We start from the raw sequence: 118,361 nt of genomic DNA on the forward strand, positions 1-118,361 counted from the left end.
AGTACTACTACGTACAGTAGTGAACGAATTTCGTCGTGATCAACCGATGTGAAGCTCTCTCATTCTCCCTTAGCTTGGAGCCTACTATACTTCCTACGAGCACTATATATTTTTTTTTGTAAACGATGCACTGGTGCACTAACTAGATGCATCCATATATGCTAATCCCGGCCCCTCTTTAAATATAAGAACTTAGGGTTAATTGGATCCATGCCACTGTAAATGTGGCAAATCAAAAAAAATGCCACACATATTCGTGTTATCGGCTGGATGCCACTGTAAATTTTTAAAATAAGAACCATGCCACTCCATCACGATTTCCGTCCTCCTCTCTCTCTCGCCGTCATCCTCCTCTCTCTCTCTCTCACGTCTGCTGCCGCCGGACACGTGTGAGCAGCTCGACCACCGGAGTCGAAGCCGATGAGGCGCACGCAACAAAACGCGTCGGCTTCACGCGGCAAAACGGAGAAGAGGATGGGGAGCTGGCGCGACGGCTGGCACGGGCGGAGGACAGCCCGGCGCGGTTGCGGCCGGGCCTGACGGGGTTCGGCGCGGAACGGAGCTCGGGCAGAAACACCCAACGAGCTCAGGGAGTAGCTAGCTAGCTGCTACAGATGCAGCGCGCGCGAGGCTAGCTAGCTAGCTAACTAAACCAATCAACATACAACCATCGATCTTTGCCGCCGCCGACGAGCACGGTCGCGGAGGGGCATGGCCGCCGCCGAGGAAGGTCACGGAGGCGGGCGCGGGCGTAGCCACCGCCGGCGAGGACGCTCGCAGGGAGGTCGGGGAGGGGGCATAGCTGCTGCCGAGGACGGCCGTGGAGGCGGACGCGAGCATAGCCGCTACCGGCGAGGACGGTCGCGAGCGAGGCCGCCGCCGCCGACGAGGACGCTTCGCGGGGAGGTCGCGGAGGGGGCGCAGCTGCTGCCGAGGATGGTCGTGTGGAGAGAGGAGATGGGCGTCGGCAGCATTAGTGACAAAGCTTGGGGCCAACGGCGGCGGAGTTCGAGGCTCGACGCCTCCTCCATCGGCAGCAACAACGAGCGGCCCTCCTCGGCAGATCCGGGCGGAGGCGGTGCGGCTCGTCGACGACCACGACGAGGACAGCAACGGCAGCGGCGGCTCCCGAGCTCTCCCGCGCAGATGAGGTCGACGGCGGCGGGTCCACCGCGGAGATGGTCAACGACGACGGCTGCAACGGTGGAGAGAGAGGAAGTCGGCGAGGAGGTCGCGGAGGGGCGCGGGGAGCGGACGCGGGCACGACCGTCGCCGGTGCCGTGCTGCCATCCACCACCGTGCTGCCGTGCCGCCGTGCGCCGTGCTGCCATCCGCGCCCGCCTTCGTACTGCCGTGCTGGTGCTGCCGTCGAGACGAGGACGACGAGAGGACGAAGACGGAGACGGCGGAAAATGTGACGGATTGGACGGAAATCGTGATGGAGTGGCATGGTTCTTATTTTAAAAATTTGCAGTGGCATGGATCCAATTAACCTAAGAACTTAAGTGTCGGATAGGATATTTTCTAGTATTACGAATATGAATCAATATTTCACACGAACTTCGGGATCGACGCATTTTCACTGCACACACCTATTATCGTCCTCCCTCCTTGTCCTGGATGACTACTACTACAAGGTCAAGGAGCAAGTACAATAGTGCTATAAGCTATAAGCCATTCAAAAATTAGTCTTCTAAGTGCTAAGTATGGAACTAATGTACAAGTAAGAGAAGATTAAAGTTAGTTATTTTAAAAAATAACCTCATAACTAATCTATTATACGATAACTAACCATAGTGCTATCTTTAGATGACGTGCATAGAACTTCTAGCCTACCGGCTGGTGGTAAGATGGACAACCCTCCGCCGCTGCCGAACAATGAGAACCCTGAGTTGAACAATGAGATTGCAGAGGAGGGGCAACCACCGCAGCCAGCCCCTGCGCCAGGTATTTCTTTTAATCTCTCCCCTGGGAACGAATGTCATGTAGGTATTCACATTCACTTTCTCGTTTGTACTACTTCTTTAATTTTTCATATATATAATGCTATAATTAACATGTGTCACCATGTTTTGATCATTCGGTTTATTAAAAACTTTTAAAAAACTAAAAAGAAATAAGTAATACTTAAAATTTCTTTGGGATAAATTAAACCACAACAAAAAATATCTATTACATACTAGAAGTCAATTTTAACATCATATAAACGCTTACAAACTGCTACATGACCTCCTATATATAAACGCTCGTAGACTACCATATTGCACTCTAATGAATTATAAAACATATCAAGTTTTTCTTAAAAAAATAACTATTGATATCCATTTAAATGATGGACTTGTTATTTTAGTACATTATATCTCATACTAGTCACCAACTAGATCTATTAAAAATCAAACTCTTCTCTCCCGTTCAAAGTGTCGACATACTACTTAGGAACACGTACGTTTACTTCTCCCTCTCTTGAACCTCTGCATTTCATGCCTCTTCCCTATTTCTCGTATATTAGTTAAGATTTTTCTTTAATTTCTTCGCTTCTACTAGTATCTCACATGAGGCTAAACGGCCGGGCGCAGCTCGGTGGCTGTGGACTTAATTTGTCTGCATTTCCCAAACATTATATAGGGCTGATTAATGTTTTGTTGTTTTATAAATTAAATGATCTATTTTAACTAACAATTTAATAGAAAAACAATCTATAGTTAAATAGCTAAATGATCATAATTACAATTCTAAAGTTATATCTAATTCTTAATTTTGTTTGAACTGGTGTTTTATAATTAGATAGCTAAATAAAGACCTATATTACCCATATTTTACTATAAAAAATACGTCATTTGAATAGACATTTCTCCTTTACATGGCAACCAAATAACATCTAATTTTCAATTTGTTGGGACTGTTTATTTATTTGGTTTTATTTATAACTAATAAGTAAATTAGGTTCAGTGTTACCCATTTCGCTATATAAAATTTGAAATACATAATTTAAACATAGACCAATAACAAACCAACAATGAAACATTACAAAATTTGGCAATATTTATTATGTCATCCTAAATTATTCTACATAACAGAAATTAGAAAAATCACAGCCACCATATGTCACAACTTAGAGCGCTATTAAGTCCCCACGTGTCATGTTTTAAAAATTAGAAAAGAAACTTCAAAATTAAATGGAAAAAAACATCTTTCCACTTAAATCGATGACCTATTATATTCAGCCATTAAATCTTCTTTTAGAAAAATCATAACATGCGACATGTCACACCTTAAAAATTACTAGAAAGAAATCATAGAAATATGTGAATAAAAAAAATCATTTGATCATTAAATTTCACCTAATCATTTAGAAAAATTGGAGAAAAAGAGTCCCCTCCATCTCCCCCCCACATGCGCAAAAGCACTACCCACCCTTCCCCTATGTGGTTTGAGCTCTGTGCTCTTCATTCCTCTCCCCTCCCTATCTTTTAGTCGCTATCAAACTGAAAAAAGCTATAAATAGTTATAAGCTATACGCCCGATTTCTAATATAGCTGTTGCAATCAAACCAACAATGTAAGATCCATACGCCTATATTTCACTATGTAAGAAATATAACATTTGGGAATGGTCGGCACATGCATTTCGCATGCAAACCAAATAGCAATAAAATATTATAAAAAAGTATCAATGAACATTATGTTTATTATAATCCAGCTTATAGTAATCTGACTCAATAATCTAAATTACAATAATCTTAACCTGAAACAAATATGGCCTTAGTTTAGAACATGTGTTTGGCTATTTTTTTCATAGGATGGTCCCGTATGAGAGATGGAATGGTTTCATTTTTTAGAAAGGGGAAAGTGTGGCCCATATATAATGAGAGAGGAAGTGAGTTGAAATGTTCCGTACAAGTTTTTAGGTATGAAATTAAACCTGATTGGGAAAGGTGATATGGGATAATATTTCTTTTCATGAATTATCTCATATCACCTTTCCCAATCCGAACGTAGTAAAAAATGAGTTCACCCTAACTTTATCCATCGCGTCTCTCCAGCCAAACATACACGGAGGATCAGTTAAACACATACGGAGGGATCAGTTCTAACTTCTAATCTATAACATTTCATTTTTCAAAAACGATTCATGCTCAGGGTTTATAGAATATAGTAAGATTTATGCTACTACAAATGGTTGACTTGTAGACTGTCAGAGATCTCCCGGGAGTGGCCATTTATATTAGCGTGAGTTCGTAACAAAAGAATCATGACCATAATGTTTATCAGTTAATTTGCAGAACATTCTACGTTTTACAATATTGTTGACATGCGCTAAAAATAAAACTGCAGGACATGTGGCAGTGCCCATCCCTGAACCGCGATGCCTCCTTTACAAGGTCCCCAAGAAAATTTGGAAGATAGACGAAGACATGCACAAGCCGACTTATATCTCTATCGGTCCTTATCGCTACGGTGAAAACGGGTTGGACAACAGATCGCAGGTATGGAAGGAATGGTGCGAAAATGAAGTGGTGAAGAAGCTCACACAGCAAGGTAGGGGTACGGCGCTACAACAGATCAACGATGTGGTAACTGATCAAGTGAAGAATTACTATGACAAAAGATCGTTCTCGTTAGGCGTGGACGACGAAGCTTTCAAAAAGATGATGATAACCGACGGATGCTTCCTACTACTGACGACCTTACATGATACCAGCAGTCAGTCGGAGCCTGAGCCACAGCGTCCTGCAGCATCTAATACTTGGCGAAGCTTTTGCTGTCTTTTCGAAAGTAATCCTGCAGAAGTTGAACAAACTGCAGCAGTTCCACCAACTGTTATTGATCCGAACAGTATTCCAAACCTGTGGGATAACTGCTTCCTGTGGAATGACATCTTGCTCTATGGGAACCAGCTCCCCTTCCTTGTTGTGCGAGAAATCTACAGTCTTCTTCACCCCGGCGAAGACCCCAATCAGAAAGTCGGCAAGGTCTTCGCCGATTCAATGCTGGCACGCTACACGAGGAGGAAGTTGACCCATCCGGGCAACGCCGACAGCGTCCTCCACCTGTGCCACAAACTGCTGGCGCCAACGCCGGACCCGAGCCGGAATGGAGGCGGCGACGGCGTCGTCAAGACGGGACAGTGGCGGCGGGCGACAGAATACAGGAATCTGCGGGTGAAATTCAAGAAGAGAGAGATCAGCAGCGATGGCAAGGCGCAGTGCATCTTGGACGTCAAGGTCGTCTGCTGCAATGTGGTAAAGATACCTTCGTTTGACCTGAACCCGGAGAGCTGGAGGCTGCTGCGAAACCTGATGCTGCTGGAGAATATGAACAAACACCTCGGCGGCCATGTCACCTCTTACTGCAACTTCATATCGCAGCTGGCGTGTACCGGCGCGGACGTCAGCCTCCTCAGGGAAAAGGGTATCATCGTGCACGGTGAGGCTAGCGACGAGAGGGCGGCCCAGAAGCTATGCAATCTCTGTGTTGAAACCATTTATGATCCCACACATGACTACCTCAAGTCAGCTTGGGACAAGCTGGAGAAGCACTGCCGGCACCCGGGGTGGCTTGTGTGGGCGAAAATGTTCGGCTACAAGGATTGGAAGAATCCGCTGGTTTGGATGGCTACCCTTGCCGCCCTCGCCCTACTTGTGTGTGCCATATTACAGACGATGTACACCATCAAGACATACCAGGATCAGGCGAAACACCGCGCGCGGACGTAGCTAATCAGGAGTATTTAGCAAACCTCACACCCTACGTAGTAGCTTTCCTTCCTGCCATGTGTTAGCTGGGATTTGGTTCTTACTGTACTTGTTAGCTTTCTGTTAGCCTGTTAGCTATTTTCCCTCCCTGTTTTTTTGCTATTTGAAAACTCTGTTTTGAGTCAGCGTGGCTGCGATTTGATCAGTCACGAAGTAGTGGAGCTTGACGTGCGCTAAGTTCGCACGCAGCGCGTCGCGTGGCATGGTCTCAGCGTCTGGGATGGCATTCGCTACATGGGTTTGTGACCAAGTTTAGGCCTTGTTCGGTTTAAAGGGGATTAAAGAGAATTGGAGGGGATTAAGGGGAAATAATTCACACCACAATAGGTGTGGAATAAATCCATTACAATCCTTCCCTCATAAGCATTAACCGAACAAGGTTTTACCGGGATGTTGTGCACGCCGTGCACGGTCCTGTATTGAGAACGACAATAATAGGAGATGAATGAAAACAGAAAAGCTGCATTGTTTGCACGCAACACCAAAAACCCCGTGTTCAAGTTCATCGTGTTTTTTTTCTCTCTTGCGTTTCTGCTCGAGTGATCTCAGGTTGCAGCTGACAAGTGGTATCAGACCTCAGACGACGCTCCAGGCTCGATGTCGCACTCGGTTGCCAGCGAGGATCGAGGACGTCGTCTGTTCGTCTGTCTGCCGCGAACCTGTCATCCAGCGCGTGATCGAGAGAAGCTCCGAGTCGATTGCCTACTGCTCGCTCACGCGCACGAACTACACTGAGAGGTCTATGGCGATGCAGGTGAACCTCCAGGAACATGGCTTGTGGGCAGGGTTGGAAATTTCGGACTGAAGTTTCTGAAAATCATTTCGGACCCCTATGATACGATATTATTTCGGCCGAAATTTTTAGTTTTTTAATTTTTCGTGAATTTTGGTAATATTTGTTCAAATTCAACTAAAATTTGTTCAAAATTTCGGTCTATCGGTGACCTCCGATACAATCGGTTAAACTGATAAGTTAAACTCTACTTGTGGGAGGCCGTCGACCCCGGAACCGATGATTTATGCTCCAACTGCACGGTTCTCACCACCATTCTATGCGTCGTCCCGCAAGACGTGCTAACGTCGCTTGCACAGAAGGAGACGACGCATGAGGTCTGGGAAGCGATCCGCGCAGTTTGTGTCGGCGTCGAGCAGGTGGAGGCGAATGTGCAAAAATTGCGCCAGGATTTCGCTGCCATCGCGTTCAAGCCAGAGAGCACATCGAGGACTTCTCGCTCCGCATCACCGGACAAGGAGGTCATCAAGAAGATGTTAGAGGTGGTCCCGGAGTACCACAAGCAGGTGGCCATCTCCATCGAGACCATCCTCGACCTAGGCACGGTGTCCATCGAGGAACTGACCAGAAAGCTTCGGGGGGTGGAGGAGTGGAAGAAGCCTGCAAGCAGTGAGGCCACGGACAGCAGCGGCCGACTACTCCTCTCGGCGGAAGATTGGCTCATCCATCAGAAGGCCCGCGAACAGGAGAAAAAAAAGGCAGCTGCTAGGGCGACAATGATGCCGGTGATCGCAATCGCTGTTGCAGAAAAAGGAAAGGTCGCGGGGGAGGCGAAGCCATTGCGCATGATTCCCGGTCCGATGCCTCGGGCTGGGAAATACGTGACGCAACAGTGGGAAAGCCAGACACTAGGCCCGTGACTGCAGATCAAAACCCAAGAAAGGAGGGGAGGCCCATTTGGCCCAAGATGAAGATGCCTCTCTTCCATTCGCTATCGCGACCATAGACATAGTGGAGTCAACGGCGGCGGCTCCCGGATCCCCTTCTCCACCACCAACACCCACCCACATCACCGCCCATCACGCCAACTCTGCCGCTTCTTGCCCTAGTCGTTCCTCAACCCCTGACCTAGGTGCTGACCTCGATACACGAGCAGGTGCACCTAATCGAGGAGAAGGTGCTTGCCCAGATCGGGGATGTGGCACAGAAGGAAGACAACCATTGGGTGGTCGACACTAATGACACCAACCATATGTCCGAGACCAGAGCCGCCTTCACCACCCTCGACGCCGGTGTCGGCAGCTCCATCAAATTTGGAGACGGGTCCATGGTGCAGATCGAGCGGCGCGGTACCGTCATCTTCAAGTGTTAGAATTGCAAACGCCAATCCTTCGCGACGTCTATTACATTCCCAAGCTCCGAACCAACATCATCAGTGTTTGAAAAATCGATGAGGTCGGCTTCGAGGCCCTCATCCGCAGCGGCATGATGCAGGTTCAGCAGCCGGAATGCCACTCGACGCGAGGGGTGGAAGATGCTTGGATGTGGCACTCACCTGGGCCATCTCAACTTTCAGGCGCTACTGAAGCTGCTCGAGACGGCCTAGTACGAGGCCTGTTGGACTTGGAGCAGCCATGCGGCCTCCTCGAGGGGTGCTTGGTGGGGAAACAACGAAGCATCCCGTTCCTGGAGCTCTCCGGAGCAGGTCAAGCAAACACTGGAGCTCCTCCACGGGCCACGGTAACCTCTGCGGCCCCATCTCGCTAGTGACTCCCGACGGTAAGAAGTGTTTTCTACAGCTTCATGTGGATGGAATTACTCCTATCCAAGGACTGTGCACCAGCTGTGATCAAGCGGATACTAGCTAGCTGTGGCCGAGGCTTAATCCGGGCACAAGATGAGCTCCCTCTGCACTGATCGGGGGAGGGGGTGGAGGGGAGGGAGTTCACCTCCGCTGATTTCACCAAGCACTACATCACCACCGGAGTCCACCGCCAGCTCACCACCTCCTATTCACCGCAGATAAATGGGGTGATCGAGCGGCGGAACCAAACCCTCGTGGCCGCTGCTCAAAGCATGCTGAAGGTGAAGGGCCTCCGGCAACTTATAGGGACAAGTGGTGACAACCGTTGTTTATCCCCTTAATCAGTCGCTCATAAAGAGTAGAGGGAATGACCTCATTCCAAGCCTGAGGGCAGTCCCAACCCTCTACCTAGGATGGTGTCTATGGCTTAACTACATTGCCATGTAGGACTTTTAGCTTATGTGATACTATATTAATTAAGAGAGAGAGTGAAGAGAGGAAGAAACTAGGTCTGATGCAAGACATAGCTTCAACACGAGAACCTATGCACTAGACACTATCAAGTTTTGCATTGGGAGAGAATAGTGTCTTCATAATAGATGAAGAATAAATCTGATTGGTAGAGAAGAGAGATGATGTATTTATTAATGGCCCACTTTAAGAAACCATGGGTTGTAGAGTGTAGTTTCTATTGTGATGTCTTATTGACATGGCACCATAGATACTACTTATGGACACCATGGATTGGGACTGCCCTGATACTGGAAGAAGCCTGCTGTCCATCACCTCCAGCACATTCGGCTACATCACCTACGTCAAGAAGAAGGTGCCTCACGTCAAGAAACTTGATGATAGGAGCATGAAGCTGATCTTCATTGGGCATGAGCCAGGCTCTAAGGGCTACAGTGCCTACAACCTAGCCATGGGACGCATCCACATCACGTGGGATGTGGTGTTTGATGAGTTTTCCTAGTAGGACTAGGGCAGAGCAAGAGAGGACATTGACGTCGACGATCAGTACCTGTTTGATGTAGAATTCATGACAATGTGTTGATGCGAAAAACACACACTGGCCTGGAAGATCTGCTTAGCTTCAGTGCAGGTCGAAAATCTTGCCTTTAGGTTCGTGAGCGTGCCAGTTGATTTGATCCTGCAATCAACAAGAAAGAAAGACAAAGAAACCGTGGTTTAATCCATAAACGATAGCCAATCGGCTCGTTGCCGTTGACATATCATTTATCTTCGAGCCGATGTCATATTGGAATCGACCGGCAATCATGAATAAATAAGATAAAACTAAATCTATTCGATCGGCTGTAGATGTTAGCAATATATAATCACCATGTCAATGTATATTTAAACTAAGTGATTGGGATAGATCGGTCGCCATGCCGAGACAGTATAAATCACTTAAGTCGAGATATGCGCTAACACAACAATTATATAGATGTTCACAGCATAGCCGATCAGATAGATCTAGCACGTATCAGCTAATATTCCGATACCACTCTATATTAAGATATTAAAATAAACAGAACACATCAAACAGAAAGTCTAACATATTCTAATATAGTAAGATCTTAACACAAAGGGCAAATTTAGCATAACAACTAAGCATATGAGACGTAAAATAGGTAAATCAGGTAAGGTCGGCTGAAACCCCGACACTATCTCTTTCAGTAACCATAAAACAAGCTAGATATTACGATTATAGGTATTACTTAATAGATCGAACTCAACCAATGCAGCATTAAGCATAAAGATAAGCATAAGATCTAAGCAAGATGATGAAAACATCTAAAAGATGGTAGATATGTTAAATAATCTAAATTAGCAGCAAGATCTAACCCTATCGACAATTTTCTTAACAGTAAGAGCCAGCCGATTGCAGATTAGATAAAACAATTAACAGAGATTATAGAACATATATGATAACTCGACGAATTACATAAACAGGATTAGAGTGTCATAAAGATGGAAGCACTAATCCCGAGAACGCAAGCCGCCATGACAAGTTTACCTCTAGTTGAAGATCGAAACCGATGCAGCTCAACTTGAAAGCAAGAACTCGTCGAAATAGAACGAAAGTAAAAAGGGTGGCGATGCGCCGAGATTGTATTGAACTGATGTTAACTAATTACATGGTCTTCGGGCTATATTTATACCCGAGATACATAATATGTCCTTGCCGGACATGACTCTTATCTCTAACAAACTCTAAGATACCATAAGTCTTTGCGGCTGACTTTTGCCTAAACATATCTCTAAGGAAATTATACAAAATACCCTAATTAATAGATACAGTTTCCTTTCTGAGATCTTTATCTCTATCGCGGCAATCCTTATGAAGTACATTGACTGATTCTACAAACAGCCTTGAAGCCATTACCATCGGAATCGGCTACACCATCTCCATCGGCTGCATCAACCATCTCCTATCCGATTCATCTCAACCGATGTATACTCCAGCCGATGCCCTCGCAACCGATGCATACTCTGTTCTTCGAATCCATCTCTTTGCCGAATCCGCTTCGATTCCAATGTCGAACCTGGTTCGTATCTTACCAAATTTGGTCATCAACACAATGCCTCTAGCAGGCGACCATGAACTGGTGCAAGATGAAGGCCCACGAGGATCGCCCCCTACTGTGCCAACTATGGAGTTCGCATCACCACCAAGCATGAACCCTGACCTCGACAATGTTCGCGACGATGCCCTTGTTCATTTCCGCAAGATGGAAAATGTTCTTGGTGATGCGTTGGTACCTAGGTTAGCACAATGAGAGCTCGTCTCTCACGAGGATCAGCCCCTACTGCTCCAATTATGGAGTTCGCATCACCACCAAGCATGAACCCTGACCTCGACAATTATCGCGATGATGCCCTTGTTCATTTCCGCGAAATGGAAAACGTTCTTGGTGATGCGTTGGTACCTAGGTTAGCACAACAAGAGCTCGGGGACGAGCTGCACACTGGTAGCGTTAAAGAACTCGCTACATTCGTAGTAGCTGAGCGGGAGCCATGTTGGCGTGCTTTCATGATGGTGGAACTGTGATCGATCGAGGACAACTCGATGTGAGAGGCTGTTGATCTCCCCACAGGCCACTGCCGCCATCAGGCTCTAGTGGAGCACAAGGCCCGCCTCGTCTCCAAGGGCTACGTCAGTAGCAAGGAGTAGACTTCGATGAGGTCTTTGCTTTGGTGGCATGGCTAGACTCGGTCAGAATGATCCTTGTTGTGGCAGCGCACGAGGGCTGGCATGTCCATCACATGGATGTCAAGTCAGCATTCCTGAATGGAGAGCTGCTGGAAGAGGTACATCCAACAACTTCCCGGTTTCATCTTAGGCAAGGCTGGCCAAGTCTTGAAGTTGAGCAAGGCACTTTGCAGATTCCACCAAGCATTGCAGGCGCGATATGCCAAACTAGACGCCTGCCTCAGCTCTCTCGGCTTCACCAGGAGTGACCACGGGCATGTTGTGTACACATGGAGGTCCTCAAGTAAGCCGCTAGTGGTGGGACTCTACATTGATGAATTCTAGATGTCAAAGGGGACAATGACAAGACTTCACATTAATTTTCCCTAGATTATGACAGCATTGTATCCTTGAATTATAAAAGGAGAAGTCATGCCAAATAGAAAGGGGTTGGACAAGAGAAATAGAGGAAAACCCTAAGTATACTTGTAAGTTTGAGATCCCGATAGTCAAGAATACAAGAGTAGAGTATTACGCTCCCAGCAGCCTGACCCTGTATACGCCCTTGCTTTTCTTTGTTTGAGCGTTCCTTGTAACCAAACTCGATCTCTACTCACCCCTGGCTGGATCTCTAGAGGGGTTCTCTCTTCCCAGTTGCAGGAGTTGTGATATCCAACATGTGTACTGTTAGGACTAGGGTTGGGACCTTCTATGAAACATTTGCTAGTTCCAGAAGCACAGACAGGATACGAATGATAATATCATAGCCAAATTTCAATTATATAAATAAGTAGCAAACAAATAGAAACAAAGTTGGGATCTGATTACTAGGTTTATTATTATTGGGCATACACAGCTAGCCAAACAACATAGGCAATAGAAATAATATTGTGGGGCTTCATCAACTTGCCACATGCGGTCAACTGGGGCATCTAATGCGTACTCAACTCGATCCTCCATCCGGATATTCCTTTCGAACTTCTGCTAGTGAAGCAATGACAGAAATGAGTACACAAAATAATTAGCAAAACAATTAACAAAATAATTGGTCATTTTCAACCCTACCAAAATTTGAATTTTGGCGTTACAAAATTTTGGCATGTTGAATGCGTTTAGTTTAAAGCCTTACAAAAATTTGGTAGAATTTTTTAGAATTACCAAAGTTTGGTAAGATGTCATTGGCAAGTATATGTTTAGCTTGTTGCAAGGTTGATAGTGGTGACAAAGTGAACAGCTCTATAGTATGCAAGGCTAATAAAGGAGTGATATAGGGGTTGTTTTGCGCCAAAACACTTATAGTAGAAATACAGTAAATAGATTAAAATGAAATTTAGACAACATTAATTTGTAATCAGGAGAGTTTAACGTCACATAGGATCAGAACTGTTCTTTTGTCATAGGACCACAAAACTATATTGATTATTTTATCCTGCCTACAGTACTCTCTCAGAAAAGGAAAACTTTTACGAATCTACCCTGATCATGTGAAATCACCGAATATATCTATAACGGTGACACTGCTATGTATTCAAATAGATTTAAGCTCTATAAAGGTCCACACAAATCCATCATTGCTCTAGTCTAAAATATTTTTCCACCCGTTGATAATTATATGATGCAACATATGCCACCAAAGAAATAGCACACATCAATATCGTTTGTATGAAAACTGTGATGAGTATATTATAGAGAGGCTAATTAATATTTCACTTGTAAAAAAGGATTGAGCAGGCTAAGCATATATACAGTTCCCTAAATTAAAAAATACAGCCAATTTAAATACAGAATAATTTAAAAACAAGAATCAGTATGTTACGTTCAAGGCTACACTTGCCTTACTCGATCTCCATGCGTTTTTCAAGAGGAAGTTCTCCTCCAGTAGTGACCTCCTCGGCAGGGATATCTACATGAGTATATAACAAAACAAACTAAATAGGCTAGAAAACCAACTCAAATAAATAAATAAATAACTAAGGAGGTAGAGCTCAATTTGAAAAGAATTAGGAAAAGAACGAGTTGAATCAGAGTTTGAGACCAATATATACAACCTTCTGTAGATTGAATTTAGAGAAAATCCAAAATGAAAGAAGTATGTTTTGTGAATACTTTCTAGAACACCGAAAAATATATTTTCTAGAATACCTAAAGTAAGGGAATGATCAGAGCATGAGCAAGAATGGAGTCATGAGCCCCTGCCACCGAACACCGGGTTCACCGGATCCTGTTGGTCTGAGGCCCGATGACAGTCGACAAGCACTATCTTAATTTTCTTAAGATCAATTGCAACTCCAGAAGCTGAGATGATATGTTGAAGGAATTCCACTTGCTTTATCCAAAACCCACACTTGCTTAATATTGGCATAGAGCTGATGCTCTCTCAAATGACCTTACATTAATCTAAAGTGCTGCTCATGCTCTTATCATTCTTGTAATTTGGGAGAGCATCATATCCATCAAAATGGCAAGTCCATTTGTTAATCCAAATGACATCGTTTTATACACATAGAGCCCCAACGAGTAGAGAAGGTGGTCTTCAGAATGTTCTCTGGCCAGATATAAAGTTGATGATATCCACAGACAAATAATTAATCCGAGGCAAGGCGTACTTAGAGCAGGTACAATAGCAGGCTATAAGCCAGCTGCAAACATATTTTAAGAAGATAAATCAGGAGAGAGAAGAGCAGCGGGCTACAGATTTGTAGCCAGCTGTAGCACGGACTCCAAGACGCAGTGTGTCTATGACAGGTGGGACTAGGTATTAATAGTGTAGGTTATAACTATTGTATGAATGAGCTATTAGATTGGCTATATATAAATTGGAGCCAGTAGTTGACTATACTATTGAACTTGCTCTTATTCTTCATAGCCACGTGGTCGTTCAAAGCTCTATAGTCTACATAGATTCTCTTTTTGTTCCATCTTTCTTTTCCGCAGGTATTGTGCTCCTTATGGTGATGAACTATGGTATAATCAGTTTTCAAAATTTCGGTTCTATCAGACCTCCTCCCCCCTCCCCAATACAAATAATTTAACTCGAAATTTTTGGATTTTCTCAAACTTTTGTGAATTTGACAAAAAAATATTCGAATTTGACCAAATTTTATTGAAAAAATTAAATTATTTCGGATCAAAATAACCGTAGGAAATTTCGGTTGTATTGGTGCATCCCGATAGAACTACCGAAATTGAAAAATTGAAGCCGAGTATAACACTACCTTTCCCTTGCAGTTAATTTGCTTCTTCATTTCAACAGGATCATTAGTCAGGCATACGGTACGTTCTATTGGAAATACGTTAAGCTTAGACAAAATGTACTTTTACACCAATAATTTGTCTCAGTTCAGCAATTTGTTATTGATATTAACTATTTCTATAATATAATAGTAAGTTTACCAATTGCTCTAAAATATGTTATTTGGCTAGGACTTTTTTCAAAATACCCAAAATATTCATAACATAAAGGTTAACGAAAGATTTATCCAATCAGAAGTTTCAGAAATGTATGATTTTTCCATAATGTGGAAGTCTACCAATAAGTTTCAAGATTTTTTATTCCTATTTTAAAAATAAACTTATCTGTTATCTGCTATGTACAATAACTTTTGTGTTGTTGTTTTTAGTGTAAATCATCTTTTATATCCTAAAAAAAATATTTTTATGCCATTATTTTTGCGTAAGCAATTTCTCTCTCAAATTCCACACAAAATATTCTTTTAGAAAGTAAAAATACCCCAAAAATTTGAAATTTCTATAAAAATTTTCTTGTTGTATAAAGACGCTACATAAAAATCATTTTTAAAAACTTTCAAGAGGATAAATTAATTGTTAACCTTGTATCTATTTAAGGGTATTTTGGGCACTTTTAGAAAAACATGTAGAACAATTGATAAACTTGTTGGTGTATCATTTAAAAAATAATATCAATGATAAATTGTTGAACTGGGAAAAAGTTGTATAGAATATGTTTCCTTCATAGTGTCCTGTTCAGGCGTCATTCTGCTAAAAGTCACGAAAGACACCTACTTCCTCCGTTTCACGATGTAAGTCATTCTAGTATTTCCCATATTTATTTTGATGTTAATAAATCTAGATAGATATATATGTCTAGATTCATTAACATCAATATGAATGTGGAAAATGCTAGAATGACTTATATCGTGAAACGGAGGGAGTAGATACTAACTGACGACAAGTCTCGCTTCCAATTAGCTAGCTTCCATGTGATGCAACTGAACACTACTCCCATCTGTGTGTATTGTTGATTTAAACTTCTCTATACACACACTTTCAATTTACTATCCCTAAAAAAAAAAAACTATCCCTTCAAATTTCAGGCTAAGAGTTATGGATCCATGACCGTAATTAAATTCAAAACTGCCCTGTTTTTGTGTGACCAATTAATCCATAGCAAAGACAACATCAAGCTAGGATTTATCTAGCATAACCAGATCAGGTAGAAACTCAACCCCTTCTATCAAAATCTTTACCCCACGACAACCGGTTTGGATGCTCAACTCGAAGCCCGGTGTCTAAACTAACAAGTGGTAAGTGTTTTTTTTTTTTTTTAAAAAAAAGAACGAACAAGAGGTACATCTGAAGTGCCTTATAGGCAGCCGATGCTAAGTAGCAAAACCAGAAAAATGATGCAGAATTAAAAAAAAAAAAGCATGGTATGTCTGAATTATGAAGAAACATACTCATTGTGTCATTGTTGGCTGCCTGAGCATCATTTCCCTGTTGTTGCTGGTTCAACTGCTGTATCATGAGCCTTATGAGCTCCATGAAGGTTGTCATAAACTTCCCAAGGTTGGCTGGCTGTTCTTTTGCCATGTCCTGATCGAACCATGCAAGGTTAGTTAGTTTCTCATCAGAACTAAGGACAAGGATAGGTTTACATATATATCCTAAGAAAAGAAACTTCGAAAATGTAGGAAATACTACTAATGGTATATGGAAAGGAACTATAACAAGACTTCACATATATTTTTTTAAAAAATAAATTGAGTTAAATGTTTTGAAATTTAAGTTGAAAGTTTCAAATTTTGAGTTAAAAGTTTTATTTTAAGTTAAAAGTTTTAATTTTTGAGTTGAAAGTTTTACTCAGTTTTTTAAAATTAAAATTAAACATTTTGTTAAAGAGTTTACTCAAATTTACCAATCAATGACAGTAAATTAATTGGTATAGTCCACATGGCCACCGACACGCACACGTGTACATGTGCACAGCCGAATGCCGATATTGCTGCGCCAAATAGCCTTTTCATAAAAAACAGCTTAAACACACCACACTAACCTTAGCCTCCAACTAATGAGGAGGAAAGAAACTAATCACACCTAAAATAACATATGAACAAACAAACTATCAAGTGGGTGGGGGAGGCTAAGGGGCTGTTTGGTTGAGTGACAACCTTTGCTAAAGTTGTGACAATCAAGTTTGATCAATTAAGTCTAGTGTTTGGTTTATGCCACAAGTGAGTTATGCTACAATTTTTTACAAGCTGGTCCACTTGTCATTAGTGATTCTTTTTTGCTATAACTTGCCACAATTGTAGCCAACAAATTCTTAGCTATACAATGTGTAGCATGCCACACTTTGCCAAATATTTTGTGGTAAACTATAGAAGTCATCCAAACAGCCCCTTAGGGTGGTCAGAATCCTTCTGAAAAAATTATGGTGGTAATTAAGGACTTCAAATTTAAAGCAAATTAAAATTCAGCGATAAGATAAGTCTAAATTAATCATGACATCATTGTTCTTTTTTTTTTTTTGCTTGGATAACAGTTTTGAATTGGTTGCACAAAGACAGAGCAACCTATCCTGGGTGCAAACAAGTGTGTTACCAGAGCCGTGTGCCCGTGTCTACGCTAGGACACAACCTAGTTAATCCATCGATCCAGCCCATAAAACATGAGGCCGAAAACTTATGGGTTAACCCACAAAGGAAAAAGGACACCGAAGATCCCTCAACTTGTCATCAAGTTACAAAATCGTCCCCCAACTACATGTTATAGTTTACAATATCAACTTGTCATAGTTTACCAGATATATAATATCCCTCAACTTATAAAACCATTTTAAGTCGTTCAGTGGTTTTGACCTTGGTTTTATCCGACATGGCGGCTGAGTCAGCGTAGGACCCACATAGGCCCCACATGTCAATATTCCACGTCATCACCCTCTCTCTTTCCCCTCCTTTCCCTTCCTCTCCTCTCTTTATCTCTCACTTTTCCCCTTTGTAGGCCGGTCGGCGGGGCGAGGAGGGATAGGAGAGGTCCGGTGGCTGGCGACAAGCAACGCAGGAGTATGCCACCGCCCGAGTGGGGAGGAGGCTGGCGTTTCTCCTCTACAGGCCGGCCGACGGGTCGGGAGGAGGTCGGCGGGGCGGGGAGGGAGAGGAGAAGGTCTAGTGGCTGGCGACAAGCGACACGGTGGCGGCAGCGACAACGCAGGAGCAGGGCACTGTGCCGGGTGGGGAGAAGGCCGGCGGGACGAGACGGGAGAGGAGGCCGGCGGGGCAGAGGCCACATGCGAGGAGGAGGGCATCGGCGGACGGCGACGGCGGTGGAGCGGGGGCGGCAGGGATAGGGCTAGCAGGGGGCGAGTCATCGTAGTGCGGCGGCGGCGGCGGGGATAGGGCTGGGTGGTGTGCGGAGTTGTCATCGCGGCAGTGCTCCCGGTCCTAGTCCCTCTACTCTACGAATCCCCCGTCGCTACCATGAAGCGCACGGACGGGGTGAGGACAGAGGGAGCATTGGCGGCGGGGACCTCAGTGGGCGGGGCTGGAGGAGACGCCATAGGGGACATACAGCGCCAAGGCGATGGGTAGGGTGGCGGCCGACTCGGGATGGTGGCCGAGGACCTCACCGAGGGAACGGGTAGTGGAGCCATCTTGGGCGCTGGGATGGGGGCCACTCCCCGGGGCATGCGCAGTAGCCATGATGGTCGTGGAAAGGCAGCAGCGGCGCTCATCGGCGGCTACCATGCGCAGGCCGGCTATCTCCCTCCGCTGCCCTCTCTCCCTGCCTAAGAGTGAGGAAGAAGAGAGAATAGGAAGAAGGGGCCTTACCAGTGGGTCCCACCCCTTTTTTATTTTTAAATTATTCTTTCCATATGAAACTGTCACTCAAGCGCCACGTGGGATAAAGACCTAGTAAAATGAGCCACATAGGCGTCATGTCATCGAAAGCCGGGGATAAAATACCACAGAGGGATCTCCTTTCCACTGGTTTTGAAAGTTGGAGGATGCATTGTATCTGATTTTTATGTTGAGGGATGGTTTTATAATTCGGTGACAAGATAAATTAAATGACCTTCGGTGTACATTTTCCACCCACAAAGATTGATGGATCAGAGCATGAGTGGGTCAAACAACCAGCCTACCTTGGCATTCCGCACAAGCTAGTTTTTAGATGTGGTAATCAATGATTTATCACATATATATATATATGTTCATATGTCATAGATATATAAGGGTTCATATGTTGTTGACACAAGGATGACAAATAATTAAACATAAAATTTAAGAGTGACAAGTAGTTAAATGTGGGAATGAAAACGTTGGTATTCGTGTTTGGGAGAAAATATTTGTATTCGTATCCATATCCAATCTATCCGAGAATTATCCCCTTTGAAAGATAAATGTATTCGTTTTTCTCTGTAGCGGATGGAAACTATCTGCTCCATTTTCATGCCTAGTTAAATTCCCCTTTTCGGAATATTTCTCCCAGCGCAGTTGCGCCGCCTTTGCTGGCTTCTCTTCCGTCTCTTCTCCTAAAGCATTTTTCGACTTGCGACGCCTTGTGATAATGTTATGCCCTACGTAATTTACTATCCTATCTTGTCGAACGTTTTTGAGTGATGGGTGCGTAAAACATTGACACTTTCATATGATGGTGAAGCTATACACACACTTCTGCCACACCCTTAATTAATTAGTTAAATAGGGGAGGAAAAACAGCCATCGACATTAATGTGGCTTCGTGAGAAAATGATATCCGGACATTACTGTGGTTTTGTGAAAAAAATGATAGCTGGGAAAAAAAATGAAATTAAGTATTCCTATGTAGCAACGGGACCAAAGGGGAAAAAAGTCAAAACAGTGGCATAAATAAAATTAGGTTAAAATACTGAAATTAAATTTACACGTCTGAGGAAGATTTCCCATTTCTGTTCGAGTTGTGAATCTCATACTACAATTAATTCCTATGACATCCATTTCAAATTCAATAGAATTCATGTTGTAAACTTGAAGTATTTATAAATGATACCGGCACGAGAATGTGCTTATTCATTAAAAAATAGCAGGAGAAAAATATAGCCCCTAAGAGAAAAACATATATAGAACATATACCTTGAACTCTTTCTTCAACTCATTAACTTCCCCCTGCAACATCTTAATTTCCCTGGGGCAAAATTCACCTGTCACATCACTACATCAGTCGAGTATATTATTTTAGTAAACAAAATTCCATACATATACACTGAAAATAGTGAATCCCTTTAATTTTACCCCCTCCAATATAATTTTACTTAATCGCTTCCCTTCTATTACATTTTTCTTTTTACTGGAACATGTAGCGCGCCTCCATTCTCTCTTGCTCCAACCCTATATCTATCCTCATGTGCAGTTCGGTGACTACGTACTGCAATGACAACAGGCAACAACTCGGTGTTGACAACCCAATGATCATGAGTTGGGGAAGACGTGCGACGATGCTGGTGGTGGGCTTAGCTAGCGAGTAACGGGGCAAGCTGCAGGTGCAGCAGATAGGCTAACAGGAATAGATGGCCATATGCATGGCCCGAGACCCGATGGCCCAGCCCAAGCTAGGCCTTGTGATTTGGCCCGGCCTAGGCACGGCACGGCCCGACTTGGGTTGTGCCCGTGCTGGCCCGGCCCAATAGCACTGCTGTGTTTAGGCTGCTACCTCGGCATGTTGGGCCGGCACGGCCCGGCACGAAGTTCAGGGATGCAAAACAGATTTAGCATGCTGGGCTGGCACGGCCCGGCACGAAGTTTTGAGATGTAAAACAGATTTATTTTCAACCATATGTAAGACATAGCACAAAGTATAGGAAAAAAAATAGACGTATTATATGGCATGGCCTAAAGAGTAGGGGCGTAAAGACTTATTTTAGCTATATATATATATATATATATATATATATATATATATATATATATATATATATATATATATATATATATATATATTTATTTATTTATTTATTTATATATATATATAAGGAAACGCTATCTCATCCCTATTGGTATCGGTTTGGGCCACTACTGCTAAAACAAACCCCAGTTTAAGTAAAGAACGGTGGGTTCTCAAAATCCAGTATCGCCAAGCCTCGTTATTCTCTTGCCCCAACTTATGCGGGGTGCAAATTTGTCGATTTGGATAAGTACTATAAGCCTAAGTATTTTATTGATCAGGCGGTACCCAGATTTGAACTGGGGATAAAGGATTTGCAGTCCCCTGCCTTACCGCTTGGCCATGCTGCCAAAAAATACGATCTAAAATCGAGAAAATAGCAAGTATTCATCCACGTTTCTTACTAAAACTAACTTTCTTTTATCTTAAATCTAATTCTACTTACTTTTTTCCAATCTTTTTCAAAAAATCTATTCATGCTTTTTTTGGATCCAGTTTCGATTATTCTCCTCAAAGGATTCTATCTTAAAACACACATTGCTAACACTAGAAAACTTCCCTTTTCTTTCTATTGAAATGAAAAAGGAGAAAAGTGGATTATATATATATATTTATATATATATATATATATATATATATATATATATATATATATATATATATATATATAACAACCAAAAGAGAGAGGGAAAATAGACTTATTTTAAAGAAGTCACGATAGGTCGCCCGTGCCTTCGGGTCATCACGCCACGGCCCGACTACTGGTGGGCTGTGCCTGAGCTTGAGGTGCAGCACGTGGGCTGGCACGGCACGTCCCGAAGTGCCGACCATACCGTGCCGGCCCGATGGCCTTAGGCCGTGCCTAGCCCATATCTGGGCCGGGCCATGCCGGACAGGCCTTATGGCCATCTATACTAACATGTGCCTGATTTTAATATATGGGTTTTTATTTTTGGACGTTGATTTTGAACGTCCCTACTTAATTATGTCCATTAAGGGTGTGTTTGAGGAGAAGGAGATTGAGGAGATTAGGAAGATACGCAAAATGAGCTGAGTATTAACTATTTTAAATTTCAAAAATGGATTAATATGATTTTTTAAAGCAACTTTCCTATAAAAATTTTTTGCAAAAAACACACTGTTTAGTAGTTTGGGAAACGTGCGCGCGGAAAACGAAACAAACGAACTCACTCTCTCACCCTCTCGAAAGCTGCCTAAGTCCATTTTGAGGAGTGTTTGAAGCGGTTTCAGTGTTCACTTTTATATACTTATACTGCAAATGTGTTTGAATGGAGGATGTGCTGATTTGCAAGTGTGTACGTATGGATCTATGTGTGTGGTTCTTCTTTTCTTTTCTTCTTTTTTTTGCTTGAAATGAGTATTACTGTCGGTCCAAGGCATTGACTCACTGTTGGTTCTGCAACCGGCTCACTGCCTACGGTCCATTACCGATTTAAAAACAAGCAGTGAGCGGTTAGTGTGTGATTAATTATTGAGTATTAATTAAAACTTACATGGTAAGTTACCAAAGTTCTACTTGATCAATATCATGACATATACATTACAAGACAACTCCTACAAGTATAAAGGGAACCTGTGGATATATAAGAGTAAAGTCCATCATCTGTGGATATATAAGAGTAAAGTACATCAGCGGTACAAGTTTAGGGACCGGTGATGGATTTTACTCCATCTAAAGGTGTGTTTAGTTCTTTGGGTGTAAAGTTTTTGAAGTATATGGACGCACATTTAAAGTAGAGAAAATCCCTTGTGTGCACATGAAATCTTACTGAATCCTTTCCATACCCTCGAATTTTGCTCGTTCTCTCTTGTACCTCCGAATTTTCACTTTGATCCCTTACATACCCCTCCCGTTAGGTTTCCATCATTTCACTGTTAGGTTTGGTTGAAAATGTCCATAATGCCCTTGAGGATGAAGGAGCGACAGCTAGCTTGAAAAACGATTCAAAAAATTGTTGAGTTCTAACATGTGTATTTTATGAAACTTAAACAATTAGTGCACATGTAAAGATAAATTTTGAAAAAAAAATAGATGTGGAGTAATGGATCATTTTGTGGTTCTGAGAAATACAATTGCATGACATCTAAAGCATCATTAAAAAAAAACACATCAGGACCATACATCAAGAACAGGAGCAGCCTGACCACAATTCTATACATAAGTACCATCCAGAACAGGAGCATATCCATACACCATAATTCCATATGTCAGGATCATCCATACAAGAGCATCAGGACCCTCCAGAACAGGAGCATAAATACACCATAATCTCATTTCCATACGCAACTGTGCAGAAGCAAGCCTAACGAAGAAGAGGAAGAGAAGATAAAAGCCTATCAGCAAGCAACAGGGCTCAGGGGATGGAAGATTGGGAACCGCCAGCCACCGCCGAGGAGAGGAACCTCGGGCTCCGACGGGAGCCACCATTGCCGCCACCACCGAGAGCTCGGTTCTGAGATGGGACATCTAGCTCCAACAGGAGCAGCAGTAGCAGCCTCTGATGGTGGCTCCTGCCGATGCTAGAGTTCGGTCGATGGGGATGGGACCTTGAGCTAGCGCCGTGAGGGAGCTCGTTGTAGCCGAGCAGTTGCGGAGCCGCAGGCCCGATGGGAAGGTGACTCGCAGCCGTGACGGGACAGCTATGGGATGGCGGCGCGCGCGAAGGGAGGATGGTAGCCAGCGACGCCCGCGACGGAGGGCCGTGGACGCGATGGGAGGGCGGTGGCCGGCGGCGCCCGCAACGGGAGGGGCGTGGTCGGCGGCGCGAGCGACAGGAGGGCGGTGGCCGGTGGCCGGTGGCGAGCGCGAAGGGAGGCGATGGGATGGCGGCGTGCGCGATTGGAGGCCGGCGGCGCGCTTCGTGTGGAGAGGATAGGGGAGAAGAGAAGGGATTCGATCTGGTTTGCTAAGGTTGCCAGGGGCATTTTAGTATTTTTTAAAAATACTGACAAGGCAACACACAGATTAAGTCACATATAAAACGGAAACCTAACGAGAGGGGCATGTAAAGGATAAAAGTGAAAATTCAGGGGTATAGAGGGGACCAAGTAAAATTCAGGGGTATGGAAGGGATTGGACGAGTTTTCATGTGTATACAAGGGATTTTCTCTTTAAAGTATTAAACGTAGACTAATAACAAAACGAATTACAGATTCCGCGTGTAAACTGCGAAGTGAATTTATTAAGCCTAATTAATCTATCATTAGCAAATGTTTACTGTAGCATCACATTGTCAAATCATGGCGTAATTAGGCTCAAAAGATTCTTCTCGCAATTTACATGCAAACTTTGCAATTGATTTTTTCCCACATTTAATGCACCATGGATGTATTCCCACATGTAATATGACATTTTTGGCCAAATTTTTTTATCTAAACAAGGCCTAACACAAGTTAATACAGGCCAAGCAACTCCCGATAAGCCAAGTCGACGACCACGGCAACCTCTTGCTAAGCTCTGTATAAAGGTATTTGTATTTTTTTTTCTTTGTTTGGCACATGAGAGGTTCTTTACAAATCCTTCCCTAGATAAAATCAGCCCTAGGTATATATTTTATATTACCAGATATTAATTACAACACTTTATTCTACTTAATTAAAAAATTCAAGCACATGCAGTGTAATTTGGACCTCCACTCTTGAGTAGAGTTGACGTTAATTTGTTTCTCATTTTAATTTACCGGTAAATGTTAAAATTACATTCATATTTGTTCAGGATGGAGACTAATATTTCTTGAAACCTTGTACTTATTTGAAAGAAAGAAAAAAATGGCTTTTCTATTTGATGTATATATATGCTGTTATTGTCCGATATTATACTTGTTGAATATTTTGGATCACCCTATGTGTGAGCGGAATTAATGTACCGTCCTTTTACCTCCACTGTTACACGTTTAAGTTAAAATTAGCTTCACAATGAGTTTACACCATTCTTCGCCTATCAGATTTAATTTGGGTTATTTGCAACAAACTATTTATGGTATCACGTTCAAGGATGGTGTTTTAGGGCTTATTTGGAACAAAGGAATTGTGGAGGAATTTCGAAGGATTGAAATTCTTTGGAAAAATTCCTACATGATCCTTTGGAATAAAAGGATTGAGGTTCACAAAATGCTTCAAAATTCCTATAGAATAGCTCATTTCATAGGAATTTTCAAGGAAAATTTTCAAGAGGCAAGACTTCATGTTTTCTCTTGTTGGCTTTCGATTTCCTATGTTTTTCTATAGTGCTACCAACAAAAATTATTTTTGCAAATTCTGGATTCACTTCCGGTGGGATTTAGTGAAGCGTGATATCCTAATTAATCTTGTGTTTTTCTGCATTTTCAAATTCTCACATTTTAAAGGAGCCCTAGTACGTATTAATTCTCATTAACCGAGTGTAATGGATGTCCTTAGATGCAGGGAAAATTTTGCCGGGATATTTGAAAATTTGACTTAGTGAGTTTTGTGTGTGGTGTGCTGTGGTGGACTGGTGGCACTTGTGGCAAGTAGCTAGATACATTTTTTTTATAATGGAATAAAATTCCGGCCTTTGCTCAAAGAGCGACAGCTAATCTATACTTCCTATAAAGTTACAACCCACTAACTCTAAAGCTTAACATGCAACCATGCCACGTCATGTCACCTAGTTATTACACAAACTAGCACACAAAAACAGGTAGTAAAAAACACACTAGCAAAGCTAAAGGAAACACAAGCTAATAAATGTCCATACAAAACAAAGACATAATGGCAAGTAGATACATGTGCCATTATTACACTATATTTAGAATTTAAACTTTAAATCATTGTTGTTTAGGAGCTCTCAAGAAGAGAAAAAGATCATTATAATTATCTCGTTTTTACTACTCTTTATGTATTACTAGCGAATGATCTGGATGTGAAATTTTACGTATAGGTGAGGAATATTAGAAGCATGCTGATTGTTTTTCAATTTTATCTCATATTTGTTACTTACCGTGCACTTTGAGTACACTCAAATTTTATGTTCGATCGGAAGATACTCCCTCAATTCTACTCCTTCCATTTCACAATGTAAGTCATTCTAGTATTTCCTACATTTATATTGATGTTAATGAATCTAGACATATATATATGTCTAGATTCATTAACATCAATATGAATATGGAAAGTGCTAAAATGACATATATTGTGAAACGGAGGAAGTATAATGTAAGGTTTGGTCAAACTTGCACAATTTCCAAAACTAAGCTGAATTTGTCTTATAATTTCTCATATACTATAAAGTATATAGCAACAAAATTATATCCATATGAAAGTATATTGAAATATCAATCCAATGATATTATTATTAGCAAATAAAATTTAATTTATATTATACTAATGGTTAGTCAAATGTTTTTGAAGTTGAATCTTGAAATGTGTGTATGTTGCATTCTTAAATTAGAATCAATCGTATATGTGAACTATTAATTAAGTAATCACCATACAGCACTTTGTTTTTTTTTTCCAATTGGTAATAGCTAGATGTGGAGAAATCGCACTGGTATGTCTTTGCTGATTGTGTTTGAGAGAAGGGAGAAAAAGAAATTGAGAAGGTACACAAAATAAGTTAAGGTATTAGATTATGATTAATTTAGTATTAATTATTTTAAACTTGAAAACTAGATTAATATGATTTTTTTAAGTAATTTTTACTTTTTTAAAAAACATTATACCTTGAAAAACATGTGCGTAGAAAACGTTAATTTTTTTTTCCTGTTAGTTCTCCCAACATGTGCGTAGAAAACATTATACCTCTTCTTCCACCACCGCTAATATTTCCAAACAGTGAGATAGGTTTATGTACTTTCAATCCCGTCAATCAAGAAAAAATGTATTTTAAAGTGAGGTACAAAATGAGGTACAAAAGTGAGGTACCAAATGAAAAAAAAAAAGTGAGGTACAAAATGAAAAATATACCCCAGAGATTATATATATATGAATAAATTGTTTTCATTTTTTGAGCTTTCAGGTGTACGGTGGTTTTATTTAATTTCTCTTGCAGCGCACGGATATTCAACTATTATTTAAAAGATAGACACTGTAATTACGTTCTCAAGAAAACTAATAATATTAGCAAAGGCGCTTATATAGAGGGATGTATGATGTATCTGTGCTTACAGTTACAGGGACACGTATTGGGTGCTCCTGTTGCATTGTTTCTGGTGAGAGGCCCTGCAGACCACGTACATAAAAGCTATAATCAGAAACAAATTGAGCAAATTACAGTTTGGATTATTTTTTATTATTTAAGATCCACTTTACAACACAGCTTGACCAATAATTTCACTTTGGTAATTTTATTTACATTATACTTTATTAGCTAAATGCCCATGCATTGCTATGGATAAATAAAAGGAAAAAAAATTATAATATACCCTAACATAAGTAAAAACATATTTTTCATGAAATACACATATTACCCATCTTATTGTTATAGATAATACTTACCTTAATTTAATTTTTATGTGAGTTTTTATATGTGACTATCTACTTAGATTTAGTTGTTATGTAATATTAAGAAATTCATGGGGGTAATATGTAAAAACAATAATGAGAAGCCAATGGATGACTTTAATTACTTTATATCCCTATTACTCCCTCTGTCTAGATTCATTAACATCAATATGAATGTGGAAAATGCTAGAATGACTTACATTGTGAAACGGAGGGAGTAGATTTTAATTAAAGTCAAGGCTGTGAAATGATGACTTTAATTAGTTTGGATCCCTAATAGATTTTAAATAAAGTCAAGGCTGTGAAATGGCAGAAGCCAATGGATGACTTTAATTAATTTATTAGGGATCGAAGTTCATCGTGGCAAAATTGTAAACAACTATACTTGAAAAAAAACCACATTAAATGGTTAAATCAGTACTGCCTCCATCTCATATAAATTGCACTTCTAATTAATTTAGAACAAAATAGTAGGATTGTAAAATAACCACAATCACCTTATTTAATGAACACAATATATGCACATATTCTATATATATAATTGATTAAAAGGAAGCTTAAGACAATTAAGGAAACATTTTTAGATTAAAGGAAGATTGTGGGATAGAAGGCTGGAAGACCATAAGAATATATTTAGATTAATCAATTTGCTAGGTCCAACGTGATTAGAATTATATTTTTTTAGATAAAGCTTAGAATAAAAATTGCAATTTATACGGACGGAGGTAGTATAAACAAATGCAGAAGCATAGAAGAGGACCTGTTTCAACTGTCTGAACAGCAGGGACACGTGATGCTTCTTCGGCTGCAACATTTGGAGTCTCCCCGGCTGGAGCCTGCGGTGTTTCTGCCGCTTGATACCCTGTGACCTGACTCCCTGGCCCAACTGGAAGCGTAGTCCAAGATAAATGAGAGAAAGATAAGAGATGCGGAAAAGATGAGCCAGATACATATAATTTAAAGAAAATTGAGTAAACTGCACCTACGGTACAACAACTTAGCAGGTGAGTGCAATATAGTGCAAGAACTTAAAAATTGAACGTTCGAGTTCAACAACTTGATAAGTGGGTGCGTTCTTGTACAGGAACTTGACAATTTAGTATTTTGTGCATCATCTTGGCTAAGCATATGCTAGGTTAGTTTTTTCATGATGTCAATATACCAATACACATTAATCCTACATATATTACCACTTATTATATTAAATTTAATCTTTAAGAATTATATTGCACATACAATTTACATCCAATTACCTTTAAGAATTTTTTGTTTTCTTCACCTTCTGAAATATCAACCGAAATAATGTCTACATCCAGTTAAATTAGGATAAAAATATAAATATGTTTATATAAATCCACGCTAGTATATTGTCAAAATAAGTACTTCAAAATTTGAATTTATATAAAAAATTGATCTAAATAATTAAGTTGTCACATAACATCTTCATTTATTATATCAAAATCGTACCTACCTTGCAAGTTGTTATATTTATACGATCACTTATAAAGTTCTTATATTAAATTGCACATTCCTGCCAAGTTGTTGCACTAGAACGCTTATTTTTTAAGTTATTGCACCAAGTTGTACCCACCTACCAAGTTGTTGCACTGTGGGTGCAATTTACTCAAGAAAATTTAAGAGAGAGAAGGGGAAATTCAAGTTTTGCATGCGGCCGGTGGAGAAGTAGAAATATTTCTACAGATTTTGTTTTTTATAAAAAAATGCCTCTTATGAATGGACCATTACAAAATTAAAGGTTCATTTCCTTGTAGTGAACTTAACTACCACTACCAGAGAATTAATTTTTCTGGACGAGAATATTTTCAAATTGTAGATGGAACATAACTGCTCCCATTTGCAAAAAATTGAATCCCCATGCACGGTTTAAGAACTGCATTCAAAAATTAATTTTCTCAGACGAGTCTGCTCCCCACATGCGAAAATAAGGCTACTTTTACATTCGGGCTTGTTAAGTGCCTCGCATGTGAAAATACCCTCTTCCCACTCTTTTTTCCCAACTCTCTCTCTCCCACTAAGTCCTCTCCCGTTCACTCTACTACTTCACTCTCCCCACTCCTCACACCCACTGCGATCTCCCCCACTCCTCCATTCCTCTCCCTTCTCTTCCCAACGTCGGGCTCCGTCTCGGGCGACGTTGGTGGCGGGATCTGGTGGCAGCGACAAGCGAGGGCGTGGGCGATTGTGGCTGCGCAAGAGGGTGATGGTAGCGGTGGGTGAGGTGAGAGCGGAAACGGTGGTGGGTTTGGGCAAGAGGGATCCTGCCGGCGGCGATGAAGGAAGGGGCGGATCTGGCACCCCCTCCCCCTCCCACGCGGATGCGGCCGCCGCTACGTACCCCACACGCATGGATCCACTGGTGGCGACGACGGGAGGGGAAGATATGTGTGCCCCCTCCCCCTCCTGCATGGATCATGCCGCCTCTCTGACCCCCATCAGCTGCAGCCATGGGATGGGCGGATCAAACAGTGGTGACGAGATGGGCAGATCCGGCACCCCCTCCACCTCTGCGCCCCGCCCTGCGCGAGGATCGGCTGGTGGCTTCGAACGATGAGGATGATGTCAACGATGATGACGATGGTGGTGAGCGGCGACGATGGAGCTCGAGGGTAGCGGATCCAGCGGCACCACCATCGGGAGGGGTGGATCCGCCACCCCTGGCCCGCAGCCCTCTTTAACGGCTAATGTGGTGATGACGGCAGTGACGGACTACGGCAAGGACGACGACGGCGCCTTGGGGAGCTAGGGTTTCGACCGAATTTTTGTTTAGGAGATTTTTTCGTCGATTTCTTTTCCATGCGGTCAATATAGGTGACCGTGTCATTTTCGCATGCAGACGCGCTAGCCCATGGGAATATCGTGCTAAGTTTATAGGAAATGATGTTGAGCATCTAGTCCACCCTAACTTAGATCTAAACGCGTACATTGTTGCGAACACACTAGACTTTTCATCATGAATATATTTTTTAATTATAATTTTCCACGAAATGTATGAGGTATATACACTACTACATAACCTTTATTGGTGCCGGTCAATAACCGGTCATAGATATCAGTTTCCTAACCGTTACCAATTTGACGGCACCAATACCTAGCAACATAGATACCGGTTTAAGAACCAGCATCTATAGAGATTATATGTGTTGGTTCTTACTATGTAACCAGCATCTATAGTATTCAACGAATTAAGAAAAAAAAAGGGCCCAATGGAGCCTAATCCGGCGGCCGGTGGACAGGCACTCGGCGAGGTCAGGGAGGAGCTCGGCAATGGGTGGAGAGCGACGACCTCCGCCTCGACCGTCTTCTAGATCGATTTTTTCAGGACGAGATGCCCTCTAGGTTGCTGGCCGACAATATATAACTTCCCTCGGATGAAAAATTCATTCCCCGAGGGCGATTTTAGGGCCGGCATACAAAAATAAATTATCACAGACAGGCCTCGCATGCGGCCCTTAAGAGACCCACATGAAAGTCCTATTCCATATACTCTTCGATTTAAAGTCAAAGCCTCATCCTCTCATCTACTCATATCTCTTCTCCCCCACACATCAACTCCCTCCCTTCCCCATCCCCTCTCCTCTCCTACTGTCTCCTCAACCTCCTCCTCCCTCCCACTTCCCCCTCCCCACTCTCCCTCCCTGCCACTCCTGTTTGGTGGGCTTGGGTGGTGGATCCAGAAGCGTCGCCCTCAGCCCCAGGAGGGGCGACGGCGGAGCTCTAGGGCAGTAGATCCGGCAGCGCCTCCATTGGCCTCGGGAGGAGCGATGAGCTCGAGGGTGGGCTGCGACGGTGACGGTGGCGGCGAGCTCAAGAGGGATGGGAATGGAAGCTAGGGTTTTGGCCAAATTTGGTTTTTGAAATTTTTTCGCTAAAATTATTTTCACAGACAGTCAGCATAGGTGACCACAGGCATGCAAAAATCCCGTTTTCGCTTGCAGTTGTACTGGCCGCATGAAAAAATGTTGATTTTCGCAAATACCTGGGTGTAGGCGACTGTTTCACCCACATGAAAAAGGATTTGGGCCGCTTGCAAAAATCGTTTTTACTTGGTGATAGTTGAGTAGTTTTCAAAATGATTACTAAATGAAATCGACTTCGGGCGCAATGTCCGCGATACAATCTACCCCCACCTCCTGCGATATTGCTTGGCTCCATCACTTAATTAACTTTGCCCCAAAAGTATCGTGCAATATTGCTGGTGACAGTGTGACACCGCTGTTAGCATAGCCCTCTCCTTCCCCCATCGTTCTTCTAGATGTGGTATTTTGTATTGATTTTTCCAGCAGAGCCTTGGCTTGTCGTATCCGTCTAAATTTCATAGTGAAAAAGTCATAGCAAAACCGGTAACAACTTGTATTAGAAAACAAGTAAGTGTAATTCTCCTTAAATAATAAAATATGTTGACAAGGTGGAACATATTTACTAGTAATATCATCTGCAATTGCCTGAATCTCAAGATGTTCGTCAAACTAATCATATATTTTATTGAGATATGTAACTAACCCGAACCTCTCTCCAAGAATTGTACATGAGAATTTCGTCTTGTAGTACGGCTCAAACAGAAACACACACAATTTTCAATGGATATCAGAGAAAAGGTTCGAAACTTCATCCAGCCACTAGGTTGGGTCATTTTTGCCTCGAAGATATGAACTAAGAAAAGTAATTATAATGCCAAAAAAAATCTCAAGTTGGCTCGTTTATCTTTCTTACATTTTTGGATGCAGAGGGCACTCCCTTAAAAATATGGTGTATGTAAGCATCTACAATGTGAACCAAAAGTAGTCCCTTATAAATCTATATGGGTACCTTTATCATTATGGAATGTAGCATTAGAAAGAGAAAATAGGATGAGCTACCTATAGCTATAAACAACACCCATATGGATTAAAATATATTATTTATCCATCTTTCTTCTCTCTTTTTTGAGAAAGCGTTGGCCCTTGGATTGATTCTTTTATCCTTGGGTCCCAGCTTAATGCCAATTGATATCTTTATATATTGTAGATTGAAACAAGAAAAGTTTATTTATATGAGTCTCATCATCTCTATATAGATTGGTGATGTCCTAGATAGAGAGAGTACTCAAGTACTACTTTTCAAATAGATAATGAAAATATAGTTTATTCCATCTAACCATGAAAGATCGTAGTTTTAGATAGTCAAAGATTATATATATATATATATATATATATATATATATATATATATATATATATATATATATATATATATATATATATATATATATATATATATATATATATATAGTAAAATTAACTGGGGCTCCATGGTGCCCAGGCTTCAAGATTCAAATTAAATATATACGCAATTCAAATGACTATGAAATATTTTAAAAATGTTTAAGTATGAACATTAACTTCTTTACAAACTAGTTCAAACAAGTTTAAACTAAATTTGAACATGTTTAGTTATATTTTGACTATAGGTATCTAACATCCATACATATAATTAGTTAGGTATGTAAAATATGGATTGTAAAATAAAGCTGAATTTGACTTGTTTTGTTGTTAGGTATAGGTATGAATCAAATTCTTATATCTAGGTATATACTCACGATTTGAAAATAGTTAATGAGTTATAATTAAAAAAAAGTAGTTCTAGGACAAACCCCGCAGGAGTCTGGATTTTTCACAATTTGATCATTTTGAAAAACTTATTTCGTAAATAGACCATAAAAAAACTTAACCCAGAAATAGTCCTTTTTGGGGCGCCAGAGTCGCTGGCGCCGTCGTCCAACGGGACTCTGGTGCCGTCCTCCTGCCACCATAGCGGGGCGGTGCTGAGGTGGCAGGGGGAATGCACCAGCCACTCTGGCACTGCCCCCTCCCCCCCCCCCCCCCACGGCCATTTTCTCCTCTCCTCTCCTCTCTAATGTAGAGGAAAGAGATGTGCATTTTTTTTATTTTTTTTGATATTTTTTCATACTTAGGAGCCCACAAGAACCAACCGTAGAAAAGTTAAACTCAAATGGATGAAATCTATGACCTGTAGAATTTTCCAAAGCTCTACTGAAAAACTTCTCGCCTTGAAAACACAATCTTGCAAGCGTAAGTTGGAGGTTCTAATTTCACCAAACCCGACAAAGCGGGGGAGAATCGGATGTAACTTTTTCTGTAGATGTCCATAGATATATTATTTGCCTGATTTCAGGTCCGTGTGAGAAAGTTACGCTTATTTTAAGAAATAACACCCGAATGAAAAAAAAATATACAAACCCGAACTTTTTTATAGGTAATAAAAGATGTAAAAAAAGACTAAGAGTGTTCGAAATATAATCTACTTTTTTTTTGGGGGGGGAGGGGGACTATAGAAAAACCCAAACAACGAAAAGCATGGAGAGAGCGCCCCGCTTTGGAAAATTCTACGAGTCACATATTTAGTCTATTTGAGTTTATTTTTTCTATAATTCGTTCTTGTGTACTCCTAAGTGTGAAAAAACTTAATTTTTTTTTCAAAAAAGTTGCACATCTCTCTCCTCTAATAATAGAGAGGAGTGGAAAAAATGGCGGGGGAGGGGGGCGGAGGGGCTGGCGCGCTCGCTCTGCCACCTCAGCGCCGCCCCACCACGGTGGCAGGAGGATAGCGCCAGCGACTCTGGCGCCCCAAAAAGGACTATTTCTGAGATAAGTTTTTCAGGAGCTTATTTACAAATTAAGTTTTACAAAAGGACTAAATTGTAAAAAATCCAGTATCTTTCTAAGGCCTCCTCCAATGGTGCCATGTAAGCTATCTCATAACATGTCCACATCATCATGTATCCTATGTGGAGGAAAGAGAAGACAAAAAATCAATCCATCTATCTCCTATTCCCACGCCTATCTCGCTCAGTTACCGATGCCGTATGAGCCTGCGCAAGAGACAGCAGTCGACTCTTCCACGCCAAAATCAGATCCCGTGCTCCCTTCCCCCAAATCGCCCCGCCGCACCTCCCGCCCACCCCCGCGCGCTGCACCCCGTTCCCGCCCGATCCCGCGCGCTGCAATTCGCTCCCCCACCCCCTGGCGCGCCAATTTGCTCTCCCCCGCGCAAATCCTCCAGCCACCCGCGCGCCAATCCTTCCCTTGCACCCTCCCTCCTCTTTTCTTCTCCAGTGTGTGAAATCTTCCTCGTCGGCGTCGACGTATCCGTTTCCACGAGCCCAACGATGAATCCACTCCTCTTGCCAACGACGACGAGCTGTAGAGCAGGATGAGCCGCCGGTCCAAACGACAAGTAGCTTCGCGGCCGCCGCGGCCGCCATCATCGCCGCCATCGGGATCTGCGACTGCCTCTGGGTGCTTCGACGCTGCCTCGTCTGCCTTCTTTCAGGCCAGTTTTGCAATGGCTCCTCCTCTAGGAGGCCAACCAGGTACTGTACCGTACATTCAAACCTGATGGTTATTGCAGTGGCTCTGCCTTGCTTGCTTCCTGGATGTTGGAGTAGAACAATAAGCTGATGATGCTCTCAACGATGTGCAGGGTGGTGGAACGGATCTTTGCCACACACCAACTCCTTTGGCCCTGTATCCTCAGATTGGTAAGAAACCAATTTGCTTGTGTGTTGTTTCTGCAGGAAACAAGCAAATTCCTTTTTGTTGAGACTATTTAGATTGTAGAATTAATAATGTTTTAGCACAGATAGGAAATGTGTTGTTTCTTCCTCGCTCATAGTCATGATTTTGGCTCCTGATATTTCAGTGGTATGGATATACATCCACCTGGTGGTTTCCTAAGCATGTTACAAACTGGTCAACAGCCATTAGTCCCACCTCATGTTTTGTTCCTAGCAACATGGCCACCTATGCCACCTATGGCACCAACAACTAATTCAGGCACTACGCATGCTAGATCAAGGTCAAAAGCCAAACCTGTCATCAACTTAGATGATGGTGACGATGTTAGGACTGCTAAGCGTCTTACATGGGCATCAGATGAGGACTTGCGGTTGGTGAGTAAAATTTTAGACAACTTGCAGGGATTTGTACCATCATTCTGAAACTTTACTAACACATAATGCTAAATGTAGGTGAGTGCATGGCTGTACCACTCTAATGATCCGATCAATGGAAATGGCAAGAAGAATGAGAGCTACTGGGGAGATGTAGTTGAATTATACAACAGCACTACACCTATTAACCGGAAAAGGGAAGTAAAGCATCTCAAAGATCGATGGCAAAGGATTAAGAGATGGGTGGGATTTTTCTGCGCCTCCTGGAAGAAGGCTGCATTAGTTTATACTAGTGGATATTCAGATGATCAGTTGAGAGACTTTGCTAATCAGTTTTATGTGGATGACTATCCTAACGAAGGTCCATTCACAGTTTTGCACTGTTGGAAGGTTCTTCGTGATGAACCCAAGTGGCATGCTGTTTTGGAGGAGCTTGAAAAGCCACACAAGCGGAGCTTGGATGATGGAAGTGACACACTATCACAAAAGGATATCGGAGAAAAGGAGCGTCCAATAGGGAGGAATGAAGCTAAGAAACAACGCAATGGCAAAGGCAAAGGCAAAGGCAAGGATGATGATGACAGTTTACGTGAAGATATGAAGAAGTACATGGATGTTCAAGCTGCAGCTAGCAAACGACATGAAGAGTTTTTAGGGACTCAACACCGTATTTCAGATGCAAAAGTTGAAGTAGCAAGGCTTAGGAGAGAGGCTGTCTTGACAGAATCATATCAAAAAATGATGAGCATGGACACTAGTCAAATGACTGATGAGATGAAAGCTGAGCACGTGATGGGTCTCAAGATGTTGAGGGAGAAACTGCTTGGTGATATAATCTAAGGTATTTTCTGTCAATCACCATGCACTTTATTTTTAGTCAATGTTCCACAAATGACCATATATTGTAATATGTATTCTTAGTCAATATATCACAAATAACCATGCATTGTAATCTGTATTATTAGTCAATGTACCACAAATAACCATGCATTGTAATCTGTATTCTTAGTTAATGTACCACAAACAACCATACATTGTAATCTGTATTCTTAGTTAATGTACCACAAATAACCATACAATATAATCTGTATTCTTAGTCAATGTACCACAAATTAATCTATACCATGTGACTATATATTGCTCTGTTATATTCAGTCTAGCAAAACAATCCAGCACTATCCTCCTCTGTTCCTTCTATCCAGTACTATTCTTCCTATTCTATTCTTCCTCATCTGTTCCTTCCATCCAGTCCAACACTGCCTCATCTGTTCCCTTCCATCCAGTAAAACATGTCGGATGAGTCTGACGATTCCATAGACCCAGCCGAGGTTTACACTACAGATATGTTCATGGCAGAGCATAGTGTCCTTAACTCTTTTGCCGGGCGGATCGACAAAAGGATTAAGGCCAGACTGGAAGGAGGTACATCTAGGCGTACAAGTGGTCCAAGGAAGTACATCAATAGGAACCATGAAGGAGCCCATGATCAACTATTTGCTGATTATTTTGCTAAAGATCCTCTCTACTCTGCTGCAACATTCCGTAGAAGGTTCCGGATGAGAAGGCATGTGTTCCTACACATTGTGGATGAACTAGGCAAGTGGTCTTCCTATTTTACACATAGAATAAATTGTACTGGACGCCTTGGGCACTCACCATTGCAGAAGTGCACTGCAGCGATCCGTATGCTTGCATATGGGACTGCTGCTGACACTCTTGATGAGTACTTGAAGGTTCCCCAGAGTACTGCTCTAGAGTGCTTAGAAAATTTTGTGGAAGGTGTCGTCGAGGTATTTAGTAGTAGGTACCTGCGTCGCCCCACGGCTGAGGATCTCGAGCGTTTGCTCCAAGTTGGAGAGTCTCGTGGATTCCCTCGGATGTTGGGAAGCATTGACTGCATGCACTGGCGATGGAAAAATTGCCCAACCGCATGGAAGGGACAATATACCCGAGGTGACCAAAAGTATCCAACTATTATCCTTGAGGCTGTAGCTTCATATGACCTTCATATTTGGCATGCATTCTTTGGTATTCCTGGGTCCAACAATGACATTAATGTGCTCAATCAGTCCCCTCTGTTTATTGAAGCAATAAAATGTGAAGCTCCCCAAATCCAATTTACTGTCAATGGGACACAATACAACACGGGATATTATCTTGCTGATGGAATTTATCCGGAATGGGCAGCCTTTGTAAAGTCTATAAGATCTCCTTAACTAGACAAGCACAAGCTATTTGCAAGGGAACAAGAAGGGAAACGGAAAGATATTGAGCGTGCTTTTGGGGTGTTGCAAGCTCGCTTCAACATCGTGCATCGTCCAGCACGATCATGGAGCCAAAAAGTTCTTCGAAAAATCATGCAAGCTTGTGTAATTCTCCACAACATGATAGTGGAAGATGAGGGAGAAATGGCAGAAGATCCTATTGACTTGAATGCTGCCCCAGGAACATCAATTGTTCTTCCACCAGAAGTTCATGCAGGGAGTAATGATCACCCAAGCTTCAGCGATGTGCGGCAAAGAAATGCTTCTATCCGAGCCAAACCAATCCATAGCCAGCTTAAAAATGACTTAATTGAGCATATTTGGCAACGGTTTCAAACTAGGCAAAATAATTAGTCACTGTTATTTCAGTATAATGTAAGCTCTAGTGTACAATTTCATTGTAATTTTATTTTAGACTGACTGTATTCATCACTTTCACTTACTGTACATGTTTTTCTCTCTACCAGGGGCGAACAGATTCGATGTCTTTCACTTGTTTTTGTGGCTGCGGTCCAGCTTTTGGTGATCTTGTTCAAGGAATGGGATAAGCACTTCTGGTTGCTGTCCAGCTTTTGGTGGTTGTCGAACTCTTCTATCACTTGTGTGACGTGATGCAGTCTTTTTTTTTCCCTTCAGTTTGCTCTTTTCCGCATTGTACTAAAGTGCCATGATATGGCTATGATGTTATCTGGTTGCTGTAGTGGACCGTGAGTTGGAAGAATTGCACTTAATGCTAAATATACTCTAAGTCGATGTTGTGCTATTTATCTATATTCACACTATGATGAGATGTTCATTTTTAATCGACAGATCTTTTGAATAGCATCACATGAAGGACCATAGAGATATTGTGTAGTTTATCACCATGTCATTTACTACCCATGCTGCCATAAAAGCAAGAAGAGATAACCTTAGAGACAGTTCATTAGAGAAACTATCTCTTGTTCTATCTCTTAGATGATGTGTACGATCTATGAGCTAACAGTTGTCTCAACCTTTGAAGGAGGCCTAACGAGTTGAACTCCTCTCGGCAAACCTCGCGGGCGAGGAGGTAAACATGCATACTGCATGGGACGAGATTCACCTTTTACAATGAAAAGGCACCCTGCTCCTTTTTTTTTTCTTTTAAGTAAGGAAAACGAGAAAATAATCCTAATAGACTAGCTAGCTCGATCTATACGTGATGATCATAGAAAGAGCTTCATATCGAAAAAAAGAAGTACCTTTCGGAGGAACAGGACTCGCCATGGCGGCAGTGTTGCACCCTTGAGAACGCACGCGACCCTGAGATTGCACTTTGTCCCATGCCGATCGGATGCTGCTCGGCTTATAAAGCGTTTGCTAGGGTTAGCAATTAATTCCACTGTAACCACAGCTTAGCTAGCTGAACGTGAAGTCAGTTGACCACCACGACTTCCGAGGATTTTTGTTTTTAGAGTCAACTGCTTGCTCGAATTTAAATTTGGGCTTGGGATTAATCAGCTTCTTCGAGGTCAATGGAATTACTACTTAGTTGGCGATCGAGATATATTTTCTTATTTTAATTTATACCAGATCAGGAAGTACATCTAACGCCAAAAAAACGGGAGTTCCGTGATGAAACGGGAGTTATCTGTACTCTAGCCTTAGCCTCTAGGCTGTACTACCTCCGTCCCAAAATAAGTGCAGCCATAGATATCCGCGTTTAGCGTTTTGACCGTCCGTCTTATTTGAAAATTTTATAAAAAATTTTAAAAAAATTAGTCACACATAAAATACTATTCATATTTTATCATGTAATAACAATAAAAATACTAATCATATTTTTTTTTAAATAAGACGAACGGTCAAACGTTAGACATGAACAGCGCTAAAACTACACTTTTTTAGAACGGAGGGAGTAGCAAGAACTGTTTCCTGGGCTGCCGTTATCAATGTTCCTGCAGGGAAAAAAAAAACAGAGTGGGCGAGTTACAGAGGTTCTTCTCTCCGTTCCTAATTAAGCACTGCCTCAGCTCCCAATTGATCATCGCATTAAAGCAGTGCATCAACTCTAACAAAAGCCAATACCTCTCCAATATTGTATATAATACTCACTCCATTTTAAATTGATCTACATATTTCATAGTATACCAAGATCAAGAAAAGCTAATAACTCTCTCATACTATATTTACTCTAACAACAAACTCGATGCATACACCATCCCCACTATTTACTAGCCAATAGCAAATCAAGATATTGCATGTGGGTTATAAATACTTGTATACATGATGCATGCATCAATGTGTCCATTTACTCCAATGCACAAATAACAAATAGACTTAATGAATGAACACAAATATGTAGATCATTTAGGAATATCTACTACGACTTTAAAATTCCGTAGTGGTGGCGGTGACTTCAACCCTGACAGACACGCGTGATATTATCCGTTGGATCGGGACATTGGACGGTGCTGAGATCCCATCGCACGCGATTCGCTTTTCTGGCTTTCCTCCCCCATGATTTTTCCTCCTCCGCATCGCGCGCGCGGCTCCATCGCGTCGCCGCCGTCTCAGCCGGCCCACGCACGGCTCCGCCGCCTCCATCGGCCCCGCGCCCCCGCGTGCCCCCGCCGGCGCACGCGCGGCTCCATCGCCGCCGATGGCCGCGCAAGCCTGCACCGCGTCCACCACCTCCGTCGGCCCCGCGCACCCGCGCGTCTCCGCCAACTCCCGTGGACCCGCGTGGCTCCGTCGCCTCCGCCGACTCGGTCGCGGCTTCGCCACCTCCGCGCGGGCAAGCCGGCCCCACGGTCGCCTTTGTCGCGAGTCGCCATCTCCGCGTCGATAGAGACCGAAGCGGTTTCCGCCCTCGTGTGGTTCGGTTGCATGCACATGCATTTGATTCCCATCCTGCGAGTGTAAGTGGCATGCACGGGGAAAGTGAAATCATCCCTCGAGGGGATATCCACTCGTTTCATGTATGTCACCTAAATAGGTCATAAAAAAATATGATAAAAATTGGCAACATAGATTAATATGAAATATATCACTTCACAAACATGTAAGTTTAAATTCAACCTGTACAAGTTGTGACAAAAATAACGAATATAGTTATGAATATGCCGTAACTATTTTCAGTTTAATTTGTTATTTTTGTTGCATCTTATATAAGTTGAATTTGGTTTTGCATGTTTGTGGAGTGATATATTTCGTATTAATCTATGTTGTCAATTTTTTTCAATTTTTTTGATAACTATTTATATAACATACAAACACATACAAACAACGGGGGATGTCCCTTCGAGGGATGAAAATCCACGTCCACATGCACGGCGCATGCTGCATGCATGTGCATGACACTGTTCATGATGAAAAAAAAGGGAAGAAGAAGAAGAAGAAGGAGAAAAGGAGACAAGAAAGACAGCACGACTCAATGGATGCGGAAGCGGTTTCGCGTCGTGCGTAATCGCTAAGCGGCCTACGCCGGCCTCGCTGCGTGAAGCCGCCCCCGCGCCTACGGCCAAGACTCCGCGGGCGACACCCTCCGCCGACTCACGCCCAGCGCCGGCCCCGTGTGGCGCGTTTTGCCTCCGGCTTGGCCCCTTCCGTCGAACCACGCCACGGCGCAGAGGCTCACGCCGGCGGACTCCACAGTCCTTCCGCTGGCCCCGCACAGCTCCGCCGGCCACACCGGCCTTAAAGCCAAGTTCCACCGGTCACACGCGGATTCGCGCGGCACCCCCTGCACTCGCCTTCGCGCACTCCGGACGGCGCTGCCTCCGTCGAGCACCGCGGCTTTCACCGCCAGAGGGGTTGGACTGACCTCCATTTCTCGCGGGCTCCGGACAGTGGTACCTCCGTCGAGCACCGCGGCTTTCACCGCTAGAGGGGGTGGACCGGACTCCACATCTCAAGAGCTCAAGACGGCGCCGCCTTTTCAGTGTGGCCTTTGCTGAGCGTGAGGTTATCCGATGCAAAATGCAGGCATAGATCAACACCCTAAGAAGCAGGGGCTGGAAATCATCTGCTCCCCCCGAACCTCGGAGCAGGCAGATGAGGGGGTACTGTTGGGGAATAACCCCATACTTAGAATGTTGTATAAACTAATGTATAAAAGGACTGAAATACCTCTAAAAGGATGTTGTATATATGTAGCTAATTAAGAGCAAAGATGTAATTTCCCGTTCATATGAATAAAAGGAGCCCTCCAAGGACAAGTGAGAGGGATCTTTCCCCCATTCCATCGATTCTCTTTCTTTCCCATTCACTCTTGTGATCCTCACAGGGCTAAGCTTGGGCTTCCTCCCATTGGAGGGATGCTCTAGCCATGCATGTTGGATTTTGTTCTAACACCTACATTGTTACATTGTTCAATATATATAAAGAATATCATTTCACCTTTTTATGCAATATATAAATGATATACTTTATTAAACCCGTTGCAACGCACGGGCACCTAACTAGTAACCTTAAAAAAACTATATGTAGATCAATTTGAAATAGAGGGAGTAAACTCGATTCATACGCACCATTCTTGCTGCTTCCTAGCTACTAGCAAACCAACTCATAAATGTCAGTTGTAGAAGGGTTGTATGTACATATATGCATGCACCAATACCCATTTGTTTCCATGCACAAGTAACTTAGAGAATCTAATCGGACACTTTCTAGAGCATTCACGCGTTAACAAAAAAAAAATATAACCATTAATTTAGGAGATTTATTCTGGTCCACCAAAAAATACCTCGAGGAACCGATACCTCACGGTACAAATAGTTTTCGATCATTGGATCTAATGCCCATCCTGCCCAGCGAGATCCAATGATCGAAAACGATTTAGTATCGTGAGGTACTGGTATCTCGAGGTACTTTTTGTTTGACCGGAGCAAATATCAAATTTTATGGTTCTTAAATAAGTACATAGAGGTGTCAAGATTTTACAATAAAAAGTTTGGTACCTCGAGTTACCTATTTACCGGAGGATGTACTAAATTTTACATAGAAGCTAACTATGGTACTCTCTCCTTCCAAAAATCTGACACATATTTCATTCTTTGGTTTTTCCAAAAATCTAAGTTCTATTTGTAGTCACTACTCCCTCCAGTTCCATATTAATTGACGTTTTGAATAAGGTTGAGGTCAAACTTTTATAACTTAGACTATCAATAACTTTAAAAATATTTAGTTTAAAAGAACTAGAACAGCATATAGATTTGTCTTTTAAAGTGCTATAATAAAAGTAAACATGCATTTATTTATTATATATATTATAATAGAAAAATAAGGTCAAAGATGTATCTTGTAGACCGTGTCATTGTCCAAAACGTCAATTAAAATGAAACCGGAGGGAGTATATGCTAAATTAAATTGCTGATCGAAAATAAAAAGTCATTCTAGTACTTATTGGTTACATGTTTATTGGTTTTGCCACATGGTAAGTGAGTTAATTGTTTCTTGATTTTGATGAAAAAGAAATACGTCTTAGATTTTTGGAATGAGGGAGTCTCATTTAGTACCTTTCAAGAATGGTAAAATCACTCTTAATTTAATATGCTAATATATTACTACCTCCATATTTAAATGTCCGACGCTGTTGACTTTTTTTCAACGTTTGACTATTCGTCTTATTCAAAAATTTTATGTATTTATCATTTATTTTATTGTGGCTTGATTCGTCATCAAATATTCTTTAAGCATGACATAAATATTTTGATATTTACACAAAAATTTTGAATAAAACGAATGGTCAAACGTTGGTCGAAAAGTCAACGGCGTTATACATTAAGATACGGAGGATGACCGTAGATTCTCGTGGGTTTCATAAAGCCCAGAGTGCCGCCCGATCAATCTTGCGTTGCCGTTGGGGCCACCATATAATGTACAGTAATATAATTATGTGCTGAACCAAAGCTTCTTGGGAATGAACGAGTGACACGTCGATCTCAAAGCCAGTACTCCGTCCACTCCCATTTCTACTGTCTGAATAATCTTACATTTGCACGTTTCGATCTCATCATCTCTACGACGACTTTGCACATGACGGTATTGATCAGCAGCCAGAGACCGTGCCCCTTCGCCATCTGAGCAGCGAGCGGCACACAGGCGAATTAGACAGGGGTGATCAGCTCCGATCGATCGCTATTTAATTTTCTGAATCAATATTTGATTCGAACTTATAATTTCTAATTTTATTTTCTTTCATATTGCTACTGATATGCAAGTATGCAATAAAGTCCACTAGGGACTTAACCTACAGCATCATCGATCTGACCATAAAAAATTGAGTGTATTAATTATGTGGATTTGCTTTGACTAATATTTCTCTTGCACTTATCCTGTAAAAAAACAAGTCAGCTCTCTTGCAATTAGGAAGAGTAGTAATATGCCCGTACTAAACGCTACGGTGCAACTCTATTTGTCTTTAATAATTTTTAAAATTTTCATGTTAGCAAAAAAATATTATTATATGAACTGTGCATTTGAACTTTAATTCAATTTATCTCATACATCAAATATATCTCACGTATAGCATAATAATATGATATACCAATTCATACAGATATATAATACATATAATTTGAGGGCTTCACGCCCTTCCCTGTCATAGCGATTTGTGTCCATGCTTTAATATGATTGAAAATCTCCATTTAGTCAGCAATAATGCTCAGGAGTAAAATTATTTACACGGTATGAACCATGTCAGCTATGTTCCAAAAACACCATAATCTACTATAAAATCCATACCATGCAGTAAAATACTATTATTATTTTTATTAGATACAAAATACATTCGATAAAAATTTGTAGAGCAGCAAGCAATAGAAAACGTGATCCTTAGCGCGCCAACAAGGGATGTAACTCCACGTCATATCGTAGTTCTGTTTGGCTATTCATTCATTGCTTACTAAACGTTAAACGTTATCCATGCCCATTTGGAGATCAACAAGCAGCATAAATTCTAACATAGTACTAAATAATTTTATTTACACACTGTCAATCATGCTATGTAAAAGCCAACAAGATGGTAAGATCACCCAAATCCACATCACATACTTCATAGGATCAAACACATATCGCATACAACTCTTTTAATGATGTTTATATAGTCATTTGGAATGAAACCTAGCGACGAAAGGGCTTTCGGCGGCGGGGATCGGTGGAGGGCGAGCCGACGGCGAGGAACAGATCGGCGCGGAAGGCGTCGATAGCGACATGAATCGTGGCGGAGGACGCGGATGCGGCGACGGCGGAGTGGTGGTGGTCGAGGGCAGCAGCGACGGCGATGGCGGTGGCGCCGATTTGGCCAAGGACGGATGCAACGATGACGGAGGGATCGGTGGTGGCACGTGGGAGGGAGAGAAGAGAGATTAGGTTAGATGCGGGAGGCGTGGGTCGGGGTTTAGGCATAGAGGGAAGTGGGGTGAATCTGGAGCGTTGGATTTCATAGAGTTAATCTAGACCGTTGCATGAGGAATGAAACAATGAGTGATGAGTTAAACCATTTGTTGAACTATAGGCTCGTAATATGCCCGTACTAACGCTACGACAAAATTTGGTAATGCATGTGCAAAGCATATCATAAAAAGATAAGTTAAATTAAGAGCGTAAAGCTTTACTGGTAGTGCCGCCAGAAAAGTTTACTTTGCATATGAAATTATTGTCACCAAGTAATAAATAAACATGTATTCAAACAACGTTGTATTAAAATACAAGTGTGTTTGAGGATACAATAATACACATCTCCATCATTGTACATGGTATAAAATAAATGTAAAAAAACCCTCAAAGTTGAAAGAGCACGTAGAAAATGGACAAAAAATCACTCTGATCATCCAATGCTACTGGCAATACAAAATTTATGCGTAAAATTTGTCATTTAAATTAACCTAATCATTACTCTGAGAAAACAAAGCTATTATGTCTAATCCATATCTTGAGTTAAACAAAGCTACGACAGTCCAGCTTGAGGTCAAACGCCACTCCTCCGCCCTTGTCTGCTGCTTCTCTCCCCCATATCCTTCTCTCCGTAACACGCCGGTGAGCAATCTCGAGGCAGAGGCAGCTGCCGTTCCTATGCAGCTGAGACACTAACACAAGCTCGAGATCCTCTTTCTCCTCCTAAGCTGCTAGCGCAGGAGCACCAAATAGCTGCCTCGTATATCTCAGAATCTTCATAATTGGGAAATTATTTTGGGCAAGACAAGAATATGGTAGGCACAACTAAGCAAAACAAGAATTAATTAGAAGGCACTACACAATGTACTTTAAATTTCTTACTGAAAAATATTGTCATAAATATGCTAGAAGCGCTCATTTAAAATTTCCCTACAATGACCATAGAATACCAGGTAATTTTGACAATTTGACCCTTTGCAAAAACTATTTTTACAAATGAACCGCTGCTAAAACTTATTTCAAATCTAACCCTTTTGTTCAACGCCAAATCATGTGGCGCTGAACTTAGACACCTCAGCGCTAAATAGCATGGCGCTGAATGTACGTTGGCACGCTGACTTAGTCTATCATCCGCTGTGGCATGGCATTCAGCGCCAGCTGACGTGGCACTGAGGTGTCTAAGTTCAGCGCCACATGATTTGGCGTTGAGCAAAAAGGTCATTTTTAAAATAAGTTTTGGCAGCGGTTCATTTGTAAAAATAGTTTTTGCAAAGGGTCAAATTGTCAAAATTAATGATAGAATACCTGTCCGAGTTGTATCTCTAGCTACATCAATTGAATCAGACATCAATTAGTGTGATCATACACCAGTCGCTATTCTGTCCTTGCGTTAGATCCTTGACTTCGTGTTATATCAGAAGTAGAGCAATCAAAACAAGCCGATTGAGACATGCAAACCATAATATCGATACTTGTCATACAGAAAATTGCATGCCTATACTTTTATCCTGTCATTCTGCAATGACAAAAAACACAATTGGCAACCAATCAAACTTTGGGACCACCCATCACTGCATAGAAATATATTGTGCATTTGGACTCCCTATCGAACTTTTTCTTAGTTCAGAGAACAGAATGATAATACGCATGCTACAATCTGATTCAAGTGCCCGAAAAAAAAATCTCAGCAAATTTAGTAGCAGAATTCAGTAAATCGATAATGGTCACCTAATTATGTTTGTGCTTGAACTGTCCAAGTGGAAATAAAACAGGGAAATTAACTCACCCATTTGTCAAAATGCCCAACTGAAAACGATAAACTTGAATAGCCAGCTATATCGAAAAGCCAAAAACAGATTATTCATGTTAGCTCAGCAACCAAACCTACGAGATACGAGATTTCAAACATTACTACTAATATTTACCACATTAGCTAGAAAGGCGATAATCTATCATATTTGGATTGATTATGGGAATATTGAACATCTGAATAGAAAATGCAGGATTATGCGATATTACAAATCTACCATATTTGGCTTTTGTTCAGACTGAGACAATATGTGTACGAAAAATACACCTGGCTGAATGTGTTGCTCCAGCCCTCAGGCCCTCGTGGGGCTCATCCTGCAGCAAACACACTTAAATTGTTTGCTACAAGTTTATTACTGACAGCAAAATACAGAGCAAGCAGAGACCAGTAGGTATTTCTTGCAGGGCTGTTTTCACACTCCATGAATCCTACATGTGAAGATAATAGAATAAACAAGCTATGAACCATCAAAGCATCAATTCTAATACCAAATTAAAATGTACATAAGTAAATTTCTTCTGTAGCTGCAGCTATTTGTCCTCAATGGATTAACAAGAACGTAAAGGTGATACTGACCAATTATGTGATAATGCAATGCATGCCTGTGGAGTGATATGTGCACCAATATTCAACTGTATCACTCAATGCTCAGTGTCAGGATTTTTCACGAGCACCTTATATTTATAAAACTACACACAACCTATATGGATGCTTGGTGCTGTTCACAGCAGCAAGCCCACAAGGCCAAGGTCTGAGTGGTCGATACGGCATCATTTAGCTTTTTCACATGCACAGCTGTTAGAGCATCAATCTGTAGCTTCAGGGAACAAATATATAAGATGTAGACATAGTGTAGAAAGCAGAAAATCGGGAACCGTAGGATAACCTTGAAGAGGAACCTGTCAGTCTTGGATGATCTATACTTTTGCTGTAGCACAAAATCTACCATTGCAAAAGATATAGAGAACAAAGATATCATTCTTCTCTCAGATCAATGTGCAAACTAAATTTATAAACACTTTATCATATGGTATCTCAGAGAAAATGTATTCTGCTCCATAAGTTGATTTCAAAATTCAAGCTGATGCTTATATTATCATACTCCGTCTTGAGTTGCACCTCCTTCCTCGGTGCCCACAGATTTACTGGTCCCAGGAACATCTTAAAAAAAGCACCTTCCAAGCCCAAAAACCACATCAAACTATTAGAATATCACAAATCCCACTAAAAATAACAGGTTAGACAGAAACCAAGAACAATCAGGTAATTTCCTACTCTGACAGGATGTATGTTGTACCTGTTTGGAATCGGCCTATGACACCTTGCGCGTGGGTGTTCCGGCAGGGGCACGGAGGAGATCGTCAAGGCGGACGTCGGTGACGATGCCGATGCGGACGGGAGAGATCGGCGCGGGCGGAGCTGATCGGTGAGCTGCCGTCGGTGGCGATGCGGGCAAGAGAGATCAACTCGGGCAGAGCAGATCGGTAAGGGAGTTCCGGCGGAGGCGCGGAGGAGATAGACGATGTGGCCGACATTGTTGACGCCGATGGGAGAGATCGGCGTGGCGGAGCAGACCAGTGAGGGAGGCGACGGAGTTATCGCGACACGGAGGAGATCGGAGGAGGCGAGGCGAGGGCGACGACCCCGGTGTAACGGCGGCGGCGGCAGCGAGTTGAGGCGTGAGAGAGGGAGCGGAGATTGCGGCGGCGGTGGCGAGTTGAGGCGTGTGAGAGGGAACGGAGATGATCGATCGGCGGCGGCTGCCACTCCCAACCACAGGCACGCCTGCACGTACTCCTACGGGTCAAGCGCCGCCTTCCCAGTTCAGGCTTCCCTATTCCGATCAGTGTTTCCACGGCATCAATGGTTGATGTTGTTCATTAAGTCCTATTAATCCGGTTGTAGCCTTTCTTTGATCTTCTTCTTCTCTCCATTGCGAGCCAGCAAAGTGCAAGGGCATAGGGCAGAATCATAGCATAGACAATGGAGGAATGATCTCCATCCAAGACCACAACAAAATAAAAAAAAAACCGGAGATTTCATTCTGCATTGTTCTAATCTCCTAACGATTTTTGTTCGTCGCTTCATCCTGATATAATGCCGCTTCACATAGGGACGCGAACCCTGCTGAGAAGCACCAAGGCAAAGCAGGATCGGACAAGATTATTTTAGTACTATGAACTCCACTTAAAACAATATGTTTTAGGCCTGAAACCAACCTACACTTGGATCAAACAACGGTGTTTATTTGAGTTTAATCTATTTTGATCTGATTTTTTTCTTTGTTTAACTTTAGCCCCAGGAGAGAGACAGGTAACGAGATATTAACATGAACAGCGAAAATAAAGGACAAGCAAAACTACAAGGGATTGGTACGTATGATTCTTAAGTTTCACCTAAATCGAAACAAACACCCCATGTCCATAATGTTTATATACTAATTACCTTACATCTATCCTATGCCATCCTATTATAAGTTTCTCCATATATTATAAAATATATAAGCCACGTTAAGATAACTAAGGTAACAGTACATACTTGGTTTAAAAGTTATATTTGTTAGTTAAATTTAAATTTTTGGACTCATGTTAACTAGGTTTTTCTATGATAAGAATATATTATAGAAGCGAGATATATGATATGTGTATCTTCTTTGTCTTTATTTATTCATAGTAAGTATGAAACAAATTGCGTCAATCTGAACCAATTAGAAGGAAGAGGCTATCCCCATGGTACAAACAAAAATACATTTATTAGCAATAATAGTTTTAAGAATTTATTAAAAATAGGGACTCTAAACATTCAATTAAAACTGGAAAACACCATATGTTTAATTTATTCTTAATTTATAAGACATATATTTTAAACAAACTAAGTCAAACTCCTCTCAAGAGAATAAAAAAAAATATAAATCTTATAGTAGTAAATTAAATATTATATAGTTTAAAGTTAATAAATAATTTGGAAAATTTCAAATAATGCGGATGAAGAAAAATTAAAGAGAAATAATACTTTTGAAGCGTAGAGACCGGGTTAGTCGGTTGATATTTCATCCTTATAAATTTCTCAAATACATTCTACAGTATATGTCCGGGTGAATGCGCGGGCTACTTTTCTAGTTTTGACAAAAAGTAATTAACCATTTGTAAATGCCGATGGAGCAAGCAAAATATTATTCGGCTGCTCTTTAGTCTACCTTCTCGTGCTGTAGACGAGTTCCTCCCAGCTCTACTGGGCCTAAAAGTTGGCCCATCGGTTTTCTGGGCCCTCTTCAGATCAACCATAGATTTCTCTAGAAATAGGAATAAGTTTACTTTGTCTCTCTAAAGCAGTGACAAAAATCGGATTTGTATCCATGAACCACAATACCGGATATCTTGTGCACTAGCCATTAAAACCAGTGCAATTTCACCGACGTGAGTCAAATTGCACTGGTCTTAATATAGTTTTGGGGTGGGTGAGGAGGGTCGAGATATTCGGTATTCTGGTTCAGGGATGCTATCATAATCGGCTACTAGTTAAGGGAATCAAAGTGGACTTATTTCTCTAGAAAAGTTGTGGGCAAGCCCACGCAGTTTGCTATGCCGGCCCGCATAGAGCTCTCTCCTCTCTTCAGTGGAGAAAGTACGGTATCACCCTCTCGCCATCGACCACTGTCAAAACCAGCACTTTTGGGCGCCGCCGCCTGCATCCTTGCATCGTTGACTCGTGGCCGCTCTGTGGTCTCCGTGTGTCAGTGTATGGTTGCTGCCTCTTGCAGGTTCGATTTTTTTGTTGGTACATTGCGGGTTTGATTGGATTGGAGGCAGGAGCAGGGTTCACAATTACAGTGAAATATTTCACGAAATTCAGACTTTCTGGGTAAAACACACGAACCCTCGATTTTTCGGTCAAGTTTTAAAAAAATAAGCTGAATTTTAAATTTTAATAAAAAAATTGGATTTTATAGGTTCATCAACGGATTCTGTGAAATCCAATGGTAATGCCTCATGAGCGGATTTCGATCTGGTCAGGATTGTGAATCCTAAGCAGGGTGCTTTCTCGCAGCAGTCAAAGTTGTCTTGTGCGCTAGTTCCAACTCGAATAGACTCATGATCATCATCTGCTTACTAAGTTTTTAGCCCTACGCTTACAACCAAAATTTAAACATCAAATTTACCTTTAAATTTGATTTTTGAATTATTTTATTGTACGGATTTTACCGTTAGATTATCTTTAGTTGTTTCACTCAGTTGTACTCTCTCTATCCAAATGTCTAAGGATAGTTTCAACCCTTTACCTCAGCTAGTTTCTAGGAGTATTAAATATACCTCCCCATAAGCACAAAGCTAAGATGTTAAGAGAGTTAATAAGGAGAGAGAAAAATATATAAAAAAACTATTTCTCATACAAGAAACTAGTCCTATGTAAGAAAAAAAATAAAAATAAGAGATAGGTGGATGAAAGGAGAGAAAAGATTGGATGATAGTTCATTTTAGGAAACCATACATCATGTATATAGTTTCTAATATATAGTGCCTATATAATATGATAAGTATAAACTATGGTTTCTGAGTTAGGATTGTCCTAGACCTATTTCTTTTGTCACTAAATTAAGGAGTAATTAACTCATCCACACCATGTGACAAAACTAATGAATTATACACATGCAAGCTACTAATAAGTATTAAGATATTTTATGTTTCTGGTCAACAATTTAATTTAGCACATAAAAATGATAAATAAGTCATAGACTTTTGGAAAAATAAAAAAATGGATAAAGGGAGTATTGCTTATTTACCCTGGCTAAAACAAGGGGCAATTGTGTTCTTGCCCTTACTTTGTGATCCAATTGTGATTTTGTCCCTACTTTTTAGGGTTTGTGATTTTGCCCCTGTGTTTTTGAAATGGAGCCGAGTGCCCCTGTCCCGTTAAAACTAGCTAACGGAGTTAGATCGGAGATACAACGACGAGTATACCCCTGTGCAAATATGTGTCCACTTGTGTATTTGCCCTTTTTTGAGTTCAGCTTTGAACTGAACTTTACAAATGTTTCGAACTGAACTTTGCTATACTTGAAATGTATAAAAAATTGACTAGATTTCAGCAATAGCTTGACAAATATCACAAAATTTCAACAGGATTGCAACATGATTTCAGCAATAATTAGACAAGATTTCATTTCACAAAATTTCAACATACTTTCATGGAGATATCACTGAATTTCAACACAATTTCAGCTATAGCAAACATTACAAAGTCCAGTAGCGCCAGCCAACCGCCCTTGCATCTCCTCTAGCACCGTTTGCCCTGCTGCATCTATGCCTCCTCCAGCACCGCCGGCCCCTAACAGCCCCTGCGCCAACCTTCCCCTTCACGCCTTCCCTTCCCCAGCCGTACTCACCCAGTCCTGAGCTCCCCGTCGCGCCGGACCGTGCAGGCCCGCAGTTGCCGACGGGCCTCCTGACCAAGGTCGCGCCTCTTCTTCGCGCTGCCGCTGCACCTCCCTGCGCACCGGCCAATGGTTGTCGCTGTCGCGCTGGCCCGCGGTAGAGCCGCGCGGACCCACGGCTGTTGCCGCGCCTCCTGCGTGCTGGCCAACGGTCGCCGCCGTCGTGCTGGCCCGTGGTTGAGCCGCATCGACCCGCGGTCGCCGCCGCACCTCCTGCATGCCGGCCAGAGGTCGCCGTTGCCGCGCCCACCCTGCTGTTGCGCCGCCACCGCCACTCGCTTGGCCGTGCTGGAGATGGGGAATACACGGCTTCAATCTGATTCACACAACTGCTTAGTGATTTACTCACAGGGGGTATAACAGTCATTCACAAATTACAAAATCATTTTTTTTATTTTGCTTTCCCTTTGCTTATCTAAAAATTCTGGCCCCACCTAACCACCGTCAAAATCAGGGGCAAACGGCTGCTTCACTTTTAAAAAGTAGGGACAAAATCACAAACCCTAAAAAGTAGGGGCAAAATCACAATTGGATTACAAAGCAAGGGCAAGAACACAATTGCCCCCTAAAACAACTATTGCGTGTTAGCGAATTTGCATTTACTGCATGTTAGCAACTTGACCATTTTAGATGCGTCTCGTGATGTACCGACTGTTTATTTGGATTCGTCCGGTATTATCATCTGCTGTTCTGATGACGCAAGGGAAATATTTATGCCGTGGACTGGGCCATCTTACGTCGTGAAAAGAAAATTTTTGGATGTCACATTGGATAAAAGAAAATTTTTGGATGTCAAATTGAATATTTGATCGGATATTGGAAAAGGTTTTTGGACATGAATAAAAAATTAATTTCATAACTCGTCTGAAACCTCGAGACAAATCTTCGAATATTTTTAGCCTAATTAAGCCATCGTTCGCACATGTGTGTTTCTATAGCACTTATAGATAATCATGAAATAATTAGGCTCAAAAAATTCGTCATACGATTTCCATGCAAACAATGCAATTAATTTTTATTTTTATCTATATTTAATATTTTATATATATATCTACGATTCGATATGATATTTTTAGAAAAAAAGTTTTGGAAACTAAACCAGTCCTACGCTCGAACGCTGTGCCGATGGACACAAGTCACAGACCCGTCTAGGATTTCGTGTGCGGCGCATGTGACCACAAAAATAATCCTGAAAACTACGGTGGGATGGTCCCAATATAATGAAAACTCAGAAGAATAAAAAGCAACGAAGAGGGGTACCAACACCCTTACCGTATTCCCTCCGTCTCAGAAAAAACTGAATTCGTGGGTTTTTTTTCTAACGTTTGACCGTCCGTCTTATATAAATTCTTTTATGATTAGTATTTTTATTATTGTTAGATGATAAAACATGAATAATACTTTATGCATGATTTGTCTTTTTAAATTTTTTCATATTTTTTTAAATAAGACGAACGGTCAAATATTAGACACGGAAAGACAGGAATTAAGTATTTTTTTTTTGACGGAGGGAGTACTCACGAAGTATTATTGTGTAAGTAACGTGTCAATTGGCACATGTGGTGGCCTGAACTGCACGAGGCCCTGTAAGATTCCCACCGCCGGAACGGAGTAGTGTTGATCAAGGGTGTGCCTGGTTTGTGGTGAAGATAGTATAGGATATGATCACTTATATTTACAGGATATGGTCATTTATAGAGATCTAGTTTTTTTTTGGCTGAATAGTTAAAAATGTATAGACTAAAAAATAATATATTAATTAATAATAAAATATATTAATTATCATTAATATAGCTATAATTTATACTAATTAATAGAAAAATAGATTAATTATATATAATCAACTCTAATTTTGTCAAGTTAATTACTAATTAATAACAAAATATATTAATTATTGCTAATCATTCACTAATTAATATAAGATTAGCAAAGGTAGATATCCTCATCCGGTTAATTTGGCCGGATAAACTCATCAAACATTTTCGTGAAATATTCTCTCTTGGCCGCCCTATATATCACCCCTTGCTCACCGATCAAACACACTCGAAAACTAGCCATCAGTAACCTTGCAATAAGTCAACGGTAGCCCCAGTCCAAATGACAAATAGCAGAAGCTGAGAGTGGGATGACTTTTACTAGTACCAAATGTTGGAATCATTTTTTTGTTGGAGTATCTTTAGGGTGGTGTTTATTGTGGTCTTTATTTGGTAGTATTTTATTCAATATACCCTATAAATGATTTTAACGACTATTTTTTATGATTTCCACTATTGATTCAGTAGTAGAAAAAATATTATACTCTTCGAATTGAATAGTTTAGGTGGTAGTATAATCAAATAGATATAGTATACATATTAGATTAGAGAAAATAATAAAGGGTCTAGCTGGATTGACTTGTATTATCAGTATGTAGACCATTGTAAAATACTCCCTCTATTCTTTTGTCGTTAGTTCACGATCAAACATTTGTGGAAAGAGGTTGTATGTGAGAAAAGAATAACACATGCAGTTTATTTATACTACCTCCGTATTTTAATGTATGACGCTGTTGACTTTTTAATCAACGTTTGACCATTCGTCTTATTCAAAAAAATTATGTTATTATCATTTATTTTATCGTGACTTGATTTATCATCAGAAGTTCTTTAACCATGATACAAAAATTTTTATATTTACACAAAAATTTTGAATAAGACGAATGGTCAAACATTAATTAAAAAGTCAACGGCGTCATACATACGCTCACATGACGTCCTGAATTTTTCCTTTTTCAAGACGGATCCTGATTGTTACGCATGGCTGTTACGCAAGTGGCAAGTTATTTAGCAACACATGATGTTTTGCTCTGTTCTCAAAATAATAAGCTGCCAGTAACATACAAATTTTTATCTTAAAAGACGGCAAAAGCTTTGCCATGTATGTATTATTAATGGAGAAAAAGTAATACATAGCCAAAGTATTTACAGGAAATGTCTAAAAGAACCACGCCTGCAAAATGAAAAAAGACGTGTTACTAAGGAACATATCCCAAACAAGAAAACTCTCGGAGCCTCGACACACCCACTTTTAACGAAGTCATAGTTTCCTTTTTGATTTTGGCTATAATGGTGGCTGGAGTTGTGGTGATATGGTGAAAAATCTTCGCATTGCGCTCACACCAAAGTTCCCATGAAATAAGAATGGTCATCGACTTAAGTGGCTTCTTTGGGGGCATGCGGATAGAGTTTTTGCTGCTACTAGTCTTCGAAGAACACACGGTCTCACCAATCTTATACGAAGATCTAGACCTGTCCATTGCTGGATTTCCACCCATATGCTCTATGATAGTCTGCACTTAACCATGAGGTTGAGAGCCGTTTCCTGCATTGCGCGCGCGGCACAACAGGTAGATTTGTTGGTTTGGTCAACCTTTTCTCTAAAGTCTATTTGCTGTCCAAACTTGGTTTTGTAGTACAAACCACATGAAGAATTTACATTTCGATGGTGCCCAACACTTCCAGATTATTTGGGTGCAAGTCAAGCCGATTGCGGCGCATAAATTATAGCCATGTATTCCCTGCTAGGCATGAGCTTCTAGGTAATGGTGTCATGCTGCGAGTTGAGCGTTTGAAGTTGCCATATTCAAATACAGAGATTGATAAATTATCGTAGACGTTCCGTATACCGTAAATTCAAGTGTTCTCTGAAAAGCCTGGACCGAATCCATTCTTTTCTTTAGAGGCTTGGGCCAAAAAGATTGCGAGGGCCACGAGCTAATTAGATCCACCGAAGTCGAAGAACTCTTAATCCACCGAGTTCTTTTGGTCTTTTTCACAATTTACCTTGCATTTCTGCCCGAAATATTGTCACCTTCTGCTCAAAGGAACTTGCGCCTGATCTTATATATCGATACATTTGATTGCAATTTGTGTATTTTAATATTATGCCATCCGGCCGCTTGAGCGCGGTTAGGTGGTAAGACCAAGTCGTCAACTCAGTCAAGTAAATATATGCATTTGTACTTTTGTCGAGAACTCAGATTAGAACTGTATAAGTTTAATTGCCACATTACAAAATATTAATCTTCCTGTAAGATGTTGCTAGGACGAGACAAATCATGTGATATCGATCTTACACTAGCTATCTCTTGCCCATATAAAAATTAATGAGGGATTGAGGGCAGAAGGCATCTGCCGTCTACTATAGTATTATCAACTTTTTTTTTTGACGGAATAGTATTATCAACTTCGTCAAAAACTAATCTCATACCCACAGGCACCTACATATCCTATATATTGACTAGTACTATTTCCTCTATGACCGAATCCATCTACCACTGAAGTCGTTATCAGATCTTTGAAAAAAAAAAGGGTGAAACTTCACTTCACTAGTTGATGCTGCTGCCTAGGTCCTCGGTAATATAATTTATAGTGTACTAAATCAAAGAAAGATGGTGACTTAAATATTTACATGGGATAAGATCAATCACCTTATCCTCTATCTCTTTCCTACACTGGTACAGAAATGCTTTTTAGTCCCGGTTCGTAACCCCCCTGTAGTCCCGGTTAGAAATCAATCTGGAACTAAATATCGCTATCTTTAGTCCCGATTTAAATAACCGGGACTAAAAATCAATCTTTAGTCCCGGTTGGTAACAGTTGGTGTTACCAACTGGGACTAAAGAGAGGGTTGTAGCAGTGAGATGATCCCCTTTTTCTTTTTTTTTTCTTTTTTATTTTCTCCCAAAACAAGTGGGATACATATTCCAAATCAAACCCCCAATACACAAATCAAAGTAACATCTCAAATCTACATCACAAATCAAAGTTACTTATACACACAAATAAATACATCACAAATCAAATACATCACAATATCCTAAGAAATTACTCAAATACATCACAGATCCAAATAATGAATCACAAATTTGTAACTTCTCAGTCAAATACATCTCAGTGAATCATCACAAATTAAAAAAAAAGAATGCCGCTGCCGCCGCTGGTCGCCACGAACTACGGGCGCGGCCCCACCGGCCGCCGGTCGCCGGGCGCGGCCCCGCCGCCCGCCGCAGTGCGCGGCCCCGCCGTCGGCCGGCCCGCCGGATGGGAAGGGGAGGCCGGCCGGGAAGGGGAGGAGGAAGGGGAGAGAAGGGGGAGGAGAGGAGGAAGGGGAGGAGTTAGAGAGGAGAAGAGGAAGGGGAGGAGTTGGAGAGTTAGAGAGGATAGATCTGAGGAGAGGGGGTGAGATTCGATCTGTTAAGTTGTAACTGTGGAGGAGAGGATAAGGGATAGGGATTATATACTACGTGTTTAATTTTAGTCACGGTTGGTACTACCAACCGGGACTAAAGATCAAGATGGTATTATCAACCGGGACTAAAGATCATCTTGATCTTTAGTCCCGGTTAGTAGTACCAACCGTGACTAAAGTGGTGATCTTTAGTCCCGGTTATTGACACCAACCGGGACTAAAGATCCTCGGCCCCCTGACATACATCTGACAGGGGATGAATCGGGACTAAAGATCAAAATTTTTATAACCGGGACTAAAAACAATCTTTACTCCCGGTTCTATTTGGATCCGGGACTATTGTGGATTTTGCCGGACTGACCAAAGATGGTTTCTCCACCAGTGCTAATTCACAAGTTAACCCGATGAGCCAAGCGCACTGAGCCCACCCCATGCTATACGATCTAAAGATCCTATACTCCAGCTGTATGTGCATTAGATCTATATCGGTGTGCGCATATCAACGTAAAAATAGCCAATGGCGCGTACGAAGGAATGATCAACCCCTATTAGGGTTTTCTGGTGCTCGTTATATAGGTGCAGAAACAACCGGTTGAATATGGGGTAAGGTAGATCTTATAATCTAAGTACCTATCATCTATTTACATGGGATGAGATCCATCACCTTATCCTCTACCTCTTTCTTAATTCACAAGTTAACTGGATGGGTCTAGGGCACTCAGCCCACCCCATACTATACGATCCAAAGACTATGTCGTGAGTATTTGGGGACTGTGTCCCCCACAGTCCTGTTGGGTAAGTATGCAGTAGAAACCACTAAGTGGAAACTATGAATGAATAGAAGTTCTAAAAGTTGTTTTTTTTAAAAAAAAGAAAATCTCACATACACGGAAGATATCGTACCATCATGCAACATTTTAAAATCGAACTCAACTTTGTGTTGATGAGATATCAATAAATAGGAGAAGAAAAGGCAAACTAAGATTACTGTTGTCTTTGTTTGTCAATTCCATTTCTCATAGATGATGTTGATTCTGATTTTATGACTAGCTATCTAAATTAAATTGCATTCCCTATATGTGTGAGGTTTTTTTTATTATTTCCTTTAAATTTTACATAGCGGCTTTATGATTTCCACTTAGACAGCGATGGCTGGTGAACTTATTCTAGCCTACAAAATAAGACATTGCCATTAGTGTATGATTAATTATGGATAAACTACTATGAATATTTAAAAAGATTTATTTAATTATTTTAAATAAACGTTTATACATAAAATTTTTTGCACGAAATGCTTCATTTAGTAGTTTGGAAATCGTGCGCTGGGCAATACTCCATGCTTCCTCTTCATCCACCTCCGACTACTATGGTGTGCTAGTGCAACAGGGCTATGGGCAACCTCCTTCCTACTCCACCGGCTAGCACCATCCCCCGTCTCCATGCGTCGCTTTCCATCCGTGTATTGTGCAGCTCATCGTGTAGTCTCACACACTACTATAGAAAACACCTTTGGTGTCGGTTGGGAACCGGCCATAGGTGCCTGATTTCCCAACCAGCAACTAGTAGGTGGCACCGATGACTTCGGTTACAGGTGTCGGTTGTAGAACCGATACATGTAATAATACATAGGTACTTGTTTTAGCCAAGAACCGGCACCCAGTAGGAAAACGAGGCAAAAAAAAAATGCTCGGCTCGGCTTGATTCCAGTCGAGCAGAGCAGAGGTTCTAATCAAACTCAAACAAAATAAACCAAATCAAATGAGCTCAAAATCAACCTTGAAGTTGGCGTGGATGCTGCCGACCTTGGCAGTGGCGAGGAGGTTGGCGGGGAAGAAGGTGATGAAGGATGGTGGAGCTGACGAGGCCATGCTGGCCGGCGACGAAGACCTTGGCCGTGGGGAGCCAACTGTCTTCCCTCCTGCTAGATCTAGCAGAGGTGAGGGAGCTACCACCACCACTGTCGGGTAGGGAGCTCGCCGCCTCCCCTCCTGCCGGATCTGGCGAAGGAGAGGGTGTCGCCGCCGTAGCCGTTGCCTGGATCCGGCATGGAAGAGAGTGCAAGATGGGAGAGAGATGGACTGAATAAGAAGAGGGTAAGATAATGACGACTCTTCTCCCCCGCTCCTCGTGCTCGGCTCGGCTCCATCGGAAAGTATCCCTTTTTTATTTTATAAAACCGGCACTTTTATTTCAAGTATAGATGCTGGTTCTCTGATAGGAGCCATAGATGCTGGTTCCTATTAAAAATCGGCACCTATCTCTTCGTTAAGGTGTCGGTTCTATCGGATAGTGTCCCGCGGGTGCGCATGTGGGTGGGAAAAGCACTATAGGTATTGATTTTAGCTATTTTGGTACGACTTTTTTTTTTGTGCATTTCTATATTAGTGTCAGGCCCACTGGATCTGCCACGCCGAACTCGAGACAATGGATCTGGGGCCACCGAGATTGTGAGGGGAGGAGGCTAGAGCAAGGGACTACCCAGGTGAAGCGTGGTCGAGGTTGCGACCTTGGGAACTGTTGTTCAACCTCTAAGGGGAGTGGTGTGCATGGATATTGACCTCGATGGACGATGACAGTTGCGACCTTGTTTTCTCAATGTTGCAGTTGGGGTTTCTTTTGATGTTTCACGTAATGACTTTTTAGGTTGTAACCAGTACTTGCTCAATGTTGCAACTGTTTAAATTGAACATTTTTCATCGAGCGATGAAACATCCATCCAAAATAATTTTTTGGAACATTTTTCACCGAATGAGATGAAAAATTGACAAGTATTGAAACACCGTATGATGTTTTGCATCCCATCGATCGGACCTCTGGGCCGAGTCATACTATGTACAATTATATATTATTGATACCTAAATAAGAAAATGACTCGGACATGTCCCCTGGTTTGTTGCTCTTGCTCCGCCTGCAATGCTTTGCGCAAAAACTAATCAGCGAGGGGAGAGGCCTCTCAATATTGTCTTATTGCGCGACACTGCTTAGATTCGTTCGATCACGCACGCCGCGTCATAGCATGCGTCATAGCGGTTTGATCGTCACACGCATGCCCTTTTTTTTCTATTAGACATGCATGTCTTTTTCCTCTTCTTATAAAGTTTTGTCTTAAATTACTTATCCGATCTACAATCCGATTAGACCATTATGTTCGTTACAATTAAATCATCACAACAAGATCTTCCATGATTATATTATGACGAAAAAATATTTATATTTGTAAATTACTTTATTATATACGTAAGTTACTTTTATCATATATTTCAATTACTTTTAGATTTGATTAAATTACTTCTTACACATTCATAATGATTTGAGTTGATTATTTTTATTATTGTTTTTAGTCAATTCTATAATTTATGAACTTCAAATTTAATTTTTAGATAGACCAAATTTTTCTCCCTACAACGAATTTAATTATAATGTTGCAACAATTTACTTCCATTTGTGCTAAGATACTTTTATGATTTGTGTAAATTACTTCTAGAATTTATTGAATTTACTTTCATAAATATATTTACTTGAAAATCTTCTCTAAACTTTGCTTGTGAATTTACTCCACATAGTTTCTTATTTCAACTAAGTCATAATGTAATTACTTTTCATGCTATAGAGAGTTACTTCTATTGCATAGCTAAGTTACTTCTATAATTTAAATAAATTACTTTTAAATTAATAAAATATTTTAAATATATTCAACATGGATCTTATTTTGTCACATATTTTGAGCAGAGAATAATGATGCAAATAGATATTAAAAATAATATGTTATTTAAAAGATATAAGTCATTAAAGAGGTTAAAAACGAAATATACCATTGTATTTTTTTAAGCTAAAGAGATATTTATACGTGTAAAAAGCGGTCGCTGATTTAATAAACCAGCGACCGGCCGCTCCCTAGTAGCGTCCAATGCTTTGTAGGATCAATGCGCTTGGCTCGAGTTGTCGATCCAACTTCGGATAGTAAGCCGATCGGACTTATATATGCTAGTTTCAGCATATGATGCTAATTAACAACATCGGGGGGATTCGAAGAAAAGGAAGCTTTGGACGGATACTCTAGATGAATTATAGGAAGATTGAGGGAACTGAGAGTTAACCTGCTGCCATAGTCTAGTTTCATTTTGCTTTATTTGATTAATTTCGTCGTAAATTCTCAGTTTGCTACTCTGTTTGGACCAAATTACAACTTCTAGTAGTGTTTAAATTTTGTTTCGAAATATAGCTTTTCTTAAATTGAAAGTGATGTTTATCTTTGGTGATTATAAGCTAGCTATTTCAAAATATTCCTCATCATCACAACCCTCACCCAGCTCCCACCAATCAGCCTCATCGGTTGGCCTGATAATTAAACCAAAACCATTAATTATTTGGTTAATTTTAAGATATTTTCAACGTAGTTTGTTTTTCAGCATTGGCTTTTAAGGTGTTAACAACCCATATATAAAAATTTTACATGTAAATTATTTTTTATTTTCTAATAAATCAAAATAACTGATCGGGAAATATGGTAGACCCCTTCATTACATGTACAAGTACAGCCTTATGCACGTGGCTTTGATATATAGTATGATCCGAACAAGTATATTCTCTGGCCACACTCTGCCACTAGGCATGTCTGTCGCGTTCTAATTTAAGCAGATTCGCATGCAACTCTCTGGCCATTAGTATATATACTTAATTATATGTATAGATATTAGTATTAGTCTTGTACATACATATGGGCGTATGGCCAGTACTTTGAATTGGCATTTGTTGGGGTAAGTCGATGATCGAACCACCTTATAAAAAGTGGATGTCTGGCTGCGCACAAGCATGTAATGTAATCACAGCTCAGCTGCATTGCGCTCGTGAAGCGAGCCTATACGTACGTAATTCCTTCCTTCTTCCCTTTGAATGGCGCAACGCAACGACCACCAAGCTGCTGCGGCTAGCTGCAGCCGACCGGCCGGCGGTGGATCGGCCAGGTCGTCGACGCCGCCGTCGTACGCCACGAATGGCGCCACACCGGCTGCAGGAGCGATGGACATCGAGGCGCCGAACAGCGAGGTGGCGGCCGGCGGGAGGCGGCCAGCTGCTGATCATTGGCGCTCCGCGATGGACGCGCTGATCTGCAATTGCCTGCGCCCACCGCCGCAACCCTCTCCGGCAGGTAATACTTCGATCTCAGCACCAAGGGATTTTAGAGCAAGTTTACATATAGCTAACTATTGTATATATATTAGCTCAGACTAAAACAACATATGAAATTGGAACGATATGACAAAAATGTTAGAAGTTTATGTGTGTAGAAAAGTTTTAATGTGATGGAAAAGTTGGAAGTTTGAAGAAAAAGTTTGGAACTAAACAATGGCATACTATATAATATAGATTAATTATAAGGTTGACTCTATTTTTTCTGAACTCTGTTTTTCTCTCACACTATGAATTTAATGTAATTGTTTTACATCAAGTGGATAACTAACTCTTGCGTGAGAGCCAACATTTCTTATCTTTCTCTCTCTTTCACATAATAAGTTTATAGTTGGCTTATAGTTTAGCTACCATATGTATGCACGCTCTTATGCACTGGCAAGGCCCAGAAGATGAGCCCGGACAAATTTAACTTATTATGTTAAGTATTCGCTAGGAAAAATTAGATTTTCAGTTCTTATATTAACATTAAATTGAATTCCAGGGATTGGCTATATTATGATTCCTTTATTTTTTTTATTGAAACCAATCACAATTTTTACATTACAAAAAAAATATATACATCCACACGGTAAATTTAATACCTACGCTTCAAATTTTCTTCTACACACTGCAAAGGAGAATTAAGATAAAAATAATTAATTACCTTTTAAGAAAAGAGATACAGATAGAAACATACTTACATATGAGAGAGAGATATAGAGGGTACCTGTCACATGGGAAAAAGACACTGAAATAAAAAAAAAAGAAAACAGCAATGGATGTAAAATCCCAACCCCCATATATACAACGGAAGAAGTACATAACATCCTATAGATATTACTAGGGAACATCATATAGGTGCCGGTTCAAGAACATGCACCTATAAGGTTCCAAGAATAAAAAAAAAGCCGGTCCGATGCATCCCTGCGTCACCCCCAAAATCAATCCCCAACCAAGAACAACAGACTCATAATAATTACATCTCACGTAATTAACATCCAAGAATAATGTCGCCGCCCTTGAGATCGATTAACAACAGAGAATCATCATCGTCCAAGAACATTTAAGAACAAAACTCATAAAAAACATACATAGATTAACAATAGACGGGTACATAGGAGAGAGGGCCGCTGTTGTAGTTGCTCATCATAGTCGTCTGCCCACCACCATCGAGGCCAGATCTAGCCACCCTCAAGCTCATGTTGGCCTTATCTGGTAGCCCTCAAGCTCATGGTGGTTAGATCTTGCCATCCTCAAGCTCATGGCGGACGACTGGCCCATGGAAAAGTTGAAGCTGGCTGACCAGCAGGGAACTCCATGCTATGAGGAGGGTGTTGGTGTTCAAATCTGGTGAAGGCAGATGGCGTCCGCCCATTCACCACAGTTGATGCCCAGTCGAGGTTGCTGCTTGCCAACTGGGGAGAGAGGAGGCGGTGGCCACGCGCTGCTCACTAGCTAGGTAGAGAGGAGGCGACAGTTGCAGGTGGTTGGCTAGGGAGAGAGGTGTCGGCAGCAAAGATGCTCACTGGGGAGAGAAGTGAGAAATGTCTTGCGGGAGAGAGGCGGAAGTGAAGAGAGTATAAGGAAGGAGACGAAGACATGAAGGACAAGATCGAGTAGTGAGAATATAAAACAATGGCGTGCTCGTTACAGTTCTCGGCTTCCCTCAGCTCCAAACTAAGCGGTGCTGGTTTATTAAAAAAACCGTTACAAATATTTATCTATACTGGTTTTCCAATAAAGCAACACCTATGAGAAGATATAAGTGTTGATTTTAAGCAAACCGACACATATGAAGTCAGTCCTTATATGGTGTTTTGTAGTGATAGGTTCCACACCCACGTCACAAATGGTATGAGGACTCTAATAGTTGCATTGAGTTCTTGCAAAACGAGTCATTAACATGCGATGTTTATGAGTACAAACTAGTTGATATCCCGCACTTTGTTGCAGGATATGTTAATAAATGTATGTTATACATTATGAAAACAATACATGTATATGTTTAAATAGTCTAAAAATAATGTAGAGATAATGATTTGATATTGCTTGCATATTGAGTTCTAAATGCAATAAAATTATAAATGGTATGTCATGTTTACATGATATTTAAAATACTCTAGTTAATAATTGCTAGTATATGATAATGTGGCAAATTTGCATGTGATTTAAAATACTGCAGATAATTGCTAGTGAGTGATAATATGACACATTTGTCAACTATATATATAGTATAGATTAAATTGCAGAATATTTTAAGTTGTTACAATCTTTGTTACATGCCCGAAAAATGCAACCGACATGCAGATACAAGTGACAACGAGATACAAGTGACGCCGGTAAAAGTGACCATTTGTTCTGAAGGAGGCGATAACTACAGATGCCGTCTTTTCGGTGTCCCCGAGCATATCAGCAGAACAGACAGAGCAGAGCACGAGCCGAGCTACATTTCCATCGGACCCTATCACTGTCGTAGAGAGGGGCTGCATGTCAGGTCGAACCAGTGGAAAAGGGATTGCAAGAAACATGTGATTGACCGCTTGGAATCTCCAAAAGGGGAGGCTAGCTTACTTGAAGCGATGAAGGAGATTGAAGGTGAAGTGAGGAAGTACTACGATGAAATAATCTCGTCCCATGTCCTCCACGAAAGCGGCATAACTTTCCGTGAAATGATGGTGAATGACGGATGCTTCCTACTAATCACCCTACAAGGTTTGCAAGTGCCAGGCACAGATGGGATCGTGTGGGATAACCAGTTGTGGTGGCATGACATCTTCCTCTACGGAAACCAGCTCCCCTTCGTTGTTTTGAGGAAAATCTACCAGCAGCTTAACCTCCCGGCCGATATTGAAAACGGCCAAGAAGACTGTCCCCTAGGGAGGATCAGCAAGGTCATCGAGTCTGGGCTGACAAGCTACACCAATAGGACGGTGAGCAACCCAGGCAACGCCGACCATATCCTGCACCTGTGCCACGAGCTGCTCAAGCCAACTAGCTCGGCGGAAATGCCGCCGCCGCCGGCCAGCGATAACCAGCAGGTGCGTGTGTGGCGCCGGGCAACGGAGTACAGCGAGCTGCTGGTGGAGTTCAAGAAGAGAGAATTCGGCAGCGAGCCCGGCGACGCGCAGTGCATCTCGGACGTTAGGATCGTCGGCCGTGTGGTGGAGATACCCAAGCTGGAGCTGCAGCCGGAGACGTGGAGGCTGCTCCGGAACCTGATGCTGCTGGAGGAGACGAACAAGCAGCTCGGCGGCCATGTCACCGCTTACTGCACCTTCATATCGCAGCTGGCCTCCACCCCCGCGGACGTCGGCCTGCTCACGAAGAAGGGCATCCTCGTGCACTTGGAGAATAGCGACGAGATGGCCGCCAAGAAGCTAAGCATGCTGTGCGAGCAGATCGATTATGCTACGGAGGACTACCTGATCAAGTCAGTGTGGTACAAGCTGGATAGCCACTGCAGCAGCAGGTGGTGGCTTTGGCGGGCGAAGCTGCGCCGCTACAGGGACTGGAATAACCCGCTCGTTTGGCTGGGCGTCCTTGCTGCCTTCGTCTTGTTCCTGTGCGCCATATTACAAGCAGCCTACAGCATGTTAGCCTATTACAAGCAGGGTTCACAATCTCGGAGTACTTAATTTTGCCAAAAATTTCTGGGTTTACGATTTAAATTAGTCAGTTTTCCAAAAAAGTTCAGGTTTTGAGCTTTTAGAGTTCACATTACCATATCCAATTATTTTATATCTTCAGTTCTGCTGTCGTGATTGGTCAATTGATTCCTTGGATTTGGATATGATACATTATGGTCTTGTTTGTTTGGTTCTCTCAAAGGTTGCCACGCCAACTTTTAGTTGTTTACGGGCGCTTGGACCCAGTTATTGTACGCTCAATTTCTTGCCAAACATTATCAGTCTTATCACTAACAAAATTGCTAGCTATATATACTTTGTGTTGTGGGCTTGTGGCATGTCACACTTTTCACAAAGTGCGCTGTTGCAAGTTTACTCACCAGCCAATTAAATTGCCCCCGTATGAATGGACGATCTCAATGTTATTATAGTAAGTCAAAATTAACTCACAACAATTACCGTGTTTGTTACTGTTTGGTAGTCCTTGCAAATCGCTTACATGCCGCGACGGTGTTTTGCACCATGGTTTGTTTAGGCACCGTCCTCAAGGGCGACTCGCGCGGCGACCAGCCTCGACAGCAGCCCGCCGCCCTTCCCCCTCCTCGTCCCTCAGCGTTGCCGTAGCCCGCGGAGTCAATGGCAGCAGAGCCGGCGGCGGCAGAGGTAGGGGGTCGAGTTGCTGGCGGCTTGATGGCCAGATCGTTCCGTTTTCTCCTGGCCGGATCTGGAGAGGCCGACGCCTTCGGCTGGGTTTTCAAGGCGAGCGCACTAGTACATATCCTCTCATCTGTGACAGGGGAACACTTCTTGGGCCGTCAGAACGAAGTCATCTTAACGGGGTCTAAAATTACATCGTTGTAGATGTACTCGTACAGATATAATCGAGGCCCCAGTACATGTAGCCCGTTACCGATGACACTCATCTGTGACGGGCTCACAGTTAGGCCCGATTGAGATGACCTCCACTATCTCAATCGGGCCCACCTACTGAGCCCGTCAGTGATGAAGCACATCAGTGACGGGCCCCAAAGAAGGCCTGATTGAGATGACTTTAACACCCGTCACCGATGACTCATCGGTGTCGGGCTTTTATTTATACTCGTTAGAGATAACTGTGCGTCCGTTAGAGATGTCGTTTCTTAGGTCCGATTGAGATATATTTTTGCACATTGTAAATACTCCACCCGACTGTTATCTGAAGTTATCCCACTGTTCACTATTTTGGTGGGAGGTTGAAGGGGGCGAATTTTTGCCTTTTTTTCCAAAGAAAATCAGGAAAAATCATAAAAGTATGTAAAAAGGTACTGATAATTTCTTATTAATTGAGTAGTATGTAAACTAATATTTTGTTCATTTTTTCGGCGATGAATCGAAGTTGAATGTATATGACTACTTCGAAGTGTCAGCGTAATGAGTATAGAGATGGCGTATTAAGTTTTATGAATGCCGCGGAGGAGAATAGGAGAAGAAGAAACAACAAATACATATGTTGTCCACGTATGGATTGCAAAAATGAGACTATGTTTGAAACATGAGTGGACGTACACGCTCACTTGATACGACGGGGATTAATGAAGGGATACATATGTTGGGTGAAGCATGGAGAGTAAGAATTGGGAAGTGATGGTGCAGTTACAGATGGAAGTGGTGCAGACAATCATGAAGAAGGAGATGAAGATGAGCATGACATGTTTGTACCATCTCCATTGGGCGGTGAAATGGTTGATGTAGATCCTGATCTACTGCAAGATATGTTACGTGACGTTGATGATCCAGCTCTGAACGAGAGAGATTCCATGAAAATCAGCAGGTTGGTCAGTGACTCGGAGACAACTTTGTTATAGATCTTAATGAGTTATACAATTTTGTTGTTGATGACTTTTTCAGTTGAAATCATTTCGTATTTGAAAATGTTGTTTGAAGTTGTCATATTTTTAAATTTAAATTCAAACTGTTAAAAAAACGTTATATAGAAAATGACCAAAAAAAAAAGTTATAAATCTTGGTAAGTTATACAACTTTGTTGTTGGTAATTTTTCCATTTGAAATTATTTAGTATTTAAAAATATTGTTTGAAGTTGTCATATTTTCAAATTAAATTCAAACCGTTAAAAGAAGTTATATGGAAAAATGACCAAAATAAAAGTTGTAAATCTTTATAAGTTATACAACTTTGTTGTTGACCATTTTTTCATTTAAAATCATTTACTACCCGAAAAAATATTTGAATTTCTTATATTTTAAAATACAAATTTTCTATAGTTCAATCAAACTCGGATGGAGAAATGACCAAAATAAAATTGGTAGATTTCAATGAGTTCTACAACTTTGTTTTTGACACCATTTTCATATGAGTTCATTTAGTATCATAAAATTCAATTCGAAAGTCATTTTTTCTCATTTACCTCCTTCTCATGATAATACTTGCTAAATATATATTTGATCCAATTAACTCGGTCTTGCTGGTGAAATATGTGATCAAAATGGATGTTATGTGAATGTTGTTGTGTTAAATATATTGATGGTTGTGTATGTGAATGAATCTATATGAATAGTGCTAAGGTGTGACATCTTGGCCCAGGGCTTAATAGGATTAATAGAATACTCGTACCAACAAATTACAATTTCTTTCTCGGAAGCCAATATCCAAAGAAAATTTCGGGATGGGTGACTGACCGGGAAATTCTTCACAATTTCGGGAGGGTACGCCCAATGGGCGATCGATCGCCGTGGGGATGGGGTAGCGATCTCTCCCCACCTCCCCCCTCCCTCCCTCCACCTGGTTTTCTTTTTTGGCACCGCATTACTTTCCTATTTTAGTAAATTTATACACCTAAAGTTTATACACCTCAAGTTTACATATCTAAAGTTTAGAGACCAAAAGTTTATAAGTCAAAAGTTTATATACCCGTTTCAAATTTGAATTTGAATTATATCCGATTCAAATTTGAATTTGAATTATATCTGATTCAAATTTTAATTTCAATTCAAATATTTTCTATATATAGTGTTTCTATAGATATAAAGTTTATACACCTAAAGTTTATAGATCCAAAGTTTATAAGTCAAAAGTTTACATACCCGATTCAAATTTGAATTTGAATTATATCTGATTCAAATTTGAATTTGAATTCAAATAATTCAAATATTTTATATATATAGTATTTCTATACATCTAAAGTTTATACACCTAAAGTTTATAGATCCAAAGTTTATAAGTCAAAAGTTTACATACCCGATTCAAATTTGAATTTGAATTCAAATATTTTATATATAGTATTTCTATACATAAATTTTTCTAACTTTTGTTTTTTAAAAAAATTTGTGTGGTGTACTGTAGTAGAAAGACAAAAAAGGGGAGGAGGAAAGGGGAGAAGAGGGAGGAGTACATCTAGTAGTATAGGGGAGAGGGTGGGCGGGTGATCGCTGGGCGGGCGGGGGAGCGATCACCCGCCCATTAGCATTTCCGATTTCGGGATGGGAGACCGACCGGAAAATTCTTTTCGGGTGCACACGAGTCCAGATGGGTGACTGACCGGGAAGGCACACGAGTGAGGGCAAAGGCTTGAGGCTAACAAAAAAAACAATTTTTTTTTAGATTATACTCATCCGTGACGGGCCTAGGGGCTATAATCTAGGTCCTTTAGAGATGCGAGTTATCCGTGACGGGATATAATCTAGGCCTGTTAGAGATGAGAGTCATCTGTGACGGGCTTTTGCGTTAGCCCGATTGAGATGTATCGTCTGTGACGGCCGGATGCCCGTTTGAGATATTTTCTCACATCACTGATCTTTGCTTAGTAATGATTGCCCTGTCTGAAAGAGATGATGCTTTAAGTTTGTTAGAGATAACCGATTCCGTTTTAGTAACAAATGTGGTCGTGGGAGGACGAGCTGCTCAATTGACGAATAGGAGCTGCAAGAGGGCGCCCTGACATGCGGAAAATGAGTAAGGCATGGACACGGTGGTGGTATTACCTAGCAGGGCTTCTAATAAAATTATGGCGATGAGAAGTACTAATTTCGCTAGGCGCTGACCATAACAAACAAGTGAGACAACACGGACTGATGACTTGATAGGTGACAACTGACAAATGAGCAGGGAGGCGGTGGTTTCACGAGTGAGCCGAGGGACAACGAAAACGTAAAGTAGCGACTACAAGCCTACATCGTCTATAAACTATAAAATGGAACACCAACGATGACAAAAATAATGATGAGAGTCAACGAATGTCACACCCTTTTTTTACCAGGGAATGAAAAAATATTTAATAATTTATTTCTATAATTTATAATGAATGTTTAGTCAAATAACTAGCAAAGTTAATGTGGGGTATAAAATTTTCCTTCAATAAATTATGGCTGAAAATATTTTATAGATTCAATAATATCTCATGCCGGCGTAGGTAAGGCCCATCAGGCTGACCTCCTCCTCAATCCAATAGTGGTGAGGTGCCCCTTCATCGTCGTCTACCCCATCGCCAACGGCTTCCTGGCGCCACATCCACCACCACCGGCTGTTGTCTTCTAAACACACACTCACTTTAACCCCACTGCCCATGACGGCCTATCACCTTCATCCAGGTAGCCCACCTATGTCCACTGTCCACCACCATGCTGCTGCCTCTCACATCCATCCCTCTAAGCTCGGTGGTGTCGCCCTTCGTCCCCTCCTTCCAATCCAACCCAGGACCCTAAACCCTAACTCCATTGCCATTCGTCAGGGTTTTCAGAACTGGAGGAGAAGGACCATGGGGTTGCCAGAGCAACAATCACAAACAAATCCTAAGGTTAGAAATATACGAGAAATTCCTCAAAAATTTCAGTCAGTTGTGATTTAGCAATTCCCTTTATTGTATAACTACCAAGTCATAGAGTACTATTAAACAACCTAAATGAACCATTAGGCTGCAGATTCAGAACCACGACAATCTCATGTCTCTAACACATGTTTCTATTATAGACTTGATGACATTTCCCCATATGTAAGATCATGAAAACATGAAACATCATCATTGGCACATATCTGTTTTGATAATTTGATCATATTCTTCTGACATAATATACAATCATAAATCATGTTGAGATAAAATCATATCAAATAAAGCGTAAAAGAATGAAATAACACATATTTTTTCAAAAAAGCATAAGCATAGTTCCTGATACAACATCGGCAATATTACCAAAAGGGAATCACCATTATTACATCACTACATAGGTTTACACCACATAGGGCTGAGAAACCAAATAGTTCAACAAAAGTGCAAGTGCGGAGGAAGAAGAAATAAACCATAGTGGCTCAGTGTCATGAACAAACTAATCCCACAAACAATTGACCAGGTTGAGTCCGAGCAAGCTTAAGAATCACCATCAAATTCTCCATGTCCGGGTGTAACACTTGTCGTCAGCATAATTAGCGTTGAACATTACTTCTGAAAAGAACACTAAGCAAGGTAAATATAAATATAAATATAAATATATAAATATATATAGGACATGTCTATTCTACACATCCCCCTTAGAACAACTATTCTACACCCCCCCTCCCACCTCCCAGGCCCAGCTCATCCCGTCGCTCCCAGGCGCGCCCTCCTCCTCCCCCTCCCAGCGCTCCCTCCCTCCTGATCTCTCTCTCCTCCTCCCCTTCCCAGCGATCCTCCCCCTCCTCCCCCTCCCCCACCCGATCGGGAGGGATCCTCCCTCCTCCCGATCTCTTTTTCTTTGTTTTGAAATCAAGACTTGAACCCATGATTTCATGGTCCACGGCAAACTCTCCTAACCAATTCACCGCATGATGTTATGTGAATAGAAAACATTGTTCGCATGCTTTGTATGTCCGTTCAAATTGTGTGAGAACCGGTTATGTTAATGTGATAATCAAACCTAGTTACTATAATTCGGCAGTAACATTATATTAGAAGGGTAGTAACATGATACGTTACAGCAAAATTTATAGGTTGTTACTACACTGTTGGCAGTAACAACATGACAAAATTTACAGTAACGGAGAACATGCATAGTAATAGTGACACTATGGTAGTAATGTTTTTGTAGAGCTAAAGTATTTTAAATCTCAATCTTTAGATAGCAGTAACATACACGTCATGTCTTATTTTTCTAATCCGTTTGCATCATGGCATTCGTAGAAATTGTGCTTGACGAAACTAGAACCATCATAACTATTTTTAACATCGTTACTGCGGAAAGCAGTCGTGTTACTACACATTAGCCGTCGCATTACTGCGCCGTTCCAGTGAAACGAGGACTTAAAAATAAGTAAATCTTAATCTTTAGAGAGCAATCTCTCTCATATCATATCTTGTTTTTCTAATCCGTTTGCACCATGACATTCATTAAAAAACGATTAACGAAACTAGATCTATCATGACTACTTTTTGGCGTTGTTACTGCGAGAATGTTATCTTGTTACTACACGATGATCGTGCTATTGCTACACGATTTCTGCAATACGAGAACAACAAAGTGGTGGGCGGGGAAAGGAGTATTGAGTGGGTTTGACCGGTGGAAGGACGCTTTGATCGAGGTGGGAAGGGGGTTTTGGGCCCAAGGAAGGGTAGGGGGAGGTGGGTTTGACCCATGGAAGAGGGGGGTGTAGAATAGATTTGCTATATATATATATACACACACGCATACACAGTGGCTAATTTTTCCGAGCCCAGGCTGGGCTAATGAATGGTAATGCGCAAGAATCTTTCACTATAGTATCATCATGGTTCCTTGCATCAACTAAACGCCGTGACATTCTGAAGTTTGGATCCTAATCCAGTACAAATCTGATTGATTAATCAAATATACTCCCTCCGTTACATAAAAAACCAACACCTGGCTTATGTCCAGATTCAAAGCAAGAAATTGGTTTTTACGAGATGGAGGGAGTAGATCACAATAAACTAATGACCAATAGAAATAAATTCTTATTAGCACTTCAGTGCTCCTGCTGATCGGCCAAACGCTGTGCTTGCTACTGCTCTTGCTGCCCAAAAAAAGTGCAGATTTTCATGCAGCTTCGCCAGCAAAACAGAGCAACCGTTGTACTGATGCAGATCGAGGAGCCAGGGCAGCTGCCCAGGCTGGCCGGGCCCTAAATCCGCCCTGGTTTGAGTAGTCTCTTTTGTGAATTTTTTTATTATCTTTCTATAAAGTTAATATCTAGTGATTTAGGGATTAAGATTCAAGTTTCATTTAAATCGACTATATCTAGTTTTATTTTTTATTCAGAATTAATATCATTCAACTTCTCAGGCACTTATGTTTTGATATTTTTTAATCATAACTTTGGATATCTATAAATTATATTTTTATATTGAATCTTAACAGCATTTGTTTTTGTGTGGGCACATCTTTAGATAGTACTCCAGCAATTTTTATATTTATATGGAGTACTAGTTACTATAAATATTTTATTCTAAATTCCAGCAATTTAGAGATTTTATGTTATTTTTAGTCCAAATCTCAATTAACCTTGTATTGTGTATTATGTGGATTCTTCTTTATATTATTAATGTAGTTTTTCTTGAATCTTACCGATTTATAGCAGTTTTGGTTTAGAATGTCTTTTTTGTTTTTTTGTTCCGAATGTGAATTAATCACGCATTGCCTTATTCATTGGATATTAAATTTACTTCTATTTTATTTTTCTGAATTTTAGTAACTTAGGATTAATCTTGCATTATTTTGTTTTTACTAGAAAAAATTCCCGTGCGTTGCAACGGGTGAAGGTTATTTTAATCTTATTATTGTTATAAGGTTTAGTTAAGTTTAAATTTACTGTGGGAATTCGCTTGAATATATATATTTCTAGAAAATCATGAGCTGCAATTAGGAGTCCAATCATCTCAAATTAGCATAGAGATATCTTATACGACTCATTTCCGTATTTTTAAAAGCGAACGAACTTAAAACCCGATTTAAATATGGATATGTATTTCCAAAATCAAACTAACCTAAAAACTGACTCATACACAGACGTACCAAAATACCAACAAAAATATCTTTAATATTTATAATAACTATAAAAAAATGCCCGTGCGTTGCAACAGGTAAATACGTTTTTTTAGTGATACAACAACCATTAAGAGCTAAGCAATAAATTGAAACATTTGAAATCGCTACATATTATAATTAAAAAAAGTCAACGAAAATTTTTCATCGGTTTTGGGCCGAAAGCCCATTTCTTTTTTCTTTTTAGTCCAAGCCCAATCCATTACCTCTCTCCGCTCGACCTGCCTCTCTTCGGCGCAGCCCACAAGTGGAGTTGCAGACCCAGTTCGCACGTGCCGTCTTCAACCTCCGAAAGATAGTCCTATGCTCGTACAATGCTGGAGCCGATCCTCCCATCAAATTCGGCCGAATATTTCTCGATCTACTAAAATTAGTTGAGGGTTTTTGATCCACTTAATCTCCACTTACCGTTTTTTTTCCAAAATCAAAGCAAATCAAGCTCGCCGACCGGCCATCATCAGCAACTTTTAAATAGAGATTAACTTTAGCGAATTAAAGTCAAGTTGGCAGAGAAAATCATGGGGAAAATGATGATAGAGGAATGAAGAATCAATTTTTGTAATCGATTGGAGGAGGAAACGTACGGGGAGGTAGATCGACGTGGTGGCGGCGCTAGGGTTCGGCCAAGCGGTGGCTGACGCGGGGCACGCTGTGCGTGTGCGGACAAACCAGATGAGATCAAAAGAAAGGACAAAAAAAAACCGGACTTGCCGTGTGCGCGGAAAATAAACCTTTTCGTGTGAAAAAAATGGTAAAAAAACCACATGGACCAAGAAAACCGAAAGCTTGGCGGCTGAGGCAGGGCGTGCTACGCGCGTGCGGATTGCACAAGATAAAGGAAAAAAACTTTAAAAACCAAACTTACCGCGTGCGCAGAAAGAAAAAATCGTTCGTGTATAAATATTTAGATTGTTGCCTTGCTAGAGTTTGGTAAAGCCAAAATTTAGTAGGGTTAAGTTTGGCAACAAAGTGCGAAGTGAGTGTAGCTAAGGTTTCTTGTGGTGTGAAACCAGCCCATCTAGGTTGAACCTCTGAACTTGACACGACTGCTCGTATTTACAGCTATTTGTTTTTCAGTGGTAGACGACGTTCCCGTCCACAGCAAGTCACTTGTAGTGACCTCATCAATCTAAATAAATTACATTCCAGTTTTTCAGGGATGCTCATCGGCGTAGGGCATGTGTACGTGCGTTCGTAGGGGTAATAGTGCATATATTGTGAGCGTCTATATTTGTATTATTGTATTTTTAGAAAAAGTTTGGTACAAAGTGAACAGCCCTTAAAAAAAAGAGATGGTTCATACTATGTTGAATCCTGTATTTACACGGACATATACGTACTTGATCGAACTAATCAAGAATTTGCGATGTGGCAGCACGACAAAATTCATCGATCAAAACTGATCTGGAGGTCGGGAGGCAGGCCGACCGCGCAGACATGCGTTGGAAATCCCGTCTTGTCTTCCTTTCCGATTTCTCTCTTCCTCCCTTGTGGACGCATATGTTTTGGAGCCAAACTGAGTGAAACAATTCTGGACTCGGACTAAAAATTGGTGCGTGCATGCATGCGAACACGAAGCGGGGCGCGACGCTGAAGCGGAATCGGATAATATGATGTATGAAATAAGTTCGATAAGAACATCTTTAATTTAATTTTTATAATAATGAAGATACGTATCGAGATCCCGATCGCAAGAAGGTTTGTTTGTCTTCTTCGAGAAAATTGACATTTTTGAAACACAAGCATCAGGATGGAATATGGAACAATTGAAGTGGACAAAATGCGATGGGAAGTGCAAAAGCTCAGTGGCATAATGAAATATACCTTTGCCGCACTGCTCTTCTTCAAAATAGCGTTGACATCCTTATCCTTCCGTGCCAAACTCTAAGTCACGCGCTTCAAATTCATTAGAATGCCCGTCGTAAAATTAAATATTTATGAGGACGATAACATACATACCTCGAATAGTTCCTTGTAAAGTTTCTTCATCTCTTCAACTTCCCTTTTCAACTTATCAAGTTCCGAGTGCAGCCCATCGTAATTACCTAAGATCAGTCCGTTATAGTATTTCGGTATAATTAGCACGTTCTCTGTCTTGAGTGTTGGAAAATAATAAAGGCCTACACAAATTAAAGCACGCCTCCAATTACACGGAACAAGTATAGGACACTCTTTTTCTCGGGTTGCACCGTCGTTTTTACTCAACGGCAGGCAATTCCATGAGTAAAATCGTCATTTTATATATATAAGTAAAATTAGACAATATTTCGTACGCCATTTTTAAGTATGGCAAATTCTGGAGGGATTTTCACTAATTTGGTATCTTTTTTTTTATTATCTGGTGTACAAAATAATCCTATTCTACACACAGGAGCACATAGAGCTTTGTGGATTACTACACATTATTAGATTATTTTGGTTTCACTCTAAAAAAAATATTTTTAGCAACACCAACATTTTATTTACGTGCAGACTAAAAGAGACACGTCTCTAAAAAATGAATCGTGCACTTTCGGTGTAAGGCCACCTATGAAAATCTATTTTCTCAAACGGATCTTTTAAAGTTAGTGCATATACGAAAACATTTTCACATGTGGATCACTTAAAGATCTGTCTATGAGAATTTATTTCTGTATATGGCAACCCGTCTGCCTATGAAAATTATGTATATGCCTTAATTCGCAAGTGATGGAGCCAATCGCCTGTAAAAACCTGTGTTTGGCCAGCAAAACAATAAAAGAAAAAATAACATCTTAAACCAGATATAGGGCCTGTTTGAGGGAGTTTCTAGCAGCTGCAGCTTTTCCTAGAATCTCCAGTTGCCAGAAGCTTCTCCAATCAGTCCAGTTTTTTACGCAGATTTTAAGAATTTGTAGTTGTAGAATCTGGAAAATGAACTGGAAGCCAGAAGCTTCCCAGTTTCTCCAAATTCTCACCAGCTAGCTTCTCGGCAGCTGCTTCTCAGAAGCTTAAACTCCTCAAAATAGGCCCATAGTTACGATTGTGTTGCTGTGCTCAAACGTAGACCTATAGTATCTAGCAACGAAAGGAGTAATAAAATTACTATTTATTTTCATGATAAAATTTATTTTTTACATATCAAGATAAATATATTTGTGTTGTATGCAGATTTTTGGCCAAATAAGTTTTCCGGACACCTATTAAGTACGTAAAAAAGATATGAGAATGGTAGAGTCATGCAAAAATGCAGACGGTGATTGGTGGCATGGAGGCGCGGCTTAAGCAAAAGTGAAAAATATGATTACTGTGGGAGAAATGGCAGCATAGAAGACAAATACAAAACTCAATCCTGTCCGCTACAACAATCCTAAAACTCTATTCTGCATATAAATTATATTTAAAAAACATACCAATAAACCCACTTTTCATATTTATAAACCGCGAATCAACCATCTTGGACGAGCGTAGCTATAGACTAAGTATAATTTATCAGTAGAAACAATGTGTAAATGTAAACACGTTCAGTACAGAGAGGTTAAAGTCGTGCGAACGCACGACTATATACGCTAGTTAAAAATGAAAAATAAAAGTTTTTGTTACATATTGATAGGACAAATTTTCTTTGATTTACCATTTAAATTTTGATATTCAATTGTTTTTACGCTCATTTTGAATTTTCAAGCTATTCGGAGCACCTGTAATATCGGTGATCAGACTAGATGATCACGCGGGATATTGATTGCTCCAATCACTGGCAATAAAAAATATTCTATCCGTTTCATATTATAAGGCTTTCTAGCATATATTGCCAACGTTCATATGTATGTCTAGATTCATTAACATCTTTATAAATATTGGCAATGCTAGAAAGTTTTATAATATGAAACAGAGGAAGTATAGTTTGAAATACATCTTTCACCCAAAATGCCAGTGCTCAAATTCCACTATCCTAAAATTTCATTCTCAAATACTACCCGGGCCCACATATTAGCCTCTTTTCCCATTCAAACAAAAGTGACGTGGTACCAGGTGATATGTGAGGCTAACATTTGGGCCCGGGTGGTATTTGGGAATAAAATTTTAGGAGAGCGCATTTAAGCACTAGCATTTTGGGAGGATGGTAAAAAGTTAATTCTTCCGGTATATTCCGCAAAGTGCCAAAAAAACAAATGTATTTCTTTTAGACTATAAAAAGGAAAATCCAATACATATTATACTAATTCAATTGACAGACATTGTCAGAAGGATATTAGTCAACAAAGTGAACAATGAAGTGTTTTAGTTCTATATTTTACTAACTTCTGTAGTTCTTTAGCTTAAAAAGAACAAGTTTTGGCATTTACCAATAATGCTTTAGTAGGATACATACAGTTATATCAAATATATTTATTTAGCAAACAATATTAGTTTCAATCCAAATACGTAGATACTGTTATAGTTGCTAAATACTTTTTAGACGAAATGGCTCAAACATTACCGGAGTACCAGACGCATAGAGAGATAGAAACTTGTACTACTACTACGTAATCCCTCCGTCCCAAAATACTTACAGTTACATTTGCAGGGTCCACCTGTTGCCGAGCCTTGCGCGTCACTGCCACCACCGCCTGCAGACCATTCAAATAAAAGTAAGACTATATATGTTCTTTTCTTCTAACTTTGATTTTTAACTTTCTCGTCTTCTATTATCTCATTTTTTTAAGCTGTTAAATGTTCTCTTTTTTAAAAAAATCTACATAAAAGTCGTTTAAACAATCAATTAAATAAATTTGTAAATTTATAATAATTAATACTTAATCAATTATGTGTTAATGAGTTTTCTCGTTTTGTTTCGTGTGTGTTTAAAATCTCCCTTCAACTCGAGAAAAAGAATGCAGCCTAAATCAGGGTCGGGAACACGTTTACAGATTTTTACCGTCTCTTTTTGTTTTTACCTAGCTAATCATCTTGATCAGATAGCTAACCCCACCATCACCGCATTTCCTTCTCGACCTTGTGGAAAATTTTGTAGAGTGACTGCCAGGGTTTACATTACCGGTTGACCACTAAATTTTGAGCCCCATCGATATCACAGTTTTCAATAAATTTCGATCGGTTTTTGATAAATTTTGACTGAATTTCGACCAAATTTACTGGTTAACCTTCGAAATTCCAATCGAAACTTAATTTCGAGCTATGTTGAAACATCGAAATTTCGTAAAATTCCACCGATTTTTGTCAGAATTGTGAACCCTGGTGACTGCATGATCGAGTAAGTCAGAGAGCTCGATCGAGGTAGCGAATGTGGTGCTTGAGCTCGAGATTCCCTCTGCGAGTTTATGGAGGAGGAGAAGGCGGATCGGAGCAGCTTGGGGGTCAGAGAGAGGTGGGAGCAGATCTGGAGCTCCACGACTCCGCCGCTAGCGTCCTCCCCAGGCGAGCTCGAGATCCTCTGAGGCTGGATGCCGCCCTCCTCGGCTCCTCAAGCGAGCTTGAGCTCCACCTCCACCTCCACCTACCGCCCTCGACAATTGCAGTCCCTCCATCCTTGCTTTGCCTTGAAACTGGAGGCGACGGGGGCATGGCACCACGATGGAGACTAAGGGGCTGTTTGGATGGGACTAAAATTTTTTTTTCCTATTACATCAGATGTTTGAACACTAATTAGAAGTATTAAATGTAGGCTATTGACAAAATCCATTCATGAGACGAATCTATTGAGTCTAATCAATCCATGATTAGCCTATGTGATGCTACAGTAAACCTGTGCTAATTATGGATTAATTATGCTTAAAAAATTTGTCACGTGAATTAGCTCCCATTTATGTAATTAGTTTTGTAAATAGTCTATGTTTAATATTACAAATTAATGTTCAAACATCCGATGTGACAGGGACTAAAATTTAGTCCCTGGATCCAAACACCACCTGAGCTATGTAGGAGTAGGACCGAAACAACTTCTGATTGAGTAGAGAGTGTTATTTGTTTGGTTTAAATTATTGAGAGTGTAAAATATCTGGTATTCGAATTACGGGTAATTCGAATGATGATAATAGTTCAGAGCATAATTCAGACTTTTTTCTCGTAGGAAAAAAAAACTATAACAACATGGGCATATATATCGTGTTGTCGTAGCAACTTACTCTCAACTAACCTAACCACAACACAACTGTATTATGATGTATTCTACAGAATAATGCCTTAAAAAAGGATAAATTTTATAGTTCTTAAGAAAGTTTGTGGAGGTGCCAAGATTTTACGCTATAAATTTTGGTATAGATACTAAATTTTACACTAAAATTACGATATCTCCCGGTAACAAGGATGCTAAAATTATTATAAAAATAGATCTAAGCATATCCGTGGATGTTGCCCCCGTCTAATCCGGTAGTTAATTAGAACTACATTTCTATGGGACCAGACAACACCGGCGTTCTGCAAGAATACGACAAGTTGACGCAAACACTGTCGAATAGGTCGGGATTTTCAGCCCGGAGAAATGGTGCTCTTCATCATATCGAGTTTTGCATTGGCTCGTCGCTAGATGTAGTGGTGCCAAACCGAAAAAAAAAAACCAAAAAGTGTGTAATTGTTATCGTGAGTTGGATACAACTTTTTTTTAGCTATATCTCGGATGAATGTGAGAACTAATTTCTATGAGTTGGATCGCGATTACAAGTTGGCTAAGTAGCGTTGGATTTGCTACGAGTTAATTGGACATCCAAGTCGTAGCATAGTCCTGCTTTTGATATCTGAAAAAAGAAGCGCAGACACATCCAATCTAATCCATCTGTTTCATATGTTTTTTATATTATAATATGTTATTTTAAGTTAAACTTATTTAGATTTGATCAAATTTGTAAAACAATATAGCAATATTTATAATACTAAATTAGTTTCATTAAGTATCCAACGTACAATACATTTTGATATTTTGATAGTATGTTTGTTTTGTGTTGAAATTATTACTATATGTTATCTATAAATTTGGTTAAACTTAAAAAAATTGACTAAAAAAATCAAACGACTTGTAATATTAAACGGAGGGAGTAATATAATTTTATGACTTAGCTAAAGTTTTGGGCATCTAATCTTATTACAAATTCCAAACCACGGTAGAAGGGTCCAATGGGTCGTGGAACAGTCGAGGGACACATGGATGGGTGGGTTGTGAACATGTCTCGACATCCCATCCTATTAACCCCCTACTCCTCTCTCTGTCTTATCTTTTTTCTTCACTTATTTTGTATGGCCAGTACTTAGCGGTCGGGCGTTGGGAGTAACCGACTAGGGGTAGAACATGTGGGCCATAGGAGTGGTCATGGCTAGGGCTATAAAAAAGCTCAAGGCTCGGGAGTTGCTCGAGCTCAGCTCGTCCTAGGCTTGATTTGAGCTCGGCTCGAGCTCCAGACGAGTTGAGCACGAGCCTCTCCCTAAGCTCGTGAGCTTTGTCGAGCCGAGCTTGAGCTTCCAACAAGCTTAGTAATATATAATTTTTATTGTTATTTAATAAATTAGGAGATCAAATATGTTATTTGTATGTCTTATATTGACATCACATATTTATTTTATTCTTTTTTCCTTTTCTATTAATATGATGAACTAGAAATTAATTTTTTTTAAAAGATTATCTTTGAAACATATATTGTTTTATTTAAAAATCAAGCTCGGTAGTCGAGCTCGAGCTTGATCGAGCTCGAGCCGAGCCTGTCGGAAAGCTCGAACATTTTATAGGCTCAGCTCGAGCTTAGTCAGATGAGCTCGCTCGAGCTCGGCTCGTTAATAGCCCTAGTCATGGCCTCAATGGCCGGCGAGCTCCCTCCGGCGAACTCTTTTTGCTGCTCCTCCTCCAGCAAAATCCAAACACAGGTCACCTTCGATTTCCTACATCCTCAGACATTGAAAAGCTTCAATGTGCTGGCAAAGCCCATCCGGCATACCTCCTCTCGTCCCACACGCCTCACTTTTCCTGTCACCACCAACACGGGTCCACCACTTGCGGCCAACCCGAGGCTCTTGCCGTGCTGCCGTCCACTGCCGGTCTGTCGCCTCCCAAGCCATCTATTTAAGCCTGATCTATTACTTGCACCTCCCCAGCGACCCCCTCCACCCCGTTAACCCTAACCCCAACCCCAACCCTAACATCTTGTTGTATGCGTTTAGAAAGTGTTCACAAGATGCCAATCATGCGCACGTTTGTAAATTAGGCTTTCTGCACCGGATGGCCTATGCCACAAGCAACGGAGAGTGAAATGTAAATAAAGTAACTAGCTAGACTTAAAAAATAAACAGAGAGTTGGCCATTCAAGAAACGGTTAAATTAAACAAGACTTTTAAGTAGGGCTGTCAAAAAAACTCGAGGCTTACGAGCTGCTCGAGCTCGACTTGTCATAGGCTGGATTCAAGCTCGGCTCGAGCATTAGACGAGCCGAGCCTGAGCCTCTCACAAAGCTCGCGAGCTTTGTCGAGCCAAGCTCGAGCTTCATATATTTATGATTTTTGTTGTTATTTAATAAATATTAGAGAATCAACTATGTTATTTGTTTGCACTATATTGGCATTATATATTTATTTTATTCTTTTTTCTTTTCTATTAATATGATGGGCTATAAATTAATTATTTTAAAAAAATTATCCTTGAAATATATATTGTTTTACTTAAAAAATGAAGCTCGGTAGTTGAGCTTAAGTTTTATCGAGCTCGAACCGAGTTTGTTTGAAAGCTCGAACATCTTATAGGCTCGGCTCGAGCTCGAGCCTAAGGCAGACGACCTTACTCGAGCTCGACTCGTTGACAGCCCTATTGTTAAGGTACAATTTTACCTTGTGTACACATCGGGACAGCATCGCGTTGTTTCCCCGCCGCATTCGTTTCCGGCTGACGGTCTCCCGGTGCCGGCTGTTGTGCCGGTGTCGTGCGTTCCGATGTCTGTGGTAGTCCAGCTGGGAAGATAAGTGAGAAGAGGAGAGGGCAGGAAAAAATTAGCCAGAGTCTCATCTAATTGAAAGGAAGAGTAGAATACATGGTGGTATCGGTACTTGCAAGTGGGGTGCAATTTAATTAATTAGTGTGCACTCATGTTGTAGGTATGTGTGGGTATATAATCGATGGTCTTTAAACAACTTTTTTCTACAATATAAAATAAAATATATTACTTCACAGATTAATATACACAAATATTAATGGGATCTATAATATAAATATTGTTTAAATGTTCATTTTTAAATTACATTTATGTTCAACTATGATCCGTTGTACTGCTTTAACTAAATGAAATATTTATGTCTTATAGAAGTTATTATGGTTCTAAATACTTCCTCTGTTTCACAATGTAAGTCATTCTAGCATTTCCCACATTCATATTGATGGTAATGAATCTAGATAATTCCACATTCATATTGATGGTAATGAATCTACCATCAATATGAATGTGGGAAATGCTAGAATGACTTACATTGTGAAACGGAGGAAGTACATTGTGACACATGGGACCAACATATAACAATTTATGTTATGATAATTTTTAAATTATTTCACATCATATTTTAGTGGTCAAATATCACGGGATAAATATACAACACTAATTTAAATACACATATGTAAAAAAATAAAAAAAAATAATTTAGCTGTGTTTTTTCAAGTAAATATGATTTAATTTTAATTTGATTTGAGATTAAGTTCTCAAAGTGTGTATTTGGAATTTTCTAGAACTATTTAATGGTTTTTAAGTAGTGAGCAGCATAAATGGTACATAGAGGTGAAAAAAATACCAAAAATATTTCATGCCAAACTAGCCACTCAAAGTCGCGCGTTCGCGCAACCATGAGAAGCCATCTTTGTTGAAGATTAAAGATTGTGTTTTCTTTCTCTTGCGACTAAAATGATCTTGGCTTTAAACATTACTATGAAATTCCTTTCAAAAATCATTACTATGAAATTTCTCATAGGTCACATACATAACCACCGTAGTATTTCTATGTTTTTAGTCAAGAAACAATTCATACTACCTCCGTTTTTAATAGATGACGTCGTTAACATGTAAACACACGGTTGATCATTTGTCTTATTAAAAAAATACATGTGTAATTTATTTTGTTGTGAGTTGTTTTATCACTGAAAGTATTTTAAGTATGATTTATGTTTTATTTGAATTTTTTTGGAAAAGATGAATAGACAAATATGTATCTAAAAGTTAATGACATCATATATTAATAAAAATCGGAGGGAGTATTTGTTTCACTTGGTCCGTGTGTCAAATTTTATAAGTTGTAATTTCATAAGTACACAACTTATAAAATTCTAGCCCATTAAGTTTTCAATGTTGCTTGCTCTCTTTCATGCCTGCCAAGTGTATGAGGAGAAGCACTATAAATGTCCGGAGGGATAATGCAGGTATGTATTTGATCAGACGGTCATCATTTATCCAATCATGTATCTGAGAAATTTTTTTGAAAAAATACTATTCATCGATCTTTCTTTCAGAAATATACCGATGTGGTTTGATTAGCATAAATATACCATAGAAATCACGGTTAGAAAGTGTGATACTGAGGTTCGCTATGGGAAAACGCGATATCGCCCCGGTATCACGTTACCAATGCGCGAGAGCGTGACGGTCTCGCATGTCGAATGGCGAGGAGATTTGAGCTGGCGGTGTCGCTTGTTGGTTATGCGATATCGACGCGGTATCGCGTTTCCACAGAGCGAGAGCGCCACGTTGTACTGATTTGGGGTGGAGTGGCGCCATCGGTCTCGCTTATTGGCAACACTGGCCCGCGGTCTGGCGCGCCCGAATATTGTAATGATCTCCAAAAATATTGTAATGATCTCCAAAAATTTTGGTTCATCTCAAACTTACCTAAAATGAATTTTCAAAATTTGAACTTCCTAAGGAGCCACCTCTAAAATTACCCGTGTGTTTTTTTTAAAAAAAATAGATGTAAAAGCTTATAACGAATATTTGGGCACTTAAATTATTAAAAAAAAAGCCTATGATGATCCATTGAATATTTGCCACTGGTTTGAATCGGTATTATAAATTTTCCATAAAAAAAACGTAATTGCATATGTAACACTAAAACGTGTTGGAATAATACCTGCCACTGCACTTACAGCTTAATTAGACTAACACCGTTAGAATGTGAGTTTTCATGATAATTAGAAGAAGGATGACCCCTGCCACCCGTTGCTGCTGCCCTGCGCCGGCCATAGTTGCTGCTCTTGCTGTTGCAGCACCAGCCTGCTGCTGCTGCGTACGTATTGCTGCTAGCTGCCGCCGCCGTGTGCGTTGCTGCTGCCGCGTGCAGCTGCTGCTGTTGCAAATGCCGCTGCTGCTGCTCCCCACCGCAGCGCCGTGTGCAGCAGCTGCTACCGGCCGGTGCTGCATGCAGCCGCCGCCGAAGCACCTCCCCGCCGCTGTGCCAACCGTTACCGCCCAAGCCGTTGTTCCTCAATTGCCATCGATCTTCTATTTCATTGGGATCCATTTTGGGTAGTTTTGGTCTCGATTTGGACGGAGGCATCAGGGGATTTGGGATCTAGGTCAAAACAGTAAAGTCATGTTCCTTGTTTTTTACATTACTTTTATGAAATATTTTTTGGCCTTTTAGTTCTACCAGTTCGAATAGCAATGGCAAAAGGAAGCAACACATACCAAATTTGGTGGCAAGTTTACAATTTGTGTATTTATAATGGCTATTCCGAGTTAGGAGTGAAAACAGTGGCATATTTTCAATTTTCCCTGTCGAGGTCATGCCTCTATCTGGGGTAGATTGAAGAACTCAGAATTTTGTTTTTCTTTAAAAAAAATAGAGCTGAGAGCTTGTATGTAGTCATATCTAGGCCCTAAACGATCTCAAATAAAAAAAACTTTAGACTACAAGGTTTTAGATTTCATCAACAACTACAATTTTCATATAAACTTTGTCGTCATTCGTCTAGAGATGAAAGGGTTATGTTTTTTTCTTGAAACAATGTTGTTCCAATCTTCTACTGTGGTTCTAGAACTACCCATGAAAATCGAATTTTACATGATATTCCTTTCCTTTAGAGAACTTAATGAGAACCACAGAGTAAAAATCATCTCATTTTTGCGGACTGTTTTCTTAACAAACTGCATCTAAAAATCATGATTTTCTCATGTATCTTAAGGAAATAGGTTTTTCACATGCGGTCAATAAGCTAAGGGATTACAAGCATTTTCATAGGCAGTTAAATTTTAGGTCATATGTGAAAAGAAAAGACTATGGCCTGCGAAAAATCGTTTTATAAGTAATGCCTCCCTCGTGTGTGTTTATGGGGGTGGGAGTTGGAGCCTGGAGGGCAGGCACTGTTTCCCTTGTTCCTCCCGCTTCCATCTCATCTATTTTATTTTTTATATAGTTGGAATCCAAAAAAAAAACATTAACTCCTATAAAGCAGGAAATGTATAAAGCCACTTCATCATTCTTTTGTTACTATTATATCGCAATGCTTAGCCCCGTTCATCTTCAGCGCAAGGGCGCTCGATCCTATCAAAGTCGGCGAACACTTCCACCCCCTCTTGCAGTAGAAAGATGGCAGTCATTGGATCTAGATGTTTCTTATTATCTATCTAATTCAATTATTTATTACCCATCTAATTAAATTATTGATTAGTCATCTTGGACCTCTATAATATATATAGCGCATATTCATGTGCCCAAATGAGCATTATTTTTCTATTGGATCCATATTATTCATATGGCTATGATTTTTTTTCGATCAATTCTCTAGTAATAACTATATATAGTTCAGTTTATATATTTTTATAACGAGCTAGCCTAAGTTTATTAGCATCGGAGCAATGCCTGACGTACGATAGTTGATTTACTTTTCCATATACGAGATCATAGCACGGGCTGATTTTCTCAAACCAAACGGATGGATCAATGGAACGATTCACCTTTAGAAGGAGGAGCAAACGCCCATACGCACGATTGTTTTTATTGTGAAAGACGGAAACAGAGAACAAAGTAGGGGTGGGTTTGATGAAATGGGTTTGTATGATCTTAGGATATAGGTTTCCGATTTGTAGATACTCAGTGGCTGGAAAAACACATCCATTTGCTGGATTCAATGGAAAAGTGCAGAAATCATGCTCACCTAATTGATTGATATTTTTTACTGGATTTGTGCCTATAGACCAAGAATAAAGTCTCTTGTATAGTCGGAAAAGTAAGTATATATGGTGTAGAGGGAAAGAAAATAAATGAAATCTGGTTCCGACTTAGAAGTCAATAGGAAATCGCAGTCAGTATGTTTTATTTTAAAACATAGGATGGGAGTAGATTCCATAGAGATAAAAATGGAAAAAAAGTGTCCTCTATTTTCTAGGTTGATTTATACCGATCCCAATATAAATAAGCATAGATGAAATATTATTGGCATATGGATATGCATAGATAAACTAAATTAAGGTATCGAAGAGATAAAACATATTTAATAATATCTTGATTTATGGACCGACAAGAGGCAAAATCGACTTCTTTTTTATTTTAAATGTTGTATATCAAATACTTTTTGGACAGAAAAAGTAAATGATAGAGGAGGTTTCAGAAAAGTTGTGCATATACAACTATTGAGAATTACTCCATCCGTTCTAAAATATGAAGGATTTTAATTAACGGATGAGACACTACAACAAATCTGAACAGACTCTGTCCAGATTTGTAATACTGGTGAATGTCCCATCCATCTAAAATCTTGTGTATTTTGGGATGGAGGGAGTAATAAGGAGCTTCATCTAACCCTAATAGAAACGTACCTGTGGGCTTTGGTGTGTTCCTGCCGGACGACATGGCTTCACACTTACGGAGTAGTCCTGTGTGGGCGGTCTGATGGTGCAGATCCTTCTGCTTCGTTTATAGACCGTTGCACCGTTACCTAGACTAGATGTACGTGAAGTCGATCCATCAGTAGGCCTCCTACGACTTCCGAGTTTTTTTTTTTTTTTGGGAGAGGTCAACTGTTTCTCGGATTAAATTTAGGCCTTACATGAAGCTTTCGAGGAACGGAATCAGCTTGGTTGTAGCGAGGTATCTTTCTTATATATGGAAAGTCGTCTAAATTGATGAAGAAAGCAGTAAATTGTAACCACGATACACGATCATGCATGACGATGATGGATGCAAACAAGTACTCCCTCCGTACTTTAAAAGCAAGTCGTTTAGGACAGCGACACGGTCTCTAAAACTCTTTTTTCTATAAAAATATTTATTGAAAAGTGATATATGTATACTTTTATGAAAGTATTTTTCAAGACAAATCTATTCATATAAATTTTATATTTTCTGTTGAGAGTTATTCATGATTTATATTTCTAAGGTTTGACTTAAATATTATTCTAAACGATTTTCATTATAAATATGGAGAGAGTATATATAATAAGCTGTAAATCCGCTTGTTACTATGCAACAAGTTAATTACAAGTATGCATCAACCAAGGCTAAAACGGTTCGGACAATCACAAGATGGTCACCATATCAACACCAGTGCAGCACTACCTGATCAGTATGATATTTGATCCTTACAGCAGTTCACGAGGGCGATTTTTTTTTGAATTTAGTCCAAGTTTATTAAAATTCAGTTAAAATTTGTTAAAATTTTAAATAATTTCATGCCAAAAAGTACTGAAAGTCCTAAAATTTTGTAAATTTCGGTGCTACAAAATTTTTGACCAAAGTGCATGCCCTGGGTGCTGGACGTACGGGATGCTAACGGTAATTAATTAATGTGATCCTATGCAAAATAGAATATCCATACACGTAGGTTTTTTATAAAAAAAAGAAAAGCAAATTGTGGTCAAACTATGTTTGCACGAAAGCTGACGCTATATTTGTGCCAATGCCGGCTACGTCATATTATGGCATGTTCAAAGGTAGAGCCCGATACATAACTCTTTAGATAATACATGTTTATTTGGAGATTGTTCCTCTACAATGGTTAAGACAAGAAAGGCTATAGTAATTAACTTAGAAAATACTATTTTAATATTGTTGATTCTTTTCTTTTTCACCGTCATGAAGCCAAGTTTTTTATTTTATAGAGGACAAGAGTTGTTATTCAGCCATTATTTACCATAGCAACAATGTTTTATCTTTCTTCCTTCTCTATCTTTCACTTCAGCAAATATTCCTAATCAACAAGCCTAAGAACCCCGATTAATTGCCATTGTACATGCTCTTATATAAATTGCATACACCGTTTTGAGATGTTGGTTTGCGTGGAGATTAATTAAATTCTTGTATCAAATTAGCGTATAATTAACAACTTGTTGCGCCTATTTATACTTATCACCTATGTATAAAGTTTATGTACTGTAACCACACAATTTACTGTTGATAAAGTTACCCTAGGAGAAACAATAGTTCCCTTTACAAGATAAAAAATTACAACTACTAGCTAAATGTCCGTGCTTTGCCACAGATAAAAAATATTGATGATATTATTGTTTAGAATAAATAAAAATATATTTATGATTAAATATATTACATATCTTTTATGGAGAACATTCATCTTATTTGATTTTATATGTGGCAATCTATCTACATTTGAATGTTTTTACTATTAAAAAGTTCAAGGGATGATATGTAAAAATTAAGTGGATAGGTGGGATGGCAAATTCACTGCCACCACCACTACCAACATTTAAAGTAGTCAATATATGCCCCTCATTGAACTAGGGAAAATATGTAGTGCAAACCACAAATACAGTGGAAAATTAGAAACTGTCGTTAGATCGAAAAATGGACATTCGAAATTCATTCACGTCACCATGAGTAAACATTTTACTCCCAGTAAAATTTTTAATGAGTGAATGTGTGAGTAAAATTTTTACTCGTAATAACGTGGATGAATTTCAGACATCTATTGTTCGATCCAACGGTAGTTTCCAGTTTTCCACTACATATGTAGTTTCCACCGTATATTTTCCCATTCAACTGTATAGAATGTATATATATGTTACTAGACGCTCATTATGGAACTCTACAAAACTAGGAGTCGGAATATTGATCGCGATCGAGGAGAGCATCTCAAATGCAATGGGTTTTAATAGGGTGCTTTATGTGTGATTAAGCATCCAAGAACCATATTCTGTAATAAAATCATATCTTCCTGATTTTCAAATCAAATAATCAAACTAAGGTTTACATGTAATGTAAGCATCAATGTTTCAGGACTAGCATCTCTCTTCTCCTACATGGCAATAAGATAAAGTGACTTATGATAAGTATTCCTCTCTAAGCACCTACACCGGAGATAGGTGCTGATAGAAGCTGTATTCTGACTCCTGGAATATGTTTGAGCTGTCAAACTCCAAAAAAGAATTGAATTAATTGAACTTGAACTCCAAAAAGGTCTCCTAATTCTAAGGATAATTTAGCACAGAGAAATTGGAATGGAAATAAAAGATGTTCTTTTTAGAAATGAGACTATTGAATATCTTTTCTTTGATTATCATATTGCAAAATTTGTTTGGAGAGTATTTCTTATTTCCGTTGGACTAAAACCTCATAATAGTCCAACGGAAACTACAAGTAGAGTATAAGTTCATATAAGACTTAGTATATGCTGGGTCCGCTGAGCTTAGTGAACTACTATTGGGTATATGTTATGCATAACCCTGACAAAGACAAGGAGCTAATTCGTATTGCATATTGAAGCTTGGAACTTACGGTCATGCAGATCTTTGTCAATTTCGGCTGGAGATTTACAAATAGAATTTAATAATTGTTTTCTCCTTAAGTGTTGGTGTTTGTTAGCCAAACTTCATGGGTTGTCTATTTGGTTTCTCTTTTCGAGGGAATTGTGTAATAAGTGGTTGTAGCTTCTTTGAAGTAAATGCCAGGATTTATTCCATTATCTAAAACTAGTTTAAACTAATAACTTCATTACAGGACACGATAGGGCGACAACCCAACCTCACGAGCCACCTTCCGCATGACCACCTTACCGCAGCTGCTGGCGGTGCCACACTCATCTTCACATCTCCAACCCCCACCCCCTAACCCACTCCCACTTTCATTTCTTTTCTTCTTCCTACTGTCTTTACATGATTTCTTCATATGATCCAACATGAACTGAAGTAGCATCGCACTCATGCAAGGATGGCATGCCATGTTCCGTGAAAGAGACTGGCCGATTAGGAGGGTTGGTCGACAATTTCGATGACTCTCACCTGGCTAGATCTAGTGGTGGTCTATGGACCTACATACACAAAAATGCATATATATTCTGTTGGAATAAATGGGCTAGGCTCGATTTAATTCAATTAAATTCCATATGCCCATAATTAATGTTAGAGGTAATAAAACCACCTCGAGAATTTAAGTGGAGAGATCTCAACTTAAATAGGGAACTAGAGGAGAGTCATTGTTGACCTGTTGAGATAGTGGGCGGACCGCCACGCACGCGCGCCGGCCGGCTGGCCGAGCAGTGGGCGTGGCTGGCTGCTCTCTCTCTCTCTCTCTCGTTTTGTAACGGACGGAGAATGATTCAGCATTAACGATGCCTTTAATCCCTGAATCAGTTCGCGAGAGACTCCGCTGGAGAGTATAGATGGCTGCTCTCTCTCTCTCTCTCTCTCGTTTTGTAACGGACGGAGAATGATTCAGCATGAACGATGCGTTTAATCCCTGAATCAGTTCGCGAGAGACTCCGCTGGACAGTACAGAGACGCTGCCTCTTCCTAATCGCTGGTTGGTTTGTTGGTCTGTTCTTGTCCTTATGTTCCCGTGCTTCCATTCTGCGGTCTTGTCCTTATGTTCCCATGCTTCCATTCTGCTTCCCCGGTTCTGGTCTCTTGCGCGCACAGGAGATTGGGATGAGCAGGGCCTCCGAAACCATGCCTTGCTTGAGTACCTGCACGGGTAGGCGCGTGATCAGGTTTTTAGGGAGTGCTTCCGCACGACTGCTCCGCTCCAGTTCGTCTTCCTCTGCATCGTCTTCGCCAACATGTCGAACACCGGTGACAACAGCAACACTGGACACAAGGAGAAGGAGGCTCCCGCCAACACCAACGGAGGCAATACTGCCTCAAATTCTAGCAAAGGGCCATTCTCAGGGTACAACTCAACTTTCATCGTGTTCATGTTCTTTTCTCAAATACTACTGTTAGGTGCAATGTTTTCATTGCATTCCCATGTGACAAATGTTTATGCTTATTCTATATTAAGCATGATATGTAGTCAGTGGCAGACGTAGGTTTAAAATACAGATTTGGCGGCAGAGCTAGCCCTAATTAGGTGATGACAAAACGCACACAAACCATAGTCGCTGGTTTCACGGCATTGGCGCAACAGTGGCACGAACATCTAGAAAGTTAACAATGAAGATTGGTAGTCGAACAAACGTATATGACTTGTATGTAGAGAGAGAAAAAAAATGAGAAATGCCTTTAGACCATAAGGGGAACCACTTTCAATAGTTCGGGGTATAAAACGAGATGAATAATTATTTAGGGGTTTAAGCGCTTCGCCAAAATAGTTCTAATAAGTAAAATGGATTTTTTTTTATATATTTATCAATTTAACTATTTACTGTAGTATGTATTATTATGCGCTAAAGAAATAGAAAGAAAATCAAATTTTATGTATGGCCAAAATCAGAAACGGTCAAAATAGTACTACTTATACACGAATTTTCATAAATGTTTTTTTCCTGCTAAAAATACTTGATTTATCTAATTATTCAATAGTAGATAGATGACTAATGTGTTAAAAATTGGACTAAAATGAGGTTTGGGGGTGTAGGGCAACACGGACCATAGCTGGGCCGGCCGACCCACCCTGCCCAATGGGTGTGTCCGCCACTGTCTGTAGTATGTTACTTTTGATTAAAATTTGCACTAGTTTATTCCCTGCAGATGTCATACTTATTGTCTTAATATTTTAGATTAAAATATATCGAATTGTGACCATATTTCTAACAATTCAAAAACCTGATAGGTCCTTTTCGGTAGTTGGCTTTGCCGCATCACTGAAACCGCACGCTTTCGATGGTTCAAACTATAAGAGATGGAAAGCATGTGCAGTATTATGGTTGACAGCGATGCAATATTTCTTTGTTTCACGGGGCAAACCGAGTGAACCGCCTCTCTCTCCTGAGGAGGAGGCCAAGTTCGAGGCTGCAGATTGCCTGTTCCGTGGAGCATTGATCAGTGGTGCTCGCCGACAACATAGTGGACGTGTACATGCACATGCCTTTAGGGAAGGAAATGTGGGATGCACTTGAGGCGAAGTTCAGGGTTTCCGATCCTAGCAGTGAGCTGTATATCATGGAGCAGTTCTATGACTAAGAGATGGTCGATGATCGATCTGTAGTGGAACAGGCTCATGAGATACAGATGCTGGCAAAGGAACTTGAGAACAACCGCTGTGAGTTGCCATACAAGTTTGTGGCGGGAGGCATCATCGCCAAATTGCCACCTTCTTGGTCCGACTTTGCTATTTCTCTACTCCCTCCGGGGTAATAATACTTGTCGTTTTAGACAAGGGTGAGGTCAAACTTTAGAATCTTTGATTATGAATCATTTTTAAAATATTTGACTTTTAAATATGGTGACCACATGTATATATTAGTCTTAAAAAGAACTTTAATAAAATCATATATTTGTTAACACTTTTATACATATTATAATGGAATATAATGGTCAAAGTTATTTTTTGGAGACCGTACTCTTGTCCAAAACGACAAGTATTATCAACCTGGAGGGAGTAAAACACAAGAGGCAAGAGTTCACTGTCACTGATCTCATATGCTCTTTGGGTGTTGAGGAGAAGGCGAGGGCAAAGGACAACCGCGGCAAAAGGGTGGAGGGGAGTTCTAGTGTCAATTAAGCATCCCATAACAACAAGAAAGTCAAGCCTGATGTCAAACTAAAGGCTACGAATACTTTTAAGAAGAAAGGCATGGGAAAGCCTAAGGGTGACTGCTTTGTGTGTGGCAAGCCTGGGCATTAGGCCAAGGACTGTCCTAAGCGCAAAGACAGAAAGTTTGCAAACATGGTCATTAGCGAGGGTGGACGAACATCGGGGTATGGTAAATTTTTACCTACAATTGTTTCTGTCTGTCACTCACCTGATTGGTGGGTTGACACTGGTGCTAATATCCATGTGTGTGCTAACATTTCCCTGTTTTCTTCTTATCAGGCCAGGAGAGGTTCCTCCTTATTGATGGGAAATGGGTCGCTTGCGGCTGTTCTTGGTGTTGGTACGGTCGATCTGAAGTTTACTTCGGGAAAGACCGTGCAGCTGAAAAACATGCAGCATGTCCTTTCAATAAAGAAGAATCTAGTTAGCAGCTCTCTACTATGTAGAGATGGTTTTAGACTGGTGTCTGAATCTAATAAATGTGTCGTATCTAAATATGAAACGTTTATTGGAAAAGGTTTTGACAGCGGAGGCTTGTTCCGCTTCTCTTTGGATAACATGTGTAATAAGATTGTGAACTATGTAAGCAATGATGACGAGTCAAATGTGTGGCATTCGCGACTCTGTCATGTGAACTTTGGTTGTATGACGCACTTAGACAACATGAGTTTAATTCCAAAATTTACTTTAGTGAAAGGTGCCAAGTTTCATACCTGTGTTCAATCGAAACAACCTCGCAAGCCTCATAGGGAATTTGAGGCGAGGAATTTGGCACCTCTAGAACTTATTCATTCTGATCTGTGCGAAATGAATGGCGTGTAGACTAAAGGGGGAAAGAAATATTTCATGACACTGATAGATGATTGCACTAGATTCTGCTATGTGTACCTATTAAAAACAAAGGATGAAGCATTACATTACTTTAAGATATATATGGCTGAGGTAGAAAACCAGCTGGAAAGGAAAATCAAACGGTTGAGGTCTGATAGGGGTGGAGAGTTTTTCCAATGAGCTTACCTCTTTCTGCGAAGAGTTTGGAATTATTCATGAGAGGATGCCTCCATATTCACCCTAGTCAAACGGAGTAGCCAAAAGAAAGAACTGCACTCTAACTGAGTTGGTGAATGCCATGTTAGACACCGCGGGACTTTCCAAGGAATCGTGGGGTGAGGCAATCCTGATTGCATGTCATGTCCTGAATAGAATTCCTACCAAGCATAAAGAAGTAACACCATTCGAGGAATGGGAAAGGAGGAAATTAAATCTCTCATACCTGCTCACTTGGGGTTGTTTGGCCAAGGTAAATATATCTATAGGTGCAAACTTGGACCAAAGACCGTAGATTATGTGTTCCTCGGTTATGCTATCCATAGTGTGGGATATAGGTTCTTAATAGTAAATTCTGGAGTACCTGACATGCGTGTTGGTACAATTACTGAGTCTAGAGATGCTACATTTAGCACTTCTAGTGAAGAACCTATCTTAACCCCTGAGCATTTTGCACCGATAGAACACATTGATCAAACGCCTGAGGGAAATCCTGAGGAGGATAATAATGTAGCTACTCGCAAGAGTATGAGACAAAGTACTGCAAAGTCGGTTTGTGATGACTACATTGTATACATAGTGGATAACACTCCAAGAACCATAGAAGAGGCATATTCATCTCCTAACGCTAATTATTGGAAGGAAGCGGTACACAGTGAGATGGACTCGATTATGTCTAATGGTACTTGGGAAGTTATCGAGCGTCCATTTGGGTGCAAGCCATAGGATGCAAATGAGTTTTAAAGAAAAATCTTAGGCTTGATGGTACAATTGAAAAGTACAAGGCAAGACTTGTGGCCAAGGGTTATACCCAAAAGGAAGGCGAGGATTTTTTGACATTTACTCATCGGTTGCTTGCTTGACCACGATTCGAGTATTATTCGCTACGGCAGCCTCTCATGGTCTACTTGTCCATCAGATGGACGTTAAGATAGCTTTCCTCAATGGAGAGTTGGAGGAGGAGATCCATATGGATCAACCAAACGGGTATACATTGGAAGGTCAGGAGGGAATAATGTGCAAGCTGTTGAAGTCCTTGTATACATTGGAAGCTGTTGAAGTCCTCAAACAAGCGCCTAAGCAATGGCATGAGAAGTTTGATAAAACACTTACATCTGCTGGCTTTGTTGTGAACGAAGCTGACAAATGTGTATTCTATCGCTATGGTGGGGGAGAGAGAGTGATCTTGTGTTTATATGTCAATGACATGTCGATCTTTGGGACCAGCCTCAATTTGATTGAGGAGGTAAAGGACTTTCTATCCAAAAGCTTTGAAATGAAGGATTTGGGAGTGTTAACACCAAAATTTGGTAAGCCCGAAGTCATCATCGGCTTAGAGTCAGTATCGGCTTCAGAGTTTTGGAATCGGCCGATGGGAATCGTCAAGTCGCCAGCAGTTGTGTTCTTAATGGAGTCAGATCAATTAAAGGAAATTTATCTAGAAGAGTCCGAGTTCAAGGAGGATGTGGCCTGGCAAGTTATCTATTAATTAGGAATAGCTTGTTAGTTTCCTTTTATCTTTAGGAAAATGTGTTTAGTGTCCGATAAGGACTTTATGTTTTCCTTTTATCTTTAGGAAAGTTTCTTTCTTGTCCGACAAGGACTAGTATCTCCTCATGGGTATAAATATGTACACCCGGGGTCATTGTAAATCATCACACAGATCAATACAACTATTCTCGGCGCATCGCCACCCTCTTTCCTGAGGTTTTTACTTATCATCCGGCGGAATTTGGCACCTGACGCGGGGCTGCATCGGTTCAGTTCGATCTCCGGCGAAGGGGTAAGTCCTACGTTCTGCCGGCCCTGGTGAATCTATCGGCTACGTTGGTGCTATTCAAGGCTGCATCGCTCCGATCTCTTGGATCGCTCTGGTTTGGTTGATATATTTGCCTACCTGATATCTCAATTCTATCTCTAATTGCATTGTGTTTAGAGATGCATCGGTTTAGTTGGAACTGTCTCGGTTAGATCTGATCTTCTATCTTAGCCGATATATCTCTACAATCACAATGTTGTTGTAAATAGATTTGTTATATCCATCACATTAGATAGATCTATCGGCTCATCGAGTATTACATTATCATATACAATCTTGTGTTGTATCGGTTAGGTTCGACCTACTAGATTTTTGTTGATAATATAAATCTTGTTGAGCCGATATGTTCATGCTAGTGTTTTATCGGGGTACTAGCCAATAAGTTATCTGGACATTGCATTGGCTTATAAGGATTGCATATACATATAAGTTGGATTTAGCCGATGACAACAAAGGTTTCATTGATTTATCTAATCTTGTGGATTTTATGACATCGGACCTCCAGCAGATGTATGCTTTATATTGTTGATTTATCTTTTCTCGATGCTTATCCTATCATATCATTGTTAGCCGATTGATTTCTATTGGATTATATTGTTGCTTTCTTGCATTATCATCAGCCGATTGCCTTTATATTGTTATTTACATCAAGCGTCAGAATCTACATCAGAATTACCACCGATTGCTCAAAACCCTATCGCTATCGGCTGGTATCGGCATCGGTTGGAACTACTCCATCGGCTTGTCAGCCGATCAGCCATTTGATCTGCTATTTGTATATCTTGTCAGTTGCAGGATCAAACTGACTGGCACGCCCACATCTTATCAACCTTTGGACCTGCACTGGAGTTAAGCAGATCTCCCAGGCCAGTATGTGTTTTTTGCGTCAAAAGGGAGTGGCTGATGTTATTCTTAACATTAAGCTACTGAGAGGAGATGAGGGTGGGATTACACTTGTGCAATCTCACTATGTGGACAAGGTCTTGAGTCGCTTTGGTTATAGTGACTGCAAGGTAGTTCCTACTCCTTATGATCCCCGCGTGCTATTAAGGAAAAACCGAAGAATAGCAAGGGATCAACTGAGATACTCCCAGATCATTGGTTCATTGATGCACTTAGCTAGTGCAACGAGGCCTAACATCTCATTTGCTGTGAGCAAATTGAGCCGGTTTGTCTAAAATCCGGGAGATGATCACTGGCATGCTATGGAAAGAGTAATGCGCTATCTAAAGGGCACAATGAGCTATGGAATTCACTACGCCGGGTACCCGAAAGTACCGAAGGGCTATAGTGATTCAAACTGGATATCTGATGCTGATGAGATAAAAGCCACAAGTGGGTATGTGTCCACACTTAGAGATGGCGCTGTTCCCTAGAAGTCTTGCAAGCAGACCATCTTAACGAGGTCAACAACGGAAGCAGAACTCACAGCACTAGATACTGCCACAGTTGAGGCCGAGTGGCTTCGTGAGCTCCTGATGGATTTGCCAGTGGTTGAAAAAGCAGTGCCAGCTATCCTGATGAACTATGATAATCAAACAGTGATTATCAAGGTGAACAGTTCAAAGGACAACATGAAGTCATCAAGGCATGTGAAGAGAAGACTGAAATCTGTCAGAAGGCAGAAGAACTCCAGAGTGATAGCGTTGGACTATGTCTAAACAGCTAAAAATCTGGCAGATCAGTTTACAAAGGGGCTAACACGTAATGTGAAAAGGCCCACTTAAAGTTGCACCATAGTAGAAACCTATCCATTGTGATCGGAGATCCCGTGAATTTAGATAGCGAAACAAACTATTGTGTAGCTGAGGGGAGAGACCCTTAATGGGATCATCTTCATGACATACTTCTCTCCTAGTCTGTAGTCTGTACGAAAGGATGGTATATACCTTAATGTGATCCTAGTGGCTTTTGCTATAAAGCAGAGATGTTGGCCTACATAACATCTTAGAAGAAATACACCTATATGAGTCTGACTGCTAGTCACAGTCTATGAGATTTGGGTAATCTCTAGATACTCATGAAAAGGCCTGGAGTATGACTTATACGCTCCAAACAGAGGGGATGCAAACGGCAGCCCAGTACTAATTAAGTGTTTGAGTGAAACCTGATCGCACAAGACCGACAATTCAAGGCATAGTCCATTGTTCAGTTGTGGTATGGTGTAGCTTTCTTCCTAGGTGGAAGTTCAACTTAACAGTCTCCACCGAAACACCGGTATAATAAACAGGTTCAGCTTGAGAACATTTCTTGTGAGCCTTTAAATTTGGTGGGGATTGTTGGAATAAATGGGCTAGGCCCGATTTAATTCAATTAAATTCCATAGGCCCACAATTAGTGTTAGAGGTAATAAAACCACCTTGAGAATTTAAGTGAAGAGATCTCAACTTAAATAGGGAGCTAGAGGAGAGTCCCTGTTGACCGGTTGTTGATGTGAAAAACACACACTGGCCTGGAAGATCTTCAGTGAGCGTGCAAGTTGATTTGATCCTACAATCAACAAGAAAAAAAGACAAGAAAACCGCAGTTAAATCCATAAACGACTGCCGATCGGCTAGTTGCCGATGACATATCATTTATCTTCGAGCCGATGTCATATTGGGATCAATCGACAGTCATGAATAAATAAGATAAAACTAAATCTACTCGATCGGCTGTAGATATTAACAACATATAATCCTTTCTTCGATGTATATTTAAACTAAGTGATTGGGATAGATCGGTCGCCATGCCGAGACAGTATAAATCACTTAAGTTGAAGTATACATTAAAGTAATGATTATATAGACGTTTATAGCATAGCCGATCAGATAGATCTAGGATGTATCGGTTAATAATCCGATACCACTTTATACTAAGATATTAAAACAGGCAGATATACCTTAATGCAATAAGATCTTAATATAAAAGGCAGATCTAGCATATCAATCAAGCGTATAAGATATAAAGTAGCTAAATTAGGTAAGATCGGCTGAAACCCCAATGCTATCTCTCTCGATGATCATAAAACAAGCCATATACCATAATTATAAATATTACTTAATAGATCGAACTCAACCGTTGCAGCATTAAGCGTAAAGATAAGTGTAAGATCTAGACAAGATGATGAAAACCTTTAAGAGATGGTAGATACACGATACATCTAGATTAATAACGAAACATAACTTTATCGACTACTTTCAAACAGTACAAACCAGCCGATGATAAGTTATATAACGCAACTAACAGAGATTCCAAAGTGCATATGATAACTCGACGAATCACATAAACAATATTAGAGTGTCATAAAGATGGAAGCACTAATCCCGAGAACGCAAGCCGTCATGACAAGCTTACCTCTAGTTGAAGATCGTGATCGATGTAGTTCAACCCGAAAGCAAAAACTCGTCGAAATAAAACGAAAGTGAAAAGGGTGGCGATGCGCCGAAAGTGTTATTAAACGATTGTTGTTAATTATATGGGTTCGGGTGATATTTATACCTGAGATACATGATATGTCCTTGCCGGACACGACTCTTATCTCTAACAAACTCTAAGATACACATTAGTCTTTGCGGCAGACTCTTGCCCAAACATATCTCTAAGGAAACTATTCAAAATATCCTAATTAATAAATACAATTGCCTATCTGAGAGCTTATCTCCATCGTGGCAATCCTTGTATAGCACGTTGATCAAGTCTAGAAGCAGTTTTACAACTGACTTCAACAAAATCGGTCGTATCGGCTGTATCGGCTATATCAGTTGTCCTCTGTCCCATCCATCTCAGCTGATGCATTACCCAGCCGATGCCTTCGCAGCCGATGCACAATTCGTTCTTTGAATCAAACTCTTTGCCGAATCCACTTTGATCCCAATGCCGAACCTAGTTCATATCTTACTAAATTTGGTCGTTAACACCGGTTAAGATAGTGGGTGGACTGCCACACGCGCGCGCGCACCGTCCGGTTGGGTCGTGGCCGGCTGCTGCTGCTGCTGCTCTCTCTCTCGTTTTGTAACAGGCGGAGATTGATTCGGCATTAACAACGCGTTAAATCCCTGAATCAATTGCGCGAACGTTACTCTCACGAGAGATTCTGCTAGAGAGTACAAAGACGCTGCCTCTTCCCCGTCGCCACTCTCTGCTTTCTCTCCCATCGCCGGTTACCTCCTTCTGTTCCTGCGCTACCATTCTGCTTCTCCGGTTCTGGTCTCCTGCAGGCACCGGAGATCGGGACGAGTAGGGCCTCCGAACCACGCCTTGCTTGAGTACCTGCACGGGTAGGCGGGCGATTAGGATTTTGGGGAGTGCTTCCGTACGACTGCTCCGCTCATATTCATCTTCACCAACATGTCGAACACCGGCAACAACAACAACACTGGAGACAAGGAGAAGGAGGCTCCCGTCAACACCAACGTAGGCACTACTGCCTCAAATTCCAGCGGAGGGCCATTCTCAGGGTACAACTCATGTTCTTTTCTCAAATACTATTGTTAGGTGCAATGTTTTCATTGCATTTCCATGTGACAAATGTTTATGCTTATTCTATATTAAGCATGATATGTAGTAGGTTACTTTTGATTAAAACTTGCACTAGTTTATTCCCTGCAGATGTTATACTTATTGTCTTAATACTTTGGATTAAAATATACCGAACTGTGACCATATTTCCAACATATTCATACATCAACATGACGATGAGATGCACTGTGAAAATCGATTTGCTTCACTGTAATGGATTTGTTGTTGTGAATCTACTGATTTGTTTAATTTGTTGATGTGAATCTACTGATCTATTGATGAATATGTTAATGAGAATCTACAAATGTTGGTGTGTTTTTGTTTTGAAAATAATGTTGAGGTGGTTTTGTTTTGAAAATCATGATGAATATGTGGATTTATTTTTTTGGAAAAATCTCTTCACCGGCGGATGACCTAAAGGTGCCGTCAGCAAAAAAAAAATCCATTTTTGCTAGCGGATTTCTTAAGACGCCGCCTGCGAATTTCGATTTTCACAAGCGGATGAGGCCCGCCAGCCAATATGATTATTTTCTCTAGCCTTTGGTTAGTAGCGGCTCGTCTACCCGTCTGCAAAAATTGATTTTTGCCGCTAGGAAAAATCAGTTTTGTAGTAGTGGTCCGCACCTATTTTTTAAACAATAATACGCCTCCACGTTTCTACTATCGCTAACTGATGTGATAGAATAAACAAATATGAATTCTTCCATCAAATAAGATGGACGATTCAACCATAGTGAGGCTTTCAATATTAATGTTGGAGGCTTGGAGCACCAAAGTACAGGCATATTATTGTCCACTGGCGACAAGGAAGAGATCTGAGAAAGTTGTACAAACGTACGACTCCCTCCGTTTAAAAAACCCACCCTAAAACAACCAAATTTTGGATTGGTTTTTGGAGGATGGAAAAAGTATAATTACAGTGGTTGGAAAATTGACTACTCCTAGATTCCACCAGAGTACACGTGACCTGGTCAGGCTTGTTTTTTAATAAAGCAGCGCAGTTTAACAGTTCGTGTCAGTTGAGCGAACTCGGGCTTCGGGCGTGTCAGGTGTCAGCGCTGTCGTTTTTGAAGCACACGCCGCACACAGCTACTCCTACGCGCGAGATAAAAAACGAGCGGTATTGCTTTCTCGCACATCACGTGAGATACATAGTTGCTCACAAGTCAATAATGGTAGTATTAGAGCAAAAAGGAGTACAGTATGAGTTTAATACTTCCTTTCTGGTACTAAAATATACTCCCTCCGTCTCATAATTTAGTAACCTATAACCAGATTAAATATATCCTAGTACTACGAATCTAGACATAGACATGTGTAGATTCGTAATACTAGGATACATCCCATCCGATTTTATGTTGCTATATTCCGGGACGGAGGGAGTAACAACTAACTTGTACTAGATAAGATATTTTCTAATACTATAAATCTAAAAACATGAGAGACCTCTCTATATTTGTAGTACTAAAAATATCCAATCATATACTAAATTGTTATATATTTTAGGATAAATAAATTATATTATATCTAATAAGTACTCCCTTCATTTCTAAAATAGATGTAGTTTAAATTTGTACTTAAAGTATATGTAAACTTATTTTGGGACTGAGGTAGCGATAGCTTGTACGTCTCGAAATTATAGCTACTAGTGGTTTGGATGGATCAATGATTAGAGTGAAAGTATAAAATATTTCTAATTAAATATGATGGAGTGATGGGAATTAAGGATAATTATAAGGATAGAGTGCGAGCCTCAAGGGCTAACGAGGTGATGTGGCGTACTAAGGATATCATGGAAAGTAAGGTGGTAAAAATCATCTTTTATATTATTTAGGTAGATATATCTGAGACAAAATTCAAATATAAAAGTAGCTATATTGTAAAACGGAGGGAGTACATCTATTCCAAATAGTTATCTTTCTGGAATTTAAAATTTGTTCAATTGCTATATCATAGAGTACTCATCCCTCCATTTCACATGATAAGTCATCTTGTCTTTTTAAATAGACAAACTTCTTTCGATTTAATTAACATCATCTACAACATTTAATTAATTTTCATTAAATATAAATTGAATATATTTTGATAATATGTTTGTTTTTTAAAATATTGCTATATTTTTGATAAATTTGATCAAATTAAAAGAAAGTTTACCAAGAAACTTATAATATTAAAGTCAAAGTATCTTTTAAAAAAACAGCACATATGAGTTTGCCACTTAATCATGTTACCATCTTATATGTGATGTTGTTTTTCAAAAAAAAACAAAAAGTGTACATGTATGTATTTATATGTGCCGCTTTGAACCTATAACCTCATGAGAGACTCGGAATGAATAGGAAATGCTAGATGAACTGGCACATAAAATACGTTATGTATTTGGGTGTTCTGTACGGGGGAATCTATCGTATGAATATAAACTTTCCATGCACATCAACTAAAAAATATCACTAAAAATACTACAAAAGGTTGGTCATTTACTCCTAATAGTCTTACATATGTCTGCAAAGTCTCATACTTAAATTCATTATATTTTAGCTATAACAAAATAGTAAAATATTTGATAGTTTTAAGGGTAAAAATCTGTTAAAATTTTATCTTTTCTGATTTAGCTAAAGTATAATGATTGAAGATAAGATTTTACACGTAGGTATAATATTATTGGAAGTATGTGTCCAATTTGTTTTAGAATTTTCTATGATATTTACTAGTTGGTATGCATGAAGTGTGCACGGAAAATTTATATGCATAAGATATGTTCCCATGTATCGATGCATATTTGTTAGCAAGTGGATAACTCTCTGCAGAATATTTCAATCATGTTTTGGTAGATTTGGAAGGCAAGAGGAATGGTCATAATTTCAAAGCTAAGGTGGTGTTTGGATGAGAGGGACTTATTTTAGTCCACTTAGGCCCTGTTTAGATGGGACTAAAACTTTTAAGTCTATCATATCAGATGCTTGGACACTAATTATAAATATTAAACGTAAACTAGTAATAAAACCCATCCATAATCTTGGACTAATTCGCGAGACCAATCTATTGAGCCTAATTAATCCATAATTAGCCTATGTGATGCTACAATAAACATTCTCTAATTATGGATTAATTAGGCTTAAAAATTTTGTCTCACAAATTAGCTTTCATTTATATAATTAGTTTTGTAAGTAGTATATATTTAATACCGTAAATTAGTATCTAAATATAGAGACTAAAGTTAAGTCCCTGAGTCTAAACACCATCTTATGTTTTTGTGAGAGGGACTAAAATAAGTCCCTCCCATCCCAAACAGCCCCTAAGGACAGGAGCCTTACCAAGTTTGCAACTCAGCAGATGCCATGATTAAAAAAAAAAAAACATCTGATCAACTCATACGATCTGCTGAACCCGAAGAAATGCAAGATAAGCAAATTACTCCTTTATACTTCTAAATCTATGGGCTTATTTGGTTTGATACCAATTTACTACCCTACCAAAATTTTGGCAACTTCAATAGTAGCAAGTGGATGTTTGGTTTGCTACCAAATTTTACCCACCATAGTTCAAATTGAATACTATCTAATTTGGTAGTACCAAAATTTGCCAATGTTTTGGTACTACCCAGATTTTGGTAGGGCAAAAATTGGCTCCAAACCAAACAAGCCCTATACCTGCAGGTACCCAATAACCCAGTGTATGTGGATGCTTCTAGGAAGGACAATTGAAGAGGAATAGGAATCTTCATCCATGATCCAACGTCGCATGCAGCAATATTCTTAATAAAAACTTTTCATAAAAGACTACACTTCTGCTTTAAATGCAGAACATGCATGGTGTGCTGAAAGCTATGAATTCAAACGGCTATCTTGCTTTCAGACAGAGAGAAAATAGTCTCAACTTTGCAATAAAGGACAATTTGTGCAAATCCAGGCCAGAGTGTAGAGCCTGTTCCTTTCAGCTGCAAAAACATCTACAGGACAAGCCAATGGATATCAGGTGGATTTCAAGAAAAGCAAATAAATTGCAGACAAATTAAACTAGCTTGCAAGCGGGGTTAAGTTTAGAATTAGACCATAGAGCAGTAGTTTAATTTCTGCACTATTTTCATAACAACACACATTTTGCTATCTCTTTGCGCCACTATGGGAATTTAATTAGTCTCTCTTACTATCAGAAGTGTAAACATCACTCATGTATTCCCTCCGTTTATTAATAATGACGTCGCCGACTTTTAGACATATGACCCATTCGAATTATTCAAATATTTTTAATGCAAACATACAAAATATAAGTCATATTTAAAGAACTTTTAATAATAAATTAGGTTATTACAAAATAAATGATAATTACATATTTTTTTTAATAAGACAAATGGCTAAAAGTTTCAAAAAAAGTCAACAACATCATATATTAAAAAATGAATGTAGTATTATGTATCTAAACTGCTTATATAATAAATAAATACATGAGTCATAAAATGGTGATAGTAATAATAATGACGATTTTTGTTATTGTAACTATTATTTGAGAAAATTTCACCACACAACAGGTACTTTGCCAAACCTATCTTAAAATCACATATTTAAATGACATATCATAAAATTACAGATTTAGTGCACCTGTTATCACAAAACTATAGGTTTTAACTCTTCTCGTTAGATGCACTGTTACCTAACATGTGGGACCCACATGCAGTCTCAAGAACCTCTTGGCTCTTGCATGTGTCTTTTCCTTCCCAAGCTACCGTCCATACTAGGTATAGTCCATGCTTGAGATTGCAGGGGCTCCCACATATCAGGTAACACTGGAACTTACAGGGAAAGGTTAACACTTGTAGTTTTGTGATACTGGGTGCATTTCTCCTGTAATTTTGTGAAACATGTCTTTAAATATATAGTTTTGTCATAGATTGGCCAATTAAAGTACATGTGGTTCTGTGGAATTTACACTTATTATTTTGATGTTGTTGTTTGTTCGACCAAGTCATCTCTGACGGGTCCCGAACATCACCTATGATGGGTTGGCCTCTTGTTAGAGATGGTTGAAAACTCATCTGTGATGGACCAAGTTATCTCTGACAGGTCCAAACCATCGCCGTTATTATTGTTCCTATCGTCATCGTCGTCATAATCATCATCATGATGCTAGATATATATGTTATTTTTAATGTCTATTAAGAGGGGGTAAGTTGATACTCTTTGATGGTTTACAACTTCATATTTATTAAATCCAAATTGTAATATTATTAAATATAAAATGCATCTATAGAGTCACGAGGACATCGCCGTCTAACGATCCCTCTGGATCCTAAGGGGTTGTTTAGTTTATGGCCATGAGTTACGCACTTTGTCACACTTGTGGTTAGGCAAGAGTTTGACCATTTTAGGTGGGTATTTGGTTGGCTCCCACAAGTGTGGCAAGATTTATCTTTTGTAATCTAGGTCCCACATGTTAGTCATTCTAAAAAGTGTGGCATGGTTTTATTTTCTTGGCTAGAGTGTTGCTTGGATTTTGATGGCCTCATCTTTCGTAAGTTTGGCAAAGAAAGTATGGCTTAGTATGTGAACCAAACAGCCCCTAAGTGCAGCTAATGTGGCATGGCAAATGGACACTCATGGGGCATCATTACTAACTCTCCCCATGGAGAGTCTGGTTGGCCTTGTCCTTGACCCGTGTACATGAGCATGCAAAGGAAGATGAGAAAATAAAAGGAAGGAAAGAAGAGAAGGAAAAAGAAAAATAAGAGGAGAAAAAAATGAAAAGAAATTTTGGAAACCACAACAGTGCCATATAAGATCCTGGAGGGGTCGTGGCAATCTCGGATCGAAACGACACACTTTAACTAGCTCTGCGATCTAGATCTGTATTTTGAGACTATAGAGACTTAGATGATATAGAAAAACTAGTTTAGGCACTGACATGGACTTTACTTTAATAAGGAGTTTTAGTTCTTTCCTAAGTCAACTTTATAGCAAAATATAGCAATATTTTCTACACAAAACATATATTCTTTAAAATTTTATTCGCTTTTAATGATACTTAGAGTAAATTTCACATTGTGTCACATGTTTTGACCAAAGTTTCATAATGTACCAGGGCTCAACCAATGTTTTCACTTAACACCCCATATCATTATATTACTTTGCTGTTTTGGACTAGGAATAAGGATATCAAGAGAATATTTGAGAGAACTCATGCAGTTAGCACAGTAATGTATATAGAAAGGCAAAGTATTGTTTTTTTTTTCTTGGGAGAATAGCTAATATGGTTCCTAAAGTTTCGCTCTTGGGTCATTTTAGTCCTTAATCTTTCATATTGTCCAAACAAGTCCTTTAAATTAATTTGTCATGTGGGCTAATATAGTCCTTGGTCCCACCAAAATTGCCACATGGACATGCCATGTCACCTTCCTATGTAAAATCTATATGGTTTGTCCAATTTACCCTTACGCATAGGAAAATAAAAACAAAAGAAAAAAGTTAAAAAAATATACGGTACATGTAAGAGCAAAAATATACCTCAAAAGGGTGAAAAAAGAAGTTTTTTTTCCTATGGTTATGTCTAATTCACCCTTATATTTATTTTTCTATGATATATGTAAGGGTATATTGGACAATTCATCATAGATTTGCATGAATGATGACATGGCATATCTATATGATGATTTTGGTGGACCCAAGGACTATTCTAGGCCCTATGACAAATGTTAAGGATTTATTTGGACCATTTAAAAGGTTAGGGACTAAACTGATCCTACAGAGAAACTTTAGGGACTAAAGTAGCTATTCTCCCTTTTTTCTTCATTCTAATCAACTAGTTCTTTTTCTATTTCATTTTGAGTGAAATATTTATTCATCCTCCCCTGTGTAGATTAATTTATTTGTGCCCCTTTTAAGCATCTGTTATATGAGAAGAGCTCAAATTTTTTTATTTGCTACAAAAACCACTGATGGGATTCTCTAAATATATTTATCTTAATACTATGAAGCACTAAAAAAATGATGGCTTGGATTAGCTTTTCTCTCACATATCTCCTTCATGTGCTCAACCCTAGTTCAAACTGCGCAAAAGTTCTATAATATATGTGGTGTTAAGTGAAAAGATTGGCAGACCCTTGTCCATTATGAGACTTTGGTGAAAATATATAGCCCAATGTGAAATTTACTCGAAAATTTATTTGGTGTTGCATATGTTGATATGTTTTTTAAAAGGAAACTTAAGTTTATGTTAGGATAAATCCAAAATAATGTGTATAATGTGAAAAGGAGGGATTAGAAGACATAGATGTATACAACTCACTCTATCAAAAATAAGACTTATTTTGACATAAACTTTTAATTTTAAAGGAGTATTTATATTGAAACAAAGGGAAGTGAGTAATATGGAGGGAGCCCCTCAATCATGATAATTTGTGCTACAATTACTATAGTTTTGGGAAAATATTGAAGGGTTTAATTATTGGTCCTTTCTAATAAATACTCCATCCGGAGTTTTTAATGTACGACGCCATCGATTTTTAACATTAGGTTTGACCATTCGCCTTATTAAAAAATTAAATAAATATAATTTATTTTGTTGTAACTTGTTTTAGTATAAAGAAACTATAAATTTAACTCATACTTTGACATATTTATTTAGTAAGGTAAATAATCAAACACTGTGTGAAAAGCCGATGACGTTATATATACATATTAAAAACCGAGGGAGCAGTATTGTTTATGAGTCCACCTAGTTTTGCTCAACAGTCCACTTAGTCACGGAGCAGAGTACGTGGGTCATGCATTTTAAAACAAAGTAGCTAGCTTAGAGAACACAACACTAGACTAGAGTATGTGTGGATCCGATCCGATCGAGTGTGCGCAGTGAGATATGTCGACGACACTAGGCGATAAAAACTCTGCGCAGTGACACTAGGCGATAAAACTCTTGGTAACTTGTGTTTCGTAGCTGTCAGTGAGACACAATCTACACTTTGTTCGGCAAATCTTAGCTGTGTGGTGAAAAATTACATTAGTACCGGTTAAAAAACCTAACACCACTTTTAGATCACTTCGAGGGCGCGCGGACATGCGGCCAGCGAGGCAGCCAGGCCCGCTCCCAGATCCGGCAGCCGAGGCAGCGGGCGGGCGGGCGGCGAGGCGGCAGCGGGCGGTGCTCCCTGAGGCAGCGGCGGACGGCCGGGGCCCGAGGCGGTCGGATCTGGGAGTGGGTTTGGCCTCCTAGATCTATGCCTGATTTGTGCGATGTGTGGATGAATATGTGGATAATTCTGTAGTAGATTTTGTAGATGTTTTCTGAATTTGTGGATAATTTTGTTGTTGCATTTGATCTGTGATGTTAATTTTTGATGTTGTTACATTCGATCTGTGGCATTGCAAAAAATAATTTGTTACATTTTGATGTTGTTACAGTCGATTTGTGGAGTTGGAAAAAAAAACAATATGCAAAGAGAAAAATAAACGTAGAAAAAAAAAGAAAATAACTTTAGTCCCGGTTGGTGATGGATCCTTAGTGCCAGATTCGTGGTCCCGGTTGCATAACCGGGACTATAGGGGTTATAAACCGAGAGTAAAGACCCTTTGTCCAGCAGTGATATATGTTAGAATAATTGGGCTAGGCCCAATTTATAATATTAAATCTCAAAGGCACATAATAAATGTTGAGGATAATAATACCACCTCAGGATTTAAGCGAGAAATATCTCAACCTAAATAGGGAGTTATTAGAGGCTCCCTGTTGACCAGTTGATGTGGGGGTCGGAATGCCACGCGCGCGCGCGCGCGCCGGGCCGTGGGCGTGGGCGAGGCGTGGCTGGCGGCGTGCGTGCGTGCGTCACGTCACGTCACAATCCTTTTGCAGCCACTAACCCACGTTCCCACGATTCCCTCCGCAACAGCGCGTCCACGTTCTTTCTCCTGATAGATAAGGAGGCCGCGAGTCCGATCCGATTTCTTCGCTTCTTTCCCGGTGTTAGTTTCTCTTTCTCCGCGCCTGAGTTGCTCTCGCTTCCCCGCTTCTGATCTCTTGCGCGCACGAGAGATTGGAAGGAGCAGTGCCTCCGAAACCACACCTTTGCCTGAGATCTGCACCGGGTAGGCGGGTGATCAGGTTTTTGGGGAGTGCCTCCCGCACGACTGCTCATCGCCATGTCCGCCTCTGTTGGCGGAGGTGGTACGCCACCGCCGACAGGAGCTGGAGCTGGATCCGGAGTTGGTGCGCCAGGAGGAGGTGCCGTGAACGACTACAACAACGGAGACAATTCTGCCTCACCATCCAGCGGAGGGCCATTCTCGGGGTATAATCTTCTCCTCCTGTTCCCATTGTTAGCGCTATACTATGTTCCTGTTCCTGTTCTACATGATGCCTCTAGCATATTATCGTGTTACTGGTATGCTCCTGTTCCTGACATTCATGATGCGCATAGTATGCTACTGGTTATGTTAAGATCACCCTACACTGCTTATGCCATGATCATTGTTTCTTTTTCTTGGATTAAAATATGCCGATTAATGACTATATTTCCAACAATCCAAAAACCTGATAGGTCATTTTCGGTAGTTGGCTTTGCTGCTGCACTGAAACCACATGCTTTTGATGGTTCAAACTATAAGAGATGGAAAGCACGTGCACTATTGTGGTTGACAGCGATGCAGTGCTTCTATGTTTCACGGGGCAAACGAAGTGAACCACCTCTTTCTCCTGAGGAAGATGCCAAGTTCGAGGCTTCGGATTGCCTGTTCCGTGGAGCATTGATCAGTGTACTCGCTGACAACATAGTGGACGTGTACATGCACATGCCTTCTGGGAAGGACATGTGGGATGCACTTGAGGCCAAGTTCGGAGTCTCTGACGCCGGCAGTGAGCTGTATGTCATGGAGCAGTTCTATGACTACAAGATGGTCGATGACCGTTCTGTAGTAGAACAAGCTCATGAGATTCAGATGCTGGCTAAGGAACTTGAGAACAACAACTGTGAGTTGCCGGACAAGTTTGTGGCGGGTGGCATTATTGCCAAACTACCACCTTCTTGGTCGGACTTTGCCACTTCTCTAAAGCACAAGAGACAAGAGTTCAGTGTTCCTGATCTCATTGGCTCTTTGGGTGTTGAGGAGAAGGCGAGGGCAAAGGACATCCGGGGCAAAAAGGTTGAGGGAGGTTCTAGTGCCAATATGGTACAGAAGAAGAACCCTCATGCATCCCACAACAACAAGAAAGTCAAGCCTGATGTCAAACCCAAGGCTGCAACCAATTTTAAGAAGAAAGGCAAGGGAAAGGCAAAGGGAGACTGCTTTGTGTGTGGCAAGTCTGGGCATTGGGCCAAGGACTGTCCTGAGCGCAAAGACAGGAAGTCTGCCAACATGATCATTAGCGAGGGCGGAGGAACATCGGGGTACGGTAAAATATTACCTACAGTTCTTTCTGTTTTTCATTCACCTGATTGGTGGGTGGATACTGGTACTAATATTCATGTATGTGCTGACATTTCTCTGTTTTCTTCTTATCAGGTCGGGAGAGGTTCCTCCTTGTTGATGGGAAACGGGTTGCTTGCGGCTGTTCATGGTGTTGGTACGGTCGATCTGAAATTTACTTCGGGAAAGACCGTGCAGCTGAAGAACGTGCAGCATGTCCCTTCAATAAAGAAGAATCTAGTTAGCGGCTCTCTATTGTGTAGAGAAGGTTTTAGACTTGTGTTTGAGTCCAATAAATGTGTCGTATCTAAATATGGGACTTTTGTTGGAAAAGGTTATGACAGCGGAGGCTTGTTCCGCTTTTCTTTGAATGACATGTGTAATAATCATAATGCTGTGAACCATATTAGCGAGAATGATGAGTCTAATGTGTGGCATTCGCGACTCTGTCATGTGAATTTCGGGTGTATGACGCGCTTAGCTAACATGAGTTTAATTCCAAAATTCACTTTGGTCAAAGGTTCCAAGTGCCATACTTGTGTTCAATCGAAACAACCTCGCAAGCCTCACAAGGCATCTGAGGCGAGGAATTTGGCACCTCTAGAACTTGTTCATTCCGATTTGTGCGAAATGAACGGCGTGTTGACTAAAGGGGGAAAGAAATATTTCATGACACTGATAGATGATTGCACTAGATTTTGCTATGTGTATCTATTGAAAACAAAGGATGAGGCATTGCATTACTTTAAAATCTATAAAGCTGAGGTAGAAAACCAACTTGAAAGGAAAATCAAACGGTTGAGGTCTGATAGAGGTGGGGAGTATTTTTCCAATGAGTTTGCATCCTTTTGCGAAGAGTTTGGAATTATTCATGAGATGACGCCTCCCTATTCACCCCAATCAAATGGGGTGGCCGAAAGAAAGAACCGTACTCTAACTGAGATGGTGAATGCCATGTTAGACACTGCGGGGCTTTCGAAGGAATGGTGGGGTGAGGCAGTTTTGACTGCGTGTCATGTCCTGAATAAAATTCCAATGAAGCATAAGGAAGTAACACCATTCGAGGAATGGGAAAGGAAGAAATTAAATCTCTCATACCTACGAACATGGGGCTGTTTGGCCAAGGTAAATGTACCTATAGTCAAAAAGCGGAAACTTGGACCAAAAACTGTTGATTGTGTGTTTCTTGGTTATGCTATCCACAGTGTGGGTTATAGATTCTTAATAGTAAACTCTGGAGTACCCGACATGCATGCTGGTACAATTTTTGAGTCCAGAGATGCTATATTCTTTGAAAATGAATTTCCTATGAAATATACACCTAGCACTTCTAGTAAAGAAACTGTCATGCCCCATGAGCACTTTGCACCGATAGAACACAATGATGAAACGCCTGAGGAAAATCCTGAGGAGGACAACATTGTAGATACTCGCAAGAGTAAGAGACAAAGGGTTGCAAAATCCTTTGGAGATGACTACATTGTATACCTCGTGGATGACACCCCAAGAACCATAGAAGAGGCATATTCATCTCCTGACGCTGACTACTGGAAGGAAGCAGTACGCAGTGAAATGGACTCGATTATGTCTAATGGTACTTGGGAAGTCGTTGAGCGTCCATATGGGTGCAAGCCCGTAGGATGCAAATGGGTTTTCAAGAAAAAGCTTAGGCCTGATGGTACAATCGAAAAGTACAAGGCAAGGCTTGTGGCCAAGGGTTATACCCAAAAGGAAGGCGAGGATTTCTTCGACACATATTCACCAGTTGCTCGCTTGACTACGATTCGAGTACTACTTGCTCTGGCAGCCTCTCATGGTCTTCTCGTCCATCAGATGGACGTTAAGACAGCTTTCCTAAATGGAGAGCTGGAGGAGGAGATCTATATGGATCAACCAGACGGGTATGTACTAGAAGGTCAGGAGGGAATGGTGTGTAAACTATTGAAATCCTTGTATGGCCTCAAGCAAGCACCTAAGCAATGGCATGAGAAGTTTGACATCACGCTTACATCTGCAGGCTTTGTTGTGAACGAAGCTGACAAATGTGTATACTATCGCTATGGTGGGGGAGAAGGGGTGATCTTGTGCTTGTATGTCGATGACATACTGATCTTTGGGACCAGCCTTAATGTGATTGAGGAGGTCAAAGACTATCTGTCCAAGAATTTTGAAATGAAGGATTTGGGAGAGGCTGATGTTATTCTTAACATCAAACTACAAAGAGGAGATGAGGGTGGGATTACACTTGTGCAATCCCACTATGTGGACAAGGTGCTTTGGATATAGTGACTGCAAGCCAGCTCCTACTCCTTATGATCCCAGCGTGCTATTAAGGAAAAACCGAAGAATAGCAAGGGATCAACTGAGATACTCTCAAATCATTGGTTCATTGATGTACTTGGCTAGCGCAACGAGGCCTGACATCTCATTTGCTGTAAGCAAGCTGAGCCGGTTTGTCTCAAATCCGGGAGATGATCATTGGCAGGCTCTGGAAAGAGTAATGCGCTATCTAAAGGGCACTATGAGCTATGGAATTCACTATACCGGGTATCCAAAAGTATTAGAAGGGTATAGTGACTCAAACTGGATATCTGATGCTGATGAAATAAAAGCCACAAGTGGATATGTGTTCACACTTGGAGGTGGCGCTGTTTCCTGGAAGTCTTGCAAGCAGACCATCTTAACGAGGTCAACAATGGAAGCAGAACTTACAGCACTAGATACTGCGACAGTTGAGGCTGAGTGGCTTCGTGAACTCCTGATGGATTTGCCGGTGGTTGAAAAACCAGTGCCAGCTATCCTAATGAACTGCGATAATCAAACAGTGATTATTAAAGTGAACAGTTCAAAGGACAACATGAAGTCATCTAGACACATCAAGAGAAGACTGAAATCTGTCAGAAAGCAGAAAAACTCCGGAGTGATAGCATTGGACTATGTCCAAACGGCTAGAAATCTGGCAGATCAGTTTACCAAGGGGCTACCACGTAATGTGATAGACAGTGCATCGAGGGAAATGGGCTTGATACCCACCTAAGGTTGCATAATAGTGGAAACCTGTCCATTGTGATCGGAGATCCCGTGAATTTGGATGGTGAAACAAACTATTGTGTAACTGAGAGAAGAGACCCTTGAAAAGGGCTCATTTTCATGATGTGCTTCTCTTCTTTCCTGCATGGTAGGATGGCTTATGTCTTAATGTGATCCGAGTGGCTTTTCCAAGCAGAGATGTTGACCTGCAGAACATCTCATAAGGAACACACCTATATGAGTTCGACTGCTAGTCACAGTCTATGAGGTTTGGGCAATCTCTAGATACTCATGAAAGGCCTGGAGTTTGACTTATATGCTCCAAACAGAGGGGATGCGAACGGCAGCCCAGTACCAGTCAAGGTTCTGAGTGAAACCTGATCACACAAAACTTACAATTCAAGGCATAGTCCATTGTTCAGTTGTGGTCTGATGTAGCTCATTTCCTAGGTGAAAGTTCAACTTAACAGTCTCCACCAAAACCCTGGTATATCAAACAGGCACAACATTGAGAACATTTCTTATGAGCCTTGAAATTTGGTGGGGATTGTTAGAATAATTGGGCTAGGCCCAATTTATAATATTAAATCTCAAAGGCCCATAATAAATGTTGAGGATAATAATACCACCTCAGGATTTAAGCGAGAAATATCTCAACCTAAATAGGGAGTTATTAGAGGCTCCCTGTTGACCAGTTGAGGTGGGGGTCGGAATGCCACGCGCGCGCGCGCGCTGGGCCGGGCCGGGCCGTGGGCGTGGGCGTGGGCGTGGGCGAGGCGAGGCGTGGCTGGCGGCGTGCGTGCGTCACGTCACATCGCAATCCTTTTGCAGCCACTAACCCACGTTCCCACGATTCCCTCCGCAATAGCGCGTCCACGTTCTTTCTCCTGATAGATAAGGAGGCCGCGAGTCCGATCCGATTTCTTCGCTTCTTTCCCGGTGTTAGTTTCTCCTTCTCCGCGCCTAAGTTGCTCTCGCTTCCCCGCTTCTGATCTCTTGCGCGCACGAGAGATTGGAAGGAGCAGTGCCTCCGAAACCACACCTTCGCCTGAGATCTGCACCGGGTAGGCGGGTGATCAGGTTTTTGGGGAGTGCCTCCCGCACGACTGCTCATCGCCATGTCTGGAGTTGCTGCCGCCTCTGTTGGCGAAGGTGGTACGCCGCCGCCGACAGGAGCTGGAGCTGGATCCGGAGCTGGTGCGCCAGGAGGAGGTGCCGTGAACGACTACAACAACGGAGGCTGGGTATAATCTTCTCCTCCTGTTCCCATTGTTAGCGCTATACTATGTTCCTGTTCCTGTTCTACATGATGCCTCTAGCATATTATCGCGTTACTGGTATGCTCCTGTTCCTGACATTCATGATGCGCATAGTATGCTACTGGTTATGTTAAGATCACCCTACACTGCTTATGCCATGATCATTGTTTCTTTTTCTTGGACTAAAATATGCCGATTAATGACTATATTTCCAACAATATATATGATCGAGTTCATCATATCAGCAACGTCGTATATTACTTATATATCTATCTTATACTCCATCACGTCCTAAAATAAACTTACATCTATGAGATTGACCCTACACAAATACTAAGTGTCACATTTCGTATAAGGTTGTTTTCTTTTAGAATGGAGGAAGTATGCACGGTAACCGGTTATACTCCTAGTAGTACTTGTGAAGAAAAGAATGAGGAATGCTTGCTGTAGAAGTCTTAAAACTGCTCCATCCATCACAAAATAAAAAACTTATAGAGTTAAATATATACATGTATTAATTAAGTAAGTAGGTGAAATTAAATGGAAAACATTATGATTGGTTCAAGAAAAATGTAGATGAATTGAAGAAGTTAAATAAAGATGATTATAAGATGATAGATTATGTGAAAATGCTGTTATATTTGGGTCAAATTTCGAATGTCAGAAGTTGGTATCTTTTGAGATGATGAAGAGAGTATTGTATTTGTTTTTATTTTGAGCATTTTTATTATGAAATTAGTTATCAACGTAACTTAATATCTTTTCTTGAATCCTCATCACTCGGCACTCTCAAAAGAATTTACGAATCGTTTGATCACGTCGACCATATTATAATAGCGTATATTGATGGGTATAGTTAGGTACCAAATATATATAGTACCTTTTTAGTGAGAAGGCCAAGATGGCCCTGCTTCTATTGAAAGCAACAATATATATAGTACTTACAAAACGTATATATCTAAGTTTCTATTATGGTGACATAGTATTTGTATTAGTTCAAGCTATGCGTTTGTGTATTGTAGTTTGTATTTGAGGGGAAGAGTGCGGGTTTATTTCGTCACACTGTTCTCTTTCTTTCGCAGGCTATGCGTCCAATGACAAAAGCCAGAGATGTATACTATTTCAGTCTATTTTTTCTACCTCAAAATACAATTTTTCAGTCTAAACTACAATACAGATTGTTTTCTCAACAAACAAAACTGAAAAGAAAAAAAACCACCTTAAACCATACTATATGGTACTTTTGGTCAATATGATCATGGTTTTTCACTAACATGAGCTTCAATTCAATCAAGTAACTTACATGACTATGGATCTAACCAAGTAACGTTGACGTCTCAAAAATATGCATACGAACTAAACGAACCACCTAAATTCTAAATAACTGTCCAAATTTGTAGTATTAGAATAGTTATATTTTAGAACGAAAGGTAGTAGGTTTTAAGGAGTTGTTTGTCATGTTTTAAACAATAGATTCGTACCCGAAGGTGAAAAATGGACTCTGGAAATTTTCCCTTTTCATTATTAAAAATATATATATAAATTCACTTTGTAAACTCTACGAAATTTCGCAGAAAAGTCTAGTTTGATTTGTTAAAAGAGACATGTAGGTCTATCATAGCAAGGTTAAAAGAAATTTTCCCTTTTCATTATTAAAAAATATATAGTTTCACTTTGTAAACTCTACAAAATTTCACAGAAAAGTCCAGTTTGATTTGTTAAAAGCGACATGTAGTTCTATCATAGCGATCACGTAAAAAAAAGGCGACCGGCCACACATAGTGGTGGCCGGCTAGCTGTTAACCTCTTTTTTCGTGTTGGTGTTCAGGAGTTGTCAGAACTTGTTGGTGTGTGTGTGTGTGTTTTTTTTTTCTGTTTATAGACTCGAGAGCTTTTACGGTGTTTGCATTCCAAAAAGAGTAAAAACCCAACGCTTCTCAATAATAGGTATCATGTAAAAAGTATTTAATTCTCAATAACAGGTATCATGTAAAAAGTATTTAAGTATTAGTGTAGGTACTTAGGTATCAAAGATAGAGTACAAACAGATTTATTGTGTTTGCAAGGTATTTAGAGGTATTGAGAGGTGGAGTAATGTGGACCATTGATCGAGAGGGGGGGTAAGGTACAGAATAAAAATTATTGTAACCGATGGCAGTGAAGTTATTAAGTAAAATATGGGCATTTTAATTGGATGGAATACTTGGCTGGACTGAACCAGTACCGGTCGGTAGGAAAAACGTAAAAGGCATTGACTTATGCATTGAATGTGTTCTTTTGGACAAAACATAAATCTATAGAAGACCACGCAAATGAGAGTTTTTACGCTAATAATGTGTTCTTGAACAAAATGTAAATCTAGAGAAAATCACACAATTAAAAACCTCAAAGAACACAATGTAAATCGTAAATCTACATGAAACAACGCAAAAGAGAATATATACGCTAGTACCTGGTAAATGACTTAAGTGGTACC

The 118,361-nt window shown here is 40.4% G+C and overlaps 4 protein-coding genes and 1 pseudogene across 4 annotated transcripts in view; 3 read left to right on the forward strand and 2 right to left on the reverse strand.

The window, feature by feature from the left end:
* LOC107277550 (UPF0481 protein At3g47200) overlaps positions 1-5,958 on the forward strand; it is a 6,370-nt gene extending 412 nt beyond the window's left edge. The window contains exons 2-3 of the mRNA XM_015757756.3: positions 1,810-1,947; positions 4,335-5,958. Coding sequence (XP_015613242.2) covers positions 1,810-1,947; positions 4,335-5,716 — 1,520 coding nt within the window. The 3' untranslated portion in view covers positions 5,717-5,958. The remainder of the gene's footprint in view (positions 1-1,809; positions 1,948-4,334) is intronic.
* A 6,279-nt stretch (positions 5,959-12,237) lies between these two features.
* On the reverse strand, positions 12,238-38,661 carry LOC107279140 (uncharacterized). Its single transcript, XM_015758378.3, has 7 exons — positions 38,587-38,661; positions 27,891-28,016; positions 26,795-26,848; positions 19,840-19,907; positions 16,186-16,321; positions 13,323-13,391; positions 12,238-12,469 (listed from the first exon to the last, which is right to left on the reverse strand). Exons 1-6 carry the CDS (start codon positions 38,609-38,611, stop codon positions 13,324-13,326), a joined length of 477 nt encoding a protein of 158 aa, XP_015613864.1. The 5' UTR covers positions 38,612-38,661; the 3' UTR covers positions 12,238-12,469; position 13,323.
* LOC112936608 (protein ANTAGONIST OF LIKE HETEROCHROMATIN PROTEIN 1-like) lies at positions 36,389-37,717 on the forward strand (annotated as a pseudogene).
* A 20,322-nt stretch (positions 38,662-58,983) lies between the features above and the next one.
* LOC107278252 (putative UPF0481 protein At3g02645) lies at positions 58,984-65,999 on the forward strand. Its single transcript, XM_066304558.1, has 2 exons — positions 58,984-59,128; positions 64,672-65,999. The coding sequence occupies exons 1-2, from the start codon at positions 58,984-58,986 to the stop codon at positions 65,997-65,999; spliced, it is 1,473 nt and encodes a 490-aa protein (XP_066160655.1).
* A 5,233-nt stretch (positions 66,000-71,232) lies between these two features.
* Positions 71,233-87,875, reverse strand: LOC107279186 (uncharacterized). The gene is made up of 6 exons (XM_015758538.3): positions 87,737-87,875; positions 82,776-82,895; positions 78,524-78,580; positions 75,972-76,057; positions 75,837-75,896; positions 71,233-71,422 (listed from the first exon to the last, which is right to left on the reverse strand). The coding sequence occupies exons 1-6, from the start codon at positions 87,768-87,770 to the stop codon at positions 71,417-71,419; spliced, it is 363 nt and encodes a 120-aa protein (XP_015614024.1). The 5' UTR covers positions 87,771-87,875; the 3' UTR covers positions 71,233-71,416.
* Positions 87,876-118,361: the final 30,486 nt, after the last annotated feature.

The sequence above is a fragment of the Oryza sativa genome, chromosome 10 (genome assembly GCF_034140825.1).
Source record: "Oryza sativa Japonica Group chromosome 10, ASM3414082v1".
Taxonomy (NCBI): Eukaryota; Viridiplantae; Streptophyta; class Magnoliopsida; order Poales; family Poaceae; genus Oryza; species Oryza sativa.

What these genes read in the sequence shown, in the direction of transcription:
- LOC107279186 (XM_015758538.3), bottom strand. Translation starts at nt 87,770, where the DNA reads ATGTCGTCCGGCAGGAACACACCAAAGCCCACAG. An exon ending in TGTCCCGATGTGTACACAAG is followed by an intron (nt 78,581 to 82,775) that starts GTAAAATTGTAC and finishes AATGGTCTGCAG; the next exon opens with GCGGTGGTGGCAGTGACGCG. An exon ending in TGGACCCTGCAAATGTAACT is followed by an intron (nt 76,058 to 78,523) that starts GTAAGTATTTTG and finishes GACTGATCTTAG; the next exon opens with GTAATTACGATGGGCTGCAC.
- LOC107279140 (XM_015758378.3), bottom strand. Translation starts at nt 38,611, where the DNA reads ATGGCGAGTCCTGTTCCTCCGAAAG. An exon ending in TGTTCAGACAGTTGAAACAG is followed by an intron (nt 26,849 to 27,890) that starts GTCCTCTTCTAT and finishes CGTGGTCTGCAG; the next exon opens with GGCCTCTCACCAGAAACAAT. An exon ending in CAATACGTGTCCCTGTAACT is followed by an intron (nt 19,908 to 26,794) that starts GTAAGCACAGAT and finishes GTGATGTGACAG; the next exon opens with GTGAATTTTGCCCCAGGGAA.
- LOC107278252 (XM_066304558.1), top strand. Translation starts at nt 58,984, where the DNA reads ATGCTGCCGACCTTGGCAGTGGCGAGGAGGTTGGCGGGGAAGAAGGTG. An exon ending in TCCTGCTAGATCTAGCAGAG is followed by an intron (nt 59,129 to 64,671) that starts GTGAGGGAGCTA and finishes ACCGACATGCAG; the next exon opens with ATACAAGTGACAACGAGATA.